This window comes from Vulpes lagopus, chromosome 17 (assembly GCF_018345385.1).
Source record: "Vulpes lagopus strain Blue_001 chromosome 17, ASM1834538v1, whole genome shotgun sequence".
NCBI classification, from domain to species: domain Eukaryota; kingdom Metazoa; phylum Chordata; class Mammalia; order Carnivora; family Canidae; genus Vulpes; species Vulpes lagopus.
The window spans coordinates 9845846-9990024 of NC_054840.1; the positions used below are offsets into that span (position 1 = coordinate 9845846).

Sequence of the window (144179 nt, forward strand, 5' to 3'; positions counted from 1 at the left end):
TCCAAGGTAGTCAAACTCTACTCTTTCAGACTAAATTAGTTTTTTTTTTTTTTTGGGGGGGGGGGGAGGATAACTTGAAACGGGATTTGAATGAACAAAGTAGTCGCTCTTGCTGAACAATATCCTTTTTAGTTTTAAATGAGGCACAACAAAGTAGATCTGTGTGTTTGTTGGGTATGTATGGTGGACTTTGCAGACGATTTCAAAAGAGGCATTTTAAAAGTGTTTTGAACAGTGGTTGCATCATTGGAATTATGAGATAGTGTCCCAGAGGAACAAAACTGAAGAATTCCTCATTTGACTATATAGACTTTGATGTTACAAAAGCCTTCCATTTGGTTACTCCTGTTTTGATGCCTTCTCTCCTGAAGTTTTTGAGCAAAGCTTCTAGATTTATTTTCTGTTCTTCCATCTTAAACTTTCAGTGACTCTCATTAGCTACAGAGTAAATTCCAAATGCCTGAACTTTGCATTTAAAGCCACTCGTTATGGGGCCTTAGCCTACATTTCCAAATATATGCCTACTTTTCCCCTCCACGCAACCTGCACATCAACCAAATAGAACCAGTCATTAGTCCCCATTTGAAAGCTGTTTTTCTCATAGTGTCGACTGTTTATCATATCTTCTTGTGTGTATGTGTGTGTGTGTATGTGTGTGTGGAGTGGGAAGGGGCAGAGGGAGAAAGAGAGAATCTTAAACAGGTTTCATGCCCAGCTCTGAGGCTGTAGTGAGGCTTGATCTCACAACCCTGAGATCATGACCTGAGCTGAAATCAAGAGTTGGATGCTTAACCAACTGTGCTCTCCAGGTGCCCCCATATCTTCTTATACAGCCTCCTTTCTCCTCAGATCCCCACATTAAATGCTAGCCAGCTCAAGTTCTTTCTCTCACTTCTTATATTATTACATCTATAAATTTTATGGCCTTTATAATTTCTACCCTATTTTATGGCTTTTATATATAGGTTTTATATGCCCTTTTTGACTCTATGCCATTTTTGAGCATAGAAAACAAATTTCCCTGGATCTTGATTCCTTCATGCCTCTCAGCATGGTGCTTTGCATATAGCAGAGACTTAGTAAATATTTCTGGGGGTTGTGAGTACGTAGCAACACATATATAAACCAACAATATCAAATAGTTTGACCATTTGAAACTATGGACTACATGGTAATACCTTTTATATTTCTTTAAGAGCTTTCAGAATTAGGAAATTTTTATTGGTATAAAAATCTAATAGTTGTGCACGTGATTTGGTAATTCAGCATTACAGAGTAAATTATGATAGAACCATGAATAATTGGGATATTCAGGAAATAGGGTGTTCTGAATAATTTAATTTTCTGGTTAACTTGGAGTTAGGCAGAAAATCTTTTTTTGTTTCATTTCTTGTTAAAAAATTCTTTCTAAATATGCTAATTTCTGATCTTAGGCAAAGAGCATCATTAAAATTTTCTTTGATGAATGAGGATATTAGAGTGCCTTTGGGTAATTATTACATACCTTAATTTTCATTTTACATTGCCATATATGTACAAAGAAAGGTTTTGAGTTTGGATTGTATCTCTAAGTTTCTTTTCTTTTCCCTATATTTAGCCATGGATATTATTTTTGGATAGGAACAAAACCTGATGCATATTTTTATACTCTTTACCACAGAAAGAGCCAGAGAATGTGCTCTGTCTTAATGAGTGCATTCTTCACTTTCAGCTGACTATTTCCATAGTTTTTTGCTATATCATTATTAGTAAATTTTTGGTTCCATCACATTTGTTATATTTATAACTTTATTAGTATATAGATCTATATAAAACTTAAATTTAGCATATATACATATATATTTACTGTTTAACCTTTAATTAAGCTTTTTTCTCATAATGATTTCTGTTTGTAAAACTTGCAACTACACATAGTTTTGAATTTGTAATTTAACTACTTTACTCTGGCATAATTCTTTGTTACTTTTTCAGAAGTTTTTGCAAATCACAGTAATTTTTTGATAATATTAAGACTGGAAAAAAAAAAAAAAAAAGACCGTGATCATGGACACCAAAGATTTTATAGTTCTTCCATGGGGAAAACCTGGAAATTCTGTAAAGCTAAGATACAAGTAAGTGCATATATATTTATTACTAAAATAGAAATAATTGCTAACATTTCTGTATGTTGTATTCTTTTTATATGAGACAATTTAGACTTGAACTTAAATTTGTGAGCTCTTATTTCCACTTTCTTTACATTAGTGTATTTTTATCTATGAGATAGTAGGTTTGATATAATCTATCATAATTTTTAAAATGAGGACTAAAATTATTTATGCCACAAAATTGAGGTGAAAAGTTATAAGTGAGGTTTGGGTTTATTGACTACTGAAGCAGTCTAACAGAAGGTTTCAGATAGTTTGTGATACTTTTTCAGGCTTAAAAAGGAATCACCCTGAAGAAAATGAAAGGCACTGAAATTTAGGGAGATTATTGGACTGAAAGATCTTTCAATAGAGAATAGAAGGTGTCATTCCAGCACTTCATCTACTAAGGGACAGTGTGTTGAAATCACCTTTCTTGGGAAGGGTACCTTACGTCTTGGATTGTCTTGTGGATACATTCAGCTCGCCAAGCCATTTCTGGGAATTTCGTGACATAGCAGGATTACTGGCAGAGTCAATATACTGTTTCTTTTTGAGGTCATCTAGAGTCACTGGAAATTCCCAAGGCCTGCCTCTCAAGTATCAATAAGGGCCAGCCAGTCTGGGTTAGGGACAGACTGTAGATTTTCAATTTTAGTTTTGAGTTCCCTGAATCAGATCAATAGTCCTGTGGTTATTCAGTGTGTTCAGAGCCTTCCTAATTCTTCCCTCACTTTTGAGATACTGTGAGTAAGAGCATGTGTAAACTGGAAAATGTTACACAAATATATGGCATTCCCAGCACAACTGACCCTTGAACTACACAAAGGCTAGGGGTAGTGATGCTCTGGAACAGTCAAAAATCCCTGTATAACTTTTAACATCCCCAAAACTTAACTACTAATAGCCTACTCTTGACCAGAAGCCCTGGAGAACGTAGTCAATTAACACATACTTTGTATGTTGCATTGTATTATATACTGCATTCTTTCAATAAACTCAGCGAGAGAAAAGAAAATATTACTAAGAAAATCGAAAGGAAAAGAAAACAATACTGTACTGTATCAAAAAATTTTTGTGTATTAGTGGACACATGCAGTTCAAACCTCTTTTGTTCAAGATCAGCTGTATTAATTTTACCCTTTTTAGGTGGGAGGGGAGCTATCCAATTGCTACTATTACCAATTTTTGTGTGTGTGTGTGTGTAAAGAAGAAAAGGGGACATACATAATTTGATTTGGGTCCTGTGTTTCTAGTCTGTGTTTAGATACATAAAGACCATTTAGCCAACAGACATTTATTAAGTGAGCATGTTCTACACAATGTGCTAGGGAATGGTGGATATGAGAGGAAGAAGACACAATCTTTGCTCTCAGGTAGCTTGTAGATGATATGAATAGATAAGATCACATTTATGAGATAGTAGCAACTGTGGTGTGATGAGAAAGCCCAAGGGGCAATGAGAATATGGCCCAAGCTACTGGGGCACAGGTGGGGAGGTCTCCAAGCTTTGCTTGAATGATGCAGTTAGTTGGGTAGTTACTGGGGGAAACTTGTGCAAAGGCAGAGAGACCACATAGTTTGGGAAGTGTCAGACACATGCAGTGATTTATGGAACAGAGATTTATAGAACAAAGTTAGAAGGGCAGGACTGTATAGATAGTAAATTAACTTGTATAGTGCACTAAGGAGTTTTGAATTTATTTTGGAGGTGATTAGGTTTCCCTGATCCAGTCATGATCAATATCCTACAAAAGCTAGGACAGGAACACCTACTCCACAGTAATTGCTCTGGAGTTCCCTTTGTCCCCCTTTTCTTATTTGAAGCCTATTTGCATTTGATACTGTCTTAATGATGATCTTAATCTTATACACTGGTGTTCTCCAGTGTTTGTATTCCTCTTTCCCAGCCCCCAACTCATTTCAGCAGGTTGTTTCTGGCCCTTGGATTTGTTGGGTTGACATGATCGCTGCAGAATCAACCTTAGTTTTCCCCAGTGGACCTGCCTGCCACCGCCCCCCCCCCCCCCAGCTCTGTGTCTGAGGCTGTCTCTAGAAGGAGCCCTTGTCTTGTTTCAGACCCATAGCATCCCATCAACTTGACCACTTGGTCAGTAAGCAGTCTTTTTTTTTTTTTTTTCCAGTCTCATCCCTTTCCTCTACCAGTGGAGTCTTTAGAAACATTAAAAGTTTTCTAAGCAAGGGAGTAACACAATCACAATTGTGCTCTTGAACTCTTCCTCTGGAAGCCATGGAAAATTGTTGGCCATCGAGACTCTGGACAGGGAGACCAGCTCATGTATCCTCAGCATACAGTCCTGAACTGTGTCTCCATCCCATCCCAAAGTGACCTAGGCATCATTATCCTTCTGGTTGCCCAAATAAGAAACCTAGGATTGTCTTAGATTCCTTCTTTGTCCTTTCTATGGTGAGTCACATACTTCAAGTCAGTCTCCAAGTCCAGTTAATTTTATTTCCTTATATTTCTCAAATGCTCCCATTTTTCTCTCCACTGTCTCTATCTAGTCAGACCAGCATCATCTCTCTATTATTAGGATTACTGAAATAGTCTCCCAACTGGCTGCCTTGCCTTGCCTTGCCTTTCAGCCTTACACCCTCTAATTTCCCATTCTGCAGTCAGAGTGATTTTTCTAAAATGCAAGTCTGATCCATTCTCTTACAATCCTTTGGCAATTCTCATTTCTTATAGAATACAAATCCTCATCATGGCCTGTGTGGCTCTTCATGATCTGGCCCCTCTCCACCTCAGCAGTCCCATTTCTTGCCACTGTTCCCATCCTGTACATAATTCCTGGTCACGTGGAACCTCTTGTTCCTTGTCCCACACATCACCTGTGTCTCCTAGTGCCTACACTTTTCTTTCTTCCTGGAACACAGCTCTCACCATTTCCCTGTAACTGGCTAGGTCCTTTCATCCTGTAGGGATCAGCTCAGACTTTTCTTTCTTCGGGAATTGCTCTTGCAGGCCCATCGGCTGGGTACGTGCCCTCTCTGTGCTCAGGTACCTCCATGTTCTTCTCCAATGACAACACCATTATACTCTATTTTGTTTACCTTCATGCATGTCTGTGTGTGTATGTTCCTGTCTGTACTGGAAGCTCTACTGGGTCTCATATCCTATCACGTACTTTCACATGTCCTATCACCACAGTATCCTAGGGGCTGAACTATTCCTTGTGGAGCAGATATAATGAAAATAGTCCCTCTCCCTCAGTATTTTGCCAGCTTCTCTGAACCTTCTGGCAGCCTTTGCCTTATTTCACTTTCCGTATGTCTCGCTGGATAGTGTCCACTTGGGCACGTATCTTTGACCCACTTGCTCTTTGGTGACTGTTCCTATAAATTAATTCCTTTCTGATCCCCATTATTCGTTATTTTTTAATTCCTGGCCTTTGAATCCTTGGGTATGCATGAGGATTATTTGAAGATAGTCAAACACTAATATAATAATAGAGGAAGAGATTTAAACTGATGATAGATGAGAAAAGCTAGAGAACTGGGTTGGCATAAGCTTATGGAAGATGGAGTCAGTGACTAATACTGACAAGAGACCAGCAGCATAAAATGAAGGAGATGGCTTGTGTCAAAGTTTGATGAGCTTCAGATATTATTACCAAAATCTCTTGCTCAAGAATCTGTAAAGGGACTCTTCTCTGTCCTCGAAAAGCTCATTTCTTCTTGTTTTCCTTCAGAGGAAACAATAGGTGGTATTGGCCCAGTTCCCATTCAATCCTTTTGATGGCTCCTATACTGAGAACCTCAGTAGATGGTTTCTCCCTAATAGGCCCCAAACAAACTCTGCCTTTTTTTTTTTTTTTGTTATTGTACTTGTACAACACAGAGGTAGAAATTTGTTGAAGGTTTCTAAGATGATCAGGTCAGCAAAAATGTGTATCCTGTCTATAAAGAAGAAAAACAGTTATTTTAAACAGTATGCTTCGAACTACTTGAATTCTTTAGAGGAAAGACAGTACGGAAATTAGAAAATCTTTCTTTCTTTTACTTTCTATTTGTGTAGCATAGATATTTGTGCATTTATAAGGACAGGGTTCATATGGAAAGTGAATTATGATTTGAAACCTCTAACACTGTAGTAGGTAAACCAAAAATCTGAAGTTTGAAAATATACATACGTTAAGGTGAATGTTAATGGAAGATAATGTTAACTTAAGAAACCATAGAAACCAATAGACTTCCAAAGGAAGTCCTTGGACTACTTTATCACTTATTTACTATTCATAATTGTAAGGGCAAAAGATGACACCAAAATTATTTAACTTGGTTTTTTTTTTTTTTTTTTTTTGTTCGTTTGTTTACCACAAATGAACATTCTGTGTTTGACTTTTACTCAGAAATGCTCGGGAACTGAGATTGGAGAAGGTACAGTTAGAACTGGAGAACCAACAGATGGAAAAGAAACTACAGGAATTCCAATCAGCTCGGAGCAAAGAAAAGGAAGAAAGAGCGTAGGTGACATTTTTAGGGGATTATAGAGAAATGAACTGAATTGAGTAGAGAACTATTTCGTATATTATTGTCATTCCAACAAAGATCTGCCCTGAATGAGAATTTTCTAACTTTTCCTGATGAACAAATAATATTAAATTTCTCCTGCTTTTTCTATTTGTGTCCTTTACATTAAGGCATGTTCCTTTTTAACATTAGCATGACTTCTGTTTCCTTTGAACCTTATTTGGTCTTACACTTTCTTATTTCTCTTATATGACTCTTCGGAACCATTAAAGTCTGGGATGTTTAGCACAGCAATGCAGAAGTTGGCCTTTGCTCTCATAAAACTGCCATCCGTAGGAGATTGCCAGTTTGTGTTTAAGGTCATTTTTATTTATGAAAATACTTTGCTGGGACAGGGGTTTACATGTTCATATATAGGAATCATTCAAACCCTCAAGTATGTTTAAAATATTTTTAGACAAATGTGCCTTAGCTGAAATTTTATTAATGAGCACTCTTTAATATTGTGCTTTGTATCTGTACTAATTTTACTGGGAGTTTTCCTTTATTATAAAACTAATAAATACAGATGATAAAAGCCAAACAGAACTGATAGTTATATAATGGAAATTATTTCTTCTTAGCTCTAGGCTGACTCCCAGCCCATTTGTAGCACTGTTTTTAACAATTAAATTCTTTTTCCCCCACTAATATCTTTGTATAAACCTGTGTGTGTATACATTTTCTATGAATGTGTTTTTGTATATCTGACATGTCTTATGTTTTTACAAGTGAGGTGATCTATAAAATGATTCACACCCTATTATTATTTTTTTACTTAATATGTCTTAGTGCTGTTGCCACATCAGCACACAACTGATGCTTTTTTTTTTTTTTTTAATGAGAGACACAGAGAATGAGAGAAGCAGAGACACAGGCAGAGGGAGAAGCAGGCTCCATGCAGGGAGCCTGACACGGGACTTGATCCCAGGACTCCAGGATCATGCCCTTAGCTGAAGGCAGATGCTCAACCGCTTGAGCCACCCGGGCATCCCATGATGCCTTTCTTTTAATGGCACATGATATTTGTGTATTTTACAGATATTTATTTATTTTTTTCTATTTTGCAGTTATAAATGCTGCTGTGAATATGTTTATATATATATTTGTGCTTGCATACACAAGGATATCCAAGAGTTAAATTGTGAGTCAAAGTATATATGCAGTTTGCATTTTGGTAGATACTGGAGAAATTGTCTTTCAGATAAGCTTCAAAAATGTGTAACTTTCTCCTATAGAGAATGACAGTGCCCATCTCATGTGCTTTGGCTGGTACTAAATATTGCCAGGCTTTTTGTGTATTAAATTAGCTTTTGTTTAGTCTTATGAAATATCCAAGTGATATCATCAAATATCCATGCAATACCTTCTGAGCCATTAAAGAAAATTCAGATGTTTACAGTAACTCCAGTTGTATTTATCTTTAGAGTCTGATTCCTTAAAAACATATTCATGACACATACACACACCCTCTCTAATTACCAGAACATTGATCTAATCAAGGATATCAATGTCGTATGTCATCTCAGGTGACAAAGTATATTGTATATTTTGCTGCTCTTCTCTTAGTGATCCAGTGAATTTAGTTTGTACTTCTCAGTGGATCATGAAATATTTGTGCATCAGAGGTCCAGAAATCAGCCCCAAGAGTGGGTTTTCATTAGCTGAAAAACCTTTTCTAGATGTTTTAAAAAATGTCCTAATGCTTGACTTTTTAGAAGAGGTAAATTTTCTTCTAAGATCACATAGATACTAAATGTCATAGCCAGAATGAGAACCTGCCACTCACTGGTCAGGAAGATAGAAGTCCAGTATTCTAAACTTGACTTCATTATTTATTGTCTGTGTGACCTTGGGCAAGTTTTTGTCTCATTATTTTTTAAGTGAAAATTGAACTTTTGCCTTGTTAACTTCAAAAAATTTTCTGAGACTCAAAAGTTCTTGGAAAACTAGAAATTAAACAGTTTGCCTTCTTTGCCATCTCTGTTACCTTTCAATGTGGGAGCTGATTTGTCGTCTTAAATGTGGAATTCATCACTTAGTAGATCTGCCAACTATTTTGAGTATTGTCTTGCTTCCTTTTCCTCTTTACATTTGTAGACCAGTTTTTAAGACTGCATGACAATCTGTAAAATTTCCTATAAATCCATAAAACTGTCTTTAATCATCATAAATGTCTAAAAAATGAAATTCTGCATCTGTGTTTGGACATTTTACTTTTGTTCATTTCTTCTCAGAAGTTTCAAATATGGTAGAGTTATATTTTAGAATTACTGAGGATATTGTGGCATTATTGATATTTCATTTTCATTTTGTGGTGGTCTGTTACATGTTAATGACTGAATTTCATTTCTTGAAACAAGGAAAATATATTTATTTTCATTAAAAGGAGAAATGTATTTAGTAATTACATTTTGTCTTCTGTTTATATGTATTGAAGGTCAAGTGGATATCACTGGAAATCTGGGCAACTGGGAAAATTGGGTAATCAATCACACATGATGTCACAAAATAAAGGAAATGTTATTAAGGTAAGAAAATACCATTTGGTTCTCAGGGAATTTACTCAGTGAAGAGATATAAATTAATTTTTCAGATCTTGTATTCCTTTCCATACTTAAGAGTCTACTATTCTTATTTTAACAACTGCATATTATTGGATTTTGATCAATTTTATGGATTAATCTGTAGCTTTCATTATTCAGATATACTTTGTTTTTCATCTGCAAGATGATTTTTAAAAATTCACCTCGAGTAGATTTTTTTTTTTTTTGAGTAGAATTTTTCTAAACTGAATTTCTTTCATATGGTTCAGTTCTGGTTTCAAGTATGTGCAGTACAACTATGTAGTTTTATATTACGATGAAAGCCAAATTATTTGATGTAACAAAGGACAGACTTTTTTTTCCTGCCTTTTTATTGTATCACATTTGTTTAATCTGTTTGTTTTGCTTGAATAATGATTATTATTTATATACTATTGATTCCATATGTGAAGATACCCAAAGAAAAAAATGCTTTCAGGTCTTCCAGCTGTAGAATTGCTTCATCTTTACTGTATATTATAAAATATAACATTACATCATATTTAAGATTAAAACCAGATGAGTGACTCTATGTAAGGAAAGCTGTTTTATTTCTGGATTGTTTAGTTAGTATGAGATCCGTGACTTTGTAAATTTTAAAATATATAGCTTTTTCTTTTTTATATACCTATCATTGAACTTTCTTTGGGCCAGTGGCATCTATAAACATTTTACTTGATGATTCTAACCTTTTTGCCTTCAAAAAAGCCTTTTGTTCTTTAGTGCCATTCTCTTACTGCAATATGTTTCTTTAATTTTGGGATTAAAAGTTTTAGAATCCACTTCCCATTTTTTCATGATCTGAGTATTCCATGTATCAGATGTTATTGATATATAAAATATTAAAAATGCTGACTCTGTGATTATTGACTTATTTATTCAATAACAATTATTAAGTGCCTACATTGTCACATAGTGCATTATCTTTGTCCCTGAGAAGATCCTCATCTAATGTGAAAGATGATGCACATATGAGAATAGGAAAAGTCAGTATGTCATTTTTTTTCATAACCATTTAGTATCTGAACCATCTATGTTTGGGGAAAAAATACTTTAGTTCCAGAAATATTTGAGTCTACTAGATGTCTTTATAAGGGAAAAATGATGAATAAGTCATGATGCGAGGCCCCACAAGCCTCATAATTGAGTCAGAAGATGTGAAAGCCTGGGGTCTAGGGAGCTGTAGAAGGTGGGTGTGGAAAGTGAGCCTGAGGAGGAGGGAAGGCCTTAAATATCAGAGTTGAGAGTTTTGACTCTTACTGTGGGAATGGAATTCCCTGACAGCTTTTGAGCAGGAGGAAAGCAAGATTAAGGTGATGATTTATGATGGCTGATCTTGTCTAAATAGCCAGTGCATTAGGAGTTTATAAATAGAAGATAGAATGATATGGAAACTGTTTTCATCATGTCCCATATCAATGAATAAAGTATTTTGACCATGGACTTTTCTATACATGAACTTGTTATTTATTTATAAATTGAATTTATTATATAAATGATAGTTTACTAATATACCATGTGCATTGTAAAACAAATTATGGACATTACTTAAGGATGACATAAACACAGATACTTTGTTTCTACTTTCTGGTCTTTTCCTGAGCTCCGTCACACATGTCTACATGATACCTTGGAGGCCACTAGTATAGAGGCAGAGAGACTATTTAGAAGACAACTAAAAGAATCTAGAGGTCAAATAAGAAGAGTCTGAATTAGAATGTAGTGGAAGAAATATGAAGAAAACTATGGAACCAAAAAAACACTGAGAAAAGAAAGGAGGAAGTCATTTGACTTCTGATATCAGTTTGGATTGAAAAGGAGGTAGAAGAGAGAAGTAGAAAAAAACCCTGGGGATTTAGAATTTCCTTCCTTCCTTCCTTCCTTCCTTCCTTCCTTCCTTCCTTCCTTCCTTCCTTCCTTCCTTCCTTCCCTTCTTTTCTCAGCTTTATTGGGGCATAATTGATAATTACACTTTTAAGATAATGTAAAATGTACAGCATGATGATTTGATATATGTGTACATTGTGAAAAGATATCCCCCCTAGGCTTAATTAACACATCCCCACATCACATTATTTACCTCTTTCCTTCTTTCTCTGAGGACACTTAAGTTCTACCTAACACATTTTGAAGATTTAGAGTTTTGTTTGGCTTTTCATGTGTTAGTTGAAGCCAAGAGAATAAATGTACTTCCTAAGAATTTATAAAAAAAGGAGAAGAAAGGTATAAAGGATAGAGCTCACAAAGGACAGGTGTGAAGGATAAAGCTTAAGGGATATGGAAGTAAAAGAGAACTTTAATATTGATAATCACTATCTATTTTATACCAGTCAACAGTTGAGCTGTTTTTCCTGTTTTATCTCATTAAGTGCTTATATCACTCTTAGAGGCAGTTGTTATTTTTCCAGTTCCACAGATGAAGTAATTTAACATCAAAGAAATTCACTTGCTCAAGGTCAAGCATCAGGGCCAAGATTTGGAATGCAGGCTTTCAAGCTGGTTCTAAGGTGATTTACCAGCTCTCCAGTAAAGGGAGCCTGAGAAGAGGAAGGATGGTAGCAGTAGCATCAAAGTAATGTAATTTCATAGAAAACAAAAGTAAAGGAGAGTGTTTTGACTGTGATTTGAGACCAGTGCTTCTCAACAGCAGTTAGTTTTACCTCCCAGGAGACATTTTTAGTTATCACCACCACAAGGGTTTAGGGTGTTTGGTTAATGATAGTGGCTACACGCCAAGAGTGCTGCTATACATCCTACAATATCCTGGACAGCACTCACACCAAAGAATTATTTGGCCTAAAATGTCAATGGTATCAGGGTCAAGAAACCCTCTGTTTGTCTATATGGATTATAATCTTGACTCTGTATGGATCATAATCTTGATTTTATTAGCTCTGTGATTTTAGGCAAGTCCCTTAACTTCTCTGAGCTTCTGTTATCATATTTGTAAATATACATAACCATACTTTTTAACTACCTCACAGAGTTTAAGCAATGTTGAGATTCTTTGTGTGAAACCAGTTGTAATGTTGGCTGCAAATCACATTAAAATGTTTGTGGAGAATGAGAGTTTTTAAAAAACACTGAATTTGATTTGATGTTAGATGGAAAAATAGATATCACGTGGTTACAGAAATAAGGGTGGATGGCAGTAAGTAAAAAGTTAACGTTGCAGTGAGTATGAGGATGGTGGATGACCTCTCAAGGATTTAACAGGACCAAGGAAAGACTTTATTACAGTTGACACTTGAACAACACAGGTTTGAACTGTGCAGGTCCACTTAATAAGCAGATATTTTTTCAAATGTATGTACAGTATTATAAATGCATTTTTTCTTCCTTATGACTTTCTTAATACCATTTTCTTTTCTCTAGCTTACTTTATTTTAAGAATATAATATATAATACATATACAGAATATGTATGTGTCAATCGACTGGTTATGTCAAAAGTAGGCTATTAAGCAGTTATGTTTTGGGGGGGTCAAAACTTGGTGCCCCAACCCCCATGTTGTTTAAGAATCAAGTGTATGTTGTTTATTATAATCATTATTATAAGACGTGTGAGCTAGTTTGTAGCGGAGGGATAGAGTCACTAGTGGAGAAAAGATTGAAGATGCAAATGAGAGAGGTATCAGTTCCTGGGGTGTAACATTTGAAGAGATAGCTCGTTACAAAGGCCTTAACCAATGGAAGGAGGACACATTGTATCTAAGAAAGATGGAAGAGTAAATAGGTGGCAGCAAAGGTGACATTTTAGAGATTGCATTTGACAGGAGATGAGGAAGGAAGCCATGGAAAGATTTTAATGGGAAGACCTCAGCATTCATAGTATGCTGGCAGGATCATCTGCTCACAATCAGGAAGGGAAATGGGGTGAATATGGGTCTTTTGGTATAGAGAAAGTTGGATGTAGCCACGGAGGGAGTCATGATTGAGGTTTAGCATGGAATGAATAAGTAAACTGCTGAAGATCCATAAGAGCGTGGATTTGTAGGGGACCCAGTCAGGATTATTTCATCACAATGGGAGGTAGAGAGAGGTAGAGGTCTAGGAGGAAGGAGGTAAGCTGATCTAGGTTAGCACTGAGAAGCTCTGAGTTTGGGCTTTTGAAGGTGTGGTCATACAGCCTGCTGCTTAGGTTTAAGGTTTGGTCATAATGGTCAGGTGACTGACAAGGCACTTAGATGTTCATAGTAGTCAACATATTGGAGGGTTTTTCGGCATCAGGATGTCAGGTGACCATGAACATTGAAGCCTCCACGGTCATCACCCAGAACTGAGATGGAGAGAAATACAGCTAGTTCCTCTGGATAGTTCTCTGGACAAGGTCGTATCTGAGGAAAGGTGAGTCCAGTTAATGTGAACTTTTGCAAGAGATAGTTTAAGGAAAGGCTTAAGGCACAAGATAAATGACTATTTATTAAGGACTCTGTGGACTAGCAGGGAACCAGGATGGAAGGACAGACCATAGAAAATGGCAAAGGTTATGTAGCTCATTGGGTTAAGAATAAGAATATTTGAAAAGGTGGCTCACGGGAGGAGTGTGGGCCCAGCACAGCAGATTAGGGAATTGGTGGGAGTTTGGAGGCGTTTGTCAATGCCAAGGAGGCTGATGATGACAGCATAGCCTGGTTCCAATGGCCCAGGTGATGTGTCTGTATGGTACAGCTACTAAACCACCCTGGACCCCAATGGCATCCCATCAGCATCTACTGATAGAGGCATAAGTGGGTTCATGCAGCATATCAAGATATCGAATGCCTTATGTTTTGGATATACACGTTTGTGGATATACATTCTTACGTGCATGTATGTGTATATACATATGGACGTGTGTGTGGTATATGTGTATCCCTGGTCCAACCCTACCTTGCCCTCAACTCTTTCCCAAACAGATGGAAATCAGACATAGGGGGAAATCCTATTTGCCTAAAAATAGCAACTGGCAGTTTGTTCACTGAAATATTTTTATGCAGTTTGAATCATTTGAAGTAGATATGGCCATATTTATAAAGCAGAAAAATATTCACAATAATAAAAACAACTTGTAAAATTTCCCTAATAATGGGTTCAATTTGCTCTGGCGTAGCCATTCTGCCCAGGTAGCCTATAACCGCATTGATCATGTTGCAATTCAGATGTATCATTAAGGTAATAATATTGGATAGTTTCATTATGAAAAATGAGATTAAATTATCTGTAGCTTGTATAACATTTTCGGTTTAAAAATAAAAGTGTGATTCACATAAAAATTGATTATTTCAATCCTATTTTCTTTTCTGCTGTGTTTGGTACATAGCATCTGAGCAGCTACTTAAAGAATGTGAACAAAATATGCCCTTTTGAAGCAAAACCACTAGATTCACTGAGAATAATTATGCCTAAATTTTCAAAGATGACTGCAGTTGGTACAGCCGTCGACATAGAGGCAACCGTTGTTCTCATATTCTCATGTACAAATTGGGCAATTGAGCATGCAAATTGCAAATTGAAAACTAGGCTTGAATTGACAGGGTCTGTATAAATGTGCACCATTCCTTCATGCTCATTTGTGTACTTTGAATGTTGATTTTAATAAGACTAAGGCAAGTACATACAATTGGTGAGTCTGTTTTTTGTCTTAAAATCTTAAGACCAAAAACAAAAATCTTAAGATCCAAGGATTTTTAAGTAACTATTTGAAACATCTAACAGTGAAGCTTATTTACTCAATATTTGGGCTATAACTTCAGAAAGTCAGGGATCACAGCCGATATATTGAAGGTTAAATCTATGATGCTTAAGCATGTGGTTCTCTAAATTGGACAAATAAGATAATATTGGTTTCTACGGTTATGTAAGCAGAGTGGCTCAGTCAGAATTCAGTTTAGATTTAGTCTACCCAAATATTAGACTTTGTGTATTTCAGAAAGAGCAGAGATAGAACAGGCTTAACTGAGCCTTTAACAGTATTTGAACACTAGTGCTTTCCTAAAATAATTTCATGATGATGTATAATTATTTTTGTTTGAAACATAATTTATGGCATGTCTTCAAAAGTGGTTTATGTATTTCCAAAATTTATTTTCTTTTTTATTTTTTGGTATGTTCTCTTAATTACCAGTTCTATATATGCTTTAATTATGATTTTCTGTTAATTTTGTATTATTCTCTCAAAATGTTTGTTTTACTCAAGATGCACTGAAATGCTGTGTCTCTAATATTTTTGTTAGTAACTTAAACTTTCTTTGGAGAAGAGAATGTATACCTGACAAATAATACCTATTTCATTAATACAGCTTTCTGCTGGAAAAGTGAAATTAAAATTACTGAAGGAGCAACTTCAAGGTAACCAGTTTGCCACTGTGTTATTAGATGCTAAAGATAGAATTAAAATTATATCTTTAAAGAAAGAAAGATATATATCTTTTATATCTTTAAAGAACATTAAAATGCCAGAATTGTTCATGCAATATAAAGATTCTAAACCCCCAAATGATGGCTCTGATATGACTTTTGATACTCAAATTCATTTTATTTATTTTTTTTGGGGGGACAACCTCGTTTTATGTCAAAAAAAACCCAAATGATGACTCTGATATGACTTTTGATACTCAAATTCATTTTATTTATTTTTTTTTTGGGGGGGACAACCTCGTTTTATGTCAACCCCCCCCAAATGATGACTCTGATATGACTTTTGATACTCAAATTCATTTATTTTCGGGGTGGGGGGACAACCTCATTTTATGTCAAAAAACATCAGAAAACGTCAAATATGATAATAGCATTTTCAAAAGTGAGGGCTTTCTGTAAACTTTATTACATAATCTCTTAACCAGGAAGATAGTTTAGCCGTGTAAAATTATATTTTGAAATTTAATTCCCGGAATCGAAAAGAATATTGAAAATGGTTTTATATTTTAATACATAATTTCACAATAGCAAAACCCCCAAAACAATTTTGAATTCACAGTAATTCTAAAAGAAATGATTTTTTTTTTTTTGTAGCGGATAAGTACATTTAATTTGAATGGCTAAGATCACTTGGTAGAACAAATTCTAGAAATAAATACATATAACATTCAATATAGAAGTTATTCCATGTAAGCTTCATTTAGTTTGTTCTAGAGATGGGACGGAACCATAAGGATTCTATCAAGAGCATAGTTTTTTAACATTCTGTAATTTCAAATGTCCAATTCAAGTGAGTTTTAAGCAGAATGGGTGTGGGCCGGTATGTGCGGCCCTGTGGCCAAGGGGGCTGCGAGGCAGGCTGTGGCCTCCACGGTTTACTGGGAAGAATAGACTTGGTTGCACACCATTCTTACTGGACAATTAATATTTAAATACTCTTTGAGAATTTAGAAATGTGCATAGTTCATTATTTCATCAGTCAGAAAACTGGACATCGTATTTCATGTGATTGGCCTGACATTTTTTTTTTTTTCTTCCAGAGCCAGTGAAACAACCACTTAATTATAAGATGGCCAATCCTTCTGAAAGTGAGAAGCCCAAGATGAAAGGGAAGCTGTGTGGACAGTGTGAGAACAAAAGTGCTCTGCTGGTAGGTGCACTGTAATGAGGTACTAGAACAGAACTTTCCCATGGCCTCATTCACCTCTCCCAACTTGACCTGCTCCAGTAGCCAGGTTCTTTTCCTTCTCCGCTGTTGCTAAAGGTGAAGTGTGCCTGCTGCCCCCATTCAGTGCAGGGCATCTCGCCCTCTCATTGCCGTTTAAGGATATCACCTAACTCTTGTTCTCTCTTGGATCCTGCCTCTCCGCACACCAACATGCCGCAGTTCTTTCCAAGCCAAAACTACAACCTAAGTTCTATGACCACCACATCCCCCTCTGCATCCTTGTTAGGAAAACTTCTAAAGAGTTGCCTATACCTGCTCTCATCATATTCTCTCTTCCTGTTCTTTCTCTTTTTTTTTTTAAAAATTATCTTTTCATGAGAGACAGAGAGAGAGGGAGAGACATAGGCAGAAGGAGAAGCAGGCTCCATGCAGGGAGCCCCATGTAGGACTCAATCCCAGGACCCGGGGACTACACCCTGAGCCAAGGCAGATGCCCAACCGCTGAGCCACCCAGGAATCTCTCTCTCTCTCTCTCTCTCTCTCACTGAGGTGTAACATACTTACTGTGAAATAGAAAGATCTTAAATGTGCAATTAGATGCCTTTTGACAAATGTAATATGTACATGCCCCACCCCCCATCAGTATGATGAATACCCCTGAAGGTTCCCTCGTGCCTTTTCCAGTTAATTCCCACCACAAAGCCAACTACTGTTCTGATTTTAAGCACCACCCATTTAGTGGCACCTATTCTTGAACTTCATGTAAATGGAATAAATAGGGCTCATAGTTTTCTGTGTAAGGGCTTCTTTTGCTCCACATGGAGATTTCACCCGTGTTATTACATTTCTTAGTAGATTGTTCACTTGAATTACTGAGTAGCACTCGATTATATAATATACCAAGATCTGTTTATTCGTTGACATATTGAATGACAGTTGGGTTGTTCCCAGTTTTTTATTACATTTAAGGCTGTGTGGATATTTCTTTCTCTGTAGGTCTTTTTTTTTTTTCTCCAATGATATTTATTTTTTTTCTCCTTAAAAGTTATGAAATGAAATTGAAAAAAGGACCCCTGAAAATGGGTCCTGACAGTTCTCTAACTTCTCATTATTGCTGATTTCATGAACTTAAAAAAAATTATGGCAAAATATACCGTAATTTAAAAATTACCATTCTAGCCATTTTAAGAGTACAGTTCAGTGGTGTGAAATACATTCACATTATTGTGATTCCATCACCACCGTCCATCCACAAAATTCTTTTCATCTTAAGGAACTGAAACTCTGTACTAATTGAACAGTAACTCCCATATGCCCCTCCTGTCAGCCCCTGGCAATCATCATTCTACTTTCTTATTCTACTTTCTGTTTCTGTGAATGTGACTATTCTGGGTGCCTCATATAAGCGGAAGGTTATAGTATTTGTGCTTTCGTGCCTCACTTATTTGACTTAATGTCTTCAGGGTTCATCCATATGGTAGCATGTGTCAGAATTTCTTTCCTTTTTCAGGACGAATAATATTCCATTGTATGTATATCCCCCATTTTGTTTATCCATTCATCCCCTCAGTGGACACTCGGGACACCTGTTTCCACCTTTTGAGTATTGTGAGTAATGCTACAATGAACATAGATCGGTATAAATACCTGTCCAGGGGTTAACTTTCAATTCTTTTGGGTATATGCTTAAAAGTAGAATTGCTAAATTCTCATGGAACCCTCTCCACTCAGGATTGGGTCTATGACCAGCAACTGCTCCTATAAAGATCACCAGTGACATCCATATTCCTAAAGACAGTGGCTAATTTTCAGTTCTTATCTTAATCTATCAGTAAGGATTCCTCTCTCCTCTTTTGTGATTCTTCACTTGGCTTCCTCCAGGACATGATTTTCTCTTGGTTTCATTTTACTTTGCTAACTGTTCCTTCTCAGTCTTTGTTACTTTCTGTATTCTAGGTCCCTGAATATTGGAGTGCCACAGGGCTTACTCCTCAGCTCTCTTCCCTAGTCTATCTACTTACTCTTTTTTTTTTTTTGATTTATTATTTTTTTGAGACAGAGAGAGCACACAAGCAGGGAGGAGGGTCAGAGTGTGAGAGAGAAGCAGGCTCCCCACTGAGCAGGGGGTCTGATACAGGGCTTGATCCCAGGACCCTGGGATTATGACCTGAGCCCAAGGCAGGTGCTTAACTGACTGAGCCACCCAGGGGCCCCTACTTACTCTTTATAGGTAATTTTACCATTCTCTTGGCTTTAAAGACCATCTTCTTTATGGTTCCTAAATTTACATGGATGGTTCCTAAATTTACATCTCGAACTCATCTCTTTCTCCCGAACTTTCAAACTCAGACTGCCTATTCAACACCTCTACTTGGATGTCTAATAGTAATCACTAACTTAACGTGTTCAAATCGAACCTTTAGTATATCTTCCAACATATTTTCCTCCCCCTACATTCTCCTCATAATAAGGATTAATTCAAATGTTCCCTGCCATGGCAACCCTTTGTAAAAGCAACAGCTGAGTTGCCCTGAGTATTTTGGAGCTGTTCCATGTAACCTCATTGCATTTATTACCCCTTAATATAAATTTATGTGTTTATTTTCCACCTACCGATGTCAACTTCAGGCATGTAGGGATTTAGTTTTGTTCACTGTTGAATACCCACCACCTAGAATTATGCCTGCAATTCAGTAGGCACTCAATAACTATTTGCTGAATGAATCAATTTTTTTCTGTAATACTTCTGATACATCTTCCTTTTAGTTAGTATTTAAAGTACTCTAATATCTTATGTAATTTAAAATATTACACAGACTTAAGGAGCCATTTTTCTCCCAAAGAATTTAATGGGTATAGCTGATATTTGTGGATTATTATAACTGATAGTTGTTTTAGTTTCAGAGAATTTGGCCATAATCATTTCTGATTTGAGACTACGTTACTATTCTCATTTCATGGCAGTTTTAGCTGGTCTAAGAGAGTTAGAATGCTGTAAGTCTAATAAAGAGCTAATTAATTGCAATATTAAATGTAAAACCCGGGCTCTTGGTACAATGCTCTTACCGTTACATTATGCTGTTTTCCTATTTTATTTGATACAATGACGGACAAAAAGTAAGACATTTTCACAAGTTATACCTACCCAGAAAAGTTTGAAAATATAAACAATGTTAATAATCCTGAAGTTGGAAGTATGAAAACTAAAAGGGGCTTACTGGCTGAATCAAATTGTTGGGGTCCATTATTAATGATCGGAATAAAGTATTTATGTCAGAGCTGTCAATGTTTCTTGTGAATGCTGTTCTATGTTGAACGCTTTTTAAAGGCCAGGAAATTTGAACAATGTGACATACGTAGATAAATAAAATTTGAGTTGGAAATAAAGAATCTGTTTTTCCAAAGAGAAGGAAAAGCAAGAAGAGGGACATCCTAGACAAGATAAATGAGACATGGCTGGAAAGCAAACAAGAGTGATGATGGGCGCAGTGATTAAAAGGCTGATTTGCTTGGAAAACTGTTATAAATAGAAACCAGCTTTTAGAGCCTACACATTCTTAAACGATTTTGCTAAGATTTTAGGAAAATGTGTTGTTTGATTTGAAATGAAATGATACTTGTCAAACACCACAATAAGTTATTTAAAAATTCAAGTTAGGCACATCTAATGAAGTAGACCATGGTACTGATAAACCTTAAGGTTATCTTGTATTCTTAGCGTCCATCATTCTACATAGTAAGGCTGGTTGTGTAGTGAGAGTAAACCATCTATATCTTATGGTCGGGTCTTCATCAGGATGAGTCGTATATGGGAAATAGGGGTTAAGAGCTTGCAATTTGGTGGTTTGAATCTTAACTTTACCTTTTATTAGCTATGTGACCTTTAGCAAATGGCTTAATTTCCTCTGTATTTCTGTTTTCTCATTTGTAACAGTGGGATAATATAGACCACGGTAGTCTATACCTCAGAGTTATTGAGAATAAAGGTTAATGCATATGAAGCAGTTAGCATTGTACCTGGCACATTGATAGGAGACAGTGACTTGTGTGTGTTTTGTTTTGGCAGGTTTTCATGTCTCCTGACACATTCACATACATTGATGGTAAAAACAAGACCCCAAACTTCCAAATTTCTTATTTTTAAAAGAAATTCCAGTAGCTTTAGGCTATTTGTACATGGCAAAACTGAAATGGATAGTTAAAAATTACATATTAATTTGGCAAATATGGATAATTTAATTAAGCTCAAAGGGATTCTGAAGGCTTAGCACAACTGATCTAGGCTTGATCAAATTAAAAAGATATCTGCTAAAACTGCACTTGGGTATTCCATCATTGAAAGAAGCATTTGTGGTGGAATGGAGTCCTTATCTACATTTTTAGTACTTTTCTGCCAGTTATTCAAACTGCCTAAAAAGATTTTCCAGTTGGCGGTCATTTTAACCCACTTTAAATCCAAATATGCTTGTATAACAAAATATATAAGCTTACTCTGCAATTCCAGCTTTGATCTTCCAGTCTACAACATCCGTTTGGCTACTTTCATTAAAAATCTGTTGTTAACAAATACTTGGCTTAGAATTCTATGTTCAAACTGATTTTCAGTCTTCTATATTACATCATAAAGACAGTGCCAACTATTTATGAGAAACTTATTAAAACATTAGCAGATAGGTTAACTAAAAATTACACAGAATACATTTTGAAATATTCATTAATGCAATAGTGCCGCCATTCATGTATGTGAAATTATAGCTTTATATTTGATTTTGCACCTAATATTAAGGAATCTAGATAGTGTTTTAACCATCGTTTCTGTAAGAGACTGTTGTTCTTGAAACATGAGTTGAAAGGGTAGGACTAGTTCCCATATTAGGGATAGTGTTTATTTTTCTTGAATAAAAATCCGGTTCTGTATAGCTCATCACATTTGAAAAAAGTACATTTGGATTTTGATAGATACCTACCATGCGGTCATTTGACCAACTGGGTTTTGTTTTATTGCAAATTTTATCAAGGTTTGTCAATAAATGATTAGTGCTGCAATTAATGGTCAATGTGATTTTTAGTAATTTGGGCCATGGGCAAGAGCTTGAGCTTTGAGCCAGACTGTGGGATTAAAATCCTGGCTCCATTAGCTGTGTGACTGGGCACATTCCCAATCATTATGTTCCTTTGTTACCTCCTCTTCACAATGGAGATACAATGATCGTGTTAATCTTATAGGGTTGTTGTGAGCTTCAGTGATAAAATATATGAAGCCCTTAGCACAGTAAGTGTTTGGTAAATATTATGGATATTGTTATTGTTATGTGATCCTAGCCTTCCTTTTTAGTTTCATTAGTTACATAAAATGTCTTATTCTTTTTACCTTTGGTGGTGGTTGTAAGCATTGTCCTAATAATTTTATATTTAATAAACCTGGCCACATTATAATAGGTATCTGTCATCACATGGAGACTTGTAATACAATTTTTAAAAATTAATGGACTCCCATTGGGTTTTTAATAAGAGTTTAGTCTACCTTTCTACATCCTGTACATTCCAGTGCCTGTTACTTGCTGTGTGGTCTGCATACCAGCAGCTGCGTGGACGTTCCCTGGGAGCTTGTTAGAATGCAGGATCTCAGGTTCCATTCCAGATGTCCCGAATCAGTCTTCGCTGTTACAAAATCCCAGGTGATTCATAAGCACAGTCCAGTTTGGGAGGCATCACTGTGCATTGCACAGTTCACTCAGCCTCTCCCCAGTCTTCCCCAGCTGCTTTCTCCTTATGATCCCTTGATAGTAGGAGAGAGGGAGGAGGGGAAGAAGGGTGGTGGGCATGCTAAGTGGAGGGAGAGGAAGTGAAAAAGGATCAAAGGGAATGTGGGTTCTGTGACATAGACTTTCTGATGTCATCTCTCCAGACCCTCACGCTTTCTTATTTGTGCTGCTGACCTTATTAACCTAGGCCAAAATCAAGAAAATTAGAGGTCTTAGCCTTTTGGACTGGTTTTTCTCATGTTGTAAAGGGTGTTGAAGTGGCTGTACAACTGGACGTAGTAATTTCACTTGCAGTAAAAATTCTATTTTTTTCCTCTTTGCTTTCAGTCTTGCTCAGTGCCATCGTAGGTACAGTTATATCACATCAATTTATCCAAAAATTTAAAAAACTATGCAATGTCTGGGTGGCTCAGCGGTTCAGCATCTACCTTTGGCTCAGGTCATGATGCCAGGGGTGCTGGGATGGAGGCCCACATCGGGCTTCCTGCATGGAGCCTGCTTCTCACTCTGCCTCTCTCTGTGGGCCTCTCATGAATAAATAAATAAAATCTTTAAAAATTTACATTTTTACACCATACAGAATTTGAAAGATAAATACAGACTTGTCCATAATTATTTCGTGAGTCATAAACATTGCTGACATGTTGATGTGGTTCCATCCAGTTCTTTTTCTTATACTTTCTTTACTTTGAGGAATCTTCTAAGAATACTTTTCAAACCATATCTTGAAAATCACCAGTGAATTAGTGCCATTGAGAGAAGTGTGTGGGGATTTTTGGAGACAAACAGTATATGCATTGTGCCATGTAAATCAATAGAGAAAGATTAAAGAACTCATAAACATGAAGTAGTCTTGACTTCAGAGATAATGATGCTTAGTTTATCAGGTCAAGAAGTTTGGTTTGAGGTTGCAGTTTTTTTATGATCCTTTTGGGATTGTAGCAACATATATGCATCTAACACATATATCTAAAATCCACTTGCAACTATTTATTTTGATATGAAAGTAATTAGAGTTTACAAGCTGGTTTTTCTCAGTTACATCGTAATCGGGTCAAATGGCTCCAGTTTCCTTGGGCTACCAATTCTGATGAATATGGACATGTAATTGTAGAAATAAAGATGACTACTTTATGCAAATGTTTTTGCAAAGTCATATTATAAGATTGTATGATATTTTAATGTCTTTTAAGGTATGCCTTGAATGTGGAGAAGATTATTGTTCAGGTTGCTTTGCTAAAATTCACCAGAAGGGGGCACTGAAGCTCCATAGAACAACTCTTTTGCAGGTATGACTTTTTAAAATGCTTTACTTGTAAGTGTATTTATAAAATGTTTCAACACAAAGACATTTTAAAACATGTTTAATTATCTAGAGTTTAGGATGATTTATATTAATTTCTAAAGTTCTATTATGTACAGTCTTTACATATATCTTAAAATTATTTTACTGAGTGCTAATCTGCTATTTAAACTGTGTTTTAATATAGTTCCTGAAACATTAGCTTGATTAGAGTTTTCAGATCGTGCACTTTATCGGTGAACTTGACATTTAAAAATTAGACAGTATTTTTATCTATTGTGGTTTCAAATGAACGCATGGTTTGTTTTAAGTATTATTTCTGTATAGTTTTGAAATAGGAATCTCCAATGTTTTCTTTTCATGTCTTTTTTTTTAATTAGTCTTTTATTTGTCCTCACCCATTATCATTTAAATAAGCTTATCTCTCAGGTTTCTACTTTTCCTCCTACATAGTAGAAGCTTTTAGTTTTCCTCATATAGTCATTGTTTTGTGAAATGCTTAAACTCAAACCCTGTCAGATGGTTTAAAAATTCTAATACTTAATAAATATGGCTAAATTTAGATATGACATATTATACCAAGTTACATTTAACAGTGCACTGATTTCTCAAAGATTTCATTCATTGTATAATAATTTATTCAACAAATATTTATCGAATACCTTTTAGAGAGCAGGGTCTGTGCTAGCCAGTACCTTACGCAGATGAGTAACACTAGGATTCTGCTCTTAAGGACCTGAGGGTAAAAGTGAGAACCAAGGATCTTGTGTAAAGGGTTAAAGATTCTAATATCTTGTAAGCAAAAGAAAGGAGACCAATCAGATCTGTATTTAGAAAGATTCAATTTGTACCTGTTACCTCAACATAAATATTGGTACGTCTCAAGGAGGCTGATGATCCAAGTCATAATAACCACAAAACATAAAATAGACCTTACTCCAATCAACATTTACCAAAGTCAGTTATTTTTGAGTGGCTGCTCAGTGTTTAGAATAGCCACTTAAGATTTCTTGATGTCTGTTTTTCTCCTCTCTCCCTATATCTTTTGCTCTCCTTCGTCTCTCTCTCTCTCTCTCTATCTCATATACATCACAAACACACACACACACACACACACACACACACACACAAATCAATCAATTTCAAAAGGCAAACTTTGCTGTGATATGGCTTATTGTTAATCCAGAGAAAGATATGGTACGGGTCAAATCATGCTTTCTAAAAGCAACACAACATAGCGTATGCTTTCTAAACTGAGCAATTTCTATTCCGTATTAATGTCATTAAACTCAGTGTCTTCTGCATCTTGAAAAGAAGAATGTCATCTTTGTAGATGGGCTTTTTACATAATCCTAAGGGTAGAATTGATGAGGAAGAGAGAATGAATACTAACTGATTATATACTTCGTATCATAGCATCACATTTTCTAGTTTTGATTGCAGGGGAGGAAAGGTGGTAAGCCAGAAATAGTAAAATGATATTTAAGTTCCTAGTGAATCTCAAGTTGTGGAAGACATATTCATCTCTAGAGGTTAACAGAAGTGAATTTTACGATAGGTGTATGAATCAAAGAGCATGACAAGTGACAGTGAATCCTTGAGAGATCTCCTTAAGCACAGGGGTTCCTTTATGTATGGATTTTAAAGTTAAATACCGATAGAGAACTGTGTATTTTCCATATTCATGTTATTCCACTGTGTTGCCCTCCAGTCTGTGAAGGCAAAAGTCACTACTTGATGCTATTTTGAGGACAGTCCTGGGAAATCCATTGCCTAGTGGGGAAATCAAATTAGGAGGCTAACTTTAGAAAAACGTATGGGGAGCTTGCCCCTATTGGGAGCTGAACATGGATTATTACTCCTTTTATATAACATCATTTCACTTATCCAGAGTGCTGCATAGTGAAGTACTTTGAAGATTTTTTTCCAGATAACTCAGGTAAATTTGACCATTTATTCATTGAACAAAAATTTTAATTAAAAAATTTTTTTTTTTAAGGAAACTTACAAAATGTATAACATACTCCCTCCCATCTTACTAAAGAATACAATGAATACAGTCCCACTGTATTTTGGTGGCTCCTTCTCATTATTCAGACCAGTAGCTGTTACAACAGTAAGATGCCTAGACTAACTGATGGTGGGGCTACACCTTCCTCCTAAGAAATTTGCTCTTCTGGTTTCATTTTTCTTCTTTTATTTTAAAGATTTTATTTATTTATTAGAGAGCGTGTGTGCACACAAGACAGCACATGAGCAGGATGAAGAGGGAGAGAGAATCTGGAACCAGTTCCCCACTGAGCCTGGGGTGGTGGTGGGGGGAATGGGGTCTTGATTCCACTACTGTGAGGTCATGACCTAAACCCAAACCAGAGTCAGACCCAGGCACCCCCATTTTTCTTTATCATGGTCTTACCCATTCTGTGCCATCACTTCTTGACTTTAATCAATTGTCCCATTAGCTATCTGCCATTTTCATCCTATTTCTAGTCTCTGTTTAGTGCTTTAATTTTTTTTTTTTTTGCAGTCATTTTTTTTCCTTGTTTCTATCATTCTTCCTGGTCTTTCCTATGACTAAATGTTCTTGATACTGTTGTTGTCTGGCCTGAGGACTGCTGGTCAGCAGGGAATGGTATCTCCCTCTGTTTAGCCCTCATTAACCAGTCATATAGTATTTTTAACTTTCCACTATCTTGGCAACTGTCAAAGCCATGAGATTTGTTGTTGTTGTTGTTGTTGTTGACTGCTGAATACTCCCTAAATTTGAGAAGGTAGAGCAGACATTTGATAACTGATTTTTAGGCATTACTATATAAAAAGCAAGCATTCTAGGCTAATGGCTGCTCAACTTTATATTCTTTAACCTATGCTGACATTTCTGGTTATTTTAAAGCACAGCCAAATTTGATTGCTGTAAACTGTTTCAGCCCCCATCCTACAGCCCAGTGAGTCTTTAGAAAGTTCACAGTCAACCGGGACCATTTTGTACTGCATATCTTGTTTTACTTAAGAGATAAATCCTTGAAAAAAATGAAGGCAAACTATTACCATTTCCATGTTGACTGACATTATAATTTCAAAGGGCCTTTCTTTTGATTTATGATTGATTTATACTTGGCAGTGATTCCAACAACCGTTTTTTTTTTTTTAATTTTTATCTCTGCAATCTCTGTTAAGTAGTTAATTACCTGCAAAATAAAGTGTAAATGCATGAGAGGAATTACTAAGGATGAAAATCCTATTTCTATATTTAGGATAATTTGCAACACTTTAAGGATTGAAACAAAAGATTTATTTTTTTTTTCCAGTGGGTAAGCCTCACATTGATGAAAGATAAGGTCTTAATCTATCAGGCATTTCTATTTCCTTTTAACAATATGCGATCAGACACAAGAGACAAGGTTAATCAGAGATAATAGAAGATGGGGGGGCGGGAAGCAAACAAAAGGTATTCCATCATGAAATATGACATGCACAAAGGGAGCTTGGATTAGGCAAATCGTTAATAGATTCTGGTATGTGTATTTTCTTAATTGGAATGGAGATTTTTCTTAACTGGCAAGGAGAGATCTTGGGAAGGGGAGTGGTTATTAATGAGAAAAGAGATAATTGAGGTAGAATTTCTATGTTTTCTAGTATAAAGCATTTATATGCAGCCTTCTTACTTTTTTTTAATTTCCAAAGAAAGGTATGTCTATATAGATATAAATAGGGATATATGTTTGCTTGAACATACTTATAGGAAAATAATCACCAGGCAGATTTTCAGTTATCATCAGAATACTATTCATGCTTGCTGACTTCATGGTAGTTTTTTCCTTTGATTTGACAATGACCAATATCAGCTCTTTGGCTCACATTATCATTATTCTGTTAATTTTCAGAGTAACGCAGTACTTTTAGGTCATAGCCAGTCATTTGGACAATCTCATTGTTACTTGGATGATCTTACTGGACCTGTTTTAAATGCTGTACGTACACGTATTATAGATGCCGTGGTATGCCACTGAGATCCTCCTCTTCAGGGCTGAGATGCTTCCCTAGCTGCCTGGAGTGTTACCTGCAGATAGATCATATTTGGGTCTCACCTGGGAAATCACTCTTGCCCAAAGAGAAGTGCCACTTCCAAGCTTTCACTCCATTCTTGGAGGTGGCCCATTTTCTGGTCTAATATCTGGTCTATGTGAGGGTACCAATTCCCATGAGACCCTTGCCTCAGTTGAGAACAACTGATGGGCCATCACAGCTTCTCCCTTGGAATTGGCAACTGCATCAAATTCAGCTTTCCTCTTTGCTCAAATTTGCCTCTTTTTTTCCAGTCACGCTTGTTCTTTTCAGAGCACTTTCCACTAGAAGTCAGGCAGGCAAATCTCAGAATTTGTTTCCTGGGAACCTGACCCATGACAATATCTAATTCAGGGTGGAATTATAGATAATTTTTGGCCTAATTTTAGAGTGCGCTGCAATTTTTAAAGGTTAGTGTTGAACATCTCTGTCTTCATTTTTTCAGATTTTGAACCAAGTGAGAAATAGATATTAGAGTGAAAACATAGAAATCAAAATATCAATTTTATTATTGCTACAATTAGAGCTACTGATTGCCATTATCAGCTTCCCAATTCTTCCTCGAATTGAACTTTTTTTTTTTTTTTTTTTTTTACCCTTACCCCAAATGGCAGATATTCCCCTTTGCCAGGGCAGGGCCTACCCAGTAAAACTTCTTAATGGATATCTAGATTGCAGTGTATCCTTCTCTGGACAGGAAGTGGTTGGAGAAAAAACCCAGAAAGGGGACAGAGGTGAGCACACTCACTTTATTCTCCAAAGTCTCGGCAATAAGATAAATATGTAAGGATGAGTAAATGTTCCGTTGAAGAAGATTTATTATAAAGTCTCATGATTTTAGAGTCTAAGTAATGTAAATATCTTATATAAATTTGCTATTTATCAATATTAGTTAATATTATACTTAAGAAAAAACAAAATACTTAAAAAATACGTATAAACAACTGAGTCATGCCATGTTTTTCTCTATTTCTTAAACATGAATAATGTAATTAACAAAATTCCTTATGCTGCATGTTTGCATTTATAGCCCTTCTCTATGATTATCACTTTGAACTTCCTCTATCAAAGGGTTTTTAAAAATTATATTCTTATCAACTATTCACTCTTTTATATCTTCTGATTAATTTCAAAAATCCTGTGAGGAAAGGAACTATTTCTATTTTGTTCATCAGTGTATTCTCAGTGCTTAACATTGTACCTGGCTCACAGAAATTGACTTTTTGAATGAATGGGGCACATGAATGAGTCCCTAATGATATGAACAGGCTCCTGAAATAATTTGAAACTATATTTTAAGTAGCAAAGCTTCATTATCCTCTGAATATCAAAAACCAAAGATTGGATAATTAAAGGAATTTATGGTATGTTAATGTGTTCTCTTGGTGAAGGGCTTGGAAAAGCCTTTTAAGTCCGAGAATTTGAACTTTAATTTTTCCGGGGAAAAAGATAAAGGTAGTAATGTCAACTATGTTCCTAGAAAACATACTTATGGTAAACATGACTCCTGATTGGCAAATTGCATCCGGATGGGAAAACTATACATACGTGGAGTAAGCCACAGGATCGTGAGCGTGGTGAGCTTTGTACCGTCAGTTCTGCTGGGAGGCTCTGGAAGCCATGTAGATGGGAACTGACTCTGGTGGAAAATTGAACTTCTAAGCAGGTGTGATCCTCATCTATTCTGGCTGTACTTGTGCATGAACTGCTGCAAGACTCCCATCCAAGAACAACTGATGGTCCTGTTAGCAAACTGCTATCCCGCTTCTCCTCCTTCTCAGTAGACCGACGCCAAAACTGGTTAGATGACAGGCCAAAAGTTTAGTTAACCCATGCAGGTTCCTTGGTGGGCATTGCAGTTTCAAAAACCAAAATGGTGGGATACCCGAAAGATGAATGAAGAACACTCGTGCAGGCATCATTGACAAGAATATTTTAAAAACAGCTTTCTTGAGATAAAACTTACATGCTATGAATTCACTGATGAGATTCAGTGGATTTTTGTATGTTCACAGACAATGTGTAAATCTCAGCACACTTAATTGTAGAACATCCCCATCACTTCAAAAAGAAACCCCATACCCTTTTGCTACTACTCCCATCTCCTAGTACCATCCTTCCCCCAACCTCCTGGCAACCATTAATCTACTTTCTGTCTCTGTAGATTAGCTTATATTTAATATAAATTGAGTCATATACTATGCAGTCTTTTATGACTGGCTTCTTTTACTCAGTAAATGTAAAAAGTTTTCAGGGTTCATCCATGTTGTAGCATGTATTAGTACTACATTTATTTTTAGGGCTGAATAACATTCCATTGTATATATTGATATACCACATTTTTTATTCATTGTTTGATGGACATTTGGTTGTTTGCACCTTTTGGCTATTATGAATAATGTTGTTTTGAGCATTTATGTATATGTTTTTATATGGACATATGTTTTTGTTTCTCTTAGCTATATCTCTAGTAGTGAAATTGCTAAGTCATATGGTAACTCTGTCATTAATTGTTTGAAGAACCGCCAGAGTGTTTTCCAAAGTGGCTGCTCCATTTGACACTCCGGTCAACAGATTTTGAAAGTTCTGATTTCTCTGTGTCCTAGCCAACACTTGTTTTTGCCTCACTTTTTTTTTTTTTTTAACATACAGTGTTATATTAGTTTCAGGTGTACAATTTAGCAGTTCCATACCCCACACTGGGCTCATCACGACAAGTGCACTCCTTAGTTCTCATCACTTATTTCACTCATCCCCCATCCCTCTTCCCTCTGATAGCTCTCAGATTGTTCTAAGAGTCCGTTTGTCTCTCTTTCTCTCTTTCATATTTTTTCCGTTTGCTTGTTTTTTTTACATTCCGCAAATGAGTGAAATCATATGGTATTTGTCTTTCTCTGACTGACTTACTTCACTTACCATTATACTTTCTAGCTCCATCCATATCACTGTAAAAGGCAAGATTTTGTTCTTTTTCTTTTCAAATTTTTATATAAGTTCCAATAAGATAATATACAGTATAATATTAGTTTAGGTGTAGAATGTAGTGATTCAACACTTAGATATAACACCCAGTGTGCATCACAAGTGCCCTCCTTAATCCCCATCAGCTATTCAACCCATCCTCCCACTCACCTCCCTTCTGGTAATGATCAGTTCTCTATAGTTAAGAATCTGTTTCTTGGCTTTCCTCCCTTTTCTTTCCCCTTATGTTTATTTCTTAAATGCCACATATGAGAGAAATCATATGGTATTTGTCTTTCTCTGACTGATTTATTTCACTTAGCATCATACTCTCAAGCTCCATCCATGTTGTTGCAAATGGCAAGATTCCATTCTCTTTATGGCTGAGTAATATTCCATTATATATATATATATATATCAATGTATCAATATCGACATATATCAATATCTATATAATATATATAGATATGTCAATAATATAATATTCCATTATATATATCAATATATCAATATCATCATTGATCTATCTATCTAATATATTTACCACCTCTTTATCCATCTATCAGTTGATGGACCCTTGGGCTCCTTCCATTCCTTGGCTATTATAAACAGCGCTGCTATAAACATAGGGGTGCACGTATCCCTTTGATACATGTATCAAGTCCTTGTATTCTGTGGATAAGTACCCAGCAGTACAATTGCTGGATCATAAGATAGTTCTATTTTTAAGTTTTGTTTTTTGGATAAATATTGACAAGAAGTTTTTTTGTTTGTTTGTTTTTTAAAAATTTACTTATCTATTTTAGAGAGAATGAGCATGTGCAGGGGAGGAGTGGCACAGGGAGAGAGTGTCTAAATGGGACTTAGTGCTTATCACAGAGCCCTATGTGGGTCTGATTGATCTGACAATCTCACGATTGTGACATGACATGATTGTCATGTGATCATGACAATCTCATGACTTTGAGATCACACCTGAGCCAAAATCAAGTCAGAGGCTAACCAACTGCTGCACCATGTAGGCACCCCTACAAAAAGTTTTGAGAAGATCTATATATGAGTCTTCATAGTTTTGATTAATTAGGAATCTTCATGTAGTGTGTATGTATGTGTGTGCATGTGTATATAAGTATGCATTTTTATTTACAAAATTTATTCTGGCTTATTTTACTTCTTAACTACTTTTGAATCATTTAAAAAAATTTGAAAACAGTAAAACATTTACCTGATCTTTTTTACTGACAGTTATTAGCCAACACCGGTAGACCAGGTCTGTGATGACTTGTTTGATGCTAGTGTTAAGAAAAACTAAAGAAAAGAAAAAGGTGGCATTTGAAAGGGGAATGGAGAAGGGAGAGTGGGGCTTCTATTACCATCAAGGAGGAGTTGGGAGAGCATGGGTGGCTTAGGGAGTATGTTACAAAATTAAGTGACAGTTGGAGCAACAGAGTGGGGAAGGTGAACGCAGTGCAAGGGTTTAAAGCAGACATGGTTCAAATCAATCTCAAAGGGAAGGGTGTTTCTGTAACATTTATGCTAAGGAAATCTTCAAGATAACAACTCATATATGCAAGCTCAGAAACTTGCAGGATTGTTGTGAGGATCAGATAAAAAGACAATAAATATAAAAGTATTCTGCTTATAGCAGGCCCTCCATATATTAGTTTTTATTAGGATAGAGTATTTGGAGAAATTCAACACAGTTACTACACCATCTAAATTTAGAACCTAGAAAACAAAGTACATGAATGATAATGAATCTAAAGAATTAATTAAAGGTTTACTTTTGTTTGTAGGGCTATTTTCAAAATTATTATAGTAATATAGATTTCAGGAGGCTCATGTGAAAAACCAGTGAAGTAAAATTTTGGAGAAATACAGACTTTCTCATTGTCCAAATGGAGAATAATGGAATCCCAATTTTGGAGGGGACCATAAAGATCATTATTCTAACCCAATTGTCTGAACCTTTAATCAATCCCATTGTTGTTGGATATTTGAGAAGTGTTTTTAATTTGCAGGTGCTAGTAATGTTCTTAAAGTGTTTTCATGGAATCTGACAAGTTCTATGGTATTTTAGGTTCATTGTTCTTTATAGGATAAAAATTGTTCAGTTGTTACATAATAGCATTACTATATATAAAAACAAAATATGACAAATTATTGATTGTTATTTGTTAGTGAGTTTTTCTGCTCTGCCTAAAAATCTGTTATTCAGAGCACTGTGTATAAAATCATTTCTTTCTCATGTAGCTCAAATATGAGTAATTACTGAAAAGCAGCTAACTCATCTGGATGCATTATACATGTAATATTAGTTGAAAACAATAGTAAGTACTTGCCAAGATAATTAATATAGTGCATAATTATATGGCATCAAAACTGCAAATAGAAAGATTGCAGGTGTGAATTTCCTGTGTTATTTTTTGTTGCTATTCTGGCTCTCTAAATAGAATTTTTTAATGTTGCTAATAAAACTTGAAAGTCACAATTGTTTAGACCAAGATCTTATTTTATTATCTTTCTGAATACCAAATGATTTAAAAATTTCTGACAACATGTTTTCTTTTATATATATTCTTTATTGCCTTATCTTAAAATATTTTTCCTGCATTAAATGTGTTTTATTTCATGATTTTCACATCACTTTGTGACACTATTAAATACCGAGTCCAGATTAGTTTTACTTAATATTTACTATCTACCGAATAGTAAACCACATTCATTTTTTATTTATTTTTTTGAAATTGAGATAAAATGGTATATAACATCAAACTAGTTTCAGGTGTACAAAATAATTCCATTTTTGTATACACTACAAAGTGATCACCACAATAAGTTATCATCTGTCACCATGCATTTAACCACTTTCATCCATTTTACCCAACCCAACCCCCTTCCCTCTGTTAACCACCAATCTGTTCTTTGTATTTATGAGTTTTATTTTGCTTGTCCTTTGTTTTGTTTTTTAGTTTCTAGATGTAAGTGAAATCATACAGTATTTGTCCATGTAAAGCATAACCCCTCAAGGCCCATCCATATTTTCACAAATGGCAAGATTTTCTTCTTCTTTATGACTGACTGTATTCCACTGTGTCTATAATATTATATATACGTACATACACATGAACATCTATGTGTGTATACACCGCATCATCTTTATCCATTCATCTATCAGTAGACACTTATGTTTCCATACCTTGGCTATTGTTTTTAATGCTGCAGTGAATATAGGGGTGCATATATCTTTACAAATTACTGTTTTCATTTTCTTTGGATAAATACCAAGAAGCGGAATAGCCAGAAGTTACGGTAGTTCTCTTTGTAATTTTTAAAAGGAACTAAATACTGTTTTGCATAGTGGCTGTACCAATTTACATTTCCACTAACAGTGTGTGAGGGTTCCCTTTCTTTTACACCCTCACCAACACTTGTTTCTGGTCTTTCTGATAACAGCCATTGTAGCAGATGTGAGAGGATATGTCATTGTGGTTTTGATTTGCATTTTTCCTGATAATTAGTGATGTTGAATATCTTTTCATGTGCTCTTTTAGCTATCTGCAGGTCTTTGGAAAAATGGCTGCTTAGGTCATCTGCCCATGTTTTAATCAGATTCTTTGTTTTTGTTTGTATTTTTTTTTTTTTTTTTTTGCTATTAAGTTGTTTGAAATTCTTTATATATTTATCCCTTGTTGGATATTAATGTGTCTTATTGGATATATTATTTGCAAATACTTTCTCCCATTGAGAAGATTGCCTTTCCATTTTGCTGATAGCTTCCTTTGCTGTGCAGTAGCATTTTAGTATGATGTTGTCCCACTTATCTCTTGTTGCTTTTGGGATCATAATCAAAAATTTAAAACCAAGACTATGTCAAAGATTTTACTGTCTATATTTTTTTTCTAGGAGTTTTACGGCTTTAGGTATTACATTCGAGTTTTTAATATATTTTAAGTTAATTTTTGTGTATGGTGTAAGATAATGGTCTAGTTTCATACTTTTCCATATGACTGTCCAGTTTTTCCAACACCATTTATTAAAGAGATTGTCCTTACCCCTTGTATACTCTTGACTCTGTGTTGTAAATTATTGACCATATATGCGTGGGTTTATTTCTGGGCTCTCTCTTCTGTTTTTTTGATCTACCGGTCTGTTTTAATGCCAATACCATGCCATTTTGGTATTTTAGCTTTGTAGCATAGTTTGAAGTTATAAAGCATGATATATCCAACTTTGTTCTTTTTAAGATTGCTTTGATAAATGTCAAGTTTTTGATATACAGGGTCTTTTGTTGTTCTACATGAATTTTAGAATTATTTGTTCTAATTCCGTAAAAACTTTCATTGATATTTTGATGAGGATGACATTGAATCTATAGATTTCTTTGGGTCATGGACATTTTGACAATATTAATTATTTTAATTCATGAGCACAGAGTATTTCCATGTATTTGTGTCCTCTTCAATTTCTTTCATCAGTGTTTTCTAGGTTTCAGTGTACAGTTCTTTCACTTCCTTGACTAAATTTATTCCTAAGTTTTCTATTCATTTTCATGCAATTCTAAAAAGGATTCCTTTCTTAATTTCTCTGTCAGTTTGTTATTAGTGTATAGAAACACAATGGATTTATGTATATTGATTTTGTATCTTACTTTATGTATATTGATTTTTTATCTTACTACTTTACTAAATTCATTAGTTCTGACTAATTCATTAGTTTTTTTGGTGGAATCTTCAGGATTTTCTATATATAGTGTTAAGTCATCTGCATCTAGTGACCATTTTACTTCTTCCTTTCCAATTTGGTCGCCTTCAGCTTCTTTTTCTTGCCTAATGCTGTGGCTAGGATTTCCAGTGGTATGTGCATTCAAAGTGGTAAGAATGGGCATATTTGTCTTTTTCCCAATCTTAGAAGAAAAGCTTTCGGATTTTCACCATTGACTATGATGTTAGTTGTGGGTTTGTCATAGACGACCTTTATTGTGTTGAAATACTTTCTTTCTATACTCACTTTGTTGATAGTTTTTATTATACACGGATGTTGAATTTTGTCAAGTACTTTTTTTTGGCATCTGTTAAGATGATCATGATTTTAATCCTTCATTTTGTTAATGCAGTGAATCATGTTGATTGATTTGCAGATGTTGAGCCATTCTTGCATCCCTGGAATAAATCCCACTTGACCATGTTATATGATCCTTTTAATGTGTTGTTGAATTTGGTTTGCAATATTTTGTTGAGAAATGCTGGATTTATGTTAGCCAAGGATATTAGACTGTAATTTTCTTTTTTTTTTGTAGTGTCCTTGTGTAATTTTGGTATCAGGGCAATACCTCATAAAATGAGTCTGAGGGTATTCCCTCCTTTTCAATAATTTAGAAGAATGAGAAGGATAGGTATTAATTTTTTTTGAATGTTTGGTAGAGTTTATCTATGAAGCCTTCTGGTCATAGACTTTGTTGGGAGTTTTTAAATTACAGATTCAATCTTCTTATTCTAGTAATCTATTTAGATCTTCTATGTTTTCATGATTAATCTTGGAAGACTATGTTTCTAGAAATTTATCCATTTCTTCTAGGTTGTCCAATTTGCTAGTGTAAATTGTTCATAGTATTCTCTTATGATCCTTTGTATATCTGTTGGATAAGTTGTATCTTCTGTTTCATTTTTTATTTCACTTATTTAAGAGTCCTTTTTTTTCTTGGTGATTCTAGCTAAAGGTTTACTAATTTGTTTATCTTTTCAAAGAACCAGCTTTTAGTTTCATTGATCTTTTCAATTGTTTTTTTTTTCTCTATTCATTTATTTCTGTTTGATCGTTATTATTTTCTTCACTCTACTAACTTTGGGCTTCTTTTATATACTTTCTAGTTCCTTTGGGTGTAAAAGTTAGATTATTTATTTGATATCTTTTGTTTTTTCTTGAGGTACCCCTGCATCACTATGAACTTCCCTCTTAGAACTTCTTTTGCTGCATCTCATAGATTTTTGGAATATTTATTTCAATTTGTACTTGTCTCAAGGTATTTTTTGAGTTTCTCTTTGATTTTTATTATTGTCCCATCAGTTCAATAGCATGCTTTTTAATATCCATATATTTGTGATTTTTTCAGTTATTTTTCTTATGACTGATTTCTAGTTTTATACTTCTTGGTTGGAAAAAAAATGCTTGTAATGATTTTAGTCTTCTTAAATTTATTGAGACTTCTTTTGTGCCCCAACGTGATCTATCCTGGAGAATATTCCATGTGCACTTAAGAAGAATGTTTATTATGTTGCTGTGGGATGTAGTGTTATGTGTATACCTATTAAGTATATCTAGTCTAATGTTCTAATGTTTCATTTAAGGCCAATGTTTCCTTATTGATTTTCTATCTGGATGACCTATCCACTGGTGTAAGTGGGGCATTAAAATTCCCTATTATTTTATCACTGTCAATTTCTTCCTTTAGGTCTGCTAATATTGCATTTATAAATATTTAAAATTTTATCTTCCTTGTTGGATTTTCCTCTTCATTATTATGTAATGCCTTTCTTTGTATTTTATTACAGTTTTTGTTTTAAAGTCTATTTTGTCTGATATAAGTATACACCAGCTTTTTTTTTTTTCATTTCCATTTGTATGGAATATCTTTTCTATCCCTTCACTTTCAGTCTGTATATGTTGTTCGTTCTGAAGGGAGTCTCTTGTAGACAACATACCTTTTTTTTTTTTTTTAAGATTTTATTTATTTATTCATGAGAGAAACAGAGACAGAGACAGAGACACAGGCAGAGGGAGAGATAGTCTCCATGCAGGGAGCCGGATGTGGGACTGGATCCTAGGACTCCAGGATCAGGCCCTGAGCTCAAGGCAGATGCTTAACTGCTGAGTCACCCAGGCATCCCAGCAGCATATATTTTTTTAATCCATTCAATCATTCTTTGTCTTTTGATTGGAGAATTTAGTTCATTTGCATTAGAGTGATTATTGATAAGTATGTGGTTACTGACATTTGGCTGTTCTTTGGCTGCTTTCTAGTTTTTCTCTGTTCCTTTCTTCTTTACTTACTCTCTTCCTTTGTGTTTTGATGACTTTCTTTAGTGTTATGTTTAGATTCCTTTCTCATTATCTTTTGTATGTCTACTGTAGGTTTTTGCTTTGTGCTTACCATGAAGTTCACATGTAACAGTCTCTATGTGTATGCATGTGTGTATATATCTATATGAATATGCACACATATATATGGCAGTCTGTTTTAAGTTGATAGCAACTTAAGTTTGAATACATTCTAAAACTAAATTTTTACTCTCCTCCCAGTATATTTTGTTTTTGATGCTATAATTTACAACTTTTTATTTTCTATATCTCTTAACTAATTGTTGTAGTTAATTTTACTACTTTTACCTTTTAACCTTTATGCTAGCTTTATAAGTGGCAAATCTACTAAATTTATTGTATATTTTCTTCAGTGAGATTTTTACTTTCATATGTTTTCTTGTTACTCTTTAGTGTGTTTTATTTTCAGCCTAAAGAAGTCTCATTAGCAATTCTTGTAAGGCCAGTTTACTATGATGGATTTTGGCTTTTGCTTGTTTGAAAAATTTTTCCTCTTCAATTCTGAGTGTGAGCCTTTCCAGTTAGAGTATTCTTGGATGGAACTTTTTTTTCCTTCCAGTACTTGGAATATATCATGGCATTATCTTCTGGCCTGTAATAATTTCTGCTAAAAAATTAGTTGATAGTATTTTGGGGGGTCTCTTATACATAGAAAGTTGTTTTTCTTTTGCTGCTTTTAAGATTCTCTCTGTAACTTTTGACATTTTAATTATAGTATGTCTGGTACAGAATGTTTTGGATTTATCTTTTTTGGAACTCTGTGCTTCCTGGATCTATAGATGTTTCCTTCTCAGGTTAGGGAAGCTTTGAGATATTCTCTCTTCAAATAAGTTTTTTGCCAAAAAAAAAAAAAAAAGTTTTTTGCATTTTTTTTTCTTTCTCTTGTCCTTCAGAAGAAAGAGAATGTTATTATTCTGCTTGATGTTGTTGTATATGTCCCTTAAGCTATCTTTAATTTGTTTTCGTCATCGTCATTGCTTCTCTGTTTGGGTGATTTCCACTGCTCTGTCTTTCAGATTTCTGATCCATTCTTCTTCTTTATCTAGTCTGCTCTTGAACCCCTCAGTTGTATTTTTCAGTTCAGTTATTGTATTCTTCAGTTCTTAAGTTCTGTTTGGTACTTTATGTTTATTTGTTTGTTGAAGTTTCCACTGTATTCATCCATTCTTCTTCTGAATTTGATGAGCATCTTTCTATTACTCTGAACTCTTTATCAGGTAAATTACTTGTTTATATTCTGTTGGGTGTTTTACTGTGGCTTTATTTTGTTCTTTTTGTTTGGAACATATTCCTCTGTTTCCTCGACTTGCTTTTTTCTCCATGTTTGGTTCTGTGTTTTAGATGAAATAGCTACCTCTCCCACTTACCTCTCTTAAGTGACCTTGTGAAGACAAGAAACCTTACTGTTCAATTTTGCTTTCATTCTTGGTTTTTTTGAACCATCATGATTGTTTAAGCAATCTGATTTATTCCTGATCAATCGTAGTTGTTGAGGTTGTTTCCAGCCTTCCCAGTCCAAAGGGAGGGTTCTCAGCCAGCACCTAGTTTCAGGCCTATGTGAACCCATGCCCTCAAGCAGCAGCTTTTAGATATGCAAATATATGTACAGGCCTTTGGAACCACATTTGCAATCCCTGCTGGCCTCTAGACCAGGCAATTTAGACCTGTCTCCATGGCATTTGTAAAAGTCAAGGATCCAGATGAGCGTATAAACTCCTTTTTGGGAGATATTAGTGAGCTGTAGCAAGGTCAAGGGAGAGCACAAAGCTAGCATCCCCCAGGCTACATTCCCTGAGAGCTCCTCCATAGCTTCTATATGTGTGGTAAACTGAAGACTCCCTTCAGGCTAAAGCTCCAGGACAAGTAAATAGGCTTTTTTTTTTTTTTTTTCCCCACAAAAAGACCATGTTTCAGTCTGTTTTCTGTGCCATGCCGTAGGGTTGACAGCCTGCCAAGACCCTCTTTGATTGTTTTGGTCCTATGAGGCCCTGTGGCACAGAGCCAGGTCACCAGGGCCAGGTGTTCAAGGGGCATCCCCTGTGTCGACTGTGCATACCTACTGGCCTCAGCGGGGCCATAGGAGAATCTAGCACCAGGGTAAGCTCACTGACCAATGGGGGCTATAGGGAGCATGGGATTAGGACAAACCCACCAGCTATAGGTGGGAAAGCTTGTGGGTGGGCTCAGTATACTAAGACCACAGGAGTGTAAGGGAGTAGGGAAAGCTTGCCAGCTTCATCAAGGCAGAGTGCAGGAGAGGAAAGCCTGCTGATGTCAGCAGGGCCATGAGTGAGGGGGTAGAGCAAGCCTGCCAGTGCTAATAAGGTAGAAGGAGCACAAAAATAATGCCTGCCATTACTTCCTTCTCCACAGAAAGTCCTACCAGATTCCTGTATTTTTAAGAGATACCTGAAGATTAGTTGATGAATGTTTTTCACAAATGGCCTAGGTGCTTTTCAAACTGTTGCTTTTATGCTAGTCTTAGGGTGAGTCTGCATACAAGCCCTTTAAGAATGAACTTTATATTCCCATAATCTTTTGGATCTCAGGGATGCAAGTGTCATTGGTTTTTGGAGCCAGACATTCTGGGGGTACATCTCTCTGGTGTAAGTCCCAAGGGCTGAGATGCCTGATGTGGTTATGAGCCCCTCAATCCTTAGGGAAAAACCCCATAGTTGTGAGATCCCTCCTGGTTGTTGGTCTATGTGCCAAGGATGAGGATTTTGGCAACACTACATCTCTGTTTCTCCTACCTTTCTCAGTGTGGCCCTTTTTGCCTTTGTTCAGCTAGTTTTTACATCTTTTTTAGGGGGAATTGATCTATATGTAGCTGTAGATTTGGTGTGTCCATGGAGGTGAGGTGAGGTCAGGATCTTCCTGCACAGCTGTCTTGAACTGCTTTTTCAGTAAACTGCATTTACAATCAGGAGCATGTGTCCAGGTCCTGATTTATTTTTATTATCTCTTTATGTGTCAAGGGGGAATACCAATACATAAATCTTTGATTAATAAAATCTGTGGTTTTCATTAAACTTTTAGAGGAAAGGTAAATCCAAAGGTCCTTTAAGTTCTACTTAAAGTTATACTTAAATGATGCTAGAATAAGCAATAAATTTCAGCCACATGAATTTCACACTTACAGAATTTGATTTTTATCTAGCTTGCAATAAGCAGTTTTTTATACCATTGATATTTTTGTACCACTCATGCAAATACCATATCTGTTTTTAGAACTATGATGAGCAGAACTGTATTTAAAACATGATTCTGTTGTGAGTTCCCCCGTTGCAACATTCTTTCACCCTGTAAATATTTAGTTTTCTACTGTTTCTTTATGTTTTTATATGGGAACTTTTACTCAAATTGTTTTTATTTTCCAGTTTATACTATATGGAAATTCCCATCTTTGCTTCTCTGCCTTTCTAGCTGACCTAAAGTTAACTTTTTTTTTCTCTTTCTTTTGTTTCCTAACACTAGATGAAACCTTTGATCAAATCATTTATGGATATTTCCTTCTTCAACTTTCATAGAGAATGCAGAGTTGACTCTATGGTAAAGCCTATTTTTAGGGAACAGATTTGAACTAAGACAATCTGTAAAGATGCATTCATCAGACAAGTAAAATAACAATTCTCTATAGAAATAGAAGATATATATATATGTCATATATATATGTGTACATATGTATATTTTAAGATTTATTTATTTTAGAGAGTTTGAGAGTGAAGGGGGTGGAGGTGGGAAGAGACAGAGGGAGAGAGAGAGAGTACCAAGCAGATGTGTTGAGCACAGAACCCAATGCTGGGCTTTATCTCAGGAAACTGAGGTCACGACCTGAGCCAAAACTTGAGTTGGATGTTTGTACCACCCAGGTGCCTCAAGAATAGAAGATATATTTTGATAATGTGGGAGAATTAAGAGAGAAAGCTTATTTTTTTTCATTTTTGTTTAACCAATTAGGATGTTTAAACTTAACGTGTTTTCCTTTTTTTTAATTTATTTATTCAGAGAGGGAGAGAGACTGGGAGGCAGAGACACAGGCAGAGGGAGAAGCGGGCTCCATGCAGGGAGCCTGACGCGGGACTCGATCCTGGGTCTCCAGGATCAGACCCCGGGCTGCAGGCGGCACTAAACCGCTGTGCCATCGGGGGTGCCCTTAACATGTTTTTATAAGTACATTTTTACTTTGCAAAAAATGTTTTTACTAAGTATAAATTTAATGGGCTTATTGCATCGTGTTTTTTCTTTTTTTTTTTTAAAGACTTATTTTTTATATATAGAGAGTGCTGAGTGGTGGGAAGGAATGAGGGGGTGTGAGAGAGAGAATCATTGAGCAGACTCTTTGCTGAGCAGGGAGCCAGATCCTGGGCTCTATCCTGGGATCCTGGGATCATGACCTGAGCTGAAATTAAGAGTCGACTATTTAACTTACTGAGCCACCCAGGTGCCCCCATGGGTTTATTGCATCTTATCACAGATCATGATAATTTGAGGAGTTTATCTGCTTGTTGTAGTTACTAGTCCTTCTTTTCTATGTATCTCCCAACTCAGAGAGATTTTGGTTTTATTTATTTATTCATGAGACACACACACACACACACACACACACACACACACACAGAGGCAGAAACATAGGCAGAAGGAGAAGCAGGCTCCCTGTAAGGAGCCCAAAGCGAGACTTGATCCTGGATCCCAGGATCATGCCCTGAGCTGAAGGCAGATGCTCAACTGCTGAGCTATCCAGGCATCCCCCAATTTAGAGAGATTTAAACTGATTTGTTATTGTTGACTTTAGTTAGCGAGGTCCTTATACTACCATCATGAATGTATTTAATGCAATGTATAAAGAGAAATATATAGACAAAATAATCTGGAGAAGCTTCTTTGGATAAATAAATCTTAAATGTTTTTCTGATTTTTTAAAGAGAAAGTTTATTTTACTATAAATTATAGTTGTTCATTGTCCGTGTGTTTCTACCAGAACATGATATGTGATTTCTGAGAAACTTTCCATTCTGGAAAATCATCCACCTAACTCAGGGAACAATAGTGAGGGGAAGGCCTCTCAAATCCTATTGCACTTTTTAACGAGCTCTAACAAAAATAGTTAATAATTCTATAGTACCTTTCACACACACATCTTGAAGACTTGCACTTCCTTCTCTGTGACGTAGATCCTGGTAACAATTCATTTCTAACAGACATCATTTTCAACAAAATGAAAAATCTAAATTAAACTATTGCCCCCTTTATCAACCCATTGTTTTAAATCAGCTTTTTTATCTGCACTCGCATTGGTTTCCAGATAGCTTCACATAATGGAATGCATGGTAGTTAAAGCCATTAAAATAGTTCTGTCCAAAGAGGAGGCTTTATTAGAGATTTTCATCTTTTTACCTAAGATCTTCCTGTATTGCTAAGGTTTTGGCTTTGCTTGTGAGACAGCTTGCCCATGATTGTCTCAAAACAGTAATGTGCTGGAAAAGAAAAACTTAAGAATCAATAAAACTCCACAGTTCTACTGACATCATTCCCTTATTTACCATTTGCATATGAGGTAATTCACATCAAAGAAACCAGAACAAGCTGTACGTGGGAAAATATTCCCAATATGGGAGGAAAGTGTTTTCTCAAAAGCCAAGCCAAAAAAAAAATTATGTAACATATAACATATATACTTTTTAAATTCCCCTTAGTGCGTAATTTGGTCTTTCTGAAATAATTTTATAGTTAAAAGCTATCCAAGTTCCACCCATATTCAGCAGTCACTGCAACCAACGAATTTCATAATGGATCTTAAGTTCTGCAGCATATAAGTTTTTCTCAGTGTTTATATGTGTGTATCTCTGTATTTGTGTGTATTTGCCTACCAAATGCAGATGAAATAACAGGTTTTAATAAAAGCCTGTGGTTGCCATAAATCTGTTCTAAAATTTTGCACCCAGAAAATCAATGGACTTTAACACCATGAAAGAGACATCCCAGCATTCCCCAACCCCCACCCCCACCCCACCCGCCCAAATTTAGGAAGTAACATAGATCTAAATTAAGTGTGAATTTCTTTGAGCTGAAACTTCTGGATCACATAAAGGGGCATGGCTATGTCAACATGATTATTAATATTTATTGCTGGACAGCTAGAGTTTGGGATAATGATGGTACTTAAGAGTTTTGAAGCACTGACAGCACCATAAAGTATATCGTTTTTCTAACTAAACTAAAACTTTTACTCTTGGACCTAAACTTCTACAAGGTGCCATCTACTTCAAAATGCTATAAAATATCAACCCTCTTTACTTTTGATTAATGATACATTGTCAGAGTGATGAATTCTTCTAGAGTGTAATTTGAAAGATAATATCATTCTAGGGAGAAAAAAGTTCAGGTGAGAATTTAGAACAGTTACCAGATGAAATCCTACCATCACGCAGTATAGTGAAGGATGGGGGGAATCTGGAAATGCTGGCAGTAAATCACATTCTTTGGCTTTAGTTTAAGCTTCTATCCTACAGTGAGATATATGATTTACTATCTGCCCTGAAGGCTGTTTTGGTTTGATTTTTAAACATTTTTAGCATGTAGAAAAGTTGTACAGGTAATTTTATTCATTTTCAGTCCCCTCCCTTTTCTGTTGATACCTAATAGTACTGTTACATATATGTTAAATATGTTTTCATATTTGGAAGATGGAAATATAATTATCTTCGAATTTTAAAATTTGATAACATCTTATTGATAGGGCACAGGGTTCGATACTTAGTATGCATAGTTTTCTATGTTAAATGTTTTGTAACAATAACATTCTTATTCATGGGTTACTTATTAAGATGATAGTTGGCAAACTATTAAGTGAAAATGTGTTTTGTGTTACAAATCTAGATATGTCCATCGAAGCAGAGACAGAACACGGCAGGGGTATATACCAAACTATTAAAGTGGTTACCCCTGTGAATTACAGGAATGTCTGTTTCTTACTTTCTTACAGGAAGGAATGTCTGTTTCTTAATTTTTTTTTAATATGGTGGCATTATGATTTATTTTTACCGGGTTTCTGTAATTTTTAACAATGTTGCTAATTGAGGGCTAGGTCTATGTTAGCTATTTCTCAGTGAGGATTCTCTTGAGTATTTGGGGCAGGCCCTTTTCTTCTTGAGCTACACCATTCTTCAGATTTCAGAAGACTCATTAAACCTCACCCACTAAATACCAGTAATGCTCTCCAATGAGTGTGAAAACCAAAAAAAACCACTTCCCCACACTTTCCAATTTCCTTGCCCCAGTTAAGAAGCACTGATCCTTACATTAGTTAAGTCTTTTTGCATTAGTTTGGAAATAAAAAGAATAGTTTCCTGCTGCTGAAGGCCTCATAGATGTCTCTCATTGCATGGGAGTAGGGGTGATGCTGCTGAGTCATATTCAGAACCAGGACTGGAAATTGGAAAGCTGTTGAGAGCCAAGACAGACTTCTTCCACTTACAAACTTTATTTCTTTCCAGTGTATCTACTTTATTCTTTACTTATAATTAACAAATTATGAATTGGATAATAGAGCATCAGTGATGGAGAGAACGAACATTGCTTTCTTGATTCCAAATTTAAGTTCTCATGAATTCAGTGAAGACGAGGTGCTTACTTTCTTGTCCACTGAGCCCTAGCCCAGAGGACAGAAATGTGTTGAGTGATTGTGTCTCCCATGGTGGGGTGGTGGGCAGGAGCACGCATGGGTCAGGGAGTAAGTAGAAGGTGGCATTCCGGAAACTGAATATTCACCTTAATACAAGTCTCTGCTGCAGTTAGACCTAGTGATGCAGGAAGCTCCTTGTCGACTGATTTGTTTTTTAGTCCAAACTCTTTTTATTTGAAGCTTAATTTGCACAGTATGAAATTCACATTGTAAGTGTACAATTCAATGATTTTTAAGGTAAATTTACAAACCTGTGCAAGAATCACCACAATTGAGTTTTTAGAACATTTCCATCACAACAAAAAACTTTCTGGCACTTTTTTGCAATCATCCCTTGCTCTCACTTCTAGCTCCAGGCAACTACTGGTCTGGTTTCTGATGGTATAGATTTATCTCTTCTAGAAATTTCATACAAATTGAATCATTCCTAGGCGATCTTTTGTGTCTGACTTCTTTCACTTACCATAAGGTTTTTCCATATTATTGCAAGTCCTTTTCAGGAGTTCATTCCTTATTAATGCTAAATAATATTCCATTGTGCGGATGTATCATATTGTTTATCCAGGCATTGTTTAGGTTTTTGGTGTTTTGGAGTTTGGGCTACAACATAAAAGGAATTTGGACTAAAAGATAAATTAATTGACAACTAGCTTCCGGCATCACTATAAAATAATGCTGTTATGAGTGTTTGTGTACAGATCTTCGTGTAGACTGTTTTCATTCCTCTTACGTAAATACCTGGGACTGGAATTGTTGACTCCTAAGGTAAGTATTTATTAACTTTTTAAGGAAATACCAAGCTGTTTTCTAAAATATACCCATGAAACAGCATTCTAGTTTGTATTAATTAGGCTACTTTGACTACCCTAGAACTTAATATAAGTGCAATCATACAATATTTATCTTTGGTGTCTGGCTTATTTCAATTAGCATAATTTCCTCAAAGTTCATTTGCATTGTAGCATATGTCAGGTTTTTTTTTATGGCTGAGTGGTATTTCATTGCATGTATATATGCCACATTTTGTTTATGTATTCATGCATTGATGGATGCTTAGGTTATTTCTACCTCTTGGCTATTTTGAATAGTTCTTCTATGAGTATGGATATGTAGATATTTCTCTGAGACCCTACTTTCAATTATTTTGAATATGCATGTAGAAATGGAATTGGTGGATCATATGTTTTTTTTTTTAAGATTTTATCTATTTATTCACGACAGACAGAGAGAGAGATAGAGAGAGAGAGAGAGAGAGAGGCAAAGACACAGGCAGAGGAGAAGCAGGCTCCATGCAGGGAGCCCGACATGGGACTCGATCCCGGGTCTTCAGGATCATGCCCTGGGTTGAAGGTGGCACTAAACCGCTGAGCCACCTGGGCTGCCTGGTGGATCATATGTTAAGTCTATTTTTAATTTTTTGAAGAAATTTCATTTTTTTTTATAGCAGCTGAACTTTTTTTTTACAAGCCCATTAATAGTGCACAAGGGTTCTAATTTCTCCCCCTGCTCACCGACACTTGTTATCCTTTGTTTTCTTGATAGTAGCCATCCAAATGGGTGTGAGATGACATCTCATTGTGTCCATATACATAACAGGATAATATTTTCATAAAGATTTTATGTGGCATACAAATTGATTTGGGGAAAGTTGCCATCTTAATAATATTGAGTCTTTCCGTCTATAACATTTAGATTTTATTTAATTTTTCTCATCAGTGTTTTTACTTCTTAGTGTTAAACTCATATAATTTTTTTGTTAAATAATTTCATAAGTATTCTTTTTGATGTTACTATGTGTAATTATTTTCTTAATTTTATTTTTGGGTTGTTCATTGCTAGGATATATAAATAAAATTGATTTTGAATATTGATCTTGAGTGTTGTGATCTTGATAAACTCACTTATTATAGTAGCTGTTTTTTTTTTGTTTTTCATTTTTTTGTTTTGTTTGTTTGCTTGTTTTTGATACCTTAGGATTTTCTACATGCAGGATCATATCCTGTATGAGTAAAATAGTTTTATCTCTTCCTTTTTAATGTAGGTACTTTTAATTTTTTTTTCTTGTCTTATAGTGTTAATTATAGCTACCAGTAAATGTTAAATAGGAGTGACAAGTGTTTACATCCCGGCTGTGTTTCTGATTTAGGGCAACCATTTAGTCTTTTTACCAATAATTGTGATGTTTGCTATAGGTTTTTCATAGATGCTCTTACCATGAGGAAGTCTCTTTGTATTCCTTGCTGCTGCTTCTTCCCTGTTTTTATTGATATGATCATGTTGTTTTGTCTTTTATTAATATGGCTTTTTACAATGCTTGATTTTTAGATGTCCTGCTAAGAATTCATTACTGGATATAGTTTTACTTGGTCGTGATTCATAATTTATATACTAGTGGAACAGATTTGCTAATATTTTGTGAAAGATTTTTATATCTAAGTTCCTGTGGGATATTAGTCTGTAGTTTTTTATTTTTTTCCTGGAATATTGTTGTCTACTTTGGTATTGGGGTTGTATTGTCCTCATAAATGAGTTTAGAAGTATTTCCTCCTCTTTTTGTAATTGTTGGATAGACGTTACCAGTAAAACAATCTGAGTCTGGGATTTTTTTTTTTTTTTCAGGGAAAGATTTTGAATTATTCAGTTTCTTTACCCTACTGTTCTATTCTGATTTTCTGTTAGTTCATAAGTAAGTTTTGGTGATTTGTGTTTTTCATTGAATTTACCCATTCAATCTAAGTTGTTTTATTTATTGGCATAAGGTTTTAGATTCCTTTATAATCCTCTAATATCTATAGGTCTATACTAATGTTCTTCCTTTCATTATTGATTTTGCTAATTTGTATTTTACTCTTCTTTTTTGGGATCAGTTTAGCTAAAGGTTTATAAGTTTTTAAGTCTTTTTAACAAACCTGATTTTAGTTTTATTGATTTTTTTCAAAAAATTTATTTTATTGATTCTGATCCTTATTTTCTGATTCCAATCTACTTTTGAAATTTTTACTTTCATTATTTCTCCCTACTTTCTTGAGTGAGGATTAGATTAGAATAATTGATTTTAGATCTTCTTCCTTTCTAAAACAACCATTTGAAGCTATAAATTTCAGTCTATCCACAGCTTTCACTGTATCTTATTGATTTGTTATGCTTCCTTTATAATCAACTCAAGATTATTTACTAATGTCCCTTGTGATGTATTTTTTATTAACAGTTACTTGGAAGGAAATTTCTCAATTTCTAAATATTTTGTGATTTCCCAAAATTGTTTGTTGCCGATTTCTAATTTTTTTTTTTTTTGTTGTTGTTGCTGAGGTCAGAGAACATATATTTTAAAAAATATTTTATTTGTTTATTCATGAGAGACACAGAGAAAGAGAGAGAGAGGCAGACACACAAGCAGAGGGAGAAGCAGGCTCCATGCAGGGAGCCTGATGTGGGACTTGATCCAGGGTCTCCAGGATCACACCCTGGGCTGAAGGTGGTGCTAAACCGCTGAGCCATCCAGGCTGCCCAGAGAACATATTTTATATGCTTTCAAAACTTACAATTTATTAATACTTGTTTTATGTGGAGCATATATGGTCTATCTTAAGAATGTCCCATATGAGCTTGAAAGAATTCATATTTTGTTGCTGTGAGGTTAAGGTTTCTTTAAATGTCTGTTAGATTAAATTACTTCATGGTGGTGTTTAAGTTTCTTATATCCTTACTGATTTTCTGCCTACCTATTTCATTAATCTCTGAGGATGGGTATTAAAATTTCTAATTGTATTTTTTAACTGGCTTTTACTCCTTTTCAAGATTTTATTTATTTATTTTGAGAGAGTGAACAAGCACAAGTGCTAGAGAGAGAGAGAGAGAGGGAGAGAGCACATAAGTGGGGAGAGGAGCAGAGGAAAGGGGAGAAGCAGATGCTGTTGAGCAGGGAGCCCAATGAGAACTTGATTCTGAGACTCCTCCCAGACCTCTAAGATCATGACCTGAGCTTAAGGCAGACACTTAATCAACTGAACCACCCAGGCAGCTGCTTTTACTCCTTTTAATTGTATGTGCTGTTGCTTCATGTATTTTGTGGTTCTTTTGTTACATATATAATTGTTATGGATATAAATGATCATAAATATAACTTTCTGTTTATTGACTCATTATTATGAAATATCCCCCTTTGTCCTATTCTCTTTTTTGTCTTGTTAATATAGCCACTGCAGCTCTCTTTGGATTATTAATTTCAAGGTATATATTTTCCATCTTTTTACTTTTAATCTATTTGTCTTTGAATCTAAAGTCAGGCTCTTATCAATGGCATATTGTTGGAACCTTTTTTTTCTTTTTTGCCAAGTCTGACAATTTCTGTCTCAGTTGGTATGTTTAATGATGTAATTGGATTTACATCTTCCATGTTGCTATTTTTTTTCTATGCCTTTGTCTTTTTTTCCTTCCTTGCTGCTTTCTTTTCTGTTAAAGATTTTTTTTTATTGTGGCATTAAAATTACTTTTTTTGGATATCTGTGTATCTGTGTGTGTGTATGAACATGCATATGCATGTATTTATTTAGTGGTTCTAGGTATTACAATATACATCTTATAGCACTTCACATTAATACTGACTATGGTAAAATATTATAACTTGGCTTTGTTTTAGCTCTATTTTCTTCCCATTTTCTGTGTGGATTATATGTTATATATCAATTTATAAATTCACAATATAGTGTCAGTGTTATTGCTATATATAAATTTATGCTATTGAAATAAATTGAAAACAGAAAAAGGGAAATATTTAAATATATTTTTATTTTTATCCACATAATTGTGTTTCTGGGGATCTATCTCTCTTCTGGTGGATTTACTACCTTTAACCTTAAAACCTCTTTTTAGTATTTCTTGTAAGGCACATCTGCTAGTAATGAATTATCTCTTACTTTGTCTATTTGGGAATGTCTTTGCTTTCATTTTTGAAGGATAGTTTTCCTGAATATAGAATTATTTTTGGCAGTTTTTTTCCTGTCATCACTTTGTATCATTCTAATGCTTTTTGGTTCCCGTTTTATTTAGATGCAAAATCAATTTGTTATTCATATTTATGTGCTCTTATATGTGATGAGTAATTTTTCTCATCCCTTTCAAGTTTTTCTGTTTATCTTTGACTTTCAGTAGTTTGGTTATGATGTGTCTTGGTAAGTAGGGATCTCTTTATATTTATCTTTCTTGAGGCTTGTTGAGCTTTTTGGATTTTTAAAGTAATAATTTTTAAGTTAGGGGCCATGATTTTTTCATATATATTTTTCTTCTCATTTCTCTCTAATACTCTTCACTAAATGTATATGAGTTGCTTGATGATGTCCCATAGGTCTGTAAGGCTGTTTTCATTTTCTTTAAACTTTTACATTTTACTTTTTAAATTAGATAATTTATCTCTTTCTTCAAGTATACTGATTTTTTTTTTTCCATTTCAAATCGTTCAAATTCTTTTTAGGTCATAATCAAGAATTTTCATTTGGAGAGCGCCAGGGTAGTTCAGTGGTTGAGCATCTGCCTTTGGCTCAGGTCGTGATCCTGAGGTCCTGGGATCGAGTCCTGCATCAGGCTCCCTGCGAGGAGACTGCTTCTTCCTCTGCCTATGTCTCTGCCTCTCTCTGTGTCTCTCATCAATCAATAAATAAAAACTAAAAAAAAAAAAAAGAATTCTCATTTGATTCTTTTTTATGATTTCCATTTTTTTTAAGCAGCCCTTCTATAACCTTCTCTTTTTTTCAGAATCATCCCATTAAATGTTTGGCTAGTCCATTGCTCACCCTAATTGAGACCAAAGTCTCAAGTTGTCAGGGCTGTAGTTTTTCCTCATTCATTTTTAACCAGATTTGTTAGTTCATTGATAATGCCACTGTAAGATTTTTCCCTCTGCCAGGAGTCAAGCACACTCTCTCTTCAGTCTTACCCTAGTAACATTGACCAACTTGGGAAGGGAGATAGAAGAAAGGAGCAACCCCATCTAAAGAACACATAGATTTTTGCTGCTCTTCAGTAATGCTGTAGTAGTTTTCCTTGAGTAAATACTTCTCAACATCTTGTTTGCTTTTGGTTGACTTCAGAGCCCTGAAATAGTTTTAAAAAATTTATTATCCAGTTAACATTTGTTTTATGGGGATAGAATTATTTACTGACATCTTCACTATTATCAGTCAGAGAGACTGGAAGACTTTGAATTCTATTTTTGGGATATTTGAACTATTTATCTTACAGAAAAGGTAGTATTGTGATTTCAATAAAATGGTAGCAATCATTTGGATGCACTACTTTGTGTCATCTCTCTGGTAGGTGATTTTCATACAGGATGTATATTTTTCACAACAACTCTGCAAGGTACATATTGTCTTCATTTTATAGGATCAGAAGGGTAAACAATTTTCCCTTTTAAGCTGTTATTAACAGTGTCATTGATTTTGCCTCTGTTGACACTGACTTAGATAGCTTAGGTATAAGGAAGGAATGTTCAAATAGAATTTTTAGTCATTTTTATCCCAGTAAGTCGGTGAAATTTGATGCAACCAACATTTCTCAAGTACTTAACCAGTGTCAAGCAATGTTCTAGTTGCAAAGTGTGAAAGATAGGGCTGCGGGGAGGAGAATCGAAAGAAGGTGATATAAAGCATGCATAGGCCAGAATAAGACATGGTCCTCCCTCTCAAGGAATTCATAATCATGAAAGGGAAGACAGATGTATTCAACTAACTGCAATGCAACTGAATGGTATGACACATGATTCTTAAACTTTATTGAGCATTCAAGTTACATGGTAAGCTGCAGACTCTGATTCAGTGGTTCTGAGTGGGACCTGAGATTCTGTATTTTTAGCAAGTTTCCAGTTTATGGTGGTGCTGCTGATTTATAGATTACACATGGAGAGGCAAAGCTCTAGTTCTGATGTAAGCAAGGAGTTATAAGGGCACATAAAAAATATGTAAATTTTGCTGCAGTTAGTTGAGGAAGAAAACTCATTTCAGAGAGATTAAATAATTTGCCCTTCTGAGCTATTTTTTATAATGCCATTGAGATATATTGGAACTGGATAACATTTGATCTTGGTCTAATATGATAAATAGAATTATAATAGGAAAGCTAGCCTTTCCAAGTGGAGAGGAAAACTTTGGCAAGACATAGAAATACTATGTTTATGTGTGTTCTTAATAGGAAATACCTTTAAAGCATCTTTCTTTTTTCTTTTTTCCTCTCCCTGAAACAGAATACCCAGTTAGGAGTAGTTCCAAATATGAGGCTATATATATTAGGATAATGTTTGCTGAAGTATAAAAAGAACTCCCAAACCTCAGTGGCTTAAACAGTAAAAGTTTAATTTTTACTCACCCAGAGTTCAACATGGATCTCTAAGACATCTCTTTTAAACATCTCCCTCTCTCTTGATTTGGGGACTTTAACGTGTAGCACCACCTCTTGAATATGTTACTTCCGAGGTCACCCTACATCCATCTAGCAAGCTTGCAGAACGGTAAAGGGGGTAGTTTCTTACCACCTTGCCAGTAGCAGTAAAATTCATTACTTCTCACATTCTGTTAAATTATCATAAGCTCTACCCAGATTGTAGATTCTTCTCCAGAATAAGTATAGAGATTGGATCTAGAGAACAAGAAGTTGCAAATCATTAACATATAAATGGTACATTTTCACATACCTAGGAACTTAAAAGTATTGTAATATAGTATGTTATAGTACTGTGGTAACTTTCTAATCTTAATGATTTTGTTAAGTTTTATATCTCTTAATTAAGAGATATATATATTTTTTTAATTTTTTATTTATTTATGATAGTCACAGAGAGAGAGAGAGAGAGGCAGAGACACAGGCAGAGGGAGAAGCAGGCTCCATGCACCAGGAGCCTGACGTGGGATTCGATCCCGGGTCTCCAGGATCGCGCCCTGGGGCAAAGGCAGGCGCCAAACCGCTGCGCCACCCAGGGATCCCAAGAGATAGATGTTTTAAGTGTGTTCTATAATTCTACTCTTACAGAATACTTCTAATTTTGTTGTTCAAAAGTTTGGTTTCTGTAAGGTTCACGTGCCTCCCACCCCTACACTGTAGGTAATGGATGAGACAAGTAAAAGAAGAATCTCTGTTTCTCCCTTCAATTTAGTAATGCCTAGTCAAAAATGAAAGTAAGCAGAATAAGTTAGAAACAAAAACTAAAAAATGTGATCCCTGCATAAGCAATTATAATTATAGTTTTTTTGTAAAGGAAGGAAAAATGTTCATATCTGTGGACATAAAAATTTAATATATTTTAAGACCCGGGAAATTGAAAGTAAAACACATTATCTGTATTAGCATAATTCAGTAAAGGAAAGGACTTAGGCTGGAAGAAGGAAGATCTTGGTTGTAACTCAAGCTCCAATATTTTGTATCCATTTGGCTTTGACCTAAGCTTTATGAACTTGGATTTCCTCGTCTACATAATGGGGATCATAGAGTCTTTCCCTTCCCTTGAATGCTTATTTTAAAAATAAGAAAAATGACATATGGCATATACAGTCTTAATACTGAGAAAAGTAATATTTACTTTTTAAATTAAAAACAATTTTTTTTTGAGAAAAGTAATATTTAAATATAAGATGCTCTAGGAAAGAAAATTTCCAAGAGTTGACTGTTCTTTTCAGCTACTGTGAAGGCACAAGATTTTTTAAATTCTGTTTCTCAGTCATTTATTTTAATTTTGCAACTTTCCCTCTCCCTCCCCCACCACCTTATTTTTACCATATGTTATATGTGCCATGCTCTGTGGTAGCCTTAGAAGGATTTAAGACAAAGTTTTTTTGTTTTTTTGTTTTTTTTTTTCCTTCCGTGAACTTCTGTGGTATGATGGAATAGAGACACCAAAAGGTGTCGTAAAAACCAATATTGTATGGGCTAGTAGAGATCTACTTTGGGTATGAAGAGAGTATGGAGGATGGGCACCTCCCACAGCAAGAGGAAGGAGGGCAAAGAGGTTCCTAGACCTGTGGGAGTAACTTAGGATGAATCTAGAAGAAGAAGTAGGAGTGTGCCAGGCAAAGAAGATGGTAGAGAAGGGAAGGTCTCCCTGGCGGGTGAAACTCCTGAGCAAAGATACAAAATGAGGAACAACTAGTTTAGAACCTACAGGTAGAACCTACAGGTAGAGGCACTTCTTGGTGTGCACTTTTGAATAGTTAATATTTTCTAAAGATGTTTTATCACCAAGGGATGCTCATTACTGCTTATTCAGGCTCCTACTAGATTAGCTATATTTAGTTTTTTAGCAGTGTTGTTCAAAAATAACACATCTCTCTATTTGGGGTTGACATAGTGGGAAGGCTATGAGTCATTAGAATTATACACACCTGGGGTCATTTCCTGGCTCTGCCACCCACTCACCATGTGACTAGGCCTAAGTTATTTAAACCATCTGAGCTTTCATTTCTTTATCCTTAAAACAGAGACAAAAATAGTTATGCTTGAGAGTTGACTTTTGAAGATTCAATGATATGTTTTTAACATACTTAGGATAGTATGAGGCCATACTAGCTCCTGAGTAGATGGCAGCTGTCACTATTATATTGGTCGATATAAAGTCAATTTGTATTTTGAAATGGTAAATAAAATGTATTGGATTTTAGTAATCATAGAATAACAAAACTATGATTTAATGTATCTAAGTTACTTAGGTTGACATACTGGCCTTTTCAGTCATATTTTGTTTCTGTTTTAATAGACAAAATCTCAAATATTATCCAATGTACTGGATGTTGCCCACCAGTTTATCAAGGAAGTTAATCCAGATGAATCCAAAGGGGAGAATCGTTCTACAAAAGAGATTAGGAAAAGTCAGCATCAACCTAAACCTCTTCTTCTACAGGGGAGCAACCCTGAGGTAAGCTATGGAAAATAGAATAGATATTTTCTGTCATACATGATCATGGAGACCGTCATTTGTAGGCTTAACTAGAGCTATAGAATTTTGCAGTTTATCACATTGGTATTTAATATTTGGATTTGTTTTTTGTTTTGTCTTGTGATTTAAAAACATCTAGACTAAAAATCCTTGTAAGGAAACTTCTTTGATTCCATTGAACACTGATTTTTTATTTTTATTATTTTTATTTTTATGAATGGTTGTTTGACCATGTTGCTTTCTGGACATTTCTACCATGTCAGGAAATGAATGAGTATTTGGGAGAAACATGAAAAAAAGAATAGCACAACCCACTATAGCAATTTTATTTCAGTCAAGATTTCAGAGAGGCTAAAAATACAAACCCTTTCCAAGTTTTTTGGTTGTTGTTGTTTTGTTGTTTTGTTTTTGTTTTTTTGCTTTGTTTTTTATTTTGGCTTATTTTAGGTGACAGGCAATTTTACAGTTATTCAAAATTGGATTTTAATCCAATTTAATCCAAATTCTGGTCGTTATTCAGATTGACCACTGATCCCATGATGTACTAGATAAGTTTTCATCAGTTCATACCTATATTTTGTAATAGACTTGTTGAATTGGTTCTTTAGAAAGAGGCAATCTTCCTCAAATGTTGACATATGTAATAATCCTCATTCTTTTAGATGCCACTCATCTTTCCACTGTAGTTCAGAAATCATAACAAACCTGGCCAAAGTCAAACAGCTTGTTACCTGGCGACAGGATGACTTGGACTTCAGTTTTTTTGTTGGGTTCCTAACCCATGCTCACAGAATAAAGAAGAAAACATGCTTTTTCTCATAGGACCTCTTGCCAACAAAGAAACTGTGCTTGAAATGTCCAGGAAAGTCAGTGTTTTTATGTGGAGTTCACTCTAATAGACCTGTCAAGGGTGATTGTGAAGGATCCCTGATGAGCTATGGCCTCGTTATTGTGATAGTGACGTGTTGAAAACTGACTCTGCCAAACACTGTCCTACATCTTTTACATGTATTATTTCTTTCTGTCCTCTCTTAATTTTCCCCTTCTTTTTCCAGGTGAGAAAATCAGTGACAAAGATCAGTTTTTATAATTGCCCAAGGTATCATTGCTAGTGGGCCTTAGATTGGAACCCAAACGTTAGGACTCCAAATTATTTGCTTTTAGCTACTACACAGAGGCTGTGGTTTTAAGGGTTTCTCCTTACTGCCTGCCATTTTATCTCATTTATCTTAACAATAAAAGTGATAAATTAACATTTGTTAAACAACTTTCATTAGGCGTGGTGCTTAATCCTTTAATTGCCTTCTCTTATCCAATAATCATGATAACTATATAAGTTTTGCATTATTACTCCATTTAACAGATGACAAAAGCAGAGAGGAACTTAGTAACAAGACCTATTAGAAGGCTTATGCCTTTGCCTGTGCTTTTAATCCCTACAATAAATGCTACCTCTTGTCCCCATTGGTGACTGTATGTCTATAGATCCTCTCTACTTTTTGTCCTAACTTAAAAACTGTTATTTCAGTGGTTTCATCCAGGAGTATACATTAGAACAAACTGGAAAACCATTAAAGAAACACACATGACTGAATTAAGCCTCTCTTTGGGTGGGTCCAGAGGTGTGGTTTTAACAACCACTCAGGTGTGTGTGTGTGAGTATTCACCACACACATACACTGTGGTGTGATTATCTGGTGAATGTCACTGCTGTCAACCTTTAGGTGTGCACCTGTACTCAGTGCACACTCTGAAGAGATAACCCCTTCGTATACTTAGTGCTCCTTTTGGCCAAAGAGCAGTGGCTCTCCAACTGTAATAAGCATCAGAAGCTCTGGGTTTAAGTTTATTAAAAAGGGTCCTTTCTTCTAGAAGGGGATATTAAAACATATCTTACGTATGTGGCTTAGAAGGATAATAAACATACAGCACTGGATTCCGTGTAGTTTTTCAAATTTCCTAGTCCCTTCAGTACTGGTTAGAGTAATGATGGGCTCTGAGTGGAAGGAGCATATCACAATCCTGGGCTCAGGCACTTAAAAACCAATGTCCAATCCTCTGACTTTTCCTATCCTGCCACCACTGTGAGGAAGCCAAGTATTCCAAAGGCATAGATATAAAAGGCAGATGTCTTATATCTCCGATTCATTGATTGGAAAAGAGCTGCTCTGGAGACCTGCTGGAATCACTGCATACTTAAACCATTTTATATTAAGCATTGAGTTTTCAGTGCTTCATTAGTACAACACACACACATACATACACTCATATTGATTACTGGATACCTATAAATACCTTCCCACATACTTCTAAAATTCAGTATTTTCTTTTCTTCCTCTTCTCCTCCCCCTCCTCCCTCCTCCTCCTCCCTCCTCCTCCTCCTCCTCCTCTTCTTCTTCTTCTTCTTCTTCTTCTTCTTCTTCTTCTTCTTCTTCTTCATCTTCTTCTTTTTTAAGAGAGAGCATGAGGGAAGGGTTGAGGAGCAAAGGAAGAGGGAGAGAGAATATCTTAAGTAGGCTCCATGCTCAGTGCAGAGCCCAACATGCAGTTTGATTTCATGACCCTGAGATTATGAGCCAAAATCGAGAGATGGCTGATTAACCAACTGAGCCACCGAGGTGTCCCTAAAATTCAGTATTTTCAAACCAAATTCACCTCTCCTCCAAAACCTGTGGATGTCACTATTAGTAACAGCCTATCTTCTTGCTTTCCAGATGAGCCAAGAACCATTATTTTCTGTAGTCCTTTCTCTTCTTCCTCTGCACATCCAGTTGGCTACCATGTCTCATGCAGTCTACCGTCTAAAAACTTGCTTGAGTATTTGGTCCCTTCTATCCTTGTTGCTATTCCAAATACTGAGATTAGTTTTTTTCTTAAAGTGCAAAAGGCTTCTAACACAGAACATGGATTTCATCCTCTCCCTTTCTAGAAGTCAATAATAATTCCAGCTTTGTACATATGTATTTCTTTACACAAATGTTAATATGTTAAATGCTACTCTGCAGATATGCTTTTTATACTTAAAATGATATAGTACTGATATTCATGTGAGTACATTTTATAGCCTTTTCATTCTATATAGTGGTTATAAAACACCCCCAGTTAATGGATACAGAATGACCTTAAAATATAAAAATTTAAATTAAAAAAAATTAAATTCCCACTGATCATCATTCACATTATTTCAATCTTTTGCCAGCACAAACTATAGTATAAAGAGTAATTTTGAAATATTTTTGCATATATATATATCAATATGATAAAATTCTGAAATTCTTAGTTGAAGAGGGTCATGCATATGTGATGTTGATAGGTATTATTAATGAACTGTAATGTTTTAACTGGTTTCCTTGCATCCAAACTCACTATACCTTAATTCCCTTTCTCCCACACTACTATGTAGGACTTTTAAATGACTTTGAATTTCCATTATGTATTAATATTTGATTTCCTCTGTATGGTGGCAGGATCCTCCATGATGGGCCCAGATCATTTTTTACACTCTATATTTTCTCACATCCTACCTTTTACTATTGTAGTACAAACTACTAACAGTTTTATGTGACTGTGCTCTTTGACTCCATGTTTTAGCATATATTCTGGTCCCTGTCTCTGGAGTATGTCCTTGCCACATTTTGCCCATAGAGTTCTTGTTTATCTGAGTCCAATAACTTGTTTCTTGCACCTGTTTCTATTGTGGACTTTTTAACCTGTGTTTCTGTGGCCGGCAGCTGGCACAGTGTCTTCAGGTTCCCAGATGCTTTTTGTTTATATTCAGAATGTTGGACACATATTTAATGCTCTTTTCTCAATTATACTCTTAAACAATCTGCCTGTTTATTTTGCAATTAAGGGGTGAACATAGAGGATTCTGCTTTTGTATCTAGAAGATACACAATGGAGATTTAGCAATTTGATCAGTGTAGATAAATTCACATTGCTAATTCAGCATCGGTATGGACTTTATTTTGCTTTATTGTCCTAATTTGGCTGTTTTCTCTGATCCAGTGGATAACTGCCAAATCCTACCTTTATTTTCTTCTGTGTGTTCTCAGTGGATCTATATTTTGTACCGAATTCATCCTTTCCTCTTTCATTATGCTGAGAAACATGAGATGCTTCATATGCATTAATTAATTTGTTCATTCATTCAACTAACTTTTAATGAGTACCTACTTTGTGCCAGGTGCACTGTTCTTGGTACTGAGGAAAAAAAAAAAAACAAATACCTGATCTCATTACATTCTAATGGGGAGATACAGGCAAGAAACAAACATGTGGAGTAAATTCACCCAGAGATGCTATTCAGAGAAAAATATAGCAGGTAAGGGAATGGAAAGTGGAGGGGTAAAGGGGCTATATTTGTAGGGTCATCACCTACTCAAAGAGTATTCAACTGCCACCTACTCAAAGAGTAGGTTGACATACACACCAACTGAAATGAGTGGAATGGCTATGTGAAAATATGGAGAAGGGTCACTCCAGGTGTTGGATATGGCTAGTAGAGGGCCCTCAAGCGAGAACGTGCTTCATGGGCTCTCAGAATTGCAAGAATATAAATTTGGCTGGAGCCCAGTGAATGAAGAGGGGAATTAAGGAAGTGAAGTAAAATGGCAAGGGAGTAGAAAGTCTGTATGCAGGACCCTGTAGGTCCTAGTAGGAACTGGAGGTTTCATAGAGTCTTTGGAGGGTTTTGAACATAGTGGGGACATGATCAGATACACATATTTAAAAACCTGCTTTTCTCTGCTGTGGGAAGTTTGCAGAGAGCAGATTGGAGAAGTAGGAGGAATAGATTCACGGCCATTGCCACTTTCCAGGGACAACACTGGTGAATAACATGATGATAAATCCTCTGTCATGCAGGCTCTAGTTGTAATAATTTTTCAAGAGACCATTTATAATTGTTGATATGATTTTATTTTATTTTATTTTTTTTGTTGATATGATTTTATTTTATTTTATTTTTTTTGTTGATATGATTTTAAAGAAATCAAGTAAAGCATATAAGTAGGTACCACTTAAAAACATTCTCTTTTTAAGTTAAAAAGTAGTGTATGATTTGAAATGCCTAATAATGAATGCTACCTGTGTTTTAAGATATGGAAAATTTAGGAAAGCACACTTAGATGCACTTTTTAATTGAATTAGGTAGAAGTCCCAACCACAAAAGGAACAGAGTGTTCAAATCCAAAAGATAGGCTTCTACGTGAAGAAGGATCATGTGATGAAGGAGTTTCTGCCCAGCCCGTTCAGGAAGCTTTAAATCAGCAGAGAACTGGACATCATGATGATAACGAGAAGCAGAAGTTACACACAGCGAAAGCAGGTACAGCTATTTTTATAAAGTGTAGGTTATAAAACAAAGCTGAATTTATTGTATTTATCTCCGTTCTCTGTGAACATAAATGCAGTGTTCAAAAACTGTGTGCATTAGGGTAATATTTTGATATAACTCCTCAAAGAGCATTCACTGCACAACCAAGGGTAAGTGGTTTAATAATTATAGAGCCCTAGCGTGAGCACCGGGGAGTTGTGTGTTTGTTTCCTATGTAAATTCGAACTGTTAAATGAATGAATAATTGGATGCTCTCAGCTCCCCGCACTCCTTGCAGAAAGTTTTTGTCAGGACAACTGTTCTTTTATAGATTTAAGTAGACATAAAACAAGAGGATCGCTGGGACAGAGAGTAAAGAACTTTTTTATATGTCTCTTGAAAAAATATATTTCAAGGACGGCTATTCAGCTTAAGAGGAATAATTGATTTGTTCTTTGTTTTTGTTTTTTCTTCCCAAAGGGATATTTCTTGTTTTTATTTTTCCTTGATGACTTTTGCACCCATATTCTAGACACTGAAGATTGGATGACTAAGGTGCATACTCTCTCTATTTCCCAGAATCTCTTGAGGAATGTCATGCTTTGAAGTGTATTTGATTTATTAATTTTATTACTCAGAATCTTATAGAGACTCCAGTTGCTTTTTACTGAAAATAAAATATTAGGTAATAAATTTCAATCATGTATGTTCCTTGACAGCATCCAATTTTATTATTTTTATTTCATTTTTTTTCCCAGCACAGGAACTCTCCTGATTATTCATCCTTTTTTTTTTTTAAGATTTATTTATTTATTCATGACAGACACACACACACAGAGAGAGAGAGAGGCAGAGACACAGGCAGAGGGAGAAGCAGGCTCCATGCAGGGAGCCCGATGTGGGACTCGATCCCAGGACCCTGTATTCACGCCCTAAACCAAAGGCAGATGCTCAACCACTGAGCCACTCAGCTGTCCCTGATTATTTATTCTTTATGGCAGTGTAATTCCTAATGTCAAGGTATCACATACCACCTTCCAATTAGAATTGGATCTTTTACTAAATAATGTTCTCTTTGAAATATCTTTCCCTACCCTTGTTCTTGCTACATCAATTTCATTAATATTTTCAAGATTTTATTTCTGTACTCTTTTTATAACATGTATCTTAGTATATGTTGTTGTATGTGCCTTTTATTTGAACTTTCATATTTCAATGTATTTTTTACTTTTCTACTCTGAAATGGAGTAAGCCTTCTATAAAAACACCTTTTTTGGTTGTCTACTTTGAAAGATACAGTGTTTAAAATAATAAAAGTACTGATTTGATAAATCAGATAGAGGAGAAAAAATTTTCATAGTGGAAATAACTATAAGAATAATATAATGATTATTTTACATGTTTTTGTTATAACAAAAAGGTAACCAAGAAGAAAATGAAGGTTCAAGTTGAATTCAATCATGTGGAGATAATCAATGTTAATATGTTGGTGCACGATTTTCGATAGACACATTGCACAAACACAAGGGTGAATGAGGTGACACTATACATACTATTTGTAACTTTTTTGCTTAGATTCTATCATGCTCAATTTTCCATATAAATAGAATTATACATCATCATTTGTAACTGTTGCATAATATTCTGTATGCCATGATTTACTCAATCAGAATTTTATTGACGAATATTTTGCTCTAAGTCTCCCTATGGTAAAAAAAAGTTATGATGACCATCTTAACTATTTGGGTACTTGTACAATTACCTTAAAATAGATTTTAAATGTGGAAATGATGTGTCAGTGGTTGCTGAAGAGAAATCATTAAGATGAGGATTTCTGTTGATAATATGTGATTTTTTTTTGCCCCAGAGTATTATATATAGGACTATGTGTGTATCGTATGTATATGTTTGTAAATATTTTTCTTCCCCCAGCATATTAAGTAGATACAAAAGAATATTTAGTAAGTTTGTATACCCTCCGGAGAAAAACAAAGCAGTAAGCACCTGTTCTCTGTCTTTCCTCTTAAGAGATTGTCACTAACTTAGATTCTGTATTTTTTCATATAATTTTTTCATTTCATTTAATTTTTTCATTTCATTTCATTTTCATTTCTGTATTTTTTCATTTCATAAAAAAAATTCCTTGTAGTTTACTGCATGTGTCTCTCTAAAGAGTACATTGTTAAATATAGATGTACTTGAACATTATGTGAGTGGAAAGCTAGTGTCTATTCTTTTGCAACTTATTTCACTCACTATAATTTACTGAGATTTACCCATGAAGATATACATAGTTGTATTTTATTCATTTTTACTGCTTTAATAGTCTTCTGTTACATGAAAATACCACCACTTACCTGTTTAAATGTTGATGGGTTTTGAGGTCGATTCCTATTTTGCCGTTACAAACAATACTGCTATGAATATCTTTGTATAGGCCTCCTGGTACACATTTGCTCACATTTCTAAGATGTCTTTTCCTGGATGTGGAAAGCTGGGTCATAGGCTGTCTATGTCTTTGACTATACTAGATAAAACTGAATTATTTACCGAAGTATTTGTATCAGTTTATATTCCCACTTGCAGTATATAGGAGGTTTGGTTGCCTCCCATTATCATCAACACTTTGTCAGATTTTAAAATTTTTGCTGCTCCAATAGAGATGAAATGGTATATTTACTCTATGTAACTCATTACAAATTATATTATCTTTTTATAGGCTCCTTGGCCATTTAGCTTAGTAATATGCTTTGAATTTCCAAGTTTTCTAGTTATTTCTGTTATTGATTTCTTTTTTTTTCTTGTTAAAGATTTTACTTATTTTTTATTTGATAGAAAGCAAGAGAGAGAGAGAGAGAGAGAGAGAGTGAAAGAAAGGGGGGGGGGCATGAGCAGGGGGAGGGAGAAGCAGACTCTGCACTGAGCAGGGAGCCTCACTCGAGGGGCTCCATCCCAGGACTCCAGTATTATGACTTGAACTGAAGGCAGATGCTTAACCAACTGAGCCATGCAGGTGCCCTTCTGTTATTGATTTCTCACTTGATTTCATTTTGAGTGAACTCCAAAGGCTCAATCCTTCAGTGTGAAAGGCAGGTACTACGATGGCCTAGAAAGTTCAATGTAATCTGAAGTCTGTTATCTCTGTAATCTCAGCCCCTGTTATCTTCCTCCTGGCTTGCCCTGTTGCAGCTACATGGGCTGCCTGGCTGTTCCTCCAACACCTCCTCAAAAACATCAAAGCATATGTTCGCCTTAAGACTTTGGCACTGACTATTGATAAAAACACCTACATTCTACCAATATGAAGAATGGGGCATCTCACACAAATTTTCACAAAAGGTAGCCAGAGAACCATGGAACAAGGGAGCAAACTAAAACCTAAGTTATGGGCTCTAAGTGGCACTTTTCAGGGAGACATGTTTCATAGATCCATGTGTCCTAGATTTGTTTTCTATAAGCAATGCTAAGCAAGAGCTGTCCTGTTACATGCATTAGGTAACACTCTCCTTCCATAAATATCAATAATCCATGTGCCAGAAGGTCTGGTTATTGACATAAGCAAATTAACCCAGGGCACCCGCCCTCTTTATTTCCTGGAGGTGTACTATTGGTAATGGGATTGGAGAAGGGTCCATCACGGACCAGCTGCTTTACCTTCTTCCTCTTTATCACCTGACAAACCTGAGGGTCATCTTTCAAGCAGAGTGGTCTCTCTCTAGGACTAGACAGAAAAAAAGTGATTCCTCATAGTTTCAGCTTTCCTATCAAGAAATATTTTGTTTTGCACTGGAAAGAAGGACCCAGAGTGGAGGGATCTCCTTTTGCTCTTATCCTTAGTCCTGTTCTTTCAGTGTAGTACGTTCTGGGGGTTTCTCAGAACTTTCTCCCATTGCTTTCTTCAACATGGCTCTACTTTTTGTTAAGAATAGGGGTAGTATGACATCTATTCTTTTGGTTTCTTTCTGTTTCTGGCATTTGACTGTTCTGGAAGCTATTCACCAAAGGCTATGTGGTATGAAGTTGGAACTATTCTCTAATTTCAGGCTTCAAAAATTATTTTTCTCTTCCTTAGTTTTTCCTTTCTTCTCCTACTCCTGAAAGAAGTTTTTCTTTCTTTTCCTACTCCTGTGGTGGTCAGTTAGGAGAGAGGGGATAGCATCCAGGAAAGTGGAGAGACTGGTGATCGTGGATTTACACTGCTTTCTTTCCCAGAAAGCTCCATCAGTTTTAAATATCTCTGAATAGTGGTTTTTATTTAGTAGTGCTTCAGAAGCATCTTAAGCATCTGGAAGCAAATTGCCATGTAGATATAAATTCGTGAGGACAGTTGTCTCCTCCAGGTGCCATTCTGAGTTATTTATTCTCTGTTTCCCATAATGTGTAAATATTATTGTCAGTGGCTATGATACATACCTTTATGCATATGTGCATTTATAGAATATATAATGAATCTGTTTGTATTTATCTTTATCATGGAAAGAATTGGTTGCTTTTAAAAACCTTATGAATCATAAGATTCTTTCATTTTGAGAGGTTATTGAAGAAAACTGTCTATAAAGTCACTTTATAAATCACTAACATTTAACACTTTTGCATTAATTAAGCCTAGAACTATTGATTGCATGGATAAATATCAAGCATATTTGCTTCAAAAATGGTGAGTTCTGTATCTTGAAAGCTGTAATTTATAGATTAGTTTACATTAATTTTGCACATGATGTTTATTTTTATAGACTCATTGGAAGAATGTGAAGTACAAACTAATCTGAAAATTTGGAGAGAACCACTCAATATTGAATTTAAGGAAGACAGTCTATCCTATATGGAAAAATTATGGCTTAAAAAACACAGAAGGTATTTTCTGAAGCTTTGCATTATTAATAAGAAATATAAAAGCTATTTATGTTCCTGGCTTGTGTGACATGCTTTTTTGTAGCAATTTTATATGTGTGCTTCGTATTTGCATAAATAATTTTAAAGCAATATTAAATCCCTGTGAAGCTTCTACTGTTCTAATAAGAATTTAAATTTTATTTATATGTGTGATGCACCATTAATTTAGAGTTTGCTAGGAGAAATGCAAATGTGTATGTGGGGAAAAAGGCACAAATATGGTATAGAACTTAAGAATGATAGCAAAAATAATGCAACAAATGAAAGATTACTTTGTAAAGGTATTAATCTCATTTTTTACATTAGCATAAACTTTTGAGACTCTATTTCTCAGAATCTACTTAAGTTAATTAGACCTTTAATATTATAGTTTTATTAATAGTATTCAATTATTTTATTCAAAGGCTATCTCACTAGATGCATTATTTTATGAATTGTTTAAAAGCTAAACCATTAAATATTGGGCCAGAATTACGACTGAGTACATGTCAGAGTCATTCACAATTTTATGATTAAATAAGATCCATATTGAGAGATACCTTTAAAGGCTCACTTTGCCCTATAGCATTACTGCTTGCACTTTATTATGCCTATGAATCACCTGCAGACTGGCAAAATATAGATTCTTTTTCAGTAGATCTGGGTGGGGCCTGACACTCTGCATTTCTGAATTTCTAACAGCTACCAGCTGATATTGATGTGGGTAATTCTAGTCTCTGAACTGCATTTTGAGGAGCGATGTGTTGGAGGATCTGTCTAGAATGCATCTGAGGAGTGATCAGCAAGCCCTTGCTTCACCTTCAGTTGTATAAAACTATCTTCTGAGATGGCCCATTCCATCTCTGGAACATTCTGACTGCTGTAATATCTCCTACTGAGCTGTAATTTGTTTCTGACTGGTTTCTAAACGTGGTCTCAACCCTTACCAATTAAGCCAATACAGAGCAAATTGAATTCTTCCTCTCCGTGGCATTCCTTCAGATTTTTTAAGTCAGCCCTCATATCTTCTTTGAAACTTCTGTTTGACAGGTTACTATCTACTCCTATGCCCCTTTAACTGTTTCTCATGTGGCAGATTTCTATATATATATATATATATATATATATATATATATATATATATATATATATATTGAATACCGAGGAGGTGTAAAAGAATATTAAGATTTCCCACATATTCATTCAGCTTTCCACAATGGCAATATCTTACATAACCATAGTGCATGTATCAAAACCAAGAGATTAAAATTGGTACAATATTATTAATTGAACTACAGAGATTTCAGTTTCTCTACTGTCATCCTTATTCCACTTCAGGATCCAATCCAGGATTCCAAATTGCTTTTTATTTATGTATTTATTTTTTAAAATCAAATCTCCTTCCCCATTATAATTCCTCAGTCTTTCCTTTTCTTTCAAGACCTTGACATTTTTAAAGAGTACTTGCCAGGTGTTTTATAGGATATATTCAATGTGGATCTAGCTGACGTTTGCTTGTTTGTTTGTTTGTTTGTTTTTTCTCATAATTAAGTTGAGGTTGTGCATTTTGAAGAAGGACAACACAGAGAGGATGTACCCTTCTCACAGGGTCATATTGTCAGTGTATCTTATCATCAAGGTGTTAACCTGGTGGTAATGTGGTGTTCGCCAAGCTTCTCCACTGTACACTCATCTTTTCCCTTTGTAAATAATGTCTTGGGCTGTTACACAGAGTACCGTAGACCAGGTAGCTTATGAACACAGACATTCATTTCTCAGTTTCTAAGGATGGGAAGTCCACGATAAAGGTGCCAGCAGATTCAGTGTTTGGAGAGAACCAGCTTCTTGGTTCACAGATGGCCATCTTCTCACTGTATCCTCACGTGGCAGAAAGGGCAGAGCATCTCTCTCACAACCCTTTCATAAGGGACTAATCCCATTCATGAGGGCTCTATCCTCATGAGCTTATCTCACAAAGGCCCACCTGCTAATACTATCACTTTGGGGTTAGGATGGCAAATTATGAGCTATTCCAAACAGAGCTTTCTGCCCTGGCCCCTGCAAGGTTCATGAATCTCTCACATGTAAAATATGTTTATTCTGTCCTAATAGCCCCTAAAGTTTCACTTGTTCTAGCATCAACTCAAGGCTGAAGTCCAAAGTCTCATCTAACTCTCATCTAAGTCAGGTATGGGTAATATTCAGTGTGTGATTCATTCTGAGGCAAATTACTCTCTGTGATGATTTAAATATGTTATGTGCTTCTAAAATATAATGGTGGGACAGGCGTGGGATAGATATTTCCCTTCCAAAGAGGGAAATAGAAAAGAAGAAAGGAGTAGCAGGTTCTAAGCAAGTCTGAAACGCAACAGGGCCAAATTCTACTAAACTGTAAAGTCTTGAGAATTATCCTCTTCATTGATGCTCTGCACTCCAAGGCCCACTGAGATGGAAGTCTCACCTTCCAGACACACTAAGGCAAGTGTCCCCACAGCTATACTGGGCAGCGGCTGGGCCCCCAAGATTCTGGGTAGCTCTGCTCCCATGGCTTTGGAGGGGGTCCCATTTCTATGATAGCTCTGTGTGGGGTCACACACTGTCAATGGAATTATGGGGCTTTTTTAGCTTGGGGTTACAGGGGCACCCTTGCTCTCATAGTTTCATCAGGCATTGCCCCAATAATTTTCTCTGCCTGGAGCTTTCTGTGCCCATGATGGGAGAGATAGCCCTGATGACTTTGGAACTGCCTTTGGAGATCATTTTTCCATTGTCTCTGATAAAAGTCATGACTTCTATTTAGATGGCTCTGACTTATCTCTGGATCAGATGACCCTTTGGCCATATACTTCCTGTTCTCTCCTGAATAGTCCCTCTCATTTCTTTCAATATGAACGTTCTGAGAATTTCACACAAGGTTTTGCTTATCTTTTGATTAATAATTCCATCTTTAAGTCATTTCTCCCTTCTTGCATTTTATTGTGAGCAGTCAAGAGAAACCAAGCCTCTCTTCCCATACTTTGCTTAGAAATTGTCTTAGCCACAGAACTAATTTCATTGCTCGTAAGTTCTACCTTATATCACTCTTAAGTTCTACCTTACATTGCTCATAAGGTCTAACTTACGTAAAACACCAGGACGCGGGCACAATTCAGCCAAGTCCACTGCCACTTAATGAAAATTGCTTTTCCTCCAGTATCCAATAATGTGTTCTTTATTTCATTTGATGCTTCAGCAGAATGGTGTTTACCAATCATATTTCTGTGGATACTCTGCTCAGGATTGCTTAGGTGTTCTGTAAGAAGACTGAGGCTTTTCCTCGGTTCTCCTCTTACCAGAATTGTCTTTAAAGGTCCTTTCATAGCAATATATATATATTTACTAGTACTAACTTTAAACCTCTTTTAACCTGTACTCATCAGTGAGTTCTGAGGCTGCATCCACATTTTTACCAGCACCCCACTGCTGGTACCAATTTCTGTCTTTGTCCATTTGGGATGTAACAGAATAACATAAACTGAGTAACTTGCAAACAACAAATGGTTATTTCTCAGAGTTCTGGAGGTTGGAAGGCCAAGATCAAGATACTGGCAGACTCAGAGTCTAGCAATAGCCTGCTTTCCGGTTCATAGGAGGCCATCTTTTTGCTGTGTCCTTACGTGGGTCTTCTGGACCTCTTCTGTAAGGGCATCAGTCCCACATGGGGCTATACCTTCATGACCTCATCATCTCCCAAAGAACCCATCTCTCTCTCTTTTTTTAAGGATTTAAAAAAATATATTCATGAGAGAGAGAGAGAGAGAGAGAGAGAGAGAGGCAGAGACACAGGCAGAAGGAGAAGCAGGCTCCATGCAGGGAGCCCGATGTGGGATTCGATCCAGGGACTCCAGGATCATGCCCTGGGCCACAGGCAGGCGTTAAACCGCTGAGCCACCCAGGGATCCGCAAGACCCCATCTCTTAATGCCATCACATTGGGTGTTAGGATCTCAACATATGACTTTTGTGAGGCGGCAGGCACATTCATATCATAGTAATTAATAAAGGTTTTAGGGGAGATACCTTGAGGTGATATAAAATCCTGTTTTTCCTTAAACGTTCCCCTACTAATTTTACTATATCAGTGGATTTTGTCAGCAGCAGAAAAACTGGGATTTTCTGTTTCCTTTATTTCTTCTATACTTATTAATAAGAATCCTTCAGGGAGAGACTATCCCTCCCCCCTTTCATTTATTTATTCAGTTGTTTATTTGTGGGGACTCATGGATATGTATTTTATTTTTTGGATTAATATTCCATACTATTGTTACTTATGACTCAAATGGTTCCTGGCTTGACCACTGAGAGCTGATTCAGGTTGACTCCACTCTGCTTTCAATGTAGTCTCCTCCTTTTTTGTTTGCTGGTTCATTTGCTTGAAACATCTCTTCATTTTTCTGACACCCAAGATGCATTTCTGTGCCCTAGCCCAGATATAATTTTCCAACTAATCTTAATTCCTTTTTTTTGGGAAAATGGAGTTCAGAAAGCTCTGGATTACAGGTAAGATCATGGTTACACAGGTACCACAGAGCCTAGGTCTTCTCAGAGAACATCTAGGAAATATATGTATGTACTTACCACTACACACATGCAACCAAATTTATTTCTGTATCTGTCTACTTGAGCATCTGTTAAGATGCCCATACCTCTGAGTACAAACCAGCATCACGTTCTCCCTTTGCTTATTTGTAGTTTCTTTCACCCTCAGTGAGAATCTTGACTTTCATTATCTATGATATATTTATTCATTTATCATCTCCAGAGTGTTTGTGTGTATACATATATATGCACATATATATAGTAGTTTTAGAATTGCAAACTGATATTACTATGAGAAAAAAATTTACCAACTACAGTACCTTGCTTGTGTGTAGTGCTTTTTACCTTTAGCTCACCGTATCCAGTGAAGATATTTTTCTCCAAAGTTGCTGAGGCCACGACCCTCATTTCCTTCCTACCTCCTTTAGAATCGTTTTTGCCATTCACTGGGTTATGTCCATATCCCCAGTACTTTTAAAAATTTGAATAGCAGGGATCCCTGGGTGGCGCAGCGGTTTGGTGCCTGCCTTTGGCCCAGGGCGCGATCCTGGAGACCCGGGATCGAATCCCACGTCGGGCTCCAGGTGCATGGAGCCTGCTTCTCCCTCTGCCTATGTCTCTGCCTCTCTCTCTCTCTCTCTCTGTGACTATCATAAATAAATAAATAAAAAAATTCAAATATTTTGCCCTAAAAAAAATATTAAAAAAAAAATTTGAATAGCACAAATATGTGTACGGTTCTGTGGGTTTTTACAAATGCCTGGAGTCAAGCATAGTTCACCATAGTACTAAACAGCACGGTTTTATTGCCCCCAAATTCCCTTTTGCTTCCCCTTTGTAGTCGATCCTTTTCCCCCAACACATGGTAACCATCAATCTGTTTCCATCCATACACATTTGCCTTTTTCCGGATGTCATGTAAATGAGACCACATGATATGTAGCCTTTGTGTCCTTTCTTCAGCTAAATGCATTTAAGAATCTCCTTGGGAGATCTGTGCTCTTCAGTGAATTGAAATCCTTTTTTTTTTTTTTTTTAATTGTGAAGGAGAATTTCATCATCCTCATGTACAGTTTATCCATTAGTCTGTTGAAGACTTCCTGCTGATTTCTGGGTTTCTGTGGCAATTATGAATAAATCTGTTAGAAACATTTGCAAATAGGTTTTTCTTTGAATATAAGTTTTTAATTCCCTGGGTAAATGCCTGGGCTGGGGTGGCTAGATCGTGTGGTAAGTGAATGTTTATCTTTATGAGAAACGATCAGACGATTTCTGCAAAGCAAATGCGCAGTTTGCATCCTTTCCCACAATGTATGAGTTCTGATTCCTTTACATCTTTGCCAGTTCCTGGTGTTTTCAGGATTGTTTGTTTGTTTGTTTGATGGTGGTTATTTTAATAGGTGTATAGTTCTGGCCCAATGTGGTTTATGTGGCAGGGCTTTAAGTTCATTCATATACTCTTATGTTTATTCCTATGCAACTCTATCTAGGATGTCCATATCTCATGTAAAGTGTAATGCCCATAACAGTCTTTTAGATATGAAACTCAGTAGTGGATACTGGTCAGTGAGTCAATGTTCAATAAATATTTGTTTAAATTTTGAGGAAAATATGGTGAGGTCATCTTATTCTAAAAGATATTTCACCTTTTATTTATGTGGCGTGGTCTTTCAAGCAAGCATTGGTGCCAGGGTCCCCATATCCAGAATATAGACCTCGTTCATTGACTGACCAGTTGTTTGTTCATGGGAAAATCCCATAAAATATGTTGGTCTACATTTTTTTTTTCATCTACAAAATATGGAGTTTAGAATATACAATCAAGGGCAGCCCCGGTGGCTCAGTGGTTTAGTGCCGCCTGGGCCCAGGGTGGGATTCTGGGAACCCGATATGGAGTCCCATGTCGGGCCCCCTGCATGGAGTCTGCTTCTCCCTCTGCCTGTGTCTCTGCACCTCTGTCTCTCTCTATGACCCTCATGCATGAATAAATAAAATCTTAGAAAAAAAGAATATACAATCAATAGTTCCAATACTCTATTGTCTAGACTCTCTAAACCTTTGGTTCAGGACTTTGCTCATAAAATTAGATCAATTTTTACTTCAGAAAGAAGGAGTTCTGGATAATAGTATATTCATGTGCATCTATGATTGATTTTTTTTTGGTATAGTATATCTGTGTCAAACTGGAAAGAGGTTTCTGGTGGCCAGGTGCCAGTTTGTTTTGACCTTTATTCTTTAATATTTTCCATCACTTAATTAAATTATAGATGTAAGATGTCATACTCATCAAATTTGTTAAGACACAGAGCTGAATAATATATAAATATTTTGGAATGTTCTGATATATACATCATATATATCGAGAAAATGAACATAGCTATAGATTGCCAGATTATCAACTTTTATTGCTTTTGTGAGTTGGGAGAGGCCATATAGAGTAAATAATGGTTAAGAACATTGACCTGGGGAGGTCGACTCCTTGGGTTCAAATTCCTCTTCTGTATTTACTACCTGAATGACTTTGAACATATTGGGTTACCTATTTATGTCTCTGTTTTCTCATCTTTAAAATTAAGATAATACTGGTGCCTATTTAATATACCTAGTAATATTTAACATCTCAAATTACTTAGAATAGGTTCTGGTACATTCTAAGCTTTGTATCAATGCTATATACTATTATCATTAAGAAGGCCCTGACTTTTACATGAGGACTCTATGAGCTGGCATGGCCTGGAAGGCCTGTAGCTACTTACTTGATAGAAAAGTGTCACCTTCCCAGTAATTTGGGAATATCCTCTAGAGCCAGATATATAATCTTGACCTCTGAGAATTCCTGTGTTTTGTTGTTGTCTGTAAAAGATGGGCCATATTAGACCTCATTAATTGGTTAATAAATGCAACATTCAGAACACACTACATTCATATGATGGGAAGAGATTTTATCATCCTGTTGCCTTGATGGAGGTTTAGAAGAATGTCTTTAGGTTCCCCTAGAACCTATCAACATAATACTGTGATATATTGGCTGTGATATACAACGCACTTTCATAAATCAGTGCTTTTTTTTTTGTTTGAGATTTCTTTATTTCAGAGAGAGACTATAAACAATGGTAGGGGCAAAGGGAGTGGGAGAGAGAGAATCCTCAAGCAGATTCCCTCCTAAGCACAGAGGCTGATGCAGGGCTTACTTAGTCTTAGGACCCTGATATCATACCGTGAACTGAAACCAAGAGTTGAGTGCTTAACTGACTGAGCCACGCAGGTGCCCCCATAAATTAGCTTTTTAAAGCAGGTAGTGTGTTTCATGGACTACATGTGGCTTCTGCAAGAACACTGACCTCTGTCATAACTTTGATTTTCATCCTAAATGAAAAACAGTAGGACATGCAGTTGAAAAATCTTGTGTGATGTTAATTTGGTTTACAAAATTATTTTAGTAGATTAAGGTTCTGTTATACAATCAGACTTTTGTGAATTAGAAGTATTAACTTTGGTTTCATCATTAATTTTGTATACTCACTCGTTTGTGTAATAAATCAAGATCTTGTCTGGAAAAATTTCAGATAATGTATTTCAGTCTTTTAATTACTTCTTTCTTGTTTCGTAGAACTCCACAGGAGCAGCTTCGAAACATGCTACCAGATACATTCATACCTCAGTGTAAAACTGCTAGTGAGGCAAAGTGTTCCCAGAATGAAAGTGATGAAGACAGTGATGGTTAGTTCACCCTTTATTAGATATCTTCTAATTTATTATTTCAAATTTTACATGCTAAGCTTTAGTCAGCATCTGCTTTTGTGTTTTGTTTTATTTTCTTACTATATTATCCTCAACTGGACTATGCACCTTTTGTCTCTAGATCAGAATCAGGCATGCTCCTCTTCCTATTCAATACATGTACTTTGCCTTAAATTAAATAATCTTATTTATTTAAATATTAAGTGTTAAGAAAATGTGTATTTTACCTGAGCTGGGAAAATTGATAGCATTTACATATTAGCATGGATGGATGCACAAGAGAAAGTTATTCTTTTATTGTTGACTATGTTATTTGAAGATAGGGAATTATCAGGTGAAGTATATTCCTTGATGATATTATTTCCTAATCTTATTTTCTAGTTGAGGAGACCAAAGTACAACACCCAGCACTTTTTCTGCCAGTAGAAGAATTAAAGGTAGAGAGACCCGAACCATCTCTAAAAATAGTCGAACTCGATGATGTAAGTGCATAATGACTACTCTATTACTTGACAAACAAGAAATTCATAACATATAGCTATAACTACATATTATTTTCAACAAGAGTTTTTTTTTCATAATTCAATACTGTTGGGAAGAAAGTTTACAAGAATTTGAATTTAAATATGCTGAAAGAATAAAACAATATTATTTTCAATGTAGGCAGTAAGTCTGGGGACTGTACTGTTATTGTGGCATTTTTGGAAGCTGGTATTGTGAGAAATGCACTACTTTTAACTTATAGAAATGTAGCTTAGAGCTTATTTTATTTAGTTCTTTATGTTATCAGTCTTTTTAAACAAAAATTGGTCTTTATATGGTATCTATTTATTTGTATACATGTAGTTTCTTGAATGTCATCTAATATTATTTTCTGTTTTTTTAAAGATTTTATTTATTTATTCATGAGAGACAGAGAGAGAGAGAGAGAGAGAGAGAGAGGCAGAGGGAGAAGCAGGCTCCATGCAGGGAGCCTGTTGTGGGACTTGATCGATCCTGGGACCCCGGGATCACATCCTGAGCCAAAGGCAGATGGTCAACTGCTAAGCCACCCAGGCATCCCTATTTTCTGTTTAAAGGAAAAATAGTACTAAGGTATAAGGGTTTTAGTATAATAATAACTTGAATGAAAACCTCTAGGAGACACGAAGTATAATCAACTGAAGTTCAAGCCAATCAGAAGTAGAGCTTATGCTGAAGGGTTAAATTTTGACACACTCAGCACATTTCTGACTTTCTAATCATCGAGTAGCTGAATGTACTACTTGTCCTTGATAGTTTTCTTCCTGTGGTTGTCACAGAAAAAGACTAGAATGGAAGTACCTCTTTAAATACTACTTTCTTCTCAAGGTTAATAGCTCCTGTTCTGTCTGCATGTGTGCCTAGCAACATTTTAATTCCCCTCTGGATAAGTTTAAGATATTGAACAAATAAGCACATGTGCTCACATATGTGTGTGTGTGCTTGTCATCATTTTGTTGATGCATAGAGTAAGCCCATAACATGTTGTCCGTAAAAACATTTCAGTCACTAGCCTATTTGGCACGCAGTAGTTACATAATAAAACAGCTATTATTGTTATCTCCAGGTGTGTTTTAATACTGATCAAATGGCTGACACAGCAAACGGCCTCAACAAAGAGTTGCTGAATTTGTTTAGTTCTTCTAGAATTAATGTTCTATGGCATGTAGTCAGAAAGCCCGTGACGTTATTTATAGGAAAAATATTCTCTAAATATTACATACAAGTTAGCTTGTTAATGTAGAGTCTACTTATTGAACATACTAATATTATACTATATGCATTTAATAAGACTTATGAAGAGGAATATGAAGAACCAGGAGACATAGTGCCCTACAAAGTTGAGTTAGCAGATGCAGACAGTCAAAAAAGGTAAGATCTTTCTAATTCATTTTTTTAAAGTTAAGTTTCACTTTTTTTTTAAGATTTTATTTATTTATTCATGAGAGACACACAGAGAGAGGCAGAGACACAGGCAGATGGAGAAGCGGGCTCCATGCAGGGAGCCTGACATGGGACTCTATCCTGGGTCTCCAGGATCATGCCCTGGGCTGAAGGTGGCGCTAAACCGCTGAGCCGCCTGGGTTGCCCCATCTAATTCATTTTTTGATGCTTATTAAAAAACCTATCCCCTCAAATCAACTATCTCTTTAAATGAGAAATTCACGATGTAAAAAATATGTGATTTCAATGTTAGAATATATTTTACAAAGTCATGTTTATTTTATTTTTTTCAAAGTCATGTTTAAACTTGTGTGCAATATTGCTAATATTTGCCAACATTCAATAATTAGAAAGGTGGCTATAATGATATGTTTATATTCTTACCTAATACCTGGATTACTTAATAGATGCTTCTGAATTTAACATTATTATTTGAAATGACTTTACCAAGGATGACATATATCATATGAGGTTTCTTCGTTTCGCCAAAGATACTCTTTGGATTTGTCTTATTTCGGTTTGCTATGATCCTTAAATAAAAACACATATTGGTTAGTTAGACATAAAAAATTCCCGAACTATAGATTTTTACTAGGTAGATTTTCCTATGTGATAAATAAATGAAGTATAATGGTTCACTTTGTAACTTTTTTTTTTTTTTAGAATTTTGTCATTTCCAAGTGAAAAATAATATCTAGCTGTATCTGTTCGTAATGATAAAATGACTCCAGGTCTCCTTTGCTGTTGAAACTTTGGCTAGGGTTTCATGTGTTTTGACTAGAGTATTAAATTAGGTAAACAGCTGAATGAAGTTCCCATTAAGTAGCCCCTACACCAGTTTTTGTCTATATGTTCAGATCAACTTAGGCCTTGTCAGCATTTTGTTCCAAAATGTGGGCCTAAGTGAAGCACTTAGATCTGAAAAGCCCCATGTTTGGACACAGATATTTAGCAGAAAATGTGCTTTTGGTAGGAGATAATCTTTCAGTCAGTAGATAAGAGATTTATATGGGCTACCATATTACTAAGGAAATGAATGACATCTCTGCTCTCTAATTTGATTCTTTTATATATCTTATCACAAATCCTGCTTTGACCTCCATTTAGGGTGTTACAGAAGGCAGAGAAAGTTACTGATCATGGTTTGGCAAAGGTTTTGCATCTTGAGTTTGGAGGAGACGTAGAGTTTCTTCTTTTCTGAGAAGAATCATAAAGGGATCATAAGTGACATGGAGCATAATCCAGTTTTTTGGTGGTACTATCTAAAGCTTACATAAATATTGAGAATTATTAAATATGTTATTCAATTCACAGAAAATGTTATTTAAAATTTACCTATGCTAGTATAAAGTGATCATTATTAAAATTGAAAATAAATATCACATATGGCTTTTTTATTATGATAGTTCATTGATGAAAAAAACATTTAAGTAAAATAAAACACTGATTTCTTTTTTTCAACATACAAAAATCAATTTTATTTCTATATGCCAGCAACGCATATAACATCAAATTTAAAGAATAATGCCATTTACAATAGGACAGAATAAATCAAATACATAAAACACTGATTTCATCAGATTTCAATGAGCTTGAAAGATAACTCTCCATTTTTAGAGGAAGGAATATAAGGAACCAAACTCATTTCAGAATATTATTTAAAAGAAGCTTTCAATTGACATCATTCAGTTGAATCAGATTTGGACCAGTTGCCTGTTTCTTTAAAAGCTGTAATACTACTACATGTGGTTTTAGAATGTGTCCACAATAAGGTTAAAAAATAAATTAATTAATGTGAATAATTCTATTCCCTCAAGGTTTTGCTCTATTTGTTTTAATAAAACAAATGGGACTTTTAACTTTCTTTTCTATATCATTTCTTTCAACTTTTCTCTTTTGCTTGTCCCTAAACACGAAAGTTGCACATTTCATGATTATCAGAATACTTTTCTGTATGAAAATGACATCTATCAACATCATGTTTTCACCGAGGGAAAAACAGACCTCTTACATCTTCATCTGAACAACAGCTCTTCTTATGGTAAAAATAACTCAAAAGGTAAGTTTTTTCTTGTGGATTAATATTATTAACAATGAATGTTGGCAAGTTAATAAAACCAGGAGGTATTGCAATATGTAGAAGCTTTATCACTATGCCATTCATTCTAAAACCAGAAAATTTAGTACTTAGAAAAACTTGGTTGAAAATATATAATTTTCTAGCAAATACTCTTTTTAGTCAATGGACAACAGTGTTTATATTCGGAAGAAAAGCAGCCACTGTTGATTGTCTCTAAAAGTTATTATGGACCAAGCTAGCATTTAAAAGATAACACGGGTGGACTTTTTACATCACTTACATGGATGACGAAAATCTAATTGGCATCCTGTTGCCCTCCCTTGCATTAAATCTTCTCTCAAAATATTCAGATTTGATGTAAAGTTTCACGTAAGTGATAAAACCAAACCAAAACAAATCATTGTGTTTATATATCTACATAGTTATTACTAGTAGATTCCTTAGAATTTATAGTTTAGAATGCTGTGTGCAAATGTCTGATTTCAATTTCCAGATGGGGAGAGCACCATTTAAAGACACTCACAATAAATTATCTTGGTCTGGGAGTCCAATTTCATTTCCCTCTCTGCCTTAAATCATTGTGTGACCTTGAACGCGTCACTTGCTTTCTTAGATGGCATTTTCCTAAGCTAAAACATAGGAACTTGATTGTTTCTAATCTGCCTTTCAAATATTATTTTTAACCTATGTAGGATTTTCAGAAAAATGAATAAATGTATCTTATATTAAGGATTGAGAGATACCTGAGAGCTTTTTTTAAAATAACTAGTTATAAAACTGATGATTACATTCTTTTTTTTTTTTTTTAATTAACTTTTATTGGTGTTTAATTTACCAACATACAGAAAAACACCCAGTGCTCATCCCGTCAAGTGTCCACCTCAGTGCCCGTCACCCATTCCCCTCCAACACCCGCCCTCCTCCCCTTCCACCACCCCTAGTTCGTTTCCCCGAGTTAGGAGTCTTTATGTTCTGTCTCCCTTCCTGATATTTCCCAACATTTCTTTTCCCTTCCTTTATATTCCCTTTCACTATTATTCATATTACTCAGCAATTAGAAACGGCAAATACCCACCATTTGCTTCAACGTGGATGGAACTGATGATTACATTCTGATTGGGTAGTAGATGGCAGAGAACCATGATTTGTGGTAATCCTGCTGGTCTTGACATCTTTAACTAATAAGCCTCTAAATCATTATGACCAACTGTGAACTATATCCATATGGGTTTTAGGACTTTACATGGCTCCAAAAAGATATATATATTTTTTACCTACCTGGAGCATGATATTCCAGTTGCCTTTGGGAACATGCTGAATATAAATACCCATTGAGTGTTACTTTAAAGATACTTGATTTATGTAAATAGACTTTACTTTTTAGAGCAGTTCTGGGTTCACGGCAAAACTGAGCGGGAAATACAGATCGTTCCCATACACACTCTGCTTTCACAAACTCATAGCTTCTCTCATTATCAACATCCCAAACCAGGGTAGTATATTTGTTACAATCAACAAACAGATTTACACACTGTTGTCACCCAAGGTCCATAGTTCACATTATGGTTCAATCTTGGTATTGTCCATTCTGTGGGTTTGAACAAATTTATAATGACATGTATCCACCATTATAGAATCATAAAAAATTGTATAGTGCCCTAAAAATACTCTGTGCTCTGCCTTTTAAATTACCTCCCTCTCTCCTAACTCCTGGCAACCACTGATCTTTTTACTTTATAGGTTAGCCTTTTGCAGAATGTCACATAGCTGGAATGATAGAGTATGTAATCTTTTCATACTGGCTTTTTTTTTTTTTTACTTAGTAATGTGCACTTAAAGGTGCCTCCATGTCTTTTCATGGCTTGATGGCTCCTTTTTTTTTTTTTTGTACTGAATCATATTTCAGTGTTTGGACGTATCATAATTTATTTAGACATTTACTTATTGAAGAACAATTTGGTTGATTCTGAGTTTTGGCAATTCTGAATAAAGGTGCTATAAACATCCACATATATTTGAACATAACTTTTCAACCCATTTGGGTAAATACCAAGGATTGTAATTGTTAGATCACATGGTAAAAATATGTTTAATTTTGTAGGAAATCACCAAACTGTCTTCTAAAGTGGCTGTACCATTTTGCATTCCCACCAGCGATGCATGAGACTTCCTGTTCTCCACATACTTGCCAGCATATGATATTGTCAGTGTTTTGGATTTTCGTCATTCCAAAAATTGTGGAGTGGATTCCACTGTTGTTTTAACTTGCAATTCCCTAATGGCATATGATATGGAACATAATTTTATATGCTTATTGCCATATACATATCTTCTTTGGTGAAGATATGAAGGTCATTGGCCCATTTTTTACTTGAGTTTTCCATTTTCTTACTGTTGAGATTTTAGATTTTTAATATTTTGGATAATGTACTTCAACAGATATGCATTTTGGAACTATTTTCCCTAAGTCTACGGTTTATCTTCTCATTCTTTTAGCAATTCTTTTACAGAACAGATTTTTTTTTAAATTTTTATTTATTTATTTATGATAGTCACACAGGGAGAGAGAGAGAGGCAGAAACACAGGCAGAGGGAGAAGCAGGCTCCACGCACCGGGAGCCCGACGTGGGATTTGATCCTGGGTCTCCAGGATCGTGCCCTGGGCCAAAGGCAGGCGCCAAACTGCTGCGCCACCCAGGGATCCCACAGAACAGATTTTTAATTTTAATGAAGTTCAGCTTACCAATTATTTCTATCATGGGTTCTGCCCTTGGTGTGTGTCTTAAAAAGTCATCACCATACCCAAGATCATATAGATTTTTATGTTCTAAGAGTTTTATAGTTTTGCATTTTACATTTAGATCTATCATTCTTTTGGGTTGATTTTTGTGAATGGTGGAAGGTCTGTGTCCAGATTAATTTTGGGGCATGTGGATTTGCAGTTTTAGCACCACTTGTTGACATAGCTATCTTTTCTCCATCATTTTGCCTTTGCTTTTTGGCAAAGATCAGTTGACTATATTTATGTAGGACTAACTATGGATTCTCTGTTCTGTTGCATTGATCAGTTTTACTATACTTTTACCAATACCACATTGTCTTGATTGCTGTAATTGTATAGTAATTCTTAAAGTTGTGTAGTGACATTATTCTCCTTCCTTATTGTGTTAGCTTTTCTGGCTCTTTTGCTTCTCTGTATAAAAATTAGAACCAGTTTATCAATATCCACTAAATAACTTGCTGGAATTTTAATTGGGATTGCATCGAATCTATGATCAAGTTGGAAAACTATCTGTGAATATGGACTATTTCTCTTCTTATTTAGTTCTTTGATTTCTTTCATCAGAGATTTCTAGTTTTCCTCATATAGCCCTTATACATATTTTGCTAGGTTCATTCTTATGTATTTTGTTTTTTTTTCATGATGATGGCATTGTGTTATTAATTTCAAGTTTTGCTTATTCATGTTGGCATGTAAGAAAGTGATTAATCTGTGTATCTTGACCTCCTATTGTGCAGCCTTACTATAATAACTTATTAATTCCAGGGGTTTTTTGGTTCTTTCATATTTTGCACATAAACAATTATGTCAGCTGTGGACAGAATTAGATTTATTTCTTCCTTCCTGATCTGTATACTTATTTCCTTTTCTTGTTTTATTGCATTAGCTAGGACTTCTAGTATGTTGTTGGAAAGGAGTTGAAGGGGGGACATCCTTAACTTTTTCCTGATTTTAGGGTTAAAGCATCTGGTTTATCATCATTAAGTATGATATTAACTGTAAGGCTTTTATAGATTGTCTTTATCAAGTTGAGGAAGTTCCCTTTTATTTCTGGTTTGCATCTACTGATATGATCTTCTGATTTTTCTTCTTTAGCCTGTTGATGTGACAGATTAGATTAATTGATTTTTAAATCTTAAACCAAGACATCTGGTTTTTATGACTTAATGGGACTTTCAATGATGTCCCATAGACTAAATTATTTTTTTTAAAGATTTTATCTATCTATTCATGAGAGACACACAGAGAGAGGCAGAGACACAGGCAGAGGGAGAAGCAGTCTCCCTGTGGGGAGCCTGATGTAGGAATCGATTCAAGGACCCTGGGATCATACCTGAGCCGAAGGTAGACACTCAACCACTGAACCACCCAGGTGCCCCTGAATAGACTAAATTAGATCATGCCTATACTTTCTGCATTACACTTTAAAGATTATTAAAAGGCTGCTTTGTCACCTCTTCAGTAGCAATTGATCCCCATAGTGGAATTTTGCAAACTTCCAAAAATATTGCAGAGGTTAGTTGTAGACATTTATATATAGGAAATGGCATCTCTTTGCACCAAAAAAAAAAAAAAAAAAAAAAAAAGAACTAATTTCTATTCAAGTTTAGGAGGAAAATACAGCTTATAATGGAAGTTTCCTTAAATTGAACAGCTTTTATGAAGTTTTCTCTGATGTACAAGTTACCATATTTCTCATAGTACTTCTGTGATTTAAGAGGTGATAGTTGTTGGGAATGGAGGTTCTAAATGCTATGTGTAATTGCCGAGCTATACAAACATCTGATTGCAACGAGTAAGTCCTTTGGGCAGCAACGCAGAATTTACATCACTGGAGAGTATTTTAGTCATAGCCTTTACCATTTTATATCATCTATTTATAGAGATAAGATATTTATATTGGAAAGAGCATAGGGATAATCATATGAAGCTGTATTCAATCTGGATAATGATATACATATTTTTATTTAAAATGATTGCAATATGGTGCAAAAATTGTTAAAGAATTTTTATTCTTCACAAAATTTAGACCAATATTTCACAATCTGGCTGCACATTATAATCACCTGGAGAACTTGGTGGAGGGAGGTGGAAAAAAACAGTGCTTGAAACCCATTCCCAGCATCTGATTTAATTGGTTTGGGTCAGGCTCATCCACTGACAGTTTTAAAGAGTACCTTCGGATGATTCCATTGTGCACCCAGGTTGAAAACCAATGATCTAAAGCAACTCATTTATTTAAAGCAGACATAATGAGGTGGTGACTAATATAATCTTGCTCATTTTGTGGCTTTCCAGAGGCAGGTGTCCCAGCTTAAACATTTTCTGTGCCCCTAACTGGTACTGTTCTTTCATCTGCAGATTTCCCCTTGCCCTCACCTCATCACTAGGCATGCTAAGAAAAAGAGGCAAAATGTGGAAATAAGGTTCTCTCTGCATTATTTTTCATAAATTGCCATTGTAAAACTTGAGCAGGAGAGAATGTAGGAAAGTGAGAATTGACCCACAGGCTGAAATAAAAATGTGCATCAATTTTGAGATTTAATTACAAAATAAAATCTTACCTCCTTCCATTAGTCTAACTCATTAAGGTCTGAATACATCAGTAAATCATGATTATCATTTAAAACATAAGCAGAGTAAAAGTATTTTAACACTGAGATCTCAGTAAAAAAATGTTGATAAAATAGTGCTTATTGACAAAGGTTTACACCACGGAAGTATTGGCTTATTTGACAGTTTTATCAACTTATTTAACTTTTGTAAATGATTGTTTTCAACACCAGGAGCTTCAAATGCAAAATTTGACACCATCGTGGATCCTGATGTTTATTCTCCTGCCACTGAGAAGTTAGGGGAAAGCAGCTTTTTTGAAAGAAATTTCAAGGAGAAAACGATAGATATGAAAAGCAATCAAAAGTCTGATGATTCCTGTGTATCACTTGAGAGCAAGGATTCTTTGCCAAGTATAGATTTAGAAAAACCTTCCATTAAGGAGCAATTATCTGAGGACATCAAAGAATCCTTGGAATTTAGCAATCTGCATGAGAGGCCAAACTTTGAAGATTCTAAAACTACAGAGTCACCACTGGTAAATCTCTTATTATGTTGATTATATTAAAATTTTTATAAGAAATGTCACAGAAACATTTTATATTGACATAATATATTCTTAAATATTACTACCTATTGAAGTTAAAATGTACTACTTTATATTATCATGAGATGGTAGCAGAATGACTCATATAGGAAAGAATGTTAATGACCTACAGGACAAATTCTAATATGGTAAATGCCATTATAACAAACGGTTTTCTGTGACAAATAACACTTTAAGGCCCACCTCATGTACCATGGTAAGAGAGCTGTTACTTTTCTAAATGAAATTTATTATTATGAATAATTTAATATAATAAATCCTTTCTAGCTTTTTACTGTATAGCCACTGGTTAAAATGAAATAAGTGCAGATATGTAGATAGAACCAGTCTTTGTGGCTTAATGTAAGTATAAGGTTTTAAAGGCAATTCCTTCAGAAACATGGCTAATAAAGAGATAGGTTATAGTTTTCATTTCATCTTAGAGAAAAAGTAAAGTAGCTCATTGTTGCATTAATGCCAAGTTTTGAAAGTATATTTGAATATCTGTTCTATATATTAAAAATCTTAGGTAATCTTGATTACCTAATACATTTTTTTGGAAATTAGGCAAGTCAAATATTTTAGCAGCCCTTCAAAGTCATTCAAAATGAATCTCCTTGATGCCTAAGGTGAAGGTGGGACCAAAAACATAGAAGAATGGATTTTGAGCCGCTACTACTTCTGCTTGGGGGACTGGATTTGTGCCCACTTTGTCATGGGTCTTCTTCCTTTTTGAAGTGCAAAATTGGAACTGAGACCTTTGTAGAAACTTGTTCCCTAGACGTCCTCTCAGTCACTAAAGGAATACCCTGGGAGACACATTCACAGATACAGCAAGATAAAGAGAAACTGGTTTCTGCAGAGGATCTGGGCCAGCTCAATAAAATATATTACCTGAAAAATGGAAAACTTGGGCTTTCATGTAACATAGGTTTATAGTTTAAATACACGTTTCTTGCCTAGAAACTCCAAGCAAACAAATTCACACACACACACACACACACACACACACACACACACATATATTAAGATTTTATTCATTTATTTGACAGAGAGAGAAAATGAGAGAGAACAAGCAGGGGAAGCTGCAGGCAGAGGCAGAGGGAGAAGCAGGCTCCCCATTGAGGAGGGAGCCTGAAATGGGGCTCCATTCTGGGACCCTGGGATCATGACGAGCCAAAGGCAGATGCTTAACCGAATGAGCCACTCAGGTGCCCCAAATTCACATTAATTTTAATCCATATCTATTGATACCTTAATGTGTCTTCCAGAAGAAATCCAATCCCTTCTAGAAGGCATTCTTACAATTTAGCTGATAATAGATCTCAAAAATAAAGCCTCATTGCAGATGAACTCTTCTTCCTCTCAGTGAAGCAAACAATCACAGAATGAATTTCTGCAAACAGAACTCTAATTTTCCAATTTCCATATGGCATTATGAAGAAGGCTGTGTGACAACCTACACATTCAGTGTCGTATTATGGGAGGAGAATTCTGAGCATATGGGCCCCAATTCTTTTATACTGGGTGCAAACCTGCTTGACCTGTGCCCTAGGAGGAGATATTCTCTTCTGTAACCTAATACAAAACATTTGGCCAGAACTCACGGATATGTAATCTGTAATTTGCATAATGGAAGGCAATCTAGCAGCTAAAATGATTGAAATAGAACTATTTTTACTTATATGGATACATCTCAAAAATATGACGTGAAAATTTAAACGTAAAAGGACACATAGAGATAGGTCAGTATTTTTGGAAATATTTAAGCCAATTATAACTTTTTATGGACACATTTAGATATATTAATAATCAAAATATGCATTGGAGTAGACTATGTCCACTTCAGTACAATAATAAAATTAGCTCTAAAGACTAATTTTTTTTGGTATGGATATCTGAAGCAAATATTTTTTTAAAGATTTTTATTTATATGGTGGGGAGAGGCAGAGGGAGAGAGAATCTGAAGCACACTCCACACTGAGCGTGGAGCTCGACACAGGGCTTGATCCTGCTACACCATGACATCATGACCTGAGCCAAAACCGAGAGTCAGATGTTCAACCAGGCCCCCTGAAGCAAATATTTTAAATTATTGATACTCAATTGTGTGATCAAGTCATGTTATATGTAATACATATCTACATATCTAAAGTATTTCATAATTAAAATTGAAATGTTACAAATCTACTAACCATATTTTGATTCCTTATACTACTACTGTAAAAAAAAAAAAGGTAAGTGGTTATGTCATAGAGAATGGTGCTTTATAGAATCTACTCTGTTTTCATCCGTGATGACTAGACCTGAACTGTCTTTATTCTCCTCCTGTTCTAGTGGAAGTCATTCCTTGAGCAGACACTACTTAAAAATCTATTTTGCTGCAGTAGAAAATTTAGAAGTAAGCAGTAGGGGCAATTTTTAGCAGTAGAATTACTTGACTTTCACTTGAGTGCACAATAGTTCATTTTACACTTCAGTTTTCAGAAACTGAGTCCTTTATCAAAGTGGAGACTATGAAATTAAGTACCAAGCTGTAGAGCAGCCGCAGTGGGGTAGGGTCAGGTGCCAGGAGGACCATGGACTAGTTAGGGACTCTTGATTTTGGATCTGAAACCACCAGCAGTTAACTTTGGGAAACAAACCAACCCACCTTCTTTGTTCTTATCTCTCAACTGACACCAAAAAAAAAAAAACCCAAACAAACAAAAAGCAAGTTCCAGATCTGCAGTTGTCTAATCCACATAAGAGCTTCACTAGAACTGAGGAGGTGCTGTAAATTGATAATCAGTGTCTGGCACAGCCAGTGAAGATGCCCTGAGTAGAGCCAACTTGGACTTGTCTTTGAAGGAGGTGCTTTATTGGTCACTAGATTTATTTTGTAACATTTTATCATTTATATGACATAAATTTGAATTGAGTTATAATAATTTTTGTGTTGTTTATTTAGTGACTTGAAACAGACTGCATTTGGGTATATTCAATCCATTAGGGAACTGTTAAATGCTGAGAGCACTCTGATTATGTGTTAAGCCCATCTAGAGCTCTCACTTCTGAATCTCTAATCTGGTTCTTTCTTCCTAGACTCATGTATGTTTTAATCCCATTAATATTCTTTCCTAGGATGAAAGCATATGGCAAAATGAATTCAGAGGGTGGGGGTATAAACCTAGCCTTGAAGTCAGCCAGAACCTAGTCCTGCTAGTTTCTAATCATTATGAACTTCTCAAATCGCATAGTTTGCTCTTGCCTCAATTTATTACATGTATATTTGCTTCATGATGAGTATTTTGTTAACTTGGGTTTTGTCTATGACCACATTTATTCTCCTTGGTATTCTGTTTTCATCTTTGAAATTAGTTTATGTATCGGCAAAGGTACTAATTCAAAAGCGCAGCACATAAGGGAGACTCTGTTTTCCAGAGTAACTCATATGCAAAGACACTGAAGGGAAGAAAATAAAAGAAGAGAGGAAGGAGAACTTGTTTGGTGAACTTCCGTCCTCCTCGAATCAATGGCAACTTTTGGATAATTACTATAACTGCAGTTTATATATTTTTCTAATCTTACTATACATAAGTGTTGCATTATCGTCTATGTCTTCGCCATTAGAACCTAAATTTGACGAGGGCAGAATTAGTGCCAAGAACATAATAGGTGCTCAATGAATGAATGTGCTGCTTCGTTTTGATGAGATAAACTTAATTTTGTTGAATATTTTGTTTCCTAGTTGTTACAAGAAATAGCCCTCAGAAGTAAGCCTATAACTGAACAATATCAAGGACTTGAAAGATTCTTTGTTTTTGATAACAATGAAAGACTCAACTTACTTCCTTCTCATAGCTTAGGATGCAGCTATTCCAGTACTAGGATTACAATTGCAGGTAAATTCAGACACAAAATCAGATGGCTTGTGAACCAACCTAACAATTTTCTGGCATTTTTTTTTTAAACAGTTCATCCTCTCATTTTAGGAAATACTGGGGAATTCTGTTCAATGAATAAAGTCTTTTTCTTCTTCTCCAGCTGAAATTATTAACCCTGTGTGAGTTGCCATATATTTATATTTGAGGCCACTCTCAGAATGTGAGAGAACATAACTGTAATGAGACTGAGGCGAGATTATTTTTAGAATTTAGAAATGTAGCCTTTACTAAATTGTGGCAGAAATTCTTTGAATCACTTAATTAACTGGTAAGTAGCGCATGATGATTCTTAAATACCATCTTAAAAGCAAATCTCAGATTCTCAGGATCTGTGAGATTATTGAGATATAGCTGTAATTTCCTTCTGAAAGTTAGGTCATGCTGTCACCTATATTCTCAGGACTCCTGTGTATTCAGATGTGTTTATTCACGTACAAACTATTATACTTTGTGTTATATTATATATTTGAAAAAAATATTTGTTTTTATTCAGATGTGTGCCGTAATATCTTTGCAATTCAGAGTTTACTTATTTCTTTTTATCATGCTATGCAAATCTAATGCTTTTCTTACGTATAATCATGAGATTTTTGTCTTTTGTAATATATAAGCCTCACCATTATAAGTGGTCCTTATCTAGCTAAACATTATCCAGTAAGACAATAAATAAAGCAATAACATGGATTTCTCTCCTTTTTAAGGTTTAAATTAGTTTACCATTTTTCCATTTCAGGAGATGGAGAGTGGATGCCAGACCATAGCGTAAGTGCATTTGCTGATAATGCAGTTGCCTTGGGTGTTCTGCAGAGTGCCCAGAACCCATCAATGAGTAGAACAGAGCAGAAGATGGGTAAGATCAGCTGAAAGGCCACAGTGCCGTACAGATGACTCACTGTGTTTTTTAGTTTGTCTCTGAGCAGTTTACTAGGTACCTGAAAATTAGTTTTTGCCGTTTCATAATATGAACTTTCTCAGATTTTAACAGGTTACCTGACATTTTTCTCCAAAACCAAGTTTAGTCATATTTTTCTCAAAAACATGAGTTAAGTCTTAGTTATTTTTACAACATTGTATTAGTGAAAGTTTTTTTTTTTTTTTAAATGTAGCTCAGGGTATGGTATATATTTTAAACGATCTTATAAAAGATCGTTTTATTACACTCTCAGGAAACAGTGTATTTGTACTAGATTTTTCATGTCATCCACTTGGTTCAAATTGTGATCAGACATAGCCATTTGTGGAAGGAATGGTTTAGGTTAGGATTGCTGCTTGTAGCCATGGTTGAGACACCTCTGTTCTACATCCAGTGCCAATTGCATTAACCCTAAAATCTCCATTTAAATTCATTAACTCCATTCTCTAACCAAAATAAGATTGTCTATAGGTTAAGTCTTTTGACATGTTGAATCTCACTGTAGTATTTTCCTAGAGAGATTAAGCAGAGGATTTTGACATCGTTAAAACCAGTAGTTTTATTTTAGGTCATTATTATTATTATCCACTAACACTTGCTACAGTATATTTCCTTTATGCTGAATTTCACGGGAAGTTGCTGTAGATGATTGATGAATTAAGGCAGTTCAACAGACATGTGTTGAGTATGTCGGCATGATGCTGGGGTTCCGAAGGAAAACAGTTGCATAAGTCATGTTCCCTGATCTCCGGAAGCTCACAGGTTTAGGAGGAACACTTACCAAAAGGGGTTATTTGCCTTCATCTGAGGGCTATCTGTAAGCCAGAGATTTAATTACCTATGGTTTATCCAAATGTGCAAAATTTATATGTCTCTCTTGCTCTAAATCCTATGATTAAAACTCCTTGGCTAGCTGAGATCCCTTTCATATGCATTTATGTTGAGAATCTGTCAGATTTAGAATGCCTTTTTAGTGTAAAAACCATCCTTTTATGATCAGTGTTTTTTGGCTCTATAGTTAGGTACCTATTCTTACATCAAAGTCTCAAGCAGCTTCAAACTCCTGGTTGCTTCCTTCTGAGAACTGTTTTAAGTTACCATATATTGCTGAAAACAAATTCCTATGCATGCTATGAGAAATTTGTTACTGAGACAGATATTTATGAATAAGGAGCCAAATGCTTTTAAGAATCAATTTGGAGTGACCAGTTGAAATCAATAATTTACTATGAAAAACATGTGTAGGAACATCTACTGTAGGCCAGGCACCGCCAGACACTGGTGATACAAAATAAACCCTCGTCCACGTATTCCAAGAGCTTAGTCTGGTATAAAGGTTTTCAAACCTTTGTATGACCGTATTCACGTGGGAAACCTGTTGTAATGGGAATTTCTCTACCTCACTCTTAAGATTCCTATTTATTAAAGCTGAGATAGGGTCTAGGAATTTGCATTTATTTTATCAATAATTTCATGTTATGCTGCTGTAGACCGTCCAAAAATCATACCTAGGGAAAACTGCTGTATAGATACGTAAACACATAAATTACTCCAAATAAAGTAAGCATTCTATGAAAGGACTGTGAGTAACATACTTTTGGTGACTGACAATAGTAGCACATGTGATCAGTTATAATAGAGGTAGGTACATGTGGAGTCTTTTTTAGAAACGGAGACGGTAAAGTGATTGCTTTGCCAATGAAAAGTGTAGATCACCAAGGTGTTAGAGCCAAGTGACATTTCAGCTGGGTCTTAAAGAATTAATATGATTTACCAGTTAGGGGCAGAGGGAAATGACTTTCTGAACAGAAGCCATAGCCTGAAATAAAAATAACAATTTTCTGACTATGCATCAAGTTACCAAAATCTAATATTCTGAACTGATGCTAATATCTAAAGGAATTCTTCAGTAAGATTTTTAAGTTTGTGACTGTAAAAACACAATAGCTATGAAATGCAGCTGTGTGTGTAGCAGGAAGCCCATTGATTGTCCCCAACCCCTGCCCAAACCTCCTGCTCACCCCCCCTGTCTTCCTATCTGTGCACAACCATGCAAACATCGGTAAGTCTTTAAACCAGGATCCATCTTGCCTCTTTCTTAGCCACTGCAGCCAAGTCATCCCTGGAGCCTGCTGATCTCAGCTCGAATATTGATCCCAAATCTGACCACCTCTACCTTTATTGCCCAAGATGAGCCCAAGCCACTTGTCCATCATCTCTCATTTGTCTCTCAGTTTCACTTTTTGCCTTTTCTGAAAACAAGTTTCTATAACCGATTTCCATCAAATCCTACTGTTCATAGTCAGTGGGTGAATTGTTTCTAGAGTCATAAAATCGTGTATAGTTCACAGGGAACTAATCATATTTTCTGTAAACTTAAAACATAAATTGCATCTTATCAATCTCCTGCTTAAAAGCATTTTATAGCTTCTTATAGAAGGCAGAAAAAAAATGTTTCTTACCAGACATCACACAGCAGTACTGAGTTGGCCTGGCCTGGCCCAACTGCATCCTCTCCCAGAGTGCAGCTATGCTGGCTTCTTTTTTTTTTTTTTTTTTTTTTTGTGCTTGCACAGGCCACGCACTCTCTTTTGCTTGTTACCTTTAGAATTTGCTCTTCCATCTATCCTGGGATGGTCTGTAGCCTCTTTCTCCCTCTTCATACCCTTTTCATATGATTGATTCTTTCCAATTTATCCATCTCAGCCCAACTGCTACCTCCTTAGAGGCCTTCTGAAACCACCCTACCTAGTGCCAGCCTCTTGAGACCCCCTAATCACATTTACCTTTTTTTTTGTCCCTCTCCTATAACCTATTACTAGATGATATTATTTTACTTGTTTATTTTCTGCTCATCCTACACTTGGTTGGAAAGAAAGCAAGGACCTAGCCTGTCCTCTTCTTTGTTGTGTCCTCAGTGATGGAACATAGCCTGGCATCTTGTCAGCCCCTAGCAAGCATGTCTAAAGGAGTGAAGCAGGAGAGCAGGACTGTGGTTTAGTTTGGAGTACATTGAGGGAAGGGGCCATGTCCCATTCACTTTTGAGTACCCTGATCCTGACACAGTGCCTGAGAGTTTTAGAATTTGACAAATGATTTTATAATCTAATTGGATTGGGTATTTCAATTCATAAGCTCTCAGAGTTGGAAGGGATTTAAGATACTAATCTGTTCAACTCCTAAATTACTCCTAAATTTTGTAGGTGAAATATGAATATGAATGCCTCAGGTCACAGGGTGATTTCTAATCTGGTGGAGTACTTCCCACTTTAGCCGCCTTTCTACTAACCCTATGCTGCTGAATAAAATGTTCATATGTATCTTCAGAACACTTAGAAAATACATTTTTATTTTTTATGTATAAATGCTTAGTAATTTACAAAGTAGAACAAGAATCTCAAAAGACAATGATGTTTTGCAACCTTTATTCAGGAATAAAATAGTGGCTCCTTTGATCAGATGTTACTTGTTATTGAAACATTGTGCAAAAAGCATGTTGCTCTACTGATGTTTCATCCAGTTCTAATGTTTTTATGTAGACCAGCAATAAAAATTATTGTACTAAGTACTATTCAGTGAGTGATTCATACTTTCATATCCTTGTCAGCATTCTTACACCCACTAATAAAGCAGAAAGTGCCCTTCTCTTTTATCTTACCAATATCTGATATGGTCTCAGTAGTCATAAGGCATATATTTTTTAGCTAATACCAAGGATAATTTCTTTAGTTATTTTTAGAGTATAACTATGGTCAAAGCTAATCTGTAATTTCCTAAGATTACACCGCCAGTAGTGGCACAAGTTACCCCAAAAGGAATTTCTTATGCTCATAATCTTACAAACTGGACTTTTAAAAAATTATGAAATGCTCCCTTTGATCATGGAATTCTTCATTAGTGTCAGTCTTAGCGGTGTTTCACATCTTAACCCCACCAATAACATTAATGAGTTTCTACATTAATTAGCTTATAGAGAGAATGATATATTCACCTAAATAAACTAAATAAATAAATAAGATGAAGGACCAGATTGAAGCATCTTCTGTCTCTTTCTATGTTTTAGGTACTTTAAATTACACTTTACATATATCTCCAATAAAAAAGATGGTCTATCTGTTTGCTGCGTGCTGAGCATACATCTGCCCCACCCCCAAGTATACTTTTTTTTTTTTTTTCTCAGTTGGGATCAATTAACCTCTAATACTGTGGCAAACAGATGTTGTCACAAGAGTTTGACAAGTGTTTTTGCTTTTCTGAATCTTCTGAAGGGCATCTATATTATGTTAAATTTTTCTCAACTCATATTTGCCTGTGTTGGCAGACGTCCAGTTCTTCCTCATAACACCTTCCACTTGTTTTATTTTAATCAGAGTTCTGCATTACTCGGAGTTTTACTTCGCTGGGACATAGCACAATAGAAATGGGAGGGTATCATTTTCTACATAGATACAGAAGTTTCCATTCATACAGTCGAATTTCTATTAGACTCCTTGACCCGTGCTTCCACGATGGCTGTTCCGACCACAGCCTTACTATGTAGGAATGGCAAGGTTGCTTTTTTGTGTATTATGTATTTTTATGTATTTGAGTATTTTATATCTGATGTACTTTTGTGTATTACAGGTAAAGGGGGGGAATTATTTCCAAATTCGAGTCATTAAAGAAATCCATAGGAATATTTACATTTATATGTCCTAAAACATAGACACATTTTTGTCAATAATTTTTCTTTCTAATTGTCTCTGTGCACATAGACAAAAGGGTCAGAATCTTATTTTAATTTATTCATAATTTCATTCCAACAAAAAATGTTTTCAAAATTGATTTCTGAAATGTTCATTAAAACTGGTGCCCTTGGGACTTACCTTAGTCAGTTTTAATTGCTTAAATAATTACATACTGCATTAGGATGTTTCTTAGGGTACTAGTTACAATCAAAGTAGATTTTTAAGTTGAAAAAAAGGACAAACCCAGTAGTCATTAAATGTCTAATACAAGACAACTACCTGTAGTTACTTTACTGAATCTCACAGTTTCCTTCGAGTTGGTTGGGCATAATATTATAATGGCGTATGTTCAAATTATGATTTTCATGATATCAAAAATAGCACTTCTTTAATGTATCCAATATTTTGCACAAAGCCAATTTGTGTTAAGGGAATACGAGATTATCTTATAAATTATTTATATTTAATATAAATATATTTATCTAAAACAGAAGAATAATTTAGTAAATAATAAAATATACCTGCACTATGAATTTCTAATTTTGTGCTTTGAATATTCCCTTGGCCTTCATTAAAGAATCTTGTGAGCAGTACCAAAAGATAGATATATGTATCCATAGATAGATAGATAGATAGATAGATAGATGATAGATAGATAGATAGATAGATAGATAGATAGATGATAGATAGATGATAGATAGATGATAGATAGATAGATAGATAGATAGATAGATAGATAGATAGATAGATATAGTTATTTTGTGTTAGTGTAAGATTTGAAGGGATTTTTTTTTCCTACTATGAAAAAAACACACATGTTGAAGAAACCAACTAAATCAACCTTGAAATAGGCCAAGACAAAGTTGTGGCTGTCTTTATGTAACAAAGTAATAACCTGAGTTAGGTCTATGTTTCTGGAACTTTTCCACTGAAGTGCCCTAATAAAGCAGCAGAAAGTGAACTCATATTTGGGAAAACTATAAATATAATCTCAATTTTTTCAAAGCCTGTGTTTTTCTAAAAGATTGTGCATACTAGTATTTTGTCTTCATATTTGTTTTAATAGAAGAATGCTATACAGCATCAAATAAAATTCACTAGGAAGTGGCACCATACAGTTATCCTAGAATTTAAGAAACACAACACAGTTTGGGATGGTTAGGGAATAGATTATAAGATTGGACATTGGGGGAATAAAGCTTAGACATTGAATTGTTCTGGAATTAACTTGGTTTACAGTTGTTTTGCTTTAGTTAATATTAAAATTAGCTTGTCTTTTTCTGAATGTAGAAATGTAGAATGTAGGAAAAAAATAACCTGGAAGTGTCCTTTGTGGTATAGGGAATGTAATTTGAGATTAAAATGTTGTGGTAAACCAGAATGCATGATAATCTGAAATCTACTTTCTCTTAAACTCTGTTGCACGACGTTAACTGCTCTAGGTTTAGGGGGCTAGTATTTTGTATCTTTAAGCATTCATTCACAATTTTTTAAAATAAGTTGATTTAAAAATTGTTTATTTTTCATTTTAGGCCAGATACCACAGAGACCTTCAACAGCAAATTTACCCCTTTCCAGCTCTGTTAAAAAAAGTTCCAGCTGCCTTGTCTCCTCCCATCCTCGATCAAGAAGTGCAGCTGCTCGATCATTATCTAGAGCTGCTTCTGAAATTTCAGAAATTGAATATATTGATATTACTGACCACAACGAGCCTTTCTTAGATGGCACTGCTGATCAGCAAGCTTTAGAAAGTTTGGAAAAAGAATTAAGTATGCTGAGAAATCTTGCAGGTAATGCTACTTTTTTTTTTTTTTTTTTTTTTTTTTACTATAGACAGTGATAACTCTGCCTTCTGCTTGATTTTTCATGTCACACTCCAAGAAAACAAGACTTTCCTTTCCCTTATTTAACCACCAACTTTGTAATTGTTTCCTTGGATGTCCTCTGACCTCACCCTGAGGATGTTATAAAATGTATGAAAATTAATAATAATAATAATAATAATAATAATAATAATAATAAATATATGGATGTCCACAATAGAGATGACCCCCATAGCCTACATAATACACAGTTAATGTATCATAAGGAATGTCACATGGACAAAAATTAATTGTTTTCTCCTTTTTACAAACCTGCTGAGTGGCTAATCTCTGTAGCTTTATGTAAGCCAGTGCCCGACATCTTTTTTGGGGAATTGAGCTGTTAGACTTTTAAAGCAGTATTTGTCAAGTTTCAATGTGTGTATACAAATGCCCTGGGAATCTTGTTAAAATGCAGATTCTGGGGTGGGGCCCAGGATTCTGCGCATCTGACAAGTACCCAGTTGATGTCAATGCTGCTGGTTGGCAGACTAGTTTAAGGACAATTATGCTTATGCATTCACTTTCCTAAACCTCAGTGGTTGCAATCTAGCAAATCATAACCATATCCTTGACCATACAAGGGTCTGGTTCAGTAACAGACCTCAGAGGAACCAGTCCTCTTAATTTTCATCAGAAAGTTGTTCATGCATTTGATAGCGGCCAGCTGATTGTGGAATTCTTGAGAATGCCTGTTTCATCTTTATAGTTGATTGGCAAGTTAGCTAGATTAATTTAGTGGATCACATTTTTTTTTTTTTTCCTCTTCACTTAGTAGAGATTTCTCCACTGTCTTCTGTCTCTGAGTTTTGATGCTAGTTAATACTTTAGCACAGTTTTTCCTTTTAACTTTTGCTTGGTTAAATTTAATTGTCGAATAGTTTTCTCCCCAGGTAGCGCTCATGGGTGCCTCTATTGCTTGAGTTCTTCCATGTTTGAGAATGCATGCTTCCTTTATATTTCAAAGGCAAATCAGATGAGGGTAATTTCCTGGGGTCATTCTACTTGTAAGCCTTGTACATACTGATTCTTTGCTTTTTGGGGTCTGATATAAATAAAGTAGTCTGAGGTCACCATGATTTATTTTTTTAATTTTTTTTTTTTTTACTTCACTCTCTCTTGCATGTGACAGGCTTCTTTCCTGACTAGGTATTTGAAGAATTTTTTTCATAATCTTTGAAATTCAATAACGGGACCAAGAATGTGTTTCAATATCAATAATTCAGCATTTCTTAAAGTGCACGGCTTTCTTTCTGTCTAGAATAAATCGCTCCTTATTTTCAGAGAAATTTTCTGCTGTTGTATGTTTGAATTGCTTTTCTGTTCCATTTGGCTTTCTCCTGCTGACAAACCTATTTTGTCTATGTTGGATCTTCTTTGTACAATGTATTTACTTATATTTTCTTCAACTATTTTGACCAGATTTTATTTTCTCTTGCATTTGCTACTTTATCTTAAGCTTGTGTTCTGTGTTGTAAGTTTAATTTCCAGCTATAGTTATAGTCCATTCTTTATTGATTGATTTCGTAAATAATTGATTGAATTAATAGATTAGCTCTCTAAACATATTGCTTTGATTTTGGGGGGTAAATTTTTACTTGCTATATTTCAAATTTATAGAAAATTTACAATAATGTAAGAAAGTACAAGGAACTCCTGTATACTCTTTGCCCAGTTCACTACCTGTTTGTCTTTTCCCTGCTGGGGTATTAACACACACACACACACACACACACACACACACACACACACACACTGCTCTTCTTGTGAACCATTTGAGAGGAAGTTATAAACATTATGACTCTTGATCAAACAAATAGTTCAGTGTGTATTACCCAGGAACAAGGCCATTCTCTCAAGGATCGTAATACAGTAATCGAAATCAGGAAATTTAACATTGATACAATGTGATTCTCTAATCCACAGTGCATATCTAATTTTTAAAATTTGTCTCAAAAGTGTTATTATAATTGGGATTTCTTTTGGTACAGAATCCAATCCAGGAACAGGTGACCATTGAAAAAAAATTTTCATGTCTGACATGCTATTGTTTGATCTTTGAGATTAGTTTTTACTCTTTAATTATTTTTTCACTGAAGTATAATTGACATATGATATCCTATTAATTTTAGGTGTATGTAAGAGTGATTAGTATGTTTATACGTTATGAAATAATCCCCATGGTAAGTCTACTTACCATGTGTCACCACACATAGTTATCACAATATTATTGACTACATCCCTTATGCAGTACATTATATCCCCATGACTTATTTATTTTATAACTGGAAGTTTGTATCTCTTAAACCCCTTCACTTGTTTTGCTCATTACCCCCCCCCCCCCCATTCCTTCCCACTCTGGTAACCAACAGTTTGTTTCCTATATCTATGAAACTGTTTCTGTTTTATGTGTTTATTTGTTCATTTTTTAAGATTCCACATATAAGTGAAATTATACTGTGTTGTTTTTCGCTCACTTATTTACTCAGCATAATATTCTCTAGGTCCATCCATGTTTTTACAAATGGCAAGATTTCATTCTTTTTTAAAATGGCTCAGTAATATTCTGATGTGTGTGTGTGTGTCTGTATGTGTCTGTATATCTCATATCTTTATCCATTCATATATTGGTGGATACTCAGGTCTTTAACCCGTTTTGAACTTATTTTTTAAAGATATTTTTATATTTATTGATATTTTTTTATTTCTTAAATCTGGTTTATTTTATTTTTTTAATAAATTTATTTTTTATTGGTGTTCAATTTGCCAACATGTAGAATAACACCCAGTGCTCATCCCATGAGGTGCCCCCCTCAGTGCCCATCACCCAGTCACCCTCCACCCCCTGCCCACCTCCCCTTCCACCACCCCTAGTTCATTTCTCAGAGTTAGGAGTCTCTCATTTTTATTTCTGGTATAAGACAGTGGTATAATTTCATTCTTCTGTATGTAGCTGTCAGTTTTCCCAGCACCGTTTATTGAAGAGACTCTCTGGGATCTTTTCTGGTTCCATACAAATTTTAGGATTCTTTGGTCTGGCTTTGTAAAATATGCCATTGGTATTAGATGGAATTTGCAATGGATCTTTGGATTGCTTTGGGAAGAATGGACATGATAACAATATTTATTCTTCCAATCCAGGAGTGCATTGTATATTTCCATTTATTTATGTTGTTTTCTATTTCTTACATCAGTATTTTATAGTTTCTAGAGCATAGGTCTTTCACCTCCTTAAATTTATTTCTAGATATTTTATTCTTTTTGATGCAGTTGTAAATTGGACTGTTTTCTTGATTTCTCTTTGTGATACCTTATTAGTAGTGTATAGAAATGCAACTGATTTCTGTATGTTAATTTTGTATCCTGTGACTTTACTGAATCCATTTATTAGTTCTTACAGTTTTCTGGTGGAGTCTTGGTTTTTCTGTATACAATGTTATGCCTTCTGCAAATACTGATGATTTTACTTCTTTCTTTCCAATTTTGGTGCCATTTTTTCCATTTTTCTTGCCTAATTGCTGTGGCTAGGACTTCTGATATTGGATATATTGAACAAAACATGGAAGTTCAATAAAAGTGGTGAAAGTAAGCATCCTCTCCCTGATCTTAGAGGAAAGGTTTTCAGCTTTTCATAATTGAGTATAATATTAGCTTTACATTTGTCATATGTCTTTTTATGTTGAGGTGCATTCCTTCTGTACCCATGAGTGGGATTGGCCCAGGGTGTACCATGCTGGGGTTGTCTTGAAGAAATGGATACTATTCTAAGCTAGGGCCCGGGGCTTGTTGGGTCAGCCCTAGCGGGCCAACTGTAGTACCTGGTTTCTGCTTTTGTCTGTGCTATCAAGGTGGAGGAAGAACATAAAAAAGTGGCTTTTGTTAGTGTTTCCAACCCCAAAGTGATTTCTTTTTTTTAAAGATTTTATTTATTTATTTATTCGAGATCGAGAGAGAGAGAGAGAGAGAGAGAGAGAGAGAGAGAGAGGCAGAGACACAGGCAGAGGGAGAAACAGGCTCCATGCAGGGAAGCTGATGTGGAACTTGATCCTGGGTCTCCAGGATCATGCCCTGGGCTGGAGGCAGGCGCTAAACCGCTGAGCCACCCGGGCTGCCCCCAGAGTGATTTCTAGTAGTTCCCACCACTTTTCAAATGCTCTATGGTTAGTTAATAGGTTTCCTTTACTTATAGTCCAATTTCCCTTTAAATCACTATTTTTCCTTTGTATCCTAGGATGAAAGAGTCTGTGCATGGGCCCCTCGGTGATATATGCCTCTCCACTGCAGGTTGCCACTCTGGGGATGGGATTTCCTTCATTACTGTGTCTCCATCTCTTACCCTTCCTTGTGTGCTTTCTCATTTATTGTGCAAAAGCCATTCATTCAGCCCTTAGTTCTTCTTCAGAAGGAATTGCTCTGTATGTAGGTATAGATTAAGTGTGTCCATGGGAGGAGGTGAGTTCAGAATCTTCTATACCACCGTGTTGGGCTGGCTTCTCACAGTGGTACACTCTTTTAAAACATCGTTTTCATTATTTTTTTAGTAGTCAAAGGACTCATAGGGAATTTTCTTATGATCTTGATCTGTTTTCTACTAACTAGATTTATCTTTTATTTAATTATTCTTTGCATGTTATGGATTCTTGGATTCGAGTTTGCATAGATAGTTGTTGTCTTTTCTTTGTGTCTTCCTCGTTTATACTCACTGTGGATAGCTTTGCTCACATGCTTGGTCTTTTCTGATCTTAGTGAGACTCCATTTTCCCTAAAATGCACCTGTGCACCTGTGATGTGACAATCTTCTCTTTGGAGCTACTATTTGTGGATTGGTTATTGCATTGTTTTCTGTGTCTTGCCAGCACAGAGGCATGAGAGGATAGTTGAAGGACTGGGGAACTCATCCTCCTTTGTTGAAGGGCCTGGCCTCTCGAGTCTTCCTGATTATATTAAACTTAATTGTACCTGGTTTCAAATCTGTCTGTCCCTATGGGGACACCTGCAGTTTTGTAATTTTCTTTCATCTGCTAAGGTCTTATAGTGGGTACTTACAGGCTTTAAAAATATTTCAAATAATTTATTCTTACTTCCCCTTCCCCTGCTTTTCTCCAAATTGGTGTGTATTGGTGAGATTTAGATGACTCTCATTTTTCTGTTACTAGTTTGGTGTGGGTATTAGGTGAGGAGGGAAGTGAGTGGGCAGTGGTAGCACACAGCTACACCTCAATGAATCTTCTGTTTATTTCTTTGGTTGCCCTTTGTCAAAGTTTATTGTGTGCACTTGTATCCCTTTCTTTGTTTGATCCCTTTTGTGATTTGATTTTACTTTAATTTTTCTTCTTTTTCTATTCATTTCATCATGGGTTGGAGAATGAGAGTCTATGATTCATCTATATCCATCGTCCATTTGCCTTACTCTAAAATACTAAAAATCAAATGTAACTCTCCTTGGAGATAATTCTCACTTAAAGACCAATTCCAAAATGAAGCATGACGGGCTTGAACTGGATCTAAAAAGGATAACCACACAATTTTTAATCATAAAATGAAAGGTTTCTTATTTTGATAAATTGGTAAATTCCATTATCTATAATCATTTATAGATACACAGCACTTAATAAGCAGTAGTCTCTTGTGGTTGTTTCTAACCACTTAGCTTTCCTATTTCCTTTATCACTTTTGTACTTACGTACTTCACTTTTCCCCAGGCCACTCATCTTCTCATATGCCAACACCAGTATTTTCACTAGAATATGTAACTTTCCGTATACAAAAGCAAGCACATACTGTGTAGCCTATGAACCGCCAGGGCTTTTCTGATGGTCCAGGAGCAGAACAAAATCACTTACACACACTTGACCCATGAATAGCTCTCTTTCTATTTGGGAAGATTGGCTTTGGATGAGTGCACAGCTTTAGAGACATTCACCTGGAGCTGAAGAAGGAAGAGGGTAGCACATCAGCTGAATCAACCCAACAGTCAGTGTGAGGTGACAGATGCTGTGGTGTAATCAGCCGCTATTCTAGAAAACTCACTGTTTCTGTACAAGACTTTTGTATTCTGTTTAGCATCAATGGGCAGAAAAATTCCACCCACATTTCACTACTCATGGTGCAGCCTGGAAAAACTCCGCATGAGGTTTGGTTCCACAGAAGCACAGCTACACAATTTGACTCTTATACAAATGTAAATGTGTTCACATCCCTGTGAAAGCTAAATTTTTGAGAACAGCAAACCCGACTTGTTTTCCATTAGCTCTAGGGTACATCCATTTCCTCTAAGTTCTATGGGAAACAACTGTACCAAGGAACTGGGAGCAGAAAAGACAAAATAACTGCATTAAGTGAAGTGTTTCCCCTTTCATTCACATTGCTGTGGCTGATATTAGAGCCTTTTCAGAGGCAGGCAGGCAGGGCACGCAGGTGTGTGGACAGGGCAGGGAATGGGTGTGCAGGTTGCAGACACCACTTTCTGCTGAATCAAGAGATAGGGGGCAGCAAAGCAGGGTGGTTGGAAGCCAGGTTCTGGGGCCAGGAGCCTGGTTTTGAAATTTGAAACCACTACTTACTAGCTTCATGACATTAGGCAAATTACTTTCTTAATCTGATTTTTCATCAGTTTCTCTGTATAAAGGATGAGTAATAATAGGCCCTATCATAAAATTGTTCAATGATTGAGTTTGATTACATATTAAATATATTTATGAAAATTTCTTTCTCTCTACACACATACTCTTTTTCCCTCTTTGTCTCTCTCTCTCTCTCTCTTTCTCTCTCAAGAATTAATTGTCTAGCACATAGTAAGCCCTGAAAAAAAAATCTGTTAAGTTATATAAAGAACCAGTGAGTGGTACTTTCCACATGCAATAGGGTTAAGGTTCTCTGGATAAATCTAATTTTTGGTCAAAAACATCTAAAAGCTGTCTCTGTTATAAAACCGTGTTTTCTTCTGGGCCACTTTGAGGGTATAGTTAGTTATAGTTCATGCCATATATTTCCTCAACAAATATCTTTGTAATGATGCTATAGTCACTTCCTTAATGGGCTCAACATGGCAGTATAACTTACTTACCAAGTCACTTTGTCAACTTTTGAATATTGTTCTAACCTGCAGAAATTTGAGAAATACCAGATGATATGCATTATGAGAAAGTATCAATAATAATGCATGTTAAAGCATTCATACTTTCATTAGTTAAAAATGATTCATTTATTCAAATTCATTCTGACTTGTGGTTTAAGACTTAAATTCCTATGGCAATCTATGTTTGTAGAAGTCCATTGGTAGTTACCTGAGCCAAGTAATTAAAGAGAGAAAAGTACTTTTTCTTAAACAAGAATGAATAAAAATTACCTAATATTAGCAGATGTAGCTTTATTATTGGTGAAATAAAATAGTAAGGCAGTGAGTAATTGGGGCCTCTGTTCATAGGCTGACCATCAAGTGAGATATTAAACTCTAAGAGGGCTAATGAGGATTTATAGTTAGCAAATTAAGTAAATAACCCTTGTAAGACAGTCAAGATGTGCTGGAATGGCAGTCCTTTTTTTTTTTTTTTTAAGATTTTATTTATTTATTCATGAGACACACACACACACACACACACACACACACAGAGAGAGAGAGAGAGAGAGAGAGAGAGAGGTAGAGACACAGGCAGAGGGAGAAGCAGGCTCCATGCAGGGAGCCCGACGTGGGACTTGATCCCAGAATTCCAGAATCATGCCCCGGGCTGAAGGCAGTTGTAAACCGTTGGGGCACAGGGGCTGCCCTGGAATGGCAGTCTTTTTGCTTTAAATCACCTTTCAATTTCAGGGGGAAAAAAAAAAAAAGGAGTGCCATGTATGAGTGAAAATGCATTTTAAAAAATTCTAAGGAATATGAAACCATTCAATGAGTAATAATAATCACTACTTATTTTTATATGCAACGTTGCTTCATTTGATCTTTATAACTACTCTATGAGGTAAATGAAGCAGGTACAATTTTCTATCTCCCCTTTGTAGATATAGTAACTGAGTCTCTAGATCATTTACTAACTGACCAGGGTTTTCTCTGGGTGCCCAGGAGAGCCCAGGAACAAACCCAGGCAAATCTGCCCCACTCCTTTGTCTCACCACCCTAGCACAGTGCCACTTATATAATGTGAAACCCTTACTTCTAATCAATATTGTGACCGCTTAAGAGACAGAGGGTTGTGGACAGAGTGAAGGTAAAGGAAAGAAGGAATGGAGGGATAGACAAAGCAAGACACAATGACAGCAGGGATGAATGGTGGGGGAGGAAAACAAAAGTCTGAAGGGTTGGGGTGGGGCTCACAGGTTACAGGGCGAGTGTCCTTGTTGTCACACCCTCTAAACATTGTGACATCATCTGTAGCTCTGCTAGATAGTTCTTTTTTGTAGTTGTTTTTTTTTTTTTTTTTTTAGATAGTTCTTTAGATGTTGTTATTGGTGGTGGTTGGGTTCCTTATAGGAAAGTAACCTGTTTTGTGTTCATTCTTTGAAGTTTTTAACTAGTCTTTTCGGCTCTACCTTTCTTCTTTCCTTCATTTCTTTTACTCATCTAAATATTTATTTCCCTGTAGAATAAAGTCATATATATATTATATATATGATATATAATATCATATATATAATATAATATATATAATATATATAATTATATATATAATATATATATTTTTATATATAATATATATTTTTAAATATATAATATAATATATATATTTTTATAATATATTATGTAATATATATATAATATATATATAAATTACATAATATACTATATAATATATATAATAATATATTATATATAATATAATAATATTATAATAATATATTATATAATATATGTAATATATATAATATAAATATATTTATATTTATATTTATATTTATATTTATATTTATATTTATATTTATATTTATATTTATTTATAATAAATAAATATAATATTATTATATTATAAATATATAATAAATATAGTAAATATTATAAATTTATAATAAATATAATATTATTATATTATAAATATATAATAAATATAGTAAATATTATAAATATATAATAAATATATTATTATATATAAATATATATAATATATATAATATAAATATATTTATATTTATATTTATTTATAAATATTTATATTTATATAATATTATTATATATATATAAATATATATAATATAAATAATATATATTTTTAAATGTCTTGAGTTTTAGAAATATACCTTAAAACTTCATATCTAGTCAATTTTCCCCCTTCGCCATTCTTTATTATTGCCTTTAAGAAATTCTTCAATGATAAGAGAACATGCACTATTACTCCAGGGATAGAAAAGGTTTAACTTCAATCCATTCCTAATAGTCCACTTTCTTGACAAGTATAAAGTAAATTTATAAGAGCTGAATTTCCAATATAAATGTCAATCCTGTCTTCCCTGGTCTTCTATTAGAGAAACTTGGGTTTTCGTACAATTGATCTTTTAGGTTTAACACAAACCCATAATAGTGTTTTCATTAGCAGTTTTATTTTCCTCTGCCTTGAAAATCAAATGATGTCCCCTTTGCCTTTACTAACTTCATAGGGTATTCAGAAATATAATTTTGAGAATGAACAATTATACAAAAATAGGCCCATTCTTTATGCACCATCTGAATTAGCTCTGTGTGCATTCAGTTGAGACTCAAATGCCTGGCAGAGATTAAACACCTCTCCTGGTGGTATCTTTAGATCTAAGAGTCACTGTTAGGTTTCAGTACTGTAGTTTTATCAATTCCAAATCCTGAATTGATTGCTTTCTCATAGGTAACACTCCCTATCATTGGGCAAGGTGTTGTGCATACCTGTTTTTTTTTACCTTGTGGAAAAAGACGAAACAAAATAAAAGCTTCAGCTAAAGAATTAGATACTGGAACATAGTGATTGATGATATTGGTGAGCTAAAGAGCTTAGGGCTACTTCTAGTTCTTTTATTCTGGTTGTGTGAATTCCAAGTTATCAATCCCTTGGGGACCCACAATTTCCCAATCTCCAACAACTGGGGATGCCACAAAAATTCTAGATGAATAATTTTTTTTATTTTTCTCAAAATTAGTCTTATACAGAGCCCCAAATTTATATGAGACCAAGTGAAAGCTGTCTTGATTTCTTTGGGGTGGTGGGAGTAGAAGCCTCATCCCCAAACCTACTGAATCTATGATACACCATGTATCATAATTTGAAAGTCACTGGCCTAAAAAATTTTAAGGGTATTTCCAGTTGTAAATGTATTGAGGTCTGTCTTGCAGCAGGAATAATCTGAAGTTTCTTCCAGCAGGGGAATCTCTGCTTGCTCAAAAACTTCAAGTAAGTACTATCTACCAAGGAATAATTATTATAATAATAACAATTATTATTATCATTCCCCTCTCAGTCAAATGTATAATACACATAGTTTGGTGTGTGGTCCTTCTGATTAAGAAGGTATTTGCTTGGCATTTTCATAAGAGTAGAGGGAAGAATAACACCCAGTAATTTTAACTGTTTTATAAGTTTTAAAAGTCATCCTAACATAACCTTAGGTATAAGTTAGATGGCCCTTACAACTTTATCAAAGATGAAAAGAAGGCATTATGGTCTAATATAGTAATCATATTTATTTCTGTACTTGACTTTTTGGTAGTTTATATAAAATATGCTTACTGGCCCATTTGCTCATTTAACTTGCACTATTTGTCCTTACCTGAGCTAAATCATAGGCCAGCTTCATGTAAAAGATTGAAGGCTTCTCCCCTTTCACATAAAAATGGTTATTATCTACCCAAACAAGGCAAGGAAGCAGAAAAAGAAAGGGTAGTTTTGCCAAAACTCACCTTTGCCTTAGACTGTTCAGGGGTAAAGCTTTTATTCCTTAGAATACAAAAGTAAACAATAAATTATTTAACATTCAGGCAAATGGAAGAGTTGCATAATATTCTAGCTTTGAAGAGGGTCCCATGATTTTCTTTGCAATTTTGTAAATTCTCAAGACAATCAACACCTTAATTATAATATATATTTAAAAACCAATATGGTTAGGTGAAATAAGTCAGACAGAGAAAGACAAATTCTGTGTGATATCATTTATATGTGGAATCTAAAAAAAGCCAAACTCATAGAGACAGAGACTAGAATAGTGTTTACCATGGGCTAGGGGTTGGGGGAAATGGGGAAATATTGATCAAAGTGTATACTCTTCCTGCTAGAAGATGAATAAATTCTGGAATGTAATGTACACCATGGTGATTATAGTTAACAATATATATATTTGAAGGTTGCTAAGAAAGTAGATTTTAAGTGTTCTCACCACAAACAAAAAAAGCTAATTATATAGCACGATGGAGGTGTTTGTTAACTAACACTATGGTGGTAACCATTTTGCAATATATAAGTGTTCCAATCATTATATTGTACATCTTAAACTCATGCAGTGTTACATGTCCGTCATATCTCCATAAAGCTGAAAAGATTCGGAGAATTTGCTAAAAACCAAATCAATATGATGAAAGTAACTTGATACCCAAGCCTAATTCAGAAGCTCAGATCAAAATTACTTTGTACTCTGCCCACCCCACAAATTCTAGAAAATTGAGATGATTAGAAATCTGTGCTGACCTTCCTTGTACTGCTTATAGTTTATGCTGGGTAAACTTTCAGCACCATATACTGTGCATTTGTGTCTTGAATTTATGTGTTGACAGTGCATGAAATAAAATGTTTCAGATCCTTCAGAAAAGCTTTACAGCCTAACCTCAGAAGAATTACCAGCCTTCAACAACCATTCGTTGAACATAAGTCAGACTACACTAGATTTCCATAAGACCTCAAGTGCAAGAGGCCCCTGTGCAGTTGAGGAATGGAGGTAGGTTAAGCCTGCAGCCCATATCCATATGTAAATATAGTGCATACTGAAATTTTTGACGAGCCCCAAATAGTTATCTTTACTATATAAAGAAGGAGTGTCCTTATGTGTGCACTTTACATGGCCATTCTTTATCAAATGTCTAGGTCTTTTGTTGACCTATTACCAGGACTTAGTAAAAGTCTTATGAAGTGGTTACTTGACTGTGAAGAGATAATTCTCTGTTCCACAATGTATGTCAGCGAAAAGAAAAGATATTTGGAATTTTATAATCATTCAGCCTTTCTTCTTATACTGAAAGACAGTTGCTTTACTTGCATTAATTAACTTAATACATTTCAATACTTTGCACTAATAGAATCTTAATGTGAATAAGGTTTTTAGAATATTGAGAAGAGTCTTTCTTAAAATCAAGTCAAGATTGTTAATGATAGCATATTTTAAATTGTATCATTTCATTCTTTTCCTCATGTGAAAAACATTTAGGGATGATCAGTCTATAGAGAGCACAGGTTATACTAATAAATGCTTCAGAAAGTAGTTCATCGTGTTGATCTATTATTGACATGCTGGAATCTCTTTAAAAAAGGATGAGGGAATTTTTCCAGAAGGATCAAGATAAATGTAAAATAAAAGTTCCTTGAATTGTAAATTCCTTTGATTGGTTTGAAGTCTGATACTGCAGTGAAAGGGAATCAAGAGTCCATTAGTCTGTCTTTCTAAAGGACAAAATCGTTTAGCTGTGGTCCTTGGATTTTTGCATTTCTAACACCACTTACATTTTTAAAAAGAGGGATCAATATAAAATTGCTATTTTTTTTTCCCTAAAAAGCTTTCTTAAAACAAAGTAACTAAACTTAAGGTATACCCTCGGCATTATTTCATGAAAGAAAGGACATTTAATACTAAAAATATAAAGGAACAAACAGAATAAAGCACAGTTCTTTAAAATTAAAAAAAAATGTCATGAAAAAGTCATTACCTTGCCCTTATTTTCTCTTCTTAGAGTAGCGAAAATTTTTATCTCAGTCAGGTCTGCCCTGGTCCACAGATCAGAGCTTAGGAACAGCTGATTTAGCCTCTGTTGGGCATTTAAAAGGTTCCCAAAAAATATCCATCGCAGGATGAATGAAGTATTTTATGTTATTTGGTGGCATACATGGGCTGAAATTCTAGATAACTTGGACAAAAAAATCTGAGTCATACAAACTCCTTTCTGTTGCCCTACTTCCCTCCCTATAGCTGACACCTATAGGCTAGAGTTTCTAGCAGTTCCTTTCCCCAATAAAATGTAACAAAATAACTAAATAATTGCTGCGATTAATTTTGGCTTTGGCATATCTTGACTGGCTATCCACATCGTCCTAATTTACTGTACACAAAAGAGGTGATTTATCTGGCAGTCTATTCATTGGGATTCTATTAAAAAGCCAATGTAATGATGAATGTTCTTAATGATGACCCTGAGGCTCTGCAAGTTCCTGAAGTGCCTTTTGAATCATCAATGAAAGACACAACCAGAGACCATAAAATCTCCCCTTGGTTCCACTGTGGCTTTATTTCTTGGGAGAGGGAGAGTGATGAGAATTTCTCATTAAAAGGAGGCTTGGTATATTGGGCACGTTGAAAATTATGGCCCCAGACTGAGACAGCCCCCTCACATCTGCCTGCCTCCAATGACTTCAATGCATGTCATATTGATCAGAAGATAAATGAAGAGTTGAAACCTGGTTCTGTATATTGTGTATTGATCTTTTAATGTATTTCCAGCTCTTCTGAAAGAGATACTGAAACTCAGTCTTTGCTGACACTTTCTGAAAGCAGCACAGATGAGGAGGAAGAGGATTTTCTTGACAAGCAACATGTCGTCACACTACCATGGTCATAGAGTGCCTAATGATAATGATCATTTGTTCATTACTTTTTCCATTTTGTACCTAAAGTAAAGCAAACAGCTGAAAAAGTGACCAAGTGATTACCTGTCCAGGTGCTGGAGATTTTGATTATTAATGTTTCTGATATTTCAAGGTTTTCAGACTAATAAAAGTTAATGAAATTATAAATTTAAGGGCTTTTTCTTCCAAATGATTTATTGTATGTCACACTATATTGCAGATCATATTAGGAAAATTAGGTGAATTTGTAAAAATAGCAGTTATAATTATGTCTCTAGAACCTACTATAGGTTAGAACATGATTGCATTTAAAGAAATATTTAATTGTTGGATTGTATTTAAATAATTGTGTCCTCATAAGAGTATACGTTGGATCACCAACTCATACTTGGCAATACCATTAATTGAGCCTACAATCCATATTTTACTTTGGTAATTATATTTCGTTTTCGTTTTTTTTTTTTGTTTTGTTTTGTTTTGTTTTTATTCTGTTAGGGTTTTTGACATTTAGAAAAGTTCTGCTAACTTCAAACTTTGTTGCCAGAAGAGAAAAAGAGGACCCAATATAAAGCAGAAGTAACACTTGTCATTCTAGTATGACATAGAAACATATACTTGAGAATGCAGAAACCCACCCCCACCCCAAGCATCTTACTTTGAGGGTCAGTGTGATGGTTAATTTTATGTCAACTTGGCTAGACTATGGTACCCATATATTTGGTGAAACTATATTCTAAATGTCTCTGTGAAGATATTTTTTAGATGAGATTAACATTTAAATAAATAGACTTTGAGTAAAGCTGATCACCCTTCATGGTGTTTGTGGGTCTCATCTAATCAGTTTGAAACTTTTTTTTTTATATTTTATTTATTTATTCATGAGAGACAGAGAGAGAGAGAAAAAAAAAAAAAGAGAGAGAGAGAGGCAGAGACCTAGGCAGAGGGAGAAGCGGGCTCCGTGCAAGGAGCCTGATGTGGTCGATCCCGGATCCTGGGATCACGCCCTGAGCCAAAGGCTGACTCTCAACCGCTGAGCCACCCAGGTGTCCCAAATCAGTTTGAAAATCTTAAGAGAAAAAAGACGCAAGTCCTCCAAAGAGGAGGGACTGCTGCCTTCATATTGCCTTTGGGCTCAAACTGCAGCATCAACTCTTTCCTAGGTCTCCAGCCTTCTGTCCTGCCCTGTAGATTTTGAATTTGCTAGCTGACACAATTGGTTCTGTTTGCCTGGAGAACCCTGACTAATACAAATACTTGTTGCTGGATTCTTGTGATAATGAAAGAAAATAACCCATATAGAGGTGTTCTCCTGGTCTTGAGTAGTAGGAGATCTTGGGGTTGATGGGTTTCCGTGCTTTACATGGTGTTTTGATTCAAGGGTTTAACAAAAGAGCAGAAGAAGACAGGCACAGGGATGGTTTTATGACTGTCATTTGGTGACATTTTAGGACAGTTTCTCCTTAAGGGGTTTATTGACATCAGGAAAACAGACTTGCATGTTGGCTATGCCATCAGCAGAGCATAGCCATACATATCTCAAAGATCAAACTTTTTTTTCTTCCCTATGATTTTGGGTAAATAACCTCTTGTATAAGACTGATTATTGTTTGGTTTAATTTATCTTTGATATTTTTTTTTTCCATGGGATCAATATATACTGTACTGGTATTCACACAGGTCACCTACTGCCAGGATAAAAAATAATGAAGATACCTATTTTTTATGCCTTTTAATAGGTCTAAAAATGCCCTTTAATTAGGTCTAAAAATGCCCTTCATTAAAAGTGATTAACATAAATGAACAATAAGCAATAGGAAATCCAATCATACTATCAAAAAGAAATTTCTCTAAAGAAATAAATATCTTAAAATTAAGAGTATGGCTCCTCTGAACACTTCCTCTGTCACCATCCTGGAGAGATAACAGTGAGCCACCCTTGAATCCTCATCATGTCTGTTAAAGGCCCTTCTGGCATCTTGTCCTGAGGCTGCTGGCTTTCTGAATTTTAGTAGTTATAGTTAAAATGGAGATTGCCTGTTCATCAGGTAAAATAGGAAGAAAATGGATTATTTTTGTTTTTAGCATGTCTGCTCAGGTTTGAAATTTCCTGACTCTCTCTACCGTCCTTTGCTGTAAAACCTCTTCCTTTTTCCTTCTGATACAGAAGAAAATTCCCCCCTCATTGCAATTTATACAAGTCCAGTGTCTTTCACAAAGTGAAAGGAGGTGTTGTTCTATTCTCATTAAGGAGGGAGGACCACTACTATTCCTTCTGTGTATCCGGGCATAGCTTGTGTCTTCTATGAACTAGCTCAGAAAGAGATTTTATAACATGCAGTTACCTTTTACAATTTAAAATTTTAAAATAAAAATAAATCTGAGAATTAGTTATTAGTTATTATTGGCCAGTACCTGGGATAAGGCGTATACCATTGACTTTGTCATTTGACTTCCAGTATGACATTGAAATTAAACATGAGGGTCCTCTGTGGCAGAGCAGACCCCCTTCTGCCTTTATTTGCTTCCCATAACCACACATTTAGAAAAGTTCCTTAATTCCTTTGCCATTAGTCTAATGAGGAAATAAAAACTAAATAAGATTAGAGCCTTTGCCTGAAGCAGTTTCAATGTGTTCTCTCATTTTGAAGCTCAGGCTTAAAATCAGTGTTAAAAGCATGCACCTAGTTCTGACTGTGGAATTGAGAGAGTTACAGACATTCCAGAAGAATCACAACCATGTTTCCAGTGCTAACGTTATCACATTGTGCCTCTAGCAAGCCCTGGACAAATGATCACATGGTTTTATATGCATGTTGGTATTTACTAGTTAATACTCAGACTTGCCTCATGGTGTAATAGTCATATGAAATTCTATAGTCTTACAACTCTGGACATACACATATTGGAAACAAATTGACGTTAAATTATATTTGATAGTTTGAGTATGTTGTTTGATATTTATTGCAGTCATTCACATCCAGTGCACTCTGAGTACGACACAACACAGGCCACTTAATGCTGTGCCTGATATGTGAAGCACACAGAAAACCTTTCTTGAACAAGGTATGTCACAAAATGGATCCATCTCTGTAAGAGGGCACTCAGGTATTTTAAATAATGCCTTGATTCAGAAAAAAACAAAACAAATCAAAACAGAAAAACAGTTCTCTTTGTCCCTATGATTCAGTGGTTGGAAAGATCTTAAGCAATGCTTATCTCATCTTGGTTTTAGTTACATAGTATTTCTCATCTCTAAGTTCTCAAAATGTACCTTCTGAATGAGACTTTTTCAAATTTTTGTCTAAACTAATCTCCTATGTTCCTTTCTCTTTATTCTTTCTTATGGCATCCCTGCTTTTCCTTTCATAGTACTTCATAGCATATTAATTTATGGTGTGATTTTTTTAAAAGATTTTATTTATTCATGAGAGACACAGACAGAGGGAGAAGTAGCCCGATGTGGGACTCAATCCCGGGTCTCCAGGATCACACCCAGGGCTGAAGGTGGCGTTAAGCCGCTGAGCCATCTGGGCTGCCCAAGTGTGATTTTTGAATGTATGTCAACCAGACTATACATTTTCAATGGAACATGGATTATGCCCATTTTGTACACCACTACACACTTTGCCTCTACCGTTTGCCTAGCTCACACTGCTGGTTATCAGGAATGAATGAGTGAATGAATGAGTGACAGAATCCAATGATAAGCCATCTCAGTCCTGTAATTTTTCCCAAGGGGAGACAGTAAGATATATAAAATGAGAGAAACATGGGTTATCAGGTTACACTATTTACTAGTTGGTATATAACTTATTTGAACGTGTTTTTCATCATGAAAGAAAAAAAAAAAAAACACTGAGTCTACTTAGCTCAGAGGAATGTTGTGGGCACCCAAAGCAGTAGTGGATGTGGAAACATGTTGGGAATTGAAATGCTCTCTGTCATGCTATTACCATCACTTTTCATGAGTTTACACTGCAGTCATTGAATAGACAAATTAATGGATGGATCAATTAGTGAATTCAGGATCAAGTTAATAAATGATACACAAAAGTCACTCAATATCTAAAGTGGAGAATGCTGTCAGTGATTGAACAGTTAGACTGAACAATGTATAAAGTTATGTTCAAAGCTAAATATCGAAATTTATTAAGACTATTTTGAAACATTGTTTCCTATTTTTCGCTTTCTTCTATCATGTGTAAATTCAGAATTTTTAAATATTAAGATTACACTGGTACTTTTATAAACACTCTGTGCATCATACTTTCGGAGAGGAGAGATCTTAAAAACATACTATTTATATTTCCCCAAATCTGTTTTTATGGGATATTTTGTTTCATCATAATTTTCATCACCGGTTATTTATTACTAGCCACATTTTCATGAAAACAATCTTTATTTCCTCAGAGTTCATCTGTGCCTGTAGTTTATCCCCCACCTAAAGTCATAATTCTTTGTTAGTGACACCCTGATTGTTTGCTGGGTAAATGATTATGATGTTGCAAACAGGATTATGACTTTAGCTGGGGAATAACCAGCAGGCATAGATGAACTCTAAGGAAATAAAATCCTCCCTTTTTAATGCAAATGTCTTCCATAGTTAAGGAAAAGGAGAGGATATTTTTAATGTTCTCCATGAGGTGACAGTTATGTTTAAAATGAAAAGAATTAATTGATTGATGGGGTTAGCTTGTGTTTCTTTTCTTTTTTTTTTTCAACTACATGTAATATGCAATAACAGTTATGGAAACAGTTTTAAGCATCTCTCTGCTCTTATTTCTGTCAGAAAGAAGCACTATGTGTATCGCCTTCTATCCAGAAAACAAATATGGATTATTCTAGATACAAATGCATAGGAAGATTTCTAAGGGTGGGGGGATGTACTTCATCCCTATTTTGCAATCAAACCTCATATGGCCAACATAAGTTAGGTATGGGAAAGGTAGGTAGCAGAGTTTACCCTAACATAAGTTAGGGTAAATTTTAATGTCATTTTACGTTTTTTTTTTTTTTTGTGATTTTCATATTTTTATAGTATGACATTCCGTTGTTTATTCAAGCAATGCTAGAATTCATAAACTGAATTTTTCTTTTCTGCACTTAAAAAAAATGAAAGCTGCATTTAAATGCAGGCAGGAGACAAACAGATGCACATTTAACTTCTCAAAAGTAATCCATCCCCACTCACTTTTTCCTCCGACTCACACCACAGTCCTTAAAGAATACTTTGTAAGTTAGGCCAGTGACGCAATCAGGATTTGGTTTAATGTTATCTCACAGAAAACACCAAAGAACAGTGGACCGACATAGAAGATCCTCCTGTATGTGAAGTCTGGGGGTAAGCGGTGCGGAGCTGGGGGGCAACTGCATCTTACTGTGTTGTTTCTATCCTCAAGGTCACCTTGTCATTCAAGACAGTGGTGGGTCTCCAGCCATCAGAATCTGAGTTCGAGGTGTCAAGAAGGGGGACAGTGGGAGAGTAAAGCAGACACCCCCTAACTGAGGTAACTTCCTTTAACCACTATCCCTGGAAATCTCACACAGCACTTCTGCACATATATTTTTGGCTGGAACTTAGCCACATCTAGATGCAAGGGAAGCTGGAAATGTAGTCACTTCAGTGGGCACAGTGCTGCTCAGAATAAACCTGGAGCTGTATCACTGGGGAAGATGGGGAAGTGGATACCAAAGGCCCCTGGTACGTCTGTCACAGCCTCTAATACTACCTTCATTACTCATCTATCACACCTTCCTTTCAGAATATATGCATTTGGCAGTTAATGTGGTTTGGGAAGTTATGTGACAGAAACCAACCGTTTGAGATTTAAATAAGTCAAATTTAAGAGACATTCCTATACTTCGATCAGTCGGTTTCATATATAAACCATACCTCTCTTTTGGTCTCAAAGACACACTTTAGTTACACCAACAGAGACCTCATCATCATTCAGCTTCAGGTTTTCACCTTAGAACTTCTTGAAACACATTCCACATCTCTTTAAAGTTCAGTCTTTGGGCTGATGCCCAAATCCAATCTGCTTTGGCAAGGACTTTCAATGCACTCTGTTAAAAATACTGTGATATGAAATATTTGTCTCAAATGAATGTTCCAGTATTAGGATATTTTGAAGCCTATGATGGAAATTCTCACAAGAATCCACAGAGAACAAATATAAAATAGTTTCTTCTTATAGGAATATTGGATATCAGCATAGGAGAGCCAGAGATTGCAGATGGCCTCAGAGAGGAAGTCTCCTGGTTATGTGCACATAGAGGATTGCTTCAATCCTTTGTAGTTCACATATCAAATGAGAGATTAAATGCTTTCAAGCCACGTTCTGGGGACCTGTAGGGTTTCTTGATTTTGGGGAGAAGTATGAAGCAGGACTGAGATGTTCAACAAAAGCATCTCTGCTTGGGTATCTTTTATATAAAAGGATTCTTTGTGAGATTGAAGAAAGAAATTAGAGATCTCTGGCCTAGAGTCCTAGATCTTTGGGCCCCTCTCAGGCTAGTTTTCTGGGATTTATATTGACACAGAATGTTATATATTGTTAGGATGTTTTATTGGATTTACATCTCTTTATTTTAAGTCTAGACTCCAGAGAATAATGAAGGAGGATAATTTCTCCTCAATTCATTGGGAAGTTTGTCAAAAATTATCTAGTTTTAGGCCGCTCTCTGCATTGCTAACTGACTTCTAGTTAGATATTTTTTTCCTCAAGTACAGAAACCCAATCAGGATACTGAAAGTAAAGTGGGTTTGTTTTAGTGAAAAGTGAAATTGTATGGAAACCCAAGAACAGGAGCTGTAGAAGAGTTGGCCTCGCAGGATTTTAGGGTTCCTAGAATGAGACAGTTCTTTCTCTGGATGGTCTCGATCACAACATGTGTTCCTGCTTTTGTGGGGGGGGGGGAGCACATTAGCTCTATGTTGTCTACTGACTGGCTTCTTACACTGACTCATACTCTCTGGTGATGCCCACAATAGTTCTGAACAAGGCCTCCCTCTCTACTCTCCTCACATCACTATTTCAGTCCCTTGAATTGGTTTTTCAATTCTAAATCCAGAGAGAGACATTGGATTGGTCCAGTTTATACTTTCCAGCCAGGTGACATGGTTGCCTAAGGAGGGCTCAGGGCTGGGTCAGAGGCAAACAAGTGTTTCCAGGCCATGGTGAGAGGGAGTGGAGAGAAGAAAGGACAATTTGTTTAAAAAAGAGTCTGCAACTCAGCAGGCCAGTTTCAAAAGTGAAGTGGGCCTGGAAAGCCTTGGACTTCTCTAAGAAACGCTTGGCGGAGGAACTGAGTGTCAAAGCAGGTTTGTAGGACAGAGCTGTGAACATTGGGGGTAGGTGTAAAGATAGGGACAGAAAAGGCAAGGGGATCAGGGGCTGATGCTACCTCAGGATCACTCTAACTGTATGGAAACCATGGATGTGGTACCCTCAGTTCAAACAGCACCGGCCTGAAGTGCGGGTGCTCCTACTAGGCCTCCTCAAGGCCATCCTGTCACTTGTGACTCGAGTGTCAATATTGCTCTATTCTCAAAGAGCCAGTGCTGGAAATGAGTTACCTGGACTTCATTCTAATTTCGTTCTCTAATGCCCTCATCATAGACACTTTTTCATTTCCAGGACTGATCTACTTGACAACTATGAAGTGAAATTTCACACCGAGTTCCCCGTGGGGCAGAGTGTTCTCTGGAGGTCTCAGCAGACTTTCAAAAGCAATATTACAAATGTGGCAAGTGCCTTCCCTTGGCTTGTCTGGCATTCAGGGCCAGATGGTTCTGATGGGAGCTCAAGCCTGTCTCACTGATACCCCTTTATTGATTCTTGGAATGGCCCCATTTTCTTCTTTATGGAAGAGGAACTAAGCCTCAACCAGATGCTTCTGATTAAAATAAGAGATAATGATAATAGAACTTTTACCAAGGATATGTCTCCTCCTGTTATCAGATAAATGCCAAGGTGAAAACAAGCCATTTATCTGCGAATAAACCTTGCCCTGGGGGTAAATGGTTTATTTTTCAAGTTTGAAACAATTATACGTTGACAGCATCACTCTCCTCTCAAGATTTTAAGTTTATTGTAACATCATTAAAAACACATTTAGTTGGTATTAGTGAAACACAGTTCACAGCACTGTTATGTAAAAGACAATTTTGACATAAAGCTGGTCAAAAACAGTCTCAATTAAATTTTCCATATTTCTAAGAATATATTCCTTATCTTTTCATAAATTAAAGTATCTGATTAACTGATACTTCTTTGAGTAGATGAAATTTTATTTTCTCTTCCTACAAACAAGAATGATAGCCTACAATCACACCAAACAGCCAATTTTTTCATTTTGTGGTATTTCCCGTCTAGAATGTAGAAATAGAAATGCTTCAGTTTTTAAAATTAGATTTAGAGGAATTATTCTACTTGATTCTACAACCCCTGCTACCTGAGAAGAAGGAAAGTATTTTGCATTTTCTTTATGGAATCCCAACTGTACAAAGTTCAATTCAGGTTAAGCATGTAGTTTCTTGGAATGAATAATCTTTGGAGTACCCACCTCAAATTTGGTGGAAGATTTGTTTATAAAGCAGATAGACTTCCCATTCTTAATCCTCTCAGAGAAGGGACACCATTTTACTATCTCTTCCATTAGAAAACCGATTGCTCTGAACCCATATCCTCTTCAGTCATTCCTCTCACAATAATTTTTGCTCCATCCATAGTAAAACTCCTCAAAAGAGATTTCTATACGCCACTTTCATTTCCTGTGTCCTCTTTGACCCATGAAGTTAGGCTCTTGTTCTCACAATTTGATCATAATGCTCTTGTTAATAGTAACCTCCATATTTCTCAGAACTCATCATAGCCTCTCAGCCTTATTTGATGTGGTTGACAACTCCATTGTCCTTGAAGCCTTTGTCCACATGTTTGGGGATACCACGCTCTTATGATTTCCTTTTGATCTTTTTTTTTTTTTCCTTTTAGTCTTACTGCTGCTTCACAGCATTGTCTGAAATTCCTTCTTTTCCCAGCTTCTAAAATGTTGATATGCTCAAGTCACAATCTTGTGATATCTTACATATCTACACTCGAAGTGATCCTATCCAACCTGAAAGACATAATTTCACTTTAAAAAACACCCCTTAACTCTAGATTAGGATACTGACATGCTCAAAATGTAATTGTGGATTTTTCGTTGCAAACCGGTTGTCTTGGGTTTTCCTCATTTTGTAAATGGCAGCACTGTTCACCCAACTGCTCTGGCCAAGGACCCTGGGAGTCACCTTTGACTCTTCCCTTTACTCGCAGGCTCATATCCATTCTGCAGTAAGTGCTGTTAGTTCTGTCTTAAAATATACCCTGACATTGCCTCTCTTAATTGCCTCCACCACGCCCACCTTATCCAGTCCACTCTTCTCACCCAACATCTCTACTTCACAAACAGCCAGACTTATCTTTTAGAAACAAAGATCAGATCACATGCCTCCACAATGCAAACTCCCCCACTAGCCTTGCCTTACAGTTAGAAAACCAAAGCCAGAGCTTCCCAGTGGCCATCAAGGCCTTTGTGATTAGGCTCCTACCTATCCTTAGGGCCTCATAATCTGCTGCTTTTTCTTGAACTCATCCTGTGCTATATACACACTGGCCTGTTTGCTGTTATTTGAACTCAAGAAGCTTCTAGCTTTACGATTCTCCTTTCTGTAATACTCTTGCCCTAGATCCTTACATGGTTCCCCTTCTTCAGGTTCAGGTCTCACCTCAAATATCTCTCAGAGAAGTTTAAGTGGCCTCTGTATCTGAAGAAGCTATATACCTCTTCAATCTGTCCTCTTGCATATTAATTTTTTTCCTCACTGTTTGTTTCTGCATAAAGCATTTATTTATATTTTTACTAGCATCTTTGCTAGAGTATAAGTAGCATCCTCTAGTAGAAGGCTGTCCCATTCCCAACTATGTTACCCGTGTGTGTCTGGCAAAGAGAACGTTCATTAGTATCATTATTCATTTGTGGATATTAATTGAGTGAAAAAATGTTTTGTTTCCACAAGGTGTGAGGTAGGCAATTGATAGAAGAAATGTCTGTAGTAACTTCCTGACATATATTGAGCATCTATCATGTGTTGTAAGCATTTTTCATCACCTCATAGCAAACCCATGTGGTAAGTACTATTTTTAGTCCCCATTTTCCCTAGGAAGAAACAAAGGCACAAAATAGTTAAATAATGTGCCCACGGTTTCTGGACTAATTAAGTGAGGATGTTGGATTACAAATACAGGCTTTCCAATTCCAGAATCTAAATTTACCAACATGTGCAGTATTTCTTTTCTACTTCTTTCCCCTTCAATAAACTTTTAAAAGATAGTTTACTATCTTTTATGGATTTATGGAACAAATTTTAACTTTAGGTGATAAAATTGGATCTAATGTTTCCTTTGTAAAAAAGCCAAATATAGCTTTATTATAGGTATGTCATAATGTAATTCTTAAAAATGTGTTTCTTCGAAAAAAATTAAATCTTCTACATTGAACTTAGTAGACATTCAATAAGTCTTGGTAAAATCTAGACATGTGATAAATTTATAGCCTTAGAATCACAGGGCTAATTTTTCTGCCAAAGTTGTAGTTTGTTAATAAATAGGAAGTGGTGGTAGGGAGGCAAGTTAGTGTGTGTCCTTCCTGTCCTTGGCTATAGGGTCAGATTACCACTTGGATCATCAGATTTTCTAAATATGCCTGCCCACAAAACAATTCTGTGAGGTACTTCATTTATATCAATAGTATTATCATCCTAATAAACATTTTTTACTATCCATTATGTGCTAGGCCCCGAAGTAGGCTTTGGGGCATAAATGAATAAAGTATGAATCCTGCCTGAAGGAATTTATGGTCTGATAGGGAGGATAGACACACAAGTAATTGTACTAATGAATGTAGATTGACCTCACGTCTGTGAGAGTTGCATTAAGGAAGGCTTCACAGAAGTGATATTTAATTTGGATCTTGAGAATGAGTTAAAATTTGTCATCTCAGGCAGGATAGTTGGGTGGGGGATGAAAAGCATTCCTGGCAAAACTTATGTGACAGAAATAGCCCACACATAGAGAGAAACAATTGTCTTTTGAGGTTTCTCACTAATAGGTTCATTAGTTATTATTCAGTTCTATATTCAGACAATTTATATCCTGGAAAGGGAAGATTCTGAATTACCACACGCCAAAGTTATCTTAAGGTTTGATGTTAGGAAACGGTATATTTTTCTAAGCTATAGAGACTTGAATTTCTGTCCTAAAGGGACAAGAAGCAGTAGAGTCTATTTTTCAAGTTATATATTAAGTAATGATGACAAGATGGAAAAAGAACAAGGGGGATTCCCCCTAATACATGGGGACAAGCTGAAGCCAGCCACACAATGCAGAAGTATGTCATTCTGTACAAGAGCGATGCACTTATTTGCCTTCTCGAATTCCTGAGAAAATGGTCATCACCGTGGATCTCTAGCAAAATGAGTGATGGGGGTCATGGGCTGTCTTCCTTTTGATTTAGAGGAAGATGGGAAGCAATATCTGCACTGTTTGTTGAGGTATTTATCTCCTGCATTGTCATATGCAGATTAGAGAATCATTTTTATGTTAAAGTGCTCAAACTCTGCTACATGGGGCATTGGTGGTTTCAAGAAGATCTCTGAGAGTGGAGGGCATCAAGTGGCAGGGTTGTAAACCCTACCCTAGTTTCAACAACAGAAACCCTACTTCTGTCTCTTCCCTATCACTCCTTTGTGTAAGATTTTTCTTCACCAAAGACTTCTCATCTAGAATGTTTAAATAGTGCTGTTCTAATTCTAAGTGCTCTATAAAGAGAAATGAGTCCTTCTTACGACTATTTTAATTGAGTGGAATAGTACTATGTACATGCTTAGTACATCATAATGCACAAATCCATAAGATAGACTTGGTTTTGGAAAAACTCAGCTTGACTCAGAAGCTGAGTCATTGTTCTGATGATGCACTTTTATTTCATCAATTTAAGAAGCACTTTAAATCTGTAGCCTCTAGTTCTGCTGAAAAGAGTTTGAGGAAACCTCTTAATGTGTGAAGTGACTCTACAACCTGTTTTCATTCATTCATAGTTGTAAGAAGCTGAACAAATAGATTTTTTAAAATTTAAGAAATACTCAGTATCAGAGGCTTTTTTTCTACTTTTAGAGTGTGTGAAGATGTTTTTGGGGTGGACTCTGTAGAAATCAGGAGAGTAGGACCTAGACTGAAGACATATTTCCTTGGTGGCACAAGCACTGTAGTTGAGAGAAAGGCCACTGTCCAGCAATAGGCAAGCTTTACAAAGGACATACTGGAAATAAAAGAGAATAGCAGTAAGCTGAGTTCCTGCCTGGTATTTAGAAAAGCAAATGAGAGTAAGATCAAGGCAGAACTCCAGCAAGAGAAAATCAAAAGAATTGGACAGATCATCAAAAGAGGATGCAGAAACAATGGGATACGTAGAGGCTTAGAGGCTTGGCCAGAGAATTAGGCTGAGATCCTTTCTTAGCTGAGGTCTCTAAATATGGGGGAATGGGTCCCTAAAGCAGCTCTAGGGAATTTTTGAATCTGATGAAATTGTAAACTTGCATGATTTTGTACTGTGGAAAGGACCCATTGCTTTCTTCAGAGTTTTAAAGGAGTCCACATATGAAAAAGGTTCAGGATTGTTAGAGGTTAGATTGAATTAAGGCCTAGTGGATTCGGTACTGAGAGATCTGAATAGCAAACTGCTTCCCAAAGAAGGATATGTAGAAACCCCAGAATATGTGCAGGAGTCAGCCTACCAGAAGAATTAGCTGGTCCCTGCTTTGAGGAGAGTTAGAGGGAATACACACAGTGTAACTTTGTCCTTCCTGAAGGCTTCTCTCTAGAGATAGAGTTTGGGTAATTATCAAAAAGTACACACTTGGAGATTTGTCAGTGGATATCTATAAGCTTCCCTTCCAGTGAGTAGCATATACAGTGTATAGGACCTGGGTCCCCTCCTGTCTTTGTCAAATGCTTATTTAGCACCTACGATGTATTTGACCTTGTGTAGGCATGTAATGGATGCATTCTAGTAGGGTAGTCCAACTCTAAAGAACATAATAAATATAAATTGTGTTTAGAGATATAAAAGCAATAAGCAGGGTTCTGAGATTGTATTAGTTACAACAGACTATGTTATGCTGCAATAGCAAACATCCCACTAAAATTAGTAGGCTAATACGAGTCAAGTCATATATCCATGGCTGGTTCACTGAAGTTTTATTCTACATGATTGTCATTCAAAGATGTAGTCTGATGAAATCTCTCCCATCTGGAACATTATCAATAAGTGGCATAAGGAAAGAGAAAGAGATAATTATATACTCCCTCTTTAAACTTCTGACCAGACGTGACACATGCCACTTCCACTTATGTTACTTTGGTTAAAGAAAGATAAGGAATGACTAGGCAGATACTTTAGGTAGTCAAGAAAGTCCTTTAGGAAGAGATGATTTCTGAGTTGATATCTAAAGGATAAAAAAAAAAAAAAAGTAGGCCATGTGAATAAGGGAATGAGATGAGGAAGGGAAGAAATTTCTAGTCGGAACAACCTACATGAACAAGAGTGAACTTGGAATTTTCTAGAAACATACAGAACATTGGTGTCACCTGAAAATAATGGAAAGTGAGAAGAGTGGTTGTTGAAAATGATGCCAAAAAGATAGACTGGTATTTGCATTTTAAATGCAATAGTTGACCATTGCAGGGTTTTAAAGAGTCAAGTGACATGATCGAAATTAGGTTTCAAAAAGTTCATTCTTGCTTCTCTGTGGAGAATGCATTATTGTGGAGCAAGACTGGGAAGAGTGGTTTCAAGTCTGTATGTCTGTGCAAGTCTAGGGAGAAGGCACTAGGAATCTGGACAGATTCCACTAAAAGAGTTGGGCTTTTTGTTTATTTAAGACTTTGTGGCCTCTGGTTAAATCCAAGAATGGTTGCAATAATCTCTCTAGATCACCATTTCTAAACCCTGACAGGCCTGGATTTCCAGTTCTCACATACAACCTATCTTTAATCCTACTTTCTCAGACACGTCCACTTGGAGTAACTTCCAAAGGAGTCATTCCTGGGTTTAACTCTTGTTTTTTTTGTGACTTAATTGCCAATACACAAGAACTAGAAGTAAGGGGGTTCTTTCTATGGAATGTGGGGTGGGTGGGCCAAGATAATCCTATAGCTTCCATTTTATTGTTGTTTTGCTATTGTGTTGTTTACTTTAAATTACATGAAGGTCCTTATTAATTTATTATATAATTCATTCACTCTTTCACCCACTATGTTCTGAATGCCTAAGGTGTCTGAGATATTATGCTAGATACATACAATCAAAGGTAAATTCACTTTGTTTTCCTCAAAGATCTATAATCTAGTGTGTGTGTGTGTGTGTGTGTGAGAGAGAGAGAGAGAGAGAGAGGAAGGAAATAGATGGCATATAGTCCGAGATTAGATCCATTGTTCTCAACCCGGTTTCTAATAATTTGGCAAAAATGGGTGGTAAATGCTAGGTCTGCCTGATGGTGATGGTCTTCACTGGTAAGGTGCAACAATGGTTCCAGCTTTTCTTGCGTCACATGGGTTTCAGGAGATGAACTTTTTCATGACTTTACAGATTTTTACAGATTACCCTTTGCCTACTAATCTTGAGAGACACATCCTGTCATCACTTGATTATTCATAAGAGTCCAGAAGAATTCTCTAATGGCATTTTACTAGCCTGTAAGAAAAAAAGGTATTTATGTGGAGATTGCAAATCTCTAATGAGATCTATCTATCTATCTATCTATCTATCTATCTATCTATCTATCATCTATCTATCGTCTTTCATCTCCAGATCTGGGCCTGGTCATTTTGCTGTTACAGAAGGGCATCTCACATTGAAAACTCAAGAAGCTTTTGAAGATCTGGCTCCAATTTATGATTATGATTATGATTTAGCAATGCTTGGCCCCTACAGTGGATTTTTCATCAAGTTTACTGGCAGAGTTGTTATGTATGGCTGTGCAGTTTGTGCCAGATCAAGGGGATGAATATGGAAAAAATCCACCTTCCACGATTCTTGACAAGTTGTATTCTTGCTCAGTTGTAACTGCAGAAGAACCACACTGCTTCCCACGAGGGAAGCATCCAGACACCTCAAAATGTTACCATTTTGCTGAAGACTTTATGGGGGCGGAAAGGAGGATGTAAGTTTTGTGGAGAATATCATATCTCTGGTAGTGGAAAGAAGGAAATATTAGTCTGGACTAGCAACAGCTTGGATGTCATGAACAAGAGAGAACAGTAAAGGATGGCTCCCAAGGTTTAAGGCAAGTTGAAAAATGGTGCTATCATTTACAGGAATGTTATAACCAGAGACAAACTTCAAAAGGAACATTTTATATGATTATATATTTAATTCATGCCATAATATTTCACAAATACATTTTTGCCAGGGTTCAAACTACATACTACCACCATCAACAGTGATTTTTAGCTTTTATTATTAACCATGAAATGAGGTTAAACTGAGATTCATACTGTTTTCTTCTGTGGTGTGATATCGTTCAAAATGATATATATATCACATCTGTACAACAACAAGACCTTTAAATAGGGCATTTTATCAAAAATACGTGGAATTAAGCATATATACATCAATTTACTTGTGAGAAATCTGAAAATAATACAAGAAAATATTGTTAATTGATTTGCATTGGAATGTGATGGCTGGTTAATTCAGAGGCTTATTGGGAAACCAATCTAGCTCTGATGTGGAGATAATGGACTGTTAATTGCCATGCATTTGAGCCTGTTATATCTTGTTTCCCACCCGCTATATACGTTCCCTCCTGTTGGCATGTCTGCCAAGCAGATCGACCTGAGCTGTTGGATAAGGTTAAAGTGCTTAAGGCATTAAAATCTCCAGCCATTTCACTCTCATCCACTGTTAATTTTTCTTTTCCTTTTCTTTTCTTTCTTTCTTTTTTTTTTTTTTTTCGTATTTCAGAAATGTTGGAACAATTAGCCATCATAGAGAAATCTCTTTTAATGTCACATAGTTTACATGTGGAGCCATTAGTAATAAGGACATATAAGTTGAATCACAGGGCTAAGAATGGTATGTAGCAAAAGTATAATAGAAAAGAAGCTATTAAAGCCCAAGGACTGTAAATATTTGAACTTGGACCAAGAAAAACATAAAATAATGATTTTAAGGCAGACATTTTGCCTGAATTTCCAAGTAGACCAATGGGTTATAAGGGTTGTTTGTTCATTAATCAAACTTACGACTGAGGAGAAACAGTGTTAATAGAAGGTTAAGAGCTATAATTGACCGGAAAGATCCGTTTAACCTAAACCAATGATTTTAGAAGAGAAACTTGAGGACCAGAAAGGTTAAGTGACTTGCCCAAAGTTATTGAGCTAGTTAGAGTCAGGGCTAAAACTAAACTTCAGGTCAGAATGTTCACACAAAATCATTTCCAGGAAGTGTGACTTACAGTTAGCTAACATGTCATTCACAAGAAAGTTCTATTTGGTTCTTTATTCCTTTATTGAAATAAAACATTTTTTCCTCAAAGACCTACTGTGTTCCTAGCAGTTTGCTGGGCACTTTGGACTTAGGAACCAAAAAGCTCTTGGCCCAATGGACTCACACACAGTGGCGAGGGGGGAGTGGATAGGATATGATAGAGGTGAACTCAAGCACAATTAGTTATGTCCATGGGGTAAGAAGCCTGAGGGGAAAGTAGAGAGAGCCCTGGGTGTGGAGAGGGACTCTCTAATGATGAACAGATGCTTCTAGGTCAGGAGGGAGAAGAAGCAGGACTTATTGTTGAACTACGAGCACCTTTGTGTGAGATTTACAAAGGTTTTTCCCTTTGGTTAGCTAAAGCCCAAAGGGCACATGAATTGGATAATGGATTTCAACTCCACTCCACTCACTCCCTGTGCCTGAATTCTGACTTGATGCACAATCTCCATAACTTAAGCAGAAGGATATTTCAAGCTGAGAGGCCATCCTAGGAAAACCTATTTGAACTTACACCTGTGGGGTCATTACTAAGGGAGGTAGACAAATTCCTAGATACTTCTCCCACTCTTTTTCTCCCTGAGACTGCCAAATCTGTCTAAATGCTGGACTGGCACCTTATAATGCTCACAATATAGTTTAATTTACATAAATTATTATATTACTGTGGCCCGAATAGTGTAGTCATTAGATTTTAAATCCTGGCTCCACTGATTACTTATTAGCTATGTGAACAAGGGCAAGTTAATTCTCCTGTCCTATAAAGTGCAGACAAAACATGCAGGAAGGACCTTATGACATTGTGAAGGGCAAAAGAATAAAAATATCTAGAGCACTTCCAAAAGTGCTTAGCATATAGTAAGTCTGTATAAATACTGGCTATTACTATCTCATTCAATTGATATAGTAAATATATAAAGTCAGCAATAGTACCTAATGATCCCATTTAACATTTGACCTACATATCACTTGAAATCTCAAAACCACTTAAGATTTTATAAGATTGATCCAGGGTCATGGAGGTCCAAAGTCCTTCTTAAAGTTTTTTTTGCAAATTTTTCATGGGTTATAATTCTCATGGTTGTCTTAGTTCTCTCATTCTACTCCAGAGATGGACTTGTCCTTTCTCGTGAGTCATCCTTCTCCCTCCATATCCCCCACTGTTTACCACCAGCAACAATAGAAAGCTCTACAAGGTGATAGAATTACACTTTACAGAGCAAACGACTTAAAATTGTATATTAGACCTTTCTCCTACTCGCTAGAGATTTCTAATGATGTAAGAGCTCACATGTCCCCCACACTCTCACCACCTTGCTGTCACCTTTTTCTCTCCCTTTTTATTTCTCCTTTGGTTTTTCTTTCTCTTCTCAGTGTCCCTTTGATGGTAAGAACCAAACAACCAAATTTATCTCATTTTCTTGTGCAAAGAAACTAAGTCATCCTTTTCCGCCTCCCCCCCCCCCCCCCGCCCCGTCTTAGCTTCTGTTCTCAGGATCTTATTTTATGCCAAGTGTCTTATTGCAGACCTTTTTTTTATGATTTTATTTTTTATTGGTGTTTAATTTGCCAACATATAACACCCAGTGCTCATCCCATCAAATGCCCTCCTCAGTGCCCGTCACCCAGTCATCCCCACCCCCCTACCCACCTCCCCTTCCACCACCCCTAGTTCGTTTCCCAGAGTCAGACCTTTTCTAAACAAAGGAAATTCTCTCCATGGACCTAGACCAGCTGAGAATATTGATTTTTTTTTCTTCATTACCAACACATGAGGAAACCAAAGCACAGAGAACTTAGGTAGATTGCTGAGTTATCCATGTGATATTCAGCAAAACAAGTGCTTGAACAAAATTGCTTTGACTCAAATCTAGTATACTTTCCGTTGTCTTCTTATTTAAAGAATAGCTATGAGATACTTGAGTGTCTTATTTTTTGACACATTTATTGAGTATGCATTCAGTTGAAGGCACTAGGCTAGGACTAAAATTTTCAGAGATGAGTAAGATTTAGTCTATGCCCTCAAAGTACTTAAAAATTTACTGTGGGCAACAGATTTCTTTATAGTTTACAAAGGAAATGACCTTGCATCAACTAGAGTAGTTCTGCTTTTGCCAATATTACATTTTGAGCTACTGCCTAAGACTTTTGTTAAAGAAATAGTTTGTGGTTTTCAAAAAAAAAAAAAATTGGAAGAAAAAAAGAAAGATAATCATTGACATAGATTAGTGTAGAAGTCCTTTGGTTTACCATTAAAATACTTCCTTAATCAAATGTCCTGTTATTTTTAAAATTCAATTGTAATTGATTCAAATAGTAAATTGATTTATTCCTCTTTTTTAAAGGAATTTATTTATTTATTCATGAGATACACAGAGAGAGGCAGAGACATAGGCAGAGGGAGAAACAGACTCCCCATGGGGAGCTTGATGCGGGATTCGATCCCAGGATCCCAAGATCATGACCTGAGTCAAAGGCAGATGCTCAACCACTGTGCCACCCAGGGGCCCTTGATTCATTCCTCTTTAAATAAACCTGCATTTTTTTTTTCAAATTCAGAAGAATATAGAGATGAACATAAAATTAGCCTCACTCTACTCCTTTAATTCTGTTAACTTTTTGTCATATTTCCTTTTAGTCTTTATATGATACACACACATATAGCCAGAGAAAAATCTTTCTATATAACTGGTGTCATGGACTAAATTGTGTGCCCTCAAAATTGATATGGTGAAGTCTCAACCCTTTGTACCTCAGGATGATCTCATTTGGATATAAAGTCTTTAAAGATATGATTAAGTTAAAATAAGGCTGTTAGAATGGGGCCCTAATTCAGTATGACTGGTGTCCTTATAAGCAGAGAAAGAGACACCGGGTGTGAGTATGCTGGGAAGAAAAGCTGTGTGAAGATACAGGAAGAAGGTCGTCATCTGCAGGCCCAGAAACAAGGCCTTAAAGAAGCCAGACGTGCTGACAACACAATCTTGACTTGTAGTCTCCAGAACCGTGAGAAAATTAATTTCTGCTATTTAAGCCACCTAGTCTGTGGTGTTTTGCTATGGCAACCCTCACAAACTAATTCAATTGGTATCATGTTTTCTTTTTTTTTTCCACAGTTCATATTAGAGCACGAGCATTTTCTCTTGTCAATAAAAATTCTTCATGAGATAATATGCCAGTGTAAGGAAACATCATAATTTAATTAACTGTTCCCTATTGTTAGAAATTCAGCTTTTGTTCCTATTTGCTAAAGAGTTTCCAAAGGTAAGAATTAATCAAGTCGTGGGTCCCTTAAGATGGTCTGAATAAGAAACTACTGGTTGATTATCTGGGGTATAATAGACAGTTTATTTCAGCTAAGAATGATAAAATATGCATCACACTTTTTTTTTTTGCTGCAAACAATGTTACCTGCTGGCAGTGGTACCTTGTTATTGCTATGATGGTTAAAAGCCTGTCCTATGACCCTCCATTTTCATGATCTTAAAACATAGCTATTAAGACTTGATTTGAAATGAAACTCTGCAGAATCAATTTTCACATTTTCCTTTTTAAACCCTTCATTTCTGACTGTTCATCGTGATTTGGTTTGAATTTCATTAAAACGATAAAGGGGATTACTAGCAGGGGCTTACTAGTTTCAGATTTTATCTTTGGCTTCTTTAACAGCTTTTCTTTAAAATAGAATTTCATAGACCATTACTTGATCATATTGATTAGTTCAGCTTACTAAGTTATTTTAAAACAAAACCACAGAGATATTAAATCCTAATAATGATTGCATATCTTCCATAACTGCTTCTCAGCTATTTAACCCATATCCAATACCACTTCTCACAAATAATAAAACCCAATTATACTTCTCACAAACCTGAAGCAAATAGAAAAATCACCCATTCTCTGCTTGGTACATAATTTCTATGAGGATAAGCTTTTCCTGAACAGCTTGGTACTTCATAGAGTTGTAGGAACACCAATGGATTGTTAATCAGGATTACAAGTCAGATTTAAGGCATGCTTCTCTCATAAGAAGTCTTGTGACATTGGATATCTCCAGTGACATTCTTAAGACTCAGACTGGTTACCTAAACGGTAGAGGTAATACCGACAGTAGCTCCCATCCCTCTCCATCCATCACAACTATTAGGGACCAAAGGCAACAAGGCAGGCACTTGTGCTTCATAAATCGCAGATGTTAGTTATCATTACCTGGTGTGTAGATGAAAAGTACACTGACCTTTTCACACAGATAACACTTTCTTGGTGTTCTGCTTACAAGAAGATGATGCATGAAAATGTTGTGAGGCCTTCTTAAAATCAAGAGAACAAGAAATTTTCCATGCTGTCAGGGAACATCTCTCTGAAAGTTCACATTCCTATGTGTAGAGTTGCATATTTTGTCTTTTTTGAGGAGTAGGTTTTTTTTTTTTCTCCTAAACATTATTTAAAATGCAGAGACACAACAAGCAACAGTCTGCATTTCCTGGAGTTTGACTCACACTGTTATTTTTAGCTATTTATACTTATTTTTAGATACTTTTTTTGGTGGTTTACATAAAAAGTTAGCTAGTGCCTCTATTTTAGTGCAATTTACCTCATGTGCTCCTGAATCGTTTATATCAGTAAGCTAAAATAAATAACCAATTAGCACAGTTTTGTTCATGTTTTAGAACCGAGAACATTCAGTCTTCTTCATTTTATGTTACTAATTAGAAACCATCAGTAATAGGGCATTTACAAATTAGTTTAGAGTGGGAATTATTCTCTGACTTCTTAACTGTTTAATGGGGAATGAGTAACAGGAACATTTTAAAAAATGGGACTTGTATTAATGAAAAATCATCTTGGCTATGAAATTCTCAGGTCACTGAGTAGATACAAATGTGACTTGTATTATAGAAATACAAAATGGATTCCCTCTCTCAATCTACTCCTATCAAACCTGACCCTAACCTACCACATTGACCTTGGACTATAATTTGAACCAAATATAAACTTTAGTTGTATTTGAAATATTGGACATTTGTGCCTTTATTATACTTTGCAATTCCTAGGGAATTCTTTTTAAAAATGAACCATCCTGGACCTACTGAATCAGTACCTTTTGGGATGAAACTATAGGAATTGAGAATACTGGAGACTCTGACAAGAATAAACTTTGGGAACCACTGAATTAAATAACTCATTTATCCTTAAACAGATTACTATATTTGGTCTCTAGACCAAATAGGATATTAAACCTAGGATATTCTCTCCCATCCAATATCACATTTCTGCCCTATTGGTCTTCTAAGGTCTGATTCCAAAGTTATCTCTTCATGAAATATGACCTGAACCTTCTAGAATGGATGGGATAGTGGTTAATTGAGGTTCCTTCCATTTGCTTATACTCCTTTGGTGCACATACTCTGTCTTGCAGCAGTTTGGGAGATGATTTTCTCATCACTAGAACTAACTTGTGAATTCTCAGGGGGTAGGAGGTACATCTCTTTTTCTACCATCTGTCTGTGTTCTCATACTCATTTTTCACACATATTCTTATATACTGTGAATAATTCAATAAATACTTATTTAATGGAATTCATCAAGACTTCAGACTTCAAGAGAAAATGGGGCAAAAACAAAGAGGACTAATCCATAGACTTATGTAATTATTTAGAAAAAGTGGATTAGACTTCAGGCCTCAGGACAACCTGAGAATCTTTGATACTTTTTCCTAATTTCAAGCTCCGGTTTTAGAAACAGTCTGCAGTCTGTTCAAAAAGCATGTAGGAATGAGGTAATGCTGAGGAGTCTAAATACCCTTTAGGAGTAAGTTTATCCAGATAAGAATACAAAACATCAAATTAAAATTTGAAGTAAGCAATATATTTTTTGGTTTTAGTATAAGTGTGACCTATGCAATATTTGGGGGCAATATTCATTGTTTATCTGAAATTCAAATGTGACTGGGTGTCCTGGGTTGAATTATGCCTCCAAATTTCATGCCACCTGGAACCTGTGAATGTGACCTTATTTGGAAATAAGCTCTTTGTAGATGTAATCAAGTTAAGATGAGATCATCTTGGATGATGGTGGGCCTTAAATCCAATCACTTGTCCTTATAAAAAGAAACAGAGAGATATAGAGGGGAGAAGATCATATGAGGTGGAGGCAGAGATTGGGATGACACATCTACAAGTATGGAACAATAAAGATTGCCAGCAACCAGAAAAGCTAGAATAATCAAGGAAGGATCTTTCCCTAGAGCCTACAGAGAGAGATACCTTGATTTCAAACTTTTAGTCCTCAGAGCTGTGAGAGAATAAATTTTTGTTTTCAAGTGCCCACTGTATGCAACTTTGATATAGTAGCCCAGAAAATTAATACATTGAGTATCCTGTAGTTTTTTGTTTTTGCTTCTTAAGATTTACTATTTATTTGTTTATTTGATAGAGCAGATGCATGAGTGGTGGGCCAGAGAGGGAGGAGATGAAGGGGAGTAGTCAGGGAGAGAGAATTCCAAGCAGAATACTAGTCTGGAGTATGGAGCCCACATGAGGCTCAATCCACAGACCCAAGATCATGACTCAATCTGAAACCAAGAGTTGGATGCTCAACTGACTGAGCTACCCAGGTATCCCTGTCCTGTAGTTATCTTCATTTGGGAAAATCCAAACAAAAACTGAATGAACACATATTTTAAAAGCTTTATGTTTTCAAATAATTTCCATTAAATTGCTTTCCAGAAAGATTGAATCTCCATGCACTCCTACTAAGTGATCCTTACTTTCATTTTTCAAAAACCAAACTAAAGATTTGCCCAAACTTCTGAGTCCTATGTGACTCAGTCCTATGTGACCTCTGGCAACCTGATAGGTGTAGAGAACTTTTGAAGGTTCATTTTGTCATTAATAATTTCCAGCAGCTGAAGTTTTAATGAATTGTTCAAAATACCTAACTCAAAACCAGTCATGCTTTTACCTGTAGTTGTTAAAGCTTTGCATTTCCATTCAGATCTGATAAGTATTTTTATTTCTATGATTTGGCTGGAAAACTCACATAATTTTAAATGGGACCATTTAGACAAGACTATCTTCATTTAGTCTTCCAATCCCTAAAACATAACCTCTGCTATTTTATGGCTTTTATTTTTTTTTTAACATATCTCTTAGTCCCAGGATCTATGTGAAAACATTTTTAATTGACCTTTAAAGGAGATATTCCTGCTTCAAATCTTTCTTCTTCCACCTTCAAATCTAATAAGTAGAGTTACTATTTATTTTCTTGTCTCCACCCCCCAAGTGTTTCAAGAATATTATAAGTAAAAGTTTTATATTATTATATTAAAATATTCATATGTCTGTAACAATAAAACAGACAAGGAAAAGTATGTCTCTTTAGGATTAATAAAGCCCTTCTACCAACTCTAATCACATTCACAGAAGCATGTTAAAACATGGAGTAAACCAAAGGGAAAAGCATAGAGACAATTCTGAAAATCTGTTTTTGTCATGCTAGTGTTCTTACACTCCTTTTCAAGTAACTAAGATGCTTGGAAAAGGGTTATGTTTTCCTTCCCTTTTGGGTCTTGGTTAATTCTCAAATAATATTATAGAAAAATCAATGTCAATCTTCTAGAAGAGATTCTTCAAATGGCCCTGTTTTCATCAAGCAATGAATCCTGGGAATAATTCCTTCATGGTTGATTAAGAAGGTTTTTATAAAATAGCCCAGGAGTGCCCAGGTACTTACATGGCACTTACAGATCGTGCTGCAAGACTTGTACCATGGATACAGACATTTACCTTGGTCCAGCTCCATCAGTCTTAAAGAATCAGAAAATATTAACTTTTGGTAAAAATTATTATGATGGGAGATAGAGACAGAAACATCTAGATTATGTGTTTGTGTTTGTGTGCGTGCAATGTGTACATACATGTTTATATGTATCTTCTAAGGCCAGTCTGGATAAAGATGATTGAAGAAAATATTGAAGTATCATTGGATTAGTAATTCAATAGTACCAACTAGGATAATTGGTCAAAGAATGGCATGTTGAGAAATGGAGAAATGATAATTTTTATTATTTATTTCATCCAACAATGTCCTTTGTCTTTGTAGATTGCTTTAGGTAAATGAGTCTTGATGGTAATAGCCTAGGTAATATTTCTTTTGTAAAAAAAAAAAAAAAACCCTTATTTTAAATATGGCAGAGGTAGTGTTTTTAGAAATAACAGTGTGTAGAAACCATAAAATATTTATGACTCAAGAAGTTTTCCTTACAGAAATCAGATTTGTGGTTACCAGAGGTGGAGATGGGGTTCTGAGGAATTGGATGAAGGTGATTAAAAGACAGAAATTCTATTTTTTTTTCTTCTAGTTAAAAGATAGATACCTACTGCAGATGTAATGTACAATAAATGATGACAGCACGGCTGTATGATTACATTTGAAAGTACCTAAAAGTACCATCATGAAAGTTCTCATCACAAGGAAAAAAAAACATTTCTTTACTTTTTAAAATATCTATATGATATGGTGGATATTAACTAAACTTATTGGAATCATTTCACAATATATGTAAGTCAAGTCATACTGTCACTAAACTTATACAATGCTATATGTCAATTATCTTAATAAAACTGCAAGAAAAAAAAATTTAAATAAAAAGATACAGTGAAAGAAACATTTTAAAAAAGATAGAAAATAGATTCAAGTTAGCTGGAATGATGACCCATGACCAGGAATATGAAATTAATTATACTATATTTGTCTACACATGCATTAAAAAATAATGATTTAATAGGGTGGAAATAAGCCTGAAAATAGTAATTTTTATTAAAAAATATAAAAACTCTACTGATATTACTTGGCTCCCTTTTTTAATATGTGTCCGTCAAAGAAAATAATAGCATACAAAAGTTTTTTCTTTGATAAGTTCCTCCAAAATTAACATGGGCAAATAACTAAGGCTTTTCAATCTATTTTCTATTATGGACAGAGACTATGTAACTTGTTATATCACATGTCTGGACACTTACTGTAGTCCTTACATGTCCATATTAATTGCTATAATTTTCATGCAAACAATATTAGAATATAATACTCATAGCATGATTTGATGACCCTTATTTTTAATAATCACTTAATTTTTCCCAAAGATTTTATCTATTTATGAGAGAGAGAGAGAGCAAGAATGAGCAGGGGAGCAGCATAGGGAGAGGAACAAGTAGATTCTGTGTTGAGCGTGGAGCCCAATGTGGGACTCCATCTCCCAATCCTGAGATCATGACTCTGAGCCAAAACCAAAAGCTGGACACTTAACCGACTGAGACACCCAGGTGCCCCAACAACTTAATTTTTAAAACAATCTTTTTTGGGAATATGATTCATTTTGACAGCTTGTCAATAGCACAAAATTTGTTGCGATTTTCCCTATTGCATATATTCTCACAGGTACCTGTCAATCTAGGGTTCTGTGAAGCTAGCTATGTAATTTAACAGGCTGAAGGTGCTGAGTTAGAACTACCAAGAAAATGGCCACATTGTAATCTAGAAATAGCCAGATGGTAGAAGAATCAGGCTTCAATATTAGAGACTGTTCTTCCAAGTATGAGAAAGAGCATGTAGTCATAAACATGGGGCAGGAAACTCTGGCAATGTGTAGGTGGTAACATAATTATGGTAACTTGGCTTATCATGATTAACATTTTCTAATATATAAAAATACCAAATCACTGAAATGTATATCTGAAACTAATAGGTTCTTGTAGATCAATTATAATTTAATAATAATACAAAATATTAGAAAATAGGGCAGCCCCAGTGGCCCAGCAGTTTAGCGCCTGCCTTCAGCCCAGGGCATTATCCTGGAGACCCGGGGTCGAGTCCCACATCAGGCTCCCTGTATGAAGCCTACTTCTCCCTCTGCCTATGTCTCTGCCTCTCTCTCTCTCTGTCTGTCTGTCTCTCATGAATAAATAAAATCTTTTAAAAATCTATTAGAAAATAAATCACACACACAAAAAGAAAAGAAATCACAAAAAGGATTGCATTCTATACTGATTTGAAAGGCTGAATTGTGGGTCTGACTGTGGACATTCTTAACTCCTTAACAAGGAGTGCTCCTGTCCATTTTTGTATAATTCTATTCTGTACATACCATTTTTCTTAGTGTACAACTAGTGCCATCAGGCAATCTTTGGCAGAGTGCTTCTCTTGCACCACAAGGAAAGCATCATTAGCTTTGCTGTGGTTGTCTTCAAAGGAAGAAAGGTAGTGATAGAAATTGTGTAGATTTAGGAAGGTTTGGGATGGCTATTCTTATTTTGGAGCTATTTTGCCAGAGATTCCTTTTGTTGTGCAATCCAATAGTATTGATCTGTTAGCTTCCTAAAGTGCTACTAAATGGTACAATTCCCCATTAAAAATAAAATGTAGGTACCCAAGCACAACTTCTCTAAGTTTTAAATAAGTGTGAAGCAAGTCTACCTTCTAATAAGCTGGTGATTAAGATACTGTAATGGCACCAGGGTGGCTCAGACACTTAAGCCTCTGACTCTTGATTTCAGCTCAAGTCATGATCTCAGGGTTGTGAGATCCAGTCCTGTTAGGCTTGAGATTCTCTCCCTCTCCCTCTGCCTCTAACCACTGCCCCCCCCCCACATGGTCATGCTCTCTCTCTCTCAAAAAATAAATAAAATAAAACAAAATAAATTATTCTAGCATAAACTGGAATCCTGATACCCTAGGAGCTTTTACTGTCAACAGTATAAGCACATAGGTGATATTAAAATTGAATTATTAATGAATGAGAGTCGTTTTACTATCATGATATAGTCACCTTAGTAATTATCATTTATTGACAAACTTGGACTGTGGCTAGGGTCCACTTAAGTTATATATTTACTTTCGAATTTCCTGCTTAAATTAGAAGCCTAGAGGTATAAATCCTGAATATTTATTTATTAAAAGCCTTGCAGACGATTTTAAGTACAGGCAAGACGATATTGTATCTGAGTAGTGTCTCTAAAACTAGTAAACTGATGTGGTATGTTGAACTATTTACACAGTAAAAGGAGTTTTTACAAAATTACCAGACTTGTTTTAAATTTTCTGCTCACTCCAGAAGTTATGTTCATGGCTTTCACCATCACTGTAATGTCTGAATCTTGATGGAATAGAATTGAGTCACTGTGTTAGTTCGTTTCCAGATTCTTATCTAGGACCTTAGTAAACACTTTTCCAGTTTGCTCTTATGAGCTGTTCTCTTGGTCATACCACAGACAAAAGAGGTGTTTGCAATGGCTGAAAAAAATGCCCACAGGAAGGCAACGCTCATCATGACAGTTTTAGTGACATCACTATGTGATCAATATCAAACAGAAGAATGTATAGCAGCCATAAGTAGTTTTGATGACTAGTGGGGTAAGGTAATATTTGGGAGTGGCTTCACTGATATCAAAGATAAAATAAGTATGCAGTGTGCATATATCGGTTTTTACTGATTGCATACACTATGGAATCCCAGAATGAGTTAATCTAGAGAGAGTGAAATTCCTGAACTTCGGCATTAAGTGAAGACTTGAGGTTATGTCATGCCGCATGGTATACACATTCCTGTGACAGCTCTTGATTAGTTTGTATTAGAAACCGCTGCTTTAGACTCTGGCATGTAGAGATGGCTTAAAGGTTTCTTTAGGCAATGATAAACATCAAATTTGATGCATTTAAAGGCTACCATTGTGGCTTCAATTTTAACAGCATATCTGGTGATTTTGTAAATATGTTCTCTAAGTAATCCCCCAAATGATGTTGTTACAACAGATGGTATGACTCTGCAATATAAGAATTACTACATCTGCCAGGAAGAAAATTTATTTTATCAAATTTCCTTCCGATTAGAAATGATGCTGATTAAATATATTCTTTGGACAGAGCTACACATCTTGAACTTCTATGTAAAATATTATTTGGGAAAGAATAAGTTTGACATATGTTTCTAGTTATGAAGAATATTCAGAGTTTTTTTGGGGGGGGATTCTTCACATTATTTTATTCTAGATAGGAAGTCTCCGTTCACAGTTATTCAAAAGCAGAATGACCAACATCAATCTCTTATGGACAGGGTCCAAGTCAATTTGAATGATTAATCTAAGAGTTAATAATGAATTTACATTCAATGATATTGACTAACTCTATTTTTACCAGTTTTCTTTTCTCATTAGGAAAATAATGCTGTGTTAGACAGGAGAAATAGATCTGAGAGGATAAAGAGTCATTAAATTGTCCTGTTAGCACAGGGAAATCTACTCTGATTTAATCCATCCTAAGATTACACAATTTGGGGCAGTATTCAAAGACAAAAATACAGAGGAGGAAAAATATCTGCCTAAAAGCCTTTGACTTTACGTAACTACTATTTGAGACTTTAGCGATCTATTTTTGGGGTCTATCTACTATATATCCTTGCAGGGTGAGTTAAAAATGGTCACAAATTCTTTGTCATTCTTTCCATTGAAAGATTGACTTGTTTGCCCTTCTGAGCTGGCCTGTGAGTGTTTTAATTAATAAAATATGGCAAGATTGATGCCGTGCCAGTTATAGGCCTAGACTGTCTGAGGACTGAAAGTCTCTGCTTTCTTTATCTTGAAATGACACTCTTGAAACATTTCTTATACTCTGGACACCACACTAGGGAACCCAGAACCCACAGAGAGTTCATGCAAGGGTGGTCTGGTTGAGAGGTCAGGTGGGCTACTTGTTTTGGTTGGGCTCCACTATCAACTGCCAGCCATGTGATGAGCCATCTCAGATGGTCCAGCCTAACCAAGCCCTCAGATGACTATAGCCCAACCCATGTTTCATGGCACAATAGCAATCATCCAGCTGAGCACAGTAAACTCACAGAAATGGTAAAGATAAAATTGTTATTGTTTTAAAACACTAATCATTGAGCTGCTTTATTACACAGCAATAGGTAACCAAAACACTCTTTCATTATGAAAAGAAAATCCTGACATTTGTGTCTCAGCAGAAGTGCAGGGAATGAGTCCTGAAATTAGATTTATTCCTAAGGTGACAAACTCAGCAAGACATAAAAACAAGTCTAGTTGAGTGGCCAAGGCCTAGCATCTGAAGCACATGCTCTAGCATTATAAGAATGGTTAACATAAAATAATAAGTGCCTCAAATAGTTGGCATTCACATTTACCTAACATGCTATCCAGAGACTATTATACTCCAAGGGTCACAGGTGCATATTCAAAGAAAGTTGTCAGTTTTTAATGACAATGTGGGGAAATAGATGATAGGAGTGGATTAACAAGCCATGAATTATCTAGTATCAGAGGTTAACGTTATAATTAATTCTGAACAGAGGTAGATGCAGATTTTGTGAGCGTCAAAAGTTTATGCAATTTTTGGAGCCCTCTTTACCAATGCAAATTTGTGAATACAGCATTTATTTGGAAAATGAAAAATTAGAAGAATGAAAAAGATAAATCAAAGTACACTACAAATTTTGAAAAGCTGACAAATATCACAACTGTCAAATCCAGGAAATTGAAATATTTATTAACTTATTTATTAACTGCTTGGTGAATCTCAATTATATACATGATTACATTATACATAATTATATATATGTAACTTATTGAAGTATAGTTGACATGCAATGTTACATTAGTTATTAGTCTCAGATGTACTACATAGTCACTTGACATTAGATCCATAATGTTCATTATTTTTTACACTATTTGGCATATGGTGTGATTGCCTCTTCATGTGACATTGATGGTGAATATCGTTTTCAATATTGCGAATAGAAAGAAAATTTATGATAGCTTGGTTAATCAAAAAATGTTTATTATCATTTTGTGGCTCATTGTTGGTCATCTCAAATCTGTAATTTCTGTAATGGGTTGCTTCTCAGGTTTCTTGTGCAGGGGAAGCCCTCAGAGAACTCCTGGTCTTCACTCTTCCTCAGAAGGATCTCTGATGCTATGGCTAGTCCAGCTTAGTCATGTCCTCATTGTCTCTGATAAGTCTCTCAGCACCATCGTCTCCCCAACTTGGGTGGCTCTTTAGGGAGGAGGTAGCCATACACGCAAGCAGCATCTAATTTACATTTTTCTCCTTAGGGTCAAAGATAGAATTGGATTGCTCCAAGAATCTGCAATGGTAGCTTGTTGCTGTGGACTGATTAGAGATAGTGCTCAAAGCTGGCTGACCCTTCATGTTGCCCAGGACCTTAAAGGGTAATCTCCAGGGAGCCAGGAAGGAATGTCTAATACTTCTGGTGTTGGACCAGGGTCATTGCTTCCTCCCAGTGTTTCAGAAAGAGAATGTACTGGCCCTTGGGAAGTACCTGTGCAAGGCAAAGGCCTAAAGCTTGACCTTCTTCAACAAAGTGGTAAACCTGCCTCTAGTCCTGAGGTTAGGTTAGGTTCAAGTTCCCTTAAATCCTTCCAGCCTAAGGTAAGAATAAGTCCTGGTGGCTCTGCTGAGCCCATGCCACCAGTTGGGAGAGCGAAAAATGTTCACCTGAAGGAAATGAATGAGAGTAGAGACTAGAGCGGAAATCAATGAGGTCTCATGATGAAGTCACTGCCTCTCTTCTTCTTTAGCCTAAGAAGTTGTGGTTATTGGCAGTTCTCTGGCTGGTCCTTGCCATATCCTTTGAATTTGTTCTGTTTCACACACCACTTTCTCACATACAAATTCTGAACCAGCTGAAAAATACACACAGGAGTCCAAGTCCAAAACACCACTTTTATTCTGCCAAATAGTTTGGGAAATCAACCATCGACTTGAAATCAAAATGGATTCTGCTTCCTTTTCCGTGACTTGATTCATTCACCCAGTGGTAGGCAGAGAAGCCAAAGAAGTCAGGTCTTCCTTCTGCCTCTGCAAAGGCTACTTCTAGTGTAGAAGAGGGAGCAATATATGTGCGCTGTGAGGAGGCTGGATCACAAGAGCAGGAGCATGTGGATTAGGCTTTGATAGCTCTGTGCTCTATGAGCAAGTTTTACCAATGAAAAAATTGCCCCTTTTGTCTTGGGGAGAGATAATTTGGGCCTTTGCAACAAGAGCACAAGGTCTCTTTCTAATATTCCTGAAATGAAAAAAAAAAAGAGTATTATGATGAAGAGGGAAAGATTCCCTCTGGAATGGCAAAGCCCAAAAGGGTCCCAATTTTTGAATTTTCTGTGTCATCTGCAATGAACCACACATGTTGCCTGAACTAGTATGTGTGTGCCCTTGTCAGCAAAGGCGGACTATTTCTCTTGATTCTTTTGGAGATTGATGTGACCAAACCTGTATGAGATCTCTCTAATCCTTACTTTTAGGAGAGACAGTCCTGGATCTCTAGAATAGGTTTCTTCTTTAATAATTTAGTTGAAATAGACAATAGTTTGCGGTCTCTGCAATACTCCTGCTCCTTCAGGGTTTGTCACAACGGAGCCACTGTATTCACTTTGGCAACCACAGCTTCCAGGACAGTGTTTCCAGACAGAGGTGTGTCTGGTGCCTCCTCTTGCCTACCGTGCTTTCCGACTGAGCCAAGCCTTCATGAAGAGAAGCATATACTCTACTTTCTACAATAATTTAGGAACCCCTAGATGCTCTGAAGTTCACTCCAAAGGCTGTTCAGCTTCGTGGCATCCTCCTTTCCACACTGTTTTCCTTGTTTTGTGGGTCCTCCCCAACCCTTATGGGTGTAAATTTCAACTAATGGCCCTGCTTAGGAGAAGTGGTAACAACTGACCAAGTTGTTAATCCCACAATTGCACAGAACCTTTAACAATAAAAGCATGTATGTTGCTTTCAGTTTTAAAAACGAATCTTAAATATTTATTAAAAAATTTAAAAATAAATTTTCTATATTCTATCCCATTCCATCTTTACAGTCCTGTAAAGAGATTATTATTACCACCAACTTATTGATGATGAAACTATGGGTCTACTTGGTCAAAATTATTTAAATTGTAAATGATGTAACTATAGTTAAAAGCAAACGTTTTGTGGTTCCAAAGATTATGCTCTTTTCTCTATACTACCTAGACATTACACATGTGATCTACAGAATTTTGTACATGAAACAGCAATATATATGAGCAAGAATATTTATTATATCCTTGTTTGTGATAAAAGATAGACTAAAAAAAAAAAAAACAAGTGTCTGTCAACAAAGAATTTCAAGATAAATTAAAATACACAACCAGAAAGTAAGATAGGTCTGTATGGACTTTTAAAGTCTATGCCTTAAAAAGTCTATTTTTAAAAAGTGCATATCTGTATATAAGGGGCAATATCCTGGAAATTTTTGCACCTATTTATAGTTATTATTCTGTGATGGGGAATTTAGAGGGATTCAATGTGTATTTGTGTTTGGAATTCACTTTTTAGTGTGCTTCAAAGTTGTGGTAAAGTAATAAATGATTTTTATTTTTTAAAACATTTTATTTTTAAAACCTTTGCAGAGTAGGACATGCTATTCATTGACATAATTTAGTTTGGACGGCACATATTTTCATATTAACTAGAGTGAACATAAGGGAGAGTATCTAGATGCCAGCATGGAGAGAGGGATTTTCTCAAGTGGCTATACTGTGTTTCGAGCACAGGAATCTGTTTTCTCTTCTAAATTCTGAGGCTTTTCTATGACTCTCAGTCTTCTGGATTTATGGAATCTGAGTTATAGGGAACAGGGACTTTACCCTGCCAGAATTTTTGGCAATTTAATTGGATTTACAAAATAACACTTGCATATCACATGATACCCTGTACCAAACATAACTGAAAAAGAGGCATTCTCAAATATCTTGTGATTTCTCAAATTGTAGTAATTTTCCAAGTCACTTCCATTTCTTTAATACATTTCTCAATGCGGGACACCTGAGTGGCTCAGTGTTTGAGTGTCTGCCTTTGGCTCAGGTCGTGATCCTGGGGTCCTGGGATTGAGTCCTGCATCAGGCTCCTGGCAGGGAGCCTGCTTTTCCCTCTGCCTGTGTCTCTGACTTTCTCTGTGTGTCTAAATGAATAAATAAATAAATAAATAAATAAATAAATAAAATCTTTAAAAAATACACTTCTCAACCCAAAAAAGTACCAATCATCTTTATAAGGTTGACAGAATAAAATGTGAAAGTCACCTATAGCCTTTGTCCAGAAAATTCTTTTTTTTTTTTTTTTAATTTTTATTTATTTACGATAGTCACAGAGAGATAGAGAGGCAGAGACACAGGCAGAGGGAGAAGCAGGCTCCATGCACCGGGAGCCCGACGTGGGACCCGATCCCGGGTCTCCAGGATCGCGCCCTGGGCCAAAGGCAGGCGCCAAACTGCTGCGCCACCCAGGGATCCCCAGAAAATTCTTATATTGTTATTTATAACTTTGAGGGATTCTCCAACACCCCTCTTTGGGGCCTTTTGCCAAAAATCATCAGACCTCACCTTATATTGCTGAGAATGAGAAGCACACATGCTTTGCCTTTCCCACTAGGGCTTTGTTACCTGGTTGAGGGGCAAGCATCAGACTCATTCCTTCAGGTCTTCTTATTGAAACAGATGGGCAGTAAATGAACAAAGGAAAGCTATTTTGTCAATGGAAGGTCAATCAAAGCTCAGGTCTTCAGAGCCAGCAAACGGAAGAGAAAATGTGTTCTTAATAATTTTTGTCACTAATATTAGATGTGTAACTGACTTTCAGTGTCAGAATTTGTACATTGTACAAATTGAACATTTGTAATTACACTGTTTTTTTTTCTTATGCTGATAACAAACCCATCGCGTTTAAACATCTATTCATCTTTTAATGTTTTGTGTAGGTGTATGACAGCTAATAGGAAGAGTTTAGTGCCCCCTTTTAAAGTCATAAATGTTTTCCTTGCACATGATTCTATTATAGGACTTTCATATTTTATATCATCTCTCTACATGTTGTCTTCCCCACTGACTTGTAAGCTTTTTGTTTTTTTAAGTAAGATCCACCCCCAGTGTGGAGCTCAATGAGGGGCTTGAACTCATAACCCTGAGATGAAGACTTGAGCTGAGATCAAGAATCAGACACAACCGACTGAGTCACCAGGGCACCCCTTATAAATGTATCTTTCGTAATATTTATCTTCTTATCCCAAGATCTTATCAGAGGGCTCAGAGGTAGTAGATATTCAATGAACATTTTGATGAATCTATGAGTGAATAAATAAGCTAAATCTTTCCGAATATCCTCTAGCTTCTTACATCAAAAAATCCCTGGGTCTCTTCCCCCATGCTTTCTCTCCAAATAAGTCCTTTTACGGCAGTACCATTGATCCCACA

General features: G+C 35.7%; 1 protein-coding gene across 2 annotated transcripts; it reads left to right on the plus strand.

The window, feature by feature from the left end:
• The first annotated feature begins 2043 nt into the window (after window positions 1-2043).
• On the plus strand, window positions 2044-109280 carry ZBBX (zinc finger B-box domain containing). 2 transcript variants are annotated; one of them, XM_041731940.1, is made up of 20 exons: window positions 2044-2111; window positions 6500-6613; window positions 9100-9190; window positions 15525-15573; window positions 16683-16792; window positions 23769-23864; window positions 55423-55581; window positions 60754-60931; window positions 65653-65773; window positions 73979-74088; window positions 74491-74591; window positions 75923-76002; window positions 77994-78133; window positions 82275-82280; window positions 83726-84027; window positions 87806-87959; window positions 88735-88851; window positions 95174-95431; window positions 107248-107386; window positions 109157-109280. In XM_041731940.1, exons 1-20 carry the CDS (start codon window positions 2044-2046, stop codon window positions 109272-109274), a joined length of 2511 nt encoding a protein of 836 aa, XP_041587874.1. In that variant the 3' UTR covers window positions 109275-109280. The 2 variants fall into 2 exon arrangements, with proteins under 2 accessions (XP_041587874.1, XP_041587875.1); XM_041731941.1 differs by lacking the exon at window positions 88735-88851.
• The last annotated feature ends 34899 nt before the right edge of the window (window positions 109281-144179 follow it).

Excerpts from the sequence above, each read along its gene's own strand:
- ZBBX (XM_041731940.1), top strand. The coding sequence starts at position 2,044 with ATGGACACCAAAGATTTTATAGTTCTTCCATGGGGAAAACCTGGAAAT. Across the intron at positions 2,112-6,499 it reads TCTGTAAAGCTAAGATACAA|AAATGCTCGGGAACTGAGAT; the intron begins GTAAGTGCATAT and ends ACTTTTACTCAG. Across the intron at positions 74,089-74,490 it reads AAGTGATGAAGACAGTGATG|TTGAGGAGACCAAAGTACAA; the intron begins GTTAGTTCACCC and ends CTTATTTTCTAG.